Genomic DNA, 142,000 nt, shown 5'->3' with positions numbered 1-142,000 from the left:
CTATTATAACTACTGTTCCTTTATTGCACGCATTTCTAATTTCCTGTTTGATGCCATCTCCATCTTCACTACTACTGTTAGGTGGCCTGTACACAACTCCCACCAGCGTATTCTACCCCTTAGTGTTATGCAGCTCTACCCATATCGATTCCACATCATCCAGGATAATGACCTTCCCTTATATTGCATTAATCCTCTCTCTAACCAGCAATGCTACCCCGCCTCCTTTTCTTTCCTGTCTATCCCTCCTGAATATTGAATATCCCTGGATGTTGAGCTCCCATCCTTGGTCACCCTGGAGCCATGTCACTGTGAGCCCAACTATATCAGATTCATTAATAACTATCAGCACATTCAATTCATCTGTCCTGTTCCGAATGCTCCTCACATTCACACACAAACCCTTCAGGGTTGTTTTCACAACACTCTTAGCCCTTATACAATTATGTTGAAAAGTGGCCTTTTTTGCTTTTTGCCCTGGATTTGCCTGCCTGCCACTTTTACATTTCACCTTACTACTTTTTCTTCTACCCTCATTTTACACCCCTCTGTCTCTCTGCACTTGTTCCCATACCCCTGCCACATTAGTTTAAATCCTCGTGAACAGCAGTAGCAAATGCTCCCCCTATGACATTGGTTCCAGTCCAACCCTGGCGCAGACATACCGGTCCCACCTCCCCCAAATCAGGTTCCAATGCCCCAGAAATTTGAATCCCTCCCCCTTGCACCAGTTTTCAAGCCACGTATTCATCTGGAATATCCTCCTATTTCTACTCTGACGAACAGGTTTTTGATGTTATCAAGGGCAAATCATGCTTGACTAATCTGTTGGAGTTTTTTGAGGGTGTAACAAGGATGTTAGACGAGGGTAAGCCAGTGGATGTAGTGTACCTAGATTTTCAGAAGGCATTCGATAAAGTGCCACCTAGGAGACTGGTGAGTAAAATCAGAGCTCATGGCATTGAGGGCAGGGTTTCAACATGGATAGAAAACTGGTTGGCAGATAGAAAGCAAAGGGTAGCTGTGAATGGGTGTTTCTCGGACTGGCTGGAGGTGACTAGTGGGGTACCACAGGGCTTTGTATTGGGGCCACAGCTCTTTACGATTTATGTCAACGATTTAGATGAGGGCATTGAAAACTATATCAGCAAGTTTGCTGACGATACGAAACTGGGTGGCAGTGTGACATGCGAAGAGGACGTTAGGAGAATACAGGGAGACTTGGATAGGCTGGGTGAGTGGGCAGATACTTGGCAGATGCGATTCAATGTGAATAAATGTGAAGTTATCCACTTTGGAAGCAGGAACAAGAGGGCAGAGTATTGTCCGAACAGTGTAGAGTTAGGTAAGGGAGAAATGCAAAGAGACCTAGGAGTCCTAGTTCAACAGTCAATGAAGATGAATGTGCAAGTGCAACAGGCAGTGAAGAGGGCAAATGGAATCTTGGTCTTTGTTACAAGGGGAATTGAGTACAAGAGCAAGGATATCCTTTTGCATTTGTACAGGGCCCTGGTGAGACCACACCTGGAATATTGTGTACAGTTTTGGTCTCCAGGTTTAAGGAAGGACATTCTGGCAATTGCGGAAGTGCAGCGTAGATTCACTAGGGTGATTCCTGAGATGGCAGGGCTGTCTTACGCAGAGAGATTGGAGAGATTGGGCTTGTACACGCTGGAATTGAGGAGATTGAGAGGGGATCTGATTGAAACGTTTAAGATAATTAAAGGATTTGATAGGATTGAGGCAGGAAATATGTTCCAGATGTTGGGAGAGTCCAGTACCAGAGGGCATGGATTGAGAATAAGAGGTCAGTTATTTAAAACAGAGTTGAGGAAGAGCTTCTTGTCCCAGAGTTGTGGAGGTGTGGAATGCACTGCCTCGGAAGACGGTGGAGGCCAATTCTCTGGATGCTTTCAAGAAGGAGCTAGATAGATATCTGATTGATAGGGGAATCAAAGGATATGAGGACAAGGCAGCGACTGGGTATTGATAGTGAATGATCAGCCATGATCTCAGAATGGCGGTGCAGAATCGAGGGGCCGAATGGTCTACTTCTGCACCTATTGTCTATAGTCTATTGTCTAAAACCACTATCTTTATTCGTATCTACTTACAATATAATAACTTAAGCAAGATAAGTGTGTATATGTATGTGTACATAGAACTCCCAAAATATTGAGCTCGGTTTTGGATGGTGGGGTGGGGGGTTGTTTGGATCAATGCTTAGAATCTTGAGATGGCAAAGTGTGAAAGTTAAGTTCATTCACGGAATAAGGGATGGGAGAGAGATATTTGTAATCCAGGGCAAATACAGAGAGAAGGCAATTACATTGAATTCCATAGGTACCACGGTGGTAAAATGAGATAACAGTCGCCGTAGATTTTACCCGTCGCCGTTCCAAATCCACGTACGAATGATCACCGAAAGTGACTTGTCACAGGGATCAACAACACACACAAAATACTGGTAGAACACAGTAGTCCAGGCAGCATCTATAGGGAGAAGCGCTCTCGATGCTTCGGGCCGAGACCCTTCGTCAGGACTAACCGAAAGAAAAGAGATTTGAAAGTAGTGGGGGAGAGGGGGAAATGCGAAATGATGGAAGACCGGAGGGGGTGGGATGAAGCTAAAAGCTGGAAAGGTGACTGGCGAAACTGATACGGAGCTGGAGAAGGGAAAGGATCATGGGACGGGAGGCCTCGGGAGTAGGAAAGGAGGGGGTATCACCAGAGGGAGATGGAAAACAGGCAAACAACTAAGTATGTCCGGGATGGGGTAAGAAGGGGAGGAGGAGCATTAACGGAAGTTAGAGAAGACAATATTCCTGCCATCAGGTTGGAGGCTACCCAGCCGGTAGATAAAGTATTATTCCTTCAACCTGAGTTTGGATTCATTTTGACAATATAGGAAGCCATGGATAGACATATCAGAATGGGAATGGGACGTGTAATTAAAATGTCTAACTTCCGTTAATGTCCCTTCTCCCCTTCTTACATCCCTGACATACTTAGTTCTTTACCTGTTCTCCATCTACCCCCGTCCTTCCTTTCTCCTGAGGCCGACCGTCCCATGATCCTTTCCCTTCTCCATCTCTGTATCACTTTCGCCAATCAGCTTTCCAGCTCTTAGCTTCATCCCACCACCTCTGGTCTTCTTCGATCATTTCGCATTTCCCCTCCCCCCAACTAGTTTCAAATCTCTTAATATCTTTCCTTTCGGTTAGTCCTGACGAAGTGTCTCGGCCCGAAACGTTGACATCGCTTCTCCCTATAGATGCTGCCTGGCCTGTTGTGTTCTACCAGCATTTTGTGTGTGTTGTTGTTTGAAGTTCAGATTTCCTCGTGTTTGCTTTTAGGGAAATCTTCTTCTAGTGAATCACCACACCACATACCCAAGCAAGGTTTAATACATAAGTGATCTCCACAGGATTCCCCAAACAGTTCCAAGCCTCATCAAGGTCGTTCTTGTGTGTGGCAATGGCAGTCACGGGGTACAAATCATGACTCTGATTTTGAATTATTTCATTTAACCTGATCAGGAACACGCAGTGCCTTTGCGAGAAGTTGAAATCCCAACAGACTCTGTTACTGACCCCACTTCTGCACCCTCATGTGGGCTTTTCCATTTACATTCCGCACTTAGCTGGCAATGCCCCGTATTTCCTACTTTCGAATCCATTATTACAGTCTCCTCAACGATGAGCAAAATAACACGAAAATATTCGCGATACAGACATTGGCCATTCTACCAATCTGGACCGCTCCGCCATTCCATTATGACTCGTTTATTATTCATTTCAAGACTGTTTTCCTGGATTCTCCTCGTCGTCTTTAATCGTGCAAACTGCGCCTGAAGTATAACTAATATCCTGGGCTGCACAGCTAAAGAATTCCACAGATTCACTGCGTTCTGGCTGAAGAAATTTTCTCCATCTGTGTTCTAATTGGATGTCCTTCGATTCTGAGGCGTTGATCTCTGGTCCTAGACTATCCCACTGTAGGAAACGTCCTTTCAAATCCTCTGTATTGAGAGGTTTCAATGTTCGGTAGTTTGCCACGAGATCTCACTTCATACTGCTAAACTCACCGTGAGTTAATCAGTGTGATGGCCTGGTGGAAGAAGCTGCCCCGGAGCCTGTTGGTCTGGGCTTTGATGCTGCCGAATGGTAGCAGCCGGAACAGTTTGTGGTTGGGGTGCCTCTGTTCCCCAATGATCCTTTGGACGCGTTTTTTCACCTGTGTTTGTAAATGTCCTGAGTCACGCCAAGTTCACAACTACAGATGTGCCGGGCTGTCCGCACCACACTCTGCAGAATCCTGCGAGTAAGGGAGGTACAGTTCGCATGCCAGGTAGTGATGCAGCCAGTCAAGATGCTCTCAATTTTGCCCCTTTCGAAATTTCTTAGGATTTAGGGGCCCATACCAAATTTCCACAACCGTCTGAGCTAAAAAAAAGCGCCGTTGTGCCTTTTTCACAACACACCTGGTGTGCACAGACCACGTGAGTTCCCCGGTGATGTGGATGCCGAGGAACTTAAAGCTGTTAACCCTCTCGACCCCAGATCCAATAATGTCAACAGGGATTATCCCGCCTCCATTCCTCCTGTAATCCTCAACCAGCTTCTTTGCTTTTGCAACATTGAGGGTGAGCTAGTTTCCTTGCAACCAAACTGTCAGGGAGATGACTTCTTCCCTGGAGGCCACCTCGTTATTGTTTAAGTCCAATCCATTTAGCGTCGTCAGCAAATTTAATTAGCAGATTAGATCAGTGGGTAGCGAAACAATCATGGGTATACGGGGAGTAAAGGAGGGGGCTTAGTACACAGCCCTAAGGGGCTCATGTGTTGAGAGTCAGAGGGGTGGAGATGATGGAGCCCACTCTTGTGAATTGTGAAGTTATACATTTTAACATTATTGAAATTATAAAACGAAAATTCTTTTAACTTGTTTCTTGTTTTCCTCATCATTACTGTAAACGGCCGTGCTGCAAACCTGCTTTAGCAAGGTTAACTTATATTTACAGTTTGAAAATACTCTCAGGCCAATAGGAGATGTGTCCCGATATGTTGTCAGATTAGAGACAAGTTGGGCCGATGAAGAACTACATCGCATCTGTACTGTAGGATTCGATGTTTGCTGAAACTGGAAAGCTTCAGCCAGACAGAGAAAGGGCAATTATTCTCCCAGCAACATACCGGTATAGGAGATAAACCTGAACTTTAAATATAGGGAAAACGCCGAACGAGAAGGAAAGAAAATGGACGTCGGGATTGGCAGACACGGCCAGGTCACTAGGAAGGTTTAGAAAATGGACACTTCGACAGTGGATCTTTGTGTTTTCAATACCGGGCATCAGGGTGATATAACGTGCAAGGTAAAATACATTTTACAGGATGGAAATTACCAAGCAATCCAATCTATACTTGGATTTTTTTCCCTCAGAAATAAAGGCATAACTGCTGGGAACAGCAACACTTTCAGGCAGTTCAATTCACTAATATGCTTTCACTGCAGGTTTTTTTATTTCAAAATTTGTAAATTATTTGATCCTATCATCTGAGCGGTAAAGACCTAAAATATTTCAAAACTAAAGTAGCCGGCGAGAGCAGAAGACCTATCAGTTGTTCTCTAAATTTTGTCTGGGTTACTCCGTAGATAAAAGTATTTGTGCAGCTGCTGAAATTCCGAATCACAGATCCCCAAAACCGTGCCTGAAAAAACCGAATGGACATTTCCAGGTCTGTGTAGAGGCATCGCATGAAAATGAAGACCAGAGTGGTTGTCGCCCAACAGAGAAGGAAACTCGCCGACAGACTGAAGAGCAGAATGATGGATTGTCTCCGACTCTCCATCTCCGGATCTTGCTGTTTCCCGCAATTTCCCCATCCCTTCAGCCCCCTGCGGACTCTGCTCGCCGCCAGTATCTGTCTGACGGTCAGAGTATTGAGGGTCAAAATGAGGAAGAAAGGAAGTAGCGGATTCAACAGACGGTCCACCCAATAAAACCCCTCAAACGATCCCGAGAAAAGAAGTACGGACCTATCGAAACAGTCCCAGTGACCCCTCACCAACAACGATGCCCATTCCATGTATACGAAATAAAATGGTATGTTTTTTAAACAGAAACCGATCGATATTGCGCCAATCACCAAACCCGCAATTTTTGGGATGCAGTATTTCGTTTTAAAATTAGCGGAGCAAATGGCCACAAAGCGATCGAAAGTGAAAACGACAGTAAACCTCACGGAACAGTCAACGGTCACGTGACACAGGACGTAGTGGACAAGGCAGAACGGAGCGTTGCCCAGGACTCTGTAAGTAAATCTGTATGCTCGACCCATCTGGTAGAACAGGACTTCGATAATCACCACCATTAGATCCGCCGCAGCCATCGCCACCAGGTACCGCGTCACACATCTGGAGAGACCGCAGTTTCCTCGGCTGAGAATGATGATGGCCACAAGGTTAACTGCAGTGAATGAAAAAAGACCAAAAATAAGATTAAAGAAAATCAAAAGCATTTTTTTTGTAGAAATACAGCAGTCATTTGTTCGATTGAGGTAAAATCCATCGTTCATCTCTGCTGGACGTTATCAGTGGAAGTAAAAAAATGCTTTGCTTGTTTCAACACGTGACCGCAGCACAAAGCGTTTTACAGTAGCACATGCTCACATTAATCTCTTCACGTTCATTGATGCAGCAGCGAGGAGTAGAGTCCAAGAATGATGGAGCATAAAAACGGGTCCTTCGGCCAAATATCTCCATACTGACCGACGTGGACATCTGATACCGTTTTCCGTGATTGGATCAGATTCGTCAAACTATTCATGTGTACTTCAAAAATTAGTAACGACTCTGTACGCCCATTTCCTTTGTCAGGCTGTTCAATGCACACAGCAACTTCTATGTGAGGAAACGTCGCTCGGAATCCAACTACATTTCTGCCTTTTGCAATAAAATGCCACCAGGCCGAACCTCTCCCTGTAACTCAATCCCGCGAGTCCCTGCAAATATTTGTAAATACTGACTGCACTCTTTTCAGCGGACTTCTGCCTTTCCTATCACAGGGCGACCAAGACTGTTCACAGAACTCCAAGCGCGGTATCTCCAAGGAGAGGGGTAGTGTAATTGAAGTGCGCATCTACGCTTCTTTCCGAAAGTCTGAGTTACTATTCGATTGCAAGGTCAGATTCTAAAAACAAGATCTTGCACCGCAGCAACCTTCCCTCTGTTTTATTTTACTGCTTAGGGGACAAACCATTGCTCTGAGCAGAACATTGTTACCCGGTCTTAAAAGTGCTCGGCACTTGTAATGTTTTTTTTTTAATCTGTAATATGCAAGTCAAACGATGACCAAACATAACACACAACACACGTAGACACTGTCAGGCAGTCACAATTGACAGGGAGGATGCAACAGTGAAATGTCCAGACGGGACGACGTTGGTGGTTTCTTAAAAGTAAGACTTCTATTCTGTCTTTATTGTGACCATCTTTGACAGTGTTGTAACTTCAAACAATGACAATGCACATACGTTGAAGCTAAAATTTTTCAATATAACTGTTGTACGATTAGTGCTTAGCACATTTATGGTTTGTATTCATTAATACAGTTAAATTCAGTTTATTTCATTATTATATTACCAAAGATGTCGAAACATTTTAGCATAATTTTAAAATGATGTTAACATGGTGTAAAAGAAATTCCAGCTCCTTGTCCACAAATGCCACGTTCGCGGGGGAGTTTCAATCATGGCGAGGCTGTGGTATGGAATTGATGATGGGCGCAGTAAAAGACGTCCTGATCCTTCGGGCCGGAATCGAACCAGCGACCTAAGGATGACTCCATTTCCTCTACAGTCCTCCGCTCTACCAACTGAGCTATCGAAGGGAAAGCGACACCAAGTTTTTCCACGTTGGCTCCTACCGACAATCATTATGCAGATTTCAGCCTGGCATCTGTCGACCGATGGCAAAAGCCTGCCTATGGCAACTATCTCATCCTTCCAGCACTGGGGGCCACAGGCCACGGGATGACGCCGATCACCGCGCTTCTGACAATTCTAGGGACACTACGATGCCACCACAGCTCTTTGATCGTCCTCGCCCGTTCAAATCAAAGGTTACTCAGCTTTCTCTTTTCACCCAGTAACCAGGGCAATGTCCTTCTAACCACTCACCTGATTTATGCCGGAATCGTCGCCTGCAGCTCATGCATTACTGAAACACCAGCTGCCAGCCGGCTTTCCCTCCAATCTGCTTTCAACGCAGCAAACCTACGACATTTTCTCCCGGCCCTTTGACTGAGACACTTTCCGCACAACCGCATCTTTTGTGCATTCCAAGTTCAGAGATTTGATGCGACGAATCCTCTGAATACAAAATGCCGATGGAGAATGCGAGCATCGATCTCGCTACCTCTCGCATGCTAAGCGAGCGCTCTACCATTTGAGCTAATTCCCCAGCACGTCAGGCTAACCTCCTATAATTTGCTCCGTCGGAGAAACATCATTGCATGCCTGCCACTGTTCACCGATGCACAATCAGCAGCTCACAGACAGGCGCACACTGTCACTCACTCATCAGTAGCTGAGCGCGGCGTGAGGTCTCTGCTTCCGTATAAGTAATCGAAAGGTACTTACCCGGGATACCGACAATTACAGTGACTGTGTAACAAATCTCCCTGTCTGGAAACATTGTTGATCCAAGGCTGCTCTGTTTGGAATGTTGTCAATTTCTAAATTTCATAAATGTTGTAAATAGCCAGTAAATAAACTCAAACAGTTATAACAAAAGCCAGAGAGCAAATTTCCTTTGCGCCTACTGAGTAAAACTCTTCACGGATCACACGTTGTTGAGAGTCCACCGCGTCTGGATGTTTCCGTCTTCAATGTAGCTGAAGCACAGAATGAAGTACTTTTATAGAAAAATCGGTCACCAAAAATGGAAACAACTTGCACAGTGACTGGTGCTAATTACCGCTAATTAGCAAAAATATCTCTGCTCTAACGAACCGTAATGCCAGTGGGGAAATAACACGCCTTATTTCATTGAACTGAACGCAACACCTGTCATGAAGCTTCAAGAGACGGCCGATGCTGGGATCGCAACACCAAATGTGATATTGTCAAACTACTCCGTGTAATGACAGGTCATTATCTGACCATCTGTAATCCTGTGGGTGAGTCCACCTCATCAGCGCTGATTCCACACTCACATTGCGAGTGGAGTCTCTGTCTTGTTACTTCCCCGTGATGACGCACCTTTCATGTGATTCACTGTCACTTTGCTTGCGGTGATTTATTTTTTACTGGTCATTAACATGAATGATTTCTGGCGCAAACCCTCACTGTTTGCACTGTTACCGGAGTCAGTCGTAAACACAGATGTTGGCAGATATGCGGCGCGAAATGCGAACCAATGACCCCAGCATTACAGACATTGTCCGCTGCTGTACCAGACAGAGAAAAACAGAAAATATTGTGTCAACACCGGTCTTAATGCAAATGTAGCAGTAACGATATTACAGAGGCACCAGATGATTTTCGAAGTTAGATTTCAGAAAAAGTACATATTAAGGTGCTAACCAGAGGTGAACAGCGCAGTGGAACATCAATACGCGTGCACAGCGAGGTATCAGGATATAGAAAGAGAGCTGTTCCTGAAACACGCTGTTCTCGTGTTTGGACAGAGAAATATGGAGAACCAGGGGACAGGGGTTCTTTGACATTTCATGAAACATAACAGGCCAGTTGCGTCACTTCAGCCACAGCACATCAGGAACAGAATGACGGTCCAAGGAGAGACGCATTGGAAATAACGCAGCATTATGAACCAGCATCAGTAACTGAGCTTCCGGGCGTGCACTGGCTTCAGATTAGAGCCGCGCAAATATCTGAGTGCCGGGGAAAGCGGATTGATGGTAAATCAGGGAGGATCCTGGCACTAATTGTCGAACCCCTTTCTATGTGCATGAGAATAAAATTCTGCGTCAATTCAGCTAGTGGACATTAGGAACATCCAGGGAGACGCTTTCGAAAGAAAGCAACATTCTGAAACCAGCATCAATAACTGAGATTTTGGCCGTACAGTGGCTTGGAATTACAGCTGTTTCTATATCTGGGTGCCGGGGAAAGGGGATTAATGGTATGTCAGGGAGCATTCTGGCACTAACGGTCGAACCTCTTTGTGTGTGCATGAGAATGAAATGGTTAATTGTGTGCAGCGCTCTCCTCCTCGAGGACACGCATACTATGGATTCTATGAAAGCGAAGATAAGGTGCCTCCACCCAAAAGGTCATCTGTCCATTTTCCTCCACTGACGCTGCCTACATGACTTGTTCCTCCAGCATCGTGCAGGCTCCTCGTAGATTCTTTTACAGGAGTTTCTCAGCTTGTTCAAGGCCAAGACAGGAGCCGCGGAATTCAAATGTTAATTCCAAGTAGCTTTGTGGAATAAAATGTTATTTTGCTCATTCATTGCTTAATTCACTGACAAGAATTGCAGAAAAAAATGAGGTAATTATTTCTGCCTACAGCAGACTATGAGAGAAATGGTTAGTGTCCCACACTGATACCACGCCACACCCGGCCTGATGGAAGTACCCTTACCCCGCTGGAGAACATCCCGCAGTTGTATTCGGAAACAGAGTCACAAAGCACAGAATCACGGAGAAGTCCGGCACTGAAACAGGCTCCTATGCTCATCCGCCAGTGCGGAACTGATACTCTCCCTAGTCCCGTGGACATTGCACCTGGACCATGCCGTCCATTCATGTAGGAGTCAATTTCCTCTTCAATGTTGCAATCGGTCCTGCATCCGCCATTTCCGTTGGAAGCCCGTTCCACACTCTCGCTGCCTCAAGAAGATGTCCCGCCGCATATTGCCCTGATGTACTTCACCTTACAACGATTGCTCACTACTCTCGTCAAACTTCAGTGAAATACGCCTGCTTATATTTACGCTATCCATACACTTCATCAACTGGAACTTCTCTTACAAAACGTTCCCTCTTCCTTCAACGCTTGAGGGAACCCGAACCTATTCCTAACCTACTTAATCTTTGGCTCTAACTCCCGCCCTCCAGTCCCGGCATCATCCTTCTAACTTCTCTATGTACATTGAAGTCGTCCATGCAAGTACGTGTCTAGAACACACATTCAATACTCGATATAGGACATTGCCAACGCCTTATACAACTTCAACGTAGCATCACAACTCCTGTACACATTACTTTGATGTTTGAAATCAAATGTGTCAGTAGTACTCTTTACGACCCGATCTGCCTGTGAAGCGAATTTCAGGGAATTATGTATCGGTCTTCACAGGTCTCTCTGTTATACCACACTGCTCAATGCCCTACATTTTACTGCGAAAGTCCTACCACCGTTTGTCTCTCCACCCCCTCCCCCCAAACTGATACACCACACATTTACCTGTATTCAAGACCATTAGCTAATCCTGTTGTTTACTGCTCATCCAATTTTCAAATATCATTTTCAAATCTGCAGATTCAGCCTATCAGACTGTCGGTCAGATCGTTGATCTATATAACACACAACAATGGACCCAGAGCAACACCTGCGTTACACCGGTAACTACAGGACCAGTTAGAGAAGCCACCGTCTACCACCACTCTTTGGATTCTGCGTCCAAGACAGGGGTTCCCATTATTTTTATTGTTTTTATTTTTTTATTGCGTGGAGGTCTTTCACCATCGTGCCGGTCGCTCAGAGACTCAGTCACCGGAGTTTCTGAGCTTACCCAAGGCCAAATCAAGAGCCGCCAAATTCAGAGGTTAAATCCATGTTGCTTTTTGGAATATAATATGTTGTTTTGCCAAATCATTGCTTAAGACCGACTAGAATTGCACAAAAGTGCGGTAATTATTTCAGCCTACAGCAGACTATGAGAGGAATGGTCAGTGGTCCCATATTGATGCCTCGCCACACCCGGCCTGACGGGAGTACCCTTACCCCGCTGGGGAACATCCCGCAGTGGCATCTGGTCACAGAGTCATCGAGCAGTCCGGCACTGAAACAGGCTCTTCTGCTCATCCTCCAGCGCCGAACTGATCCTCTCCCTAGTCCCGTGGAGACTGCACCTGGACCATGTCGTCCATAACCCTCCCATTCGTGTCGGATCCAATCTCCTCTTCAATGTTGAAATCGGTCCTGCTTCCGCCATTTCCGTTGGAAGCCCGTTCCACACTCTCGCTGCCTCAAGAAGATGTTCCGCCGCATATTGCCCAGATATATTTCACCGTTCACCCGCAGCTCACCACTCTAGTCAAACCTCAGTGGAAAATGCCTGATTGTATTTACGCTACCTATACCCTTCATCAACTGGAACATCTCGTAAAAACCTTCCCTCTCACTCCAAAGCTTGGGGGAATGCGAACCTATTCCTAACCTACTCAATCCTTCCCTCCAACTCCCCTCCTCATGTCCCCGCATCATCCTTCTAATTTTTCTATGTACTCAGTCAAGATATTGATATTGTTCATGCAGGTTGGTGACCAGAACACATACAATACTCGACATTAGGCATCACCAACTATACAACTTCAGCACAGCATCGCAACCCCTGTACTCGTTGCTTCGATGTCTGAAGGCCGATGTGCCTATAGTTCTCTTTACAACCCTATCTGCCTGCGACGCCAGTTGCAACGGATTATGGATCAGTCTTCCCAGGTCCCTCTGTAATACCGCAGTACTCAACGCGCTCCCTTTTACAGAGTAAATCCTACCACGGTTTGTCCTCCAAGTGATACACCACACACTGACCTGTATTCAAGACCATCAGCCACTCCCGCTGTCTACCACTCATCCAATATCGGGATCACACGCAACTCTGCAGATTCAGCCTATCAGACTGTCGGTCAGATCGTAGATCTATATAACACACAACAGTGGACCCAGTCCAACCCCTGCGGTACACCGGTAACTACAGGCCTCCAGTTAGAGAGGCCACTACCTACTACCACCCTCAGGATTCTGCCTCTAGGACAGGGTTTCCAATATTTTTATTGCATGGAGCCCTACGGTTAACCGAGGGGTCCGTGGATACAAGGAAGGGAACACTTGCAGTAAGCCAGCGTTGCATCCAATTTACTACCGCATTCACAGTGACAAAAGACGGGACACTCCGGCACAACCTCTCAGGCCCGACATTGACAAAGGCATTAATAAACCTGATTCTGATTCTGGTTTGCTAATCTGGTCTTGGACTGCGCTGTAAATGTCAGCACGGAGTGCAGTATTGATCCGGTGGCATGGCGACCCGGTAAGGGAACACCAATACCGCAGAACGGAAACACCTGCACAAGGTAATGGATGCATCCCATCCCATCACAGGAAAAGCCCCGCACACCCGACAGGTGAAAACACAGGAAACTAGCGACACAGCTACAACGTGTGACGTCACAAGGAAGCAGAAGGCACAAACAAGAGCGTCCACCTTCCAGATGATTCTCTTTTATCCCGGCTGCCATCGGAAAGAGACACAAGACCAGGTTTAGGAACAGTTCTTCACTCCTACCTTCAGGCACCTGAAACAACGCGGATTACTTCACTCACCGCAAAACTGAACAGATTCCACAACCATGGACACAGTTTGAATGGCTCCGAAAGTCATGTTCTCCTAATATTGATGTGATGTATTCATTGATCAAGTTATCTATTTTTCTGTCCTATCAACCTCTATTTACCTATCTATCTATCTATCTATCTATCTATCTATCTATCTATCTATCTATCTATCTATCTATCTATCTATCTATCTATCTGTTTGTTTATTTATTTATTTACTGTTTTGCATTATTATTCACTCCCTCCGTTGGCCAGTGTTGACCATGGACGGTGCGACCGGGTTGTCTCCCTGGTACACAAGCCAATGTGTCAAGCTATTGCAACAGTATACACAGAGCACGTTGTTGCCACGTAGTTGTTGTTCACAAATATTTCCTCGTAGTTTGCTACCGAAGCTTTCCCCAGGACTGGGTTTTGTTGTAGGGTGGAGAACAGAATTCTCCATCACATGATGAGTGCCAACCCCGGCTGACAAGCCCCATCCGTCCGAAGCCATGGTGAGCCGCCTTTGCTCCTCATCCTGTCAATAGAAATGGTTCCGCCGGGCTCAGCAGTTAAACCTCATGTGAAGGTCAGGAGCTGGGCTTGTTCAGACGGGGTAGACAGCCCAGAGGTTGTGTGAGAAACACGCCATTGAGAGATGTTTTGTGTAGTGGGAGTTAATCAGCATTACCAACCCCGTCTACAACACGCATAATGAAGCTTTTCATTCTGATTACTATTTAAGTTTTTTTTTCACAGCTCAAGCTGGTCAAACTTGCGGCATGTCCACAGCCGAGGGCACTTATTTTCTTAATTGCGGGGAGTTTTAGGAGCATTCTAGAGTTGTTTATTATTGTGGTTTTCTGGAGACTTACATAAATATTGCTGTGAAGGCCTAACTGTTTCAAAATACTGTATAGTGTGTTTGGGATGAGACCAGTTGTGAATATTCCTATTGGGACAATGTATACTAGACAATGTATGCTAGAGCTGTTCAGGAGGGTTTAAACTAATTTGCCGTGGGTGGGACCCGGGTCGTTCGTGCTGAGGATGAGGTACGAGGGGTGATTGACGGACGGGCGCCATGTATTGGCCCTATTTGTAATAATGGACCGGCCTTAATGTAATTGTAGGACTCCGACTCTGAAAACTGGATCAGATTCTATCTATAGTAACGTTACTGCCTTTTATGGGTTAGCATTTTAAAGCAAGAATTTGGTGAATGATGCTTGCCACCTGATTTCACCTGTATCAGTAATGAAACTGAGTTAATCTGCTGCAGGATCCTGTGCTGCGATCGATTGTTTCTGCTTTCTCGTGACATTGTCGGCTTGAATTTGTTGTTCTTTTCTTCTGTATTTTATATTGGTTCAGAGTTCACCACCTTGTGTTGCACCGTTCCTGGGAAAAGGACTCCAACTCTGAGCCAAACCTTCGCCGTTTCCTTGTCGACATCAACTGTTCAGATCGTCGGGATGTTCTCCACAGAGGGTCATGTTCTTCCATCGGATAACTTTCTGTTCTGAAGTGACAATGTTTTCTATATTGTACTTTCATTTAAGTTTAATGGTGTTGCCTCCATATCAGAATTCCACATGTTCGCGTTGATTACTGAAGCTTGTCTTCCTTGCTGAAAAGTTAACTTTCTAACTTTCATCTGGGTAGTGTGTAAACTTATTGCGTATGTTATTTCTCTTCCGCCTCTGTCCGAGGTACCTGCTTTCAAGTGCATGTAGTGTTTTCTAAAATTTTCATTTCAGTTATTATTTTTCTTTATCAGTTTTCCAGATAGGCTTTGATAAACAAATATAATGTATTTGAAGCAAACCTGTGTGTTGCCTTTGTAATATTTTCACTATTGAGCTCTTTCTGGCGCATTTTCTTAAGACCTGAAGTGGTTTATTTCCATTTATTACGCCATGATCTAATTTGCTTGCATTTTGATATCCCAGGTGTTTATATCTTTCATATCCATCCATGGGGAGTATCGGAACTTGCTGCTCTACTCGCTCTATTGCACCTTTCATTATGTTTAATGTTCTGCGGTTATCCAGTCCAAATGACATGTTTCTCTAGGGTGGGACAGAACTAAATAACCTTTGGTAGTCAACATAACAACATGAAAGCTTTCAGATATTCATTCGGGCTTGATTCAGAATTACAGAATCTATTATCAGTTATCTTTACATATTTTCACACCCTCACGGCATACTTTCTGCTCTTCTGTAATTATATTGTGATTACCTAAGTGAGTGTCGAATAGCTATGGGATGCATGATGCTACAATCTTATACCGTTTGTAAACAGGTAAATTATTATCAATGGTATTATTGCAGCCGCACGTTTTTTTTTCCTCTTGCTCTCAGCTCCAGCCGCTAAATCCTGAGGCACGAGCAAACCGCACACACCTACTTCTCAATTCGTGTGAACTTTCCAGCCACTCTGTTCGTGTGAACTATCATGGCGTTCTGGAGACTGACATCAATATTGCTGTGTAAGCCTAATTGTTTAATGCTACTGTGTGCTGACTTTCGGATGATGCAGATGTAGCTGTCACAATTGAGACAATGTGTTACAAGGATTTCCCATCATCAATAATGATCAGTTAGGTGCAGAAGGAGTTTGTATTTATTGATAAGTGCCTTTATTGTCTGAACTAAATCAGCACGTGAACGTACACAACGACTACGTTTCCATGAACCTGGGTAAACTGTCAAATAATCGAAACGATGATTGCCGGTGAAGAGTGGGGCTCCACAGGGCTCCATGTTGAAACCGATTCTTCTTACGTTTGTGCCAATGATTTCAATGATGGAATTTATCGCTTTTATTTGCAATGTTTGCAGACGATATGAAGAGAGGTGGATGGGCAGGGAGCGTTGTGTAAGTAGAGAGGCTACAGAAGCACCTACATAGATTAGGAAAATGGGTAAGGAAATGGCAGGTGGAAGGTAGCACCGTCTCTGGTCATGCACATTGGTAGGGGAAATGAAATCATTGATTCTTTTCTAAACGGAGGGAAAATGCAAACACAAATCTCAGGGGGAAAGAGACCCGGGAGGTCCTGTGTGCCGGTCCATAAAGGGGAATTTACAGGTTGAGTCTGGGTGAAGAAGGCGTGCAGTGTCAGCGTGGATTTCCAGAGAACCAGAATATAAAAGCAAGAAGATAATGCGGACACTTTATAAAGAACTTTATAAAGGAGGGTTATGGGCTGAGTGCGGGTAGGTGGGACTAGGTGAGATTAAGGGTTCGGCACGGACCAGGAGGGCCGAGATGGCCTGTTTCCGTGCTGTGATTGTTATATGGTTATATAACTGGTGGGGCCACACCTGGAGTGTTATGTGCTGTTTCCGGCCCCTTGTTTGACTGGAGATGGCTCAAATCAGTTTCACGAAAGTAATTCCAGGATTGGATGACGAGCCATCTGAAGAATGTTTGATCACTTTGGGTCTGTATTCACTGGAATTCAGAAAAATTAGGAGTGGCCTCATTGAAAACTATCCAATAGTGAAAGGCCTTGATAGAGTGGATGTGCAGAGGATTTTACGGAAGGCAATCCTTTTAAAATAGAGATGAGGAATAGTTCCTTCAGCCAAAGAGTGGTGAATCAGTGGAGTTCTTTACCACAGTCATCAGTGCAGACAAATATGTTTCTGTATATTTAATACACAGTGTGACAGATTCCTGATTGTTCAGGACATGAGTAGATGTGGGTTGAAAACAGAAGACTGGAGCTGAAAGGAAAATTGGATCAGCCACGATGGAATGGCGAAGCACACTCGATGTAACAAATGGTTTAGTTCCACTCCTACATATTATGGTCTCATGGTCTTATGCCATTGAATATTAACTGGTTAAACAGCCTCATGAGCGGCACCTTCTCAAAGGCCTTCTGAAAATCCAAGTACACAACATCCAACGATTCTCCTGAATCTAACCTGCGTGTAACTTCTTCAAAATTTTCCAGAAGATCTGTCCGGCAGGATTCCCCATTAAAAATCAGAAGATTGAATGAGTAAATAAACTCTTGGGGGATCCGCTGGTGCCGTCAGTCTCACCGGATGATCAGGTCTGTTTGGAAAGTGGATATGCTAGATATGTGATTCCTTTTACCAGTAACTTGTGTGGTTAGACGAATCGGAAAAACAAACAACAAGCGAAGTCAGAATTAGATCCTGGTTTGCACTGTTGAAAAATTATGATCGACACAACCGAGGTAATCCGGACGTGGACCCCGTCCGAAGCTCGGGCTATGGGACAGATTTGTGAAAGATAGGTGGAGGCGTCGGTAGGGCTGAGGAAGCAATGTGATTGCAGCAGGACACAGGCAAATTTGAAGAATGAGCAAAAATGTGGCAGATGGAATACAATATTGGTAATTGGACGATAGTGCTTTTTAGCAAAAGGAACAATACTGAACTATTATCTGATGGGGAAGAAGGTTCAAACAACATATGAATATGAATCATCGGGCAAAACTCACAGAAGGTTAATTTACGGGACGAGCCTGTGTAAAGAAGGCAAATGCAAACTTGGCAATTATTTAGAGTAAAGTGGAAGATGGCTTGTACACGCTGGAATTAAGGAGATTGAGAGGGTATCTAATTGAAACATATAAGATTATTAAGGGATTGGACAAGATAGAGGCAGGAAATATGTTCCAGATGCTGGGAGAGTCCAGTACCAGATGGCATGGTTGGAGAATTAGGGGTAGGCTATTTAGGACAGAGTTAAGGAAAAACTTCTCCCAGAGAGTTGTAGGGGTCTGGAATGCACTGCCTCGGAAGATAGTGGAGGCAAATTCTCTGGATGCTTTCAAGAAGGAGCTAGATAGGTATCTTATGGATAGGGGAATCAAGGGATATGGGGACAAGGCAGGAACAGGGTATTGATAGTAGATAATCATCTCAAAATGGCGGTGCAGACTCGAAGGGCCGAATGGTCTACTTCTGCACCTATTGTCCATTGTCTATATAAGCAAGGAGATGATGCTAGTATTTTTAAGACCCTTGTAGGCCGCACAGAGCATTTGAGACCCATATCTCTGAAAACGTGTGCTGTCGTTGGAGAGAATCCAGAGGATGTTCAAGATGATGATTCCGGGAATGAAGGGGTTAAGATATGAGGAGCGTTTGCCATCCTTGGGCCTGTACTCCTGCACTGACCTAAGTTTAATGAATGCGGGTGGTGGGGTGGCAAATCGCACTGAAACTCACCGAATGAGGGAAAAGTCTAGAAAGGGTGGATGAGGACTGGACTTTTCGTATGGTGGGGGTTGCGATAACAGAGGACACAGCCTCAACACTGAGGAGCGACCTTTCAGTTTCGTTAAAAAGAATCTTATTCAGTCAGAGAGCAGTGAATCTGTGGAATTCTCTGACGGCGGTGAGGGACACGTCTGTGGGTACATTTAAGGCAGAATCCAGAAGCTTGCTGATCAGTCAGGGCATTACAGGATATGCCGAGGAGGCAGGTGCATAGGGTTGAGTGAGAACCGGGATCATCCATGATAGAACGGCAGAACAGACTTGATGGGCTGAATGGCCTAATTCTGCTCCTATGTCTTATTGTCTTATACAGTGAAGAATGACACAAAATACTTGTTACGTTCAGCTGCTATTTCTTTGCTCGATCGGCAGCATCATCTTCCAGCGGTACAATATCAACTCGCCCTCTTTTACTATTTATATGTATGAACAGCTCTTGATAACTGCTATTATTGGCTCACTTACTTTAATTTTTCATCTTGTCTCTCCTGTGTGTCTTTTTTTTCGTTGTCTCCTGTTGGTTACGTAATTTCCAATCCTCTCACTTCTGACTGTTTTCTTGCTATATTACGTGATCCCGCCTTTATTTTATCAAAAACAGGAGAAAATCTGTGGATGCTGGAAATCCAAGCAACACAAACACAAAATGCTGGAGGAACCGAGGTGGCCAGGCAGCATATATGGGAAATAGTAAACAGTCGACGTTTCGGGCCGAGACCCTTCATCAGGACTGGGAAAAAAAAAGATGAGCCGTCAGTGGAAGAAGTGTGGGGCTGAGAGGGATGAAAGAAGCGGTAGATGACAGGTGAAACTGGGAGAATGGGAGTAATGAAGGAAGAATCTTCTCAGGATATAATTTCCTTAACGATTCTCAAAAGTTCATTGATAATACCTCCACATCTCCTCAGCCACCTCTTTCAGATCTCTGGAGTGTACGCTATCCGTTCCAGATGAACTATTTAACTTCAGACCTTTGTGTTTCCCAAAAACCTTCCCCTGAGTAACGTTACTTTACACATTCTGCCCACTGACATCTGGGACTTCGGTATTCCTGGCAGAGTGATAAGAGTGATGTACAATACTTATTCAGTTCATCTGCCATTCCCGTGCACCCCCACCACATTACTACCTCTCCAGCATCATTTTTCAGTGGTCTGATGTCCACTTCCGCCTCTCTTTAACACTATATGTACCTGAAGAAAAATATGGCATCCTCTTGAATATTACTAGCTAGCTCACCTATGTATTCCATCATTTCCTTCTTAATTATTTTAGTTCCATTCTGTTGGTTTTTAAATGCTTCCCAATCATCTAACTTCCGAGTAATTTTTGCTCTATGCCCTCTCTTTGGTTTTCATGTTGTGTTTGATTACTCTTATCAGCCAGAGTTTGGTCACCTTACCTTCAGAATTCCACTTCCTCCTTCGGATGTATACATCCTGTGCCTTCCCAATTTCTTCCAGAAATTCCAGCCATTGCTGTTCCGTTTTTACCCTGCAAGTGTTCTTTTCAAATCAATTTTGACCATTTTTTCTCTCGTGCATCTCTAATTCTCTTTATTCCACATCTGACTTTAGTTTCTCCTTCTCTAATATCAGGATGAATATGATCATATTAAGATCACTTGTCTTTAAGAGTTCCTTGAACTTAAGTGACCGAATTAATTTAGGTTCATTACAACACACAATCCAGAACAGCTGTTCCCCAAGTGGGCTCAACCACGAGCTGCTCTAAAAAAACATCTTGAACACCATCCTAATTTTCCTAATCACCTGCATGACAATCCTCCATGACCATTGTAACATTGCCCTTTTGGCACGCATTTTCTATCTCCCAATGTAATTTGTGGACCACATACTTACTGTTGTTTGGAGGTCTCAGTAGAATTCCCATCAGAGAGTTTATTTACACTTGCTGCTCGTTAATTCAACCCAAGGAGATTCTACACCTTCCAACCCCATGCCAACTCCTTCCAATGATTTTATTTAATATTTTACCAACAGAGCCACACAGCCCCGATAGCAGCTTGTTCTTGGCTTATTCTTTCAAGAAATATATAAGTATCTGGGAAACAAGAGGACCTGCAAACGCTAGAGAACTACACACAAAGTGCTGGAGGATCTCAGCATATCAGACAGCATCTAAGGATGGGAATCAACATTTCTGGCCAAGACCCTTTATCGGGACTCTTGATTCCCATGTATCTGGGAAAACTTTTGACAAAATTTAGTTCAAGGCTTAAAAAAAAACCCTGTCAAACAGAGCACAATAGTTATCAAATACAACAAATGCAATAAACACCTTCATCAATACCGACATTGATTTTTCTTTAATAAAAATATCTTGGACACATTTCAATCAGCAAAGTTAAAAGATAAATAGCAACTTTAGAAAAGACTATTTACACACAAACCCACTTAGACTTTGGACAGAAGGAGGAAGAGAAATCATACACATGAAAAAAATCACACAACCGTCAGATGAAACTTCTAACAACGTGAACTGACAACAAACATGAACTGGATTCAGCACTCCATGTGTGTATATGCAATCGTTATAAGAAAGATAGACCAGAAAACGTACATGAGAGGCCAACTCAGAAAAATGAATCATCACTATCGAAGAAAACATTAACCAGTGGAATGAGTATGACCCTCCATGGGAGACATCCCAACGATCTGAGCAGACTGGATGGTGACAAGGAAGCATCGAGCACCTGACTGAGAGTTGGAAAACTGTTCCCAGAAAGAGAGACATTCCTTGCAGAACTACAGGACAAGGTGGTTAAAATGTAAAAAAAAAAATCAAAAAAATACATGAAATACAAACAAACAAGGCAGTAAGTGCACAAAATGCCAAGAGAAACCAGCCACAATCCAACACAATCCAGGATCCTGCAGCAGTTTAACTCAATCGGATTACTTACAAAAGTACAATCAAGTGGCAAATATCATTCACCGAAATATTGCTTTAAAGTACTGATGAATGACCTCCATCACTTCAAAAAGCCACCATAAATTCATGCGTGATCCAGTTTTAGAGTCAAAATCTTACAAATTACATGATAATCCATACATTATTTCAGATAGGACAACCCATAATAACCATCCAGATATAACATTACAGGATAAACAAGCAGGAACAACTCCCCCAATAGATAAAACTGTTCCCAACACACACGTGTTCCTCGACAACTGGAGCACCTCACCACAGGTACTGTTTGTGTCATCAGTCAGACAACCAAATTATTTTCTCTGTCAATCAGCTTCCAAATGTTACTACTCTGTCATTCGTTGCCACGCCTGCTGCTGATTCCCTTCTCCTCATCATACGTTTTTACCCTGATCATCGCCAAGCCCCAAACTCTTCCCTGTGCAGAATTGCCTCTGGTTTCTGACCCTGCTCCGTTGAACATCCGACAGATGGTTCCCCATTCCGCTTTCAGTCTTTAGAGGAAAATGCGCTTTCAACAACCCTTTAGAAGCAGGAAAAAAGACCCATAATGTGGAAATGAGCCATGAATAAGGAGGTTCACTACCAATGTCATTCTTCCTCAACCCAGAGATTTGAGGGGCGAAGAACATCTCAGACAGAACTGCAGTCAGCTCGACTTCTTCAGTCTGCAGGAACTTCAAAGGAAACCTCTTCACCCACAGAGTGGTGACTGCTTGGAAACCATCACCACAGGCAGAGCGAGAGGTGAACAACAGGGGAGGATTTAAAAGGGCTCACCTGGAACAGAATCACTGGCAGGGTCCAGCTGGCCTGACTTGACCATCTACTGTACATTAGCAGTGTTATAAATTCAACAGAATCCGAAGACAGAGTTCAAAATAGAACTGATTTATTTGTCTCAGAGCCAGAATATTAATCTCCAGTTCCATTAAAGTTGAATGTGCAGCAGAAGAAACTCCTCCCATGCCCAGTGACCAGGGTGCAGAACTGGGTGTGGTGAACAGCAGCAATAATTGCGGAGTTCAGCACCGACATTCAGTCTCAAAGTTGCATTCAGCAAAGGGGATGGACAAATATCCAGTATACAGCTTACTGAAACTTCTTCCTATTGTGAACCACAAGGTTAATGGTGCCATAAGGTTAATTACTGAGAGAATCCCTTTCACACTCACAGCAGGTGAACAATCACTCCCCAGTGTGAACTCAGTGATGCACATTTGGTGGAGATGACTGAGAAAAACTCTTCCCAAAGTCTGAGCAGGTGATCGGCCTCGAACCAGTGTGAAATCGCTGGTGTTTCAGTAGGTGAGATGACCATGTGAATGCCTCCTCACATTCAGAGCAAGTGAACAGCTTCTCCCCAATGTGAACTCTCTGATGACTCTGTAGGTTGGATGATTGACTGAATTCCTTCCTACAGTCTGAGCAGGTGAACGGCCGCTCCCCAGTTTGAACTGTCTGGTGCGTAATAGGGAGGATGACAGAGTGAATCTCTTCCCACAGACTGAGCAGGTGAACGGCTTCTCCCCAGTGTGAACTGGCTGGTGTCTCCATAGGGTGGAACAGTGAGTGAATCTCTTCTCACAGTCCGAGCAGGTGAACGGCCGCTCCCCAGTTTGAACTTGCTGGTGAGGCATTACGTTAGATGACCGAATAAATCTTTCTCCACAAGTTCAGCAGATGACCAGCCTCCGTTCAGTGTAACTGACTGGTGTGTCCACAGGTGGGAGGACAGACTGAATCCCTTCCCACACACAGCACAGGTGAATGGGCTTGCCCCAGTGTGAACTCGCTGATGTACCTTCAGATGAGATGACCGAGTGAATTAATTCCTATTGTCTGAGCAGGTTAATGGCCTTTCCTCTATGTAAAATGATGTGCGTGCCAGTCAGTCAGATGACCTAGTGAGTCTCTCCCCATAGCCTGAGCAGGAAGGATGGTTGATTGGATCCCTTGCTCCACTTCTTAAATATCCAGACAGAGGCAGCACAACTGGTTTGTTGTGTTTTAATTCCCACAGAAAAATTCCTGGTCAGATTTAAACTGTAAAACGATATACAAAATCCATCAGTGGGTGAAGGACAACATTTCAGATGAGATCACTTGAGAGTCAGAGAAGATCTATCAAATGTATATTTCAATAAAAGTACAAAGAAAGGAATATGCACTGTCAAAATCATGTAGAGTATACCACTGAGCTAATATAAAAAAGGAACCACAACTCCTCTTAACAATTCATAGAAAAAAGTCTCAAAACTTCTATTATTGAGAAAGAAAAAAGCATCACTTCCCAGTATTTCCTTCTTTCGGCAAAAATCTCAGGAGCAAAATCTTCCACTATACCAATTTCAGTTGAATTGTAGATTAGTTGTCCTCTTTTTCTAGCCTCTCGGAGTATAGCTTTTTTGCTTGTATAACAATGCAAGAAAAGTATGAGTGGTCGTGGACGTAATTCAGATAAACGCCGAAATCTCGGAATTCTATGTGCTCTGTCGAGTAAAGGGTTCACTTCAAGGAACTCACTAAAAAGTGAATGCAGCATATCTCAGAAGAAATTTAACCAGTTTCAGTATTTTCAGGCAAACCCGAAAATTCTTCCGGCGCGCTCTGCTGTCTAAATCAATCATTTATTTCTCTTTGTTCTTGATAATTCCAATGTGACTTCATTAAGTTTCTTTTCCATAGATGATATCTTCAATTCTTGTTTGTTAACTGTTATTGTTCCTTCTCAATTCGATGGGTAGTCTGTTTGAGCATCTGAAAAGTGTTTCAGGAAAGGTCTTGCCGCTTCTCAATTCAAAACCAGATCGACTTCCTGCCATCATGATTAAATCTTAAATCCTTTAACAAAAATAATGAAATTTAAAGTCCAAATTCTTCAGAGATTCTTGAAAAGTAGAGATAGATTTGTCAAGCTTTCTGTTAGCATCCGTCATCTGTAAGCGAACCAAATTCAAGTTTCATGTCATGTATTTTTGCGAAAGTAACAGATTTCTCCGATTTATTTGTTCTGCTGTTCCATTTCAGGAAAGGTCTTGCCGCTTCTCAATTCAATACCAGATCGACTTCATGCCATCATGATTAAATCATAAATCCTTTAACAAAAATAATGTATCTTCATTTTCAGAAGCTTTTTATTGATGCATAATCTTCTACAGCTATAAAATGATACAAAACTTCAACAAGTTCATATATATACAATTAATAAAGCTGAAGAAAAAAAGCTTATCAAAATATGTGAAGGAAAAAAAGGAGTACCCCAACTAACTAAAAAAAAGAAACCCCACTAACTACCAAAAAAGGAAAAAAGGAAAACAAACATTAGGAATCAACTCCCACAGCAATACATCTTACCATCATATATTCATATTTTCTCTCTCTCTCTCTCTCACAAAAAAAGAAAAAGAATCATTAACTGCTAATTCATCCTTATATAAAATAAAATTGGAAGGAAACCATATAAAATAATACAAATTAAATAATTTGGCAAAACAGCCCCATCTTCTCTCAAAGTCCAATCAAGGATCAAAAGTTCTACTTCCATTTTTTTTCCAAAACCGAGATATAACATCACTTGAGAAAACCATTGAATTAATGTAGGGACAGAGGTATCTTTCCACTTTAATAAAATAGCCCTTCTTGCAAACAATGTAACAAATGCAATTACACGTTGATGTGAAAATGCAATACCCTGAATATGATGTGGAACTATTCCAATTAGTACAGTCAATGTAATAGGTTGTAAATTAATTTTCAGAGCTTTAGAAATTGTAGAAAACAAAGATTTCCAAAAAGATTTTAATGAAGAACATGACCAGAATATATGTGACAAAGTGGCTATTTTAGTTTTACACCTATCACAGTGATTGTCTATGTCAGGAAATATCTTGAATATCTCACCTTTGTTAAATAATAACGGTGAACAATTTTAAACTTAATTAAACCGTGATTGGCACATATCAAAGAAGAATTTACTATTTTCAGAACTCGCCACCAATCTTCATTAACAAAGGTCATATTAAGTTCTCTCTCACAATCTTGTTTAATCTTTAGTGAGAGGATATCTTTTTATAGTAAACATAAATTATAAATTCTACCAATGGAACCTCTTACTAATGGATTCAAATTCAAAATTGTATCCAACAAATCAGATTCTGCCATATATAGAAACTTAGATAAGTATTGTTGTAAAAAAATGTCAAACCTGAAAATATTGCAGTAAGTGTGTATGAGAGAGAATATTTGCTAATTAACTCTTCAAAAGTCATCAATCGGCCATCACAAAGTAAATCTGCACAAGATCGGATCCCCTTATTTCTCCACAGGAGAAAAATCGGATGAGTTATTGAAGGTTTAAATAAAAAATTTCAATATAAAAAACCATTGTTCTAAATTATTGTTCTAAATAAAGTACAAAATAAGTGAGTCAGTTTGATCAATTTTTTTTATTTAAAAAGATAGGAATATTTTGAAAAATATATAAAAATCTAAGTAAAATCATCATTTTCACGGCATGGATACGACCTATTAAAGCAAGAGTAAGTGGATTCCATCCAGAAAATAGTTGTTTCATGGAGTCCATTAAAGGAACTACATTATCTTTATAAAGATATATATTTAGTAATTATAATACCTAAAGATTTAAAAGAATGAACAATTCTAAATGGAATATAATTATATTTAAACACAGTGGCATTTCATGGAAACAATCCCTTTTTTATTGAAGTTAAGTTTATATCCTGAAAATTTACCAAAATCTTTTACCAAAAGATCATCTGTGTAAAGAGAAATCTTATGTATGGTTCAATTCATAGAAATACCATGAATATTTTTAGCTTCACGGAGTTTTATGGCCAAAGGCTCCAGTACAAGATTAAATAATGAAGGGCTTAATGGAAAACCCTGTCTTGTGCCACTGAAAGTGGGAAAAAAAAGGACCTGAAATTATTAGTAATAACTGTGGCAATAGGATTCTCATAAATCATTTGAATCCACCTGTTGAAATTATTACCAAAACCAATTTTTTCCTAAAATTTTAAACAAATATGACCACTCAACTCTATCAAATGCCTGTCCTGCATCGAAAGAGATAACACATTGGGGTTCCTTAGATAGTGATGAATATATAATGTTCATCAATCTCCGAACATTGGAGAAACAGTAACGACCTTTAATAAAGACTGTTGGCTCCATCGAGATAATTTTAGTTGAAATATTTTCCAAGTGGTTAGCCATTATCTTAGAGAGAGTTTTCAAATCCACATTTAATAACGAAATAGGTCTATATGATGAACATTCAGTAGGATTTTTATCTTTCTTAAGGATTAAAGAAATAGAAGCTTCATATAAAGGTAAACTACCCTTCTCAAAGGATTCATGAAATATTTCCAACAGGTAACGAGAAAGTAACCTTTCAATTTTTATGTAAAATCCTACCAAATACACATCGTCCAGGAGCTTGACCTGACTGCATTAACAACATAGTTTTCTGAATTAAATGCTCAATAACTGGTGCATCAGGCATCTGTTGATCTTGAACAGTAATTTGAGGAAATTTAATCTTATGTAAAAAAAAGCCTTCACTTTGGAGGAATCTGCAGAAAGTTGAGATCTATAAAGAAAAGAATAAATATCCTGAAAAATATTATTGATGTCTTTATCGTTACATGATATATCTCCAATATTTTTACGAATCTTTAAAATTTGTCTTAGCTACAGCTGCCATTAATTGGGAAGCTAAGTGCATAGTATTTTTATCCCCAAAATAATAAAACTGACTTTACAATTTAAGCAAATATCCTTCAATAGGATATGTTAGTAATAAATTATACTGTGATTGTAATTTAACTCTTCTTTTAAACAAAGCAACATTTGGAGAGGTAGCACTGATGTTATCTAATTCTTTGTTTAGAGATTTTATCTAATTCCATTCTTGTCTGTTTCTTCAGCTTAGCTATATATGAAATAATCTGACCACCTAAATAGTCTTTTAATGTATCCCAAATTACTAACTTTGAGATGTTTCCTGTATTATTAAAGGTAAAAAACTCTGAGTTTCAATAAACTCAACAAATTCAGAACTTCGTTGACAATGTTCTGGAAAACAAAGTGGTCCAGTAGAAGCATCATCTTTCAGCTCAATTATTAGGTATAAAGGAGTATGATCAGAGACAACAATTGCATCATATTCACATTTCTGAACATTAAATAGAAATCGAGGGTTGACTATAAAATAGTCGATTCTCGAATATTTATTATGAACATGTGAGGAATAAAAGAGTATTCTCTATCACCAGGATGCATATGCCTCCAAATTTCAATTAAGCCATAATCAATTAAAAAAGAATTAATAAGTGATGCAGAATGATTAGGGAGTTGATGTTCGGATGATAGAAGCATAGAAAATAGGTTCAGGGGTAGGTCATTCAGCCCTTTGAGCCTGCACCGCTATTCAGCATGGTCATGGCGAATCATCCAACTCAGAGCCCTGTACCTACTTTCTCTCCATACTCCCGGTCGCTTTAGCCACAAGGGCCATATCTAACTCCCTCTTAAATATAGCCAATGAACTGGCCTCAACTGTTTCCTGTGGCGGAGAATTCCACAGATTCTCCACTCTCTGTGTGAAGAACTTTTTCCTCATCTCGGTCCCAAAATGCTTCCCCTATCTCTTTAAACTGTGACCCCTCGTTCCAGACTTCTCCAACATCGGGAACAATCTTCCTGCATCTAGCCGGTCCAATCCCTTTAGAATTTTATACATTTCAATAAGATCCCCCTCAATCTTCTAAATTCCAGCGAGTATAAGCCTAGTCTTTCCTCATATGAAAGTCCTGCCATCCCAGGAATCAATCTGATGAACGTTCTTTGTACTCCCTCAATGGCAAGAGTGTCTGTCCTCAGATTAGGGGACCAAAACTGAACACAATACTCCAGGTGTGGTCTCACCAAGGCCTTGTACAACTGCAGTAGAACCTTCCTGCTCCTATACTGGAATCCTCGTGCTATGAATGCCAACATACCATTTGCCTTTTTCACCACCTGCTGTACCTGCATACCAACTTTCAATGACTGGTGTACAATTACACCCAGGTCTTGTTGTACCTTCCCTTTTCCTAATTGGCCACCATGTTTTCCTGCTCTTGCCACCAAGGTGGAGAACCTCACATTTATCCACATTAATTTGCATCTGCCATGAATCTGCCCACTCGTCTAACCTATCCAAGTCAGCCTGCATCCACTTTGCATCCTCCTCATAGCTAACACTGCCTCCCAGCTTCATGTCTTCCACAAACTTGGAGATACTGCATTTAATTCCCTGGTCTAAATCATTAATAAATATTGTAAACAACTGGGGTCCCAGCAATGAGCCTTGCAATACCCCACTAGTCACTGCTTGCCATTATGAAATGGTCCCATTTATTCCCACTCTTTGCTTCCTGTCTGGCAAACAATTCTCTATCCACATCTATACCATACACCCAATACCGTGTGCTTTAAGTTTGCACACTAATCTACTGTGTGGGACCTTGTCAAAAGCCTTTTGAAAATCCAAATATACCAGATCCACTGGATCTCCCCATCCACTCTACTAGTTACATCCTCAAAAACTTCTATAAGATTTGTCAGACATGATTTACCTTTCACAAATCCATGCTGACTTTTTCCGATGATTTCACCTCTTTCCAAATGTGCTGCTTTCACATCTTCGATAACTGTCCAGCATTGTCCCCACCACTGATGTCAGGCTAACCAATCTACAATTCCCCAGTTTCTCTCTCCCTCCTTTTGTAAGAAGTGGGGTTACATTAGCCCCCCTCCAATCCTCAGGAATTAATCCAGAATCTGAAGAGTTTTGAAAAATTATCGCTAATGCATCCACTGTTTCTTAGGCTACTTCCTTAAGCACTCTGGGATGCAGGCCACCTGGCCCTGAGGAGTTATCTGCTTTTAATCCCTTCAATTTACCTAACACCACTTCTCTACGAACATGCATTTCCCTCAGTTCCTCCATCTAACTAGACCCTCGGGTCCCCTACTATTTCCAGAAGATTATTTATGTCCTCCTTAGTGAAGACAGAACCAAAGTTGTTATTCAAATGGTCTGCCATGTCCTTATTCCCCATGATCAATTCACCTGTTTCTGACTGCAAGGGTTGACATTTGTCAACCAATCGTTTTCTTTAAAAGGCTATAAAAGATTTTACAGTCAGTTTTTATGTTCCCTGCCAGCTTTCTCTCATGATCTTTTGTCCCTTTCCGAATTAATCCCTTTGTCCTCCTCTGCTGGACTCTGAATTTCTCCCAGTCCTCAAGTGTGCTGCCTTTTCTGGCTAATTTGTATGTTTCTTCTTTGGAATTGATACTATCCCTAATTTCTCTTGTCAGCCATGGGTGCACTACCTTCCCTGGTTTATTCTTTTGCCAAACTGGGATGAACACTTGTTGTAGTTCATCCACGCAATCTTTAAATGCTTGCCAGTGCATATCCACCATCATCCCTTTAAGTATCATTTGCCAGTCTATCTTAGCTAATTCCTATCTCATACCTTCAAAGTTACCCTTCTTTAAGTTCAGAACCTTTTTTTTCTGAATTAACTATGTCACTCTCTATCTTAATGAAGAATTCCACCATATTTTGGTCACTCTTACCCAAAGGGCCTCGCACGACAAGATTGCTAACTAACCCTTTCTCATCACACAATAATACCCAGTCTAGAATGGCTTGCTGTCTAGTTGGTTCCTCGACATTTTGGTTCAGAAAACCATTTTGCATACATTCCAAGAAATCTTCTTCCTCAGCACCCTTACCCACTTGGTCCACCCAATCTATATGTAGAATGAACTCACCCGTTACAACTGTTGTACTTTTATTGCACGCATTTCTATTTTCCTGTTTAATGCCATCCGAAACCACGCTAGTACTGTTATGTGGCCTGTACACATCTCCCACCAGCGTTTTCTACCCCTGAGTGTTATGCAGCTGTACTGATATTGATTCCACATCCTCCAGGCCAATTTCCTTTCTTTCTATTGCATTAATCTCCTCTCTAACCAGCAACGCTACCCCACCTCCTTTTCTTTCTTGTCTATCCCTCCTGAATATTGAATATCCCTGGATGTTGAACTCGCATCCTTGGTCACCCTGGAGCCATGACTCTGGGATCCCAACTATATCATATTCATTAATAACTATCTGCACATTCAATCATTCACCTTGTTACAAATGCTCCATGCATTGACCCACAATGCCTTCAGCCTTGTTTTTAAACACTCTTAGCCCTTATACAATTATGTTGAAAACTGGCCCTTTTTGATTTTTGCCCCGGATTTGCCTGCCTGCCACTTTGACTTTTCACCTTACTACTTTTTGCTTCTACCTTCAGAAGTGTGAGGTGGTGCACTTTGGAAGCTGAAATCTCCAAGGCAAAGTACAAAGTAAATGGCAGGATAATTGGTAGTGTGGAGGAGCAGAGGGGTCTGGGATACATGTCCACAGATCTCTGAAAGTTGCCTCACAGGTAGATAGGGTAGTTAAGAAAGCTTATAGGGTGTTAGCCTTCATATGTCGAGGGATAGAGTTTAAGAGACGCGATGTAATGATGCAGCTCTATAAAACTCTGATTAGGCCACATTTGGAGTATTGTGTCCAGTTCTGGTCGCCTCACTATAGGAAGTATGTGGAAGCATTGCAAAGGGTACAGAGGAGATTTACCAGGATACTGCCTGGTTTAGTCAGCATGCATTATGATCAGAGATAAAGGGAGCTAGGGCTTTACTCTCTGGAAAGAAGGAGAATGAAAGGAGACATGATAGAGGTATACAAGATATTAAGAAGAATAGATAGAGTGGACAGCCAGCACCTCTTCCCCAGGGCACCACTGCTCAATACAAGAGGACGTAGCTTTAAGGTAAGGGGTGGGAAGTTCAAGGGGGATATTAGAGAAAGGTTTTTTCACTCAGAGGGTGGTTGGTGTGTGGAATGCACTGCCTGAGTCAGTGGTGGAAGCAGATATAGTGAAATTCAAAAGGCTACTAGACAGGTATATGGAGAAATTTAAGGTGTGGGGGGGATATATGGGAGGCAGGGCTTAAGGGTTGGCACAACATTGTGGGCCAAAGGGCCTGTATTGTGCTGTACTATTCTATGTTCTATAATCAGCTGCTTCATCAACTGTCAAAGCAGAATCGGCTTGCTAAGCGTTCTCCTGAATTACACTTTGTAAGAGAATATGCCAACCCTCTCTTGGCCATTTTAAACTCTGAGCAAACTTCTCAAAATGCCGAAAGTATTTATCAACCTCTACCTCGTCAAATGGAGGTACCAATTTAACTTCTTGACTGGCCTCAACTTAACACGAGAGTCTAACGCTAGACCCCTTTGCTGCAATCTCTCTATCTTTTCCAACTCAAACAGCCGGTCTTTCTGCTTCCTCCCTGTTTTTCTGTCTGTCTAGTCTCAAGCTCCCACTGCCTTTCCGCAGCCTCCATCTTTAATTTTTCTCACTTGTACTGGAGCTCAAGCTCACGAGGTTTACTTTCAGGAAAAAACTCCAACTCTGCCACTTTAAACACTCCCTCAGATACATAATGTTCAGCTATTATCCTCTGCATCTGAGCCCTCCTCATTGTCGATTTCACCTTAGCAAGTTTTAACCTTCTAGCAAGACTCAACAACTCAATCCTACCAGCGTCCTCTAATGCCTCAGAGGCTGGTGCTTCCTGACATCTATCAACATCCATTGCTGCTGATTTTCCACACACAAATAAATCAAAAGGAATTTCCCCAATGAAATCGATAACTAATCAATACACCCCCAAATCTGTTCATATTCCGGTTGCAGGCCCCAATTTTACTCTGAATTGTTATGCTTTAGAAACGAACCAGCAGCAATGGACTACACCTGGAGTCTGTTTTTGATGTTAAAACAATCTTTAATAGAATCTACTTATACAATAACTTAAGGAAGATAAACAAAAGTTAAGTGGCATGTGTGTAAATATAGCTCCCAAACTATTCTCGGGGGAAACAAGGCTTGGAGTCTTGAGATGGTAAAGTATGAATGTTCAGTTCATCCACAGAATAGGTGATGAGAGAGAGATATTTGTAATCTAGGGTAAATGTCGAGAGAAGGCAATTATGTTGAATTCCACAGGTTCCATGGTTGTAAAGTGAGAGAATAGTCGCTGTAGATTTTATCTGTCATCATTCCAAATCCACATATGAATTATCACCGAAAGTGACTTGTCACAAGAGGTATCGTCAAGTGAATTACCACACCACATCTCGGCAAGGGTTAACACATCAGTGGTCTTCACAGGATACTCCAAAACAGATCCACCCCTATGGATCAAACAAGGTAACAACCACACATTCGATGTATGCTGAATTGATAATTAACCCACCATTGTGGGCATAGGAAAATTCCAAACAGTGACCCTTGTCCACTAGTTCCCTGGGTTCGATCCTTCCATTTTTCCTCCTTCATCCCCATCTGACTCTGAGTGTCTATGTCCTCGGTTAAACTAAACAAGCTGCGAGCAATGTAAAATAGCTGCAAGTCAGACTGATTCATCTTCTTCATTTCTCTCTCTTAAAATGATAGTCCACAGCAAACGAAACCTAGAGATTCATAACAATGGCCACTCCTCATTGTGATCCGACTGGTGTACCAGCAGTTGGGATGACTGAGTGAATCCTGTCCCACATTCTCAGCAGATGAACGGCTTCTCCCCGGTGTGAACTTGCCGATGTCTCTGTAGGCTGGAAGAGCGAGTGAATCTCTTCCCACATTCTGAGCAGTTGAACGGCCTCTCCCCAGTGTGAACTCGCTGGTGACTCTGTAGGGTGGATGACTGAGTGAATCTCTTCCCACATTCTGAGCAGGTGAACGGCTTCTCCCCAGTGTGAACTCGCTGATGTCTCTGTAGGCTGGATAACTCAGTGAATCCTTTCCCACATTCTGAGCAGGTGAATGGCCTCTCCCCAGTGTGAACTCGCTGATGACTCTGTAGGTGGGTTAACTGAGTGAATCTCTTCCCACAGACTGAGCAGGTGAATGGCTTCTCCCCAGTGTGAACTCGCTGATGTACCAGTAGGGTGGATGACTCAGTGAATCTCTTCCCACAGATTGAGCAGATGTACGGCTTCTCCCCAGTGTGAACTCGCTGGTGTTTCCACAAGGTGGAAGAGTGAGTGAATCTCTTCTCACAGACTGAGCAGGTGAACGGCCGCTCCCTCGTGTGAACTCGCTGGTGAGCCATTAGATCAGATGACCGAGTGAACCTTTCCCCACAAATTCAGCAGATGACCAGCCCCTGCCCGGTGTGAACTGACTGGTGTGTCCACAGGTGGGATGACCGACTGAATCCCTTCTCACACACAGAACAGGTGATTGGCCTTGCCCAGTGTGAGCTTGCTGATGTACATTCAATTGTGATAACCAAGTGAATCCATTCCCACTGTCTGAGCAGGTGAACGGCCTTTCTCCTGTGTAAAATGACGGGCATGCAAGTTGGTCAAATGACCGAGTGAATCCCTCCCCACAGTCTGAGTAGGAAGGATGGTCGATTGAATCCCTTGCTCCACTTCTTAAATATCTAGACAGAAACAGCAAAACTGGCATGCCAAGTTTGAGATTCCTGGAGACAAATTCCTTCTCATTTTTAACCTGTAAAAAGATTTTCAAAATCCATCAGTGGGTTTAGGACAACATTTCAGTTGAGATTACTTGAGTTGCCAAGGTTTGATCTGGTATCACACTGTTACAGTGAGGTACATCCCAAGCTGGAGAGAGAAATCATCTTCTGACTGGGCAGAGTGCTGGTATCTGGAATGAGCATCAATTCCCTGATGCTCTTCCTGTCTCTATAAGAATGGGGCATTTCTGCCGTCTCAAATTTGTGCCTTGGCTCAGTCTGATTCTCTCCATTGGTATTATTCCCTGTTCCCACTGAGCTGCATGGGTGCCTGGCCCCACAGTAACTTAAACACTCTCACACAAATAGTTTTTCTTGATGTGCAGCTGGGATTTTCTTTTGTGTTATTAACTTAAAGTGCCACAGTTTTAACGCCATATAAAAATTCCTGCTGAGGTGAATGGTTGGTTTGCACAGTTGTTAAAAGGGCTCAGAGTGAATTGTTGTAATATTTCAGGTTCTTCTAGAAATGTACAACACAGAAACAGACTAAAATAATCGATAGGGATGGGGGTAAGGGTAGGCCGGCAGGAAGGAGGCTACCTAGGCGGGAGATAAGGTATGGCTCCATCCACCTGTGTCTCCATCTTGATGGCAGAGGAGGCCAAGGACAGACATGTCGGAGTGGGAGTGGTCTGTGGAATTGAAGTGTGTGGCCACAGGGAGATCCCGCCACTGCTGGAGGACCGATGGCCGGTGTTCGGCGAAATGGTCTTCCAGTCTGCGGCGGGTCTCCCCAATGAATAAATGGCCACATCGGGAGCACCGGATACAGTATATCACCCCAGTTGACTTTCAGCTGAAGTGATGCCTCACCTGAAAGGACTGTCTGGGGCCTGAGATAGTGGTGAGGGAAGAAGTTTGGGGGCATGTGTAGCACTTCTTCCATTTGCAGGGAAGAGTGCCCGGAGGGAGGTCGGTGGGGAGGGTTGGGGGGGAATGAATGGACAAGGGAGTCGCGTAGGGAGTGTTCCCTGCTGAAAGCCGAGGGGGTGGGGAGAGGAAGATGTGGTTGGTGGTGGGATCACGTAGGAGGTAGGAGGTGGCGGAAGTTACGGAGGATTATGCGTTGGATCTGTACGCTGGTAGGGTGATAGGTGAGGACCAGGGGGGACTCCATCCCTGGTGGGCTGGCGGGGGATGGGCGAGGGCAGAGGTGCGTGAAATATGGGAGGAACGATGGAGGGCAGAGTTGATAGTGGACGAACGGAAGCCACTTTCTTTAAAAAAGGAAGACATCTCTTTTGCCCGAGAATGAAAGGCCTCATGCTGAGAGCAGATGCGGTGGAGGAATTGAGTTAAAGGGATAGCATTTTTGCAGGAGACAGGGTGGGAGGAGGAATAGTCTAGGTAGCTGTGGGAGTTAGTAGGTTTGTAGTAGACGTCAGTGGATCGGGTGTCTCCAGAGATAGAAACAGAAAGATCTAGAAAGGGGAGGGAGGTGTTGGAAATAGACCAGGTGAATTTGAGGTGAAAGTTGGAGGCGAAGTTAATGAAGTCCTAGGCCCCAGGCAGTCCTTTCAGGTAAGGCACCACTTCACCTGTGAGTCAACTGGGGTGATATACTGTATCTGGTGCTCCCGGTGTGGCCATTTATACATTGGGGAGACCCGCCACAGACTGGGAGACCGTTTCGCTGAACACCGGCGCTCATTCCTCCAGCAGTGGCGGGATCTCCCTGTGGCCACACACTTCAATTCCACAGACCACTCCCAGTCCGACATGTCTGTCCATGGCCTCCTCTGCCATCAAGATGGAGACACAGGTTGATGGAGCCATACCTTATCTCCCGCCTAGGTAGCCTCCTTCCTGCCGGCATGAACATCCAACTCACTGAACTCCATTGATACCCCTGCCCCCCACCCTTACCCCCATCCCTATCAATTATTATGGTCTGGTTCTCTTTCTCTCTCTTTGTCCCCCCTCCCTATAATCTCTCCCCCCAGACCTACCTTTCTTTCTCTTTTATTTCCCATAATTCTCCACCTTCCCCCAGCCCATTTCCCTCCAGCCTATCACTTCCCAGCTCTCTACTTTAACCCTCCCCCCACTTCTTATCCCCCATCGACCATTCCATGTTACTCCACTCCTGATGAAGGTTTTCGGCCCGAAATGTCATTATTACCTCCTCCCATAGATGCTGTCTGACCTGCTGAGTTTTGCCAGCATTTCGTGTTTTTTTATTTATTTCCAGCATCTGCAGATTCACTCGTGTTGAACACAGAAACAGGTCCTTTGGGCCATCTAGTTTGTGCTGAACTATTTAAACTGCCAATCCCACACCCCTACCATCCAGGTACCTACACAAACCTCTTAAATGTTGAAATCGAGCTCGCATGCACCACTCCTGAAGGCTGCTCATTCCACACCCGGATGACTGTCTGTACGAAGAAGTTTCCCCTCATGTTCTCCTTAACATTTCACCTTTCACCCTTAACCCCTGGCCTCTGGTTGTAGTCCCACCCAATCTCAGTGGAGAAAGCCAGCTTGCATTTCCACTATCTATTCCTCTCTATCACAATCAAATCTCCCCTCAATCTGCTACATTCGAAGGAATAAAGTTCTGACCTGTTCAATCTTTCTTTATAACCCAAGTACTCCAGACATGGCAACTTTATTGTGAATTTTCTCTGAAATCTCTGAACCTCTTTTACAGCTTTCCTGTAGGCAGGTGACCAAAACTACACACAATACTCTAAATTAAGCCTCACCAATGTCTTCTACAAGTCAACATAACATCTATATAATGTCAATATTTGGTTCATGAAGGCCAGTGGGCTAAAGTCTTTCCTTCCATCTCTATCTGACTGTGAGACCACTTTCAGTGAATTAAGGACTTGTATTCCCAGGTCCCTTTCTTCCACAACACTCCTCCGTGCCCGATCAGTCATTGTGAAAGGCCTCCCTTGGTAGGTCAGACCAAAGTGGAACACCTATTTTCCATTTCTCAAACCATTTTCCCAGGGGGTCCAGATCGCACTGCAAGCCTTGATAGTCTTCCTCGCTGTCCACTACACCACCAGTCTTGGTGTCATCCACAAATCTGCTGATCCAGTTAACCACACTATCATCCAGATTACTGATATAGATGACAAACAACAACAGACCCAGCACTGATCTCCGTGGCAACCACTAGTAACAGGCCTCCAGACAGAGAGGCAACCATCTGCTACCACACTCTGGCTTCTCCCAAAGACATTGTCTCATCCGATTTCCTGTCTAATCTTGAATGCTGAATGACTGAACATTCTTGACCAACCTCCCATATGAGATTTTGTCAAGTGCCTTGCTAACATCCTTGTAGACAACATCCACTGCCTTGTCTTCATCCACTTTCCTGATAACTTCCTCGACAGACTCTATAAGACTGGTCAGACATGATCTACCATGCTGTCTATCCTTAATCAGTCCACATCGATCCAAATACTTATATATCGGGTTCCTGCCCATATGTTCTAATAACTTTCCCACAACTGATGTCAAGTTCACTAACATAACATCTTCTCGTTTTTACTTAGAGCCCCTCTCGAACAGTGGAACAACATTGTCTGTCCTCCAATCCTCCAGTACCTCACCTGTCACTAAGGATTATTTCAATATCTCTGCTTCAACCCTGACAATTTCTGCTCTTGTCATCCGCAGGGTCCCAGGGAACTTGCCGAGCCCTGGGGATTTATCCATGCTAATTTGTCTTAAGGCAGCAAAAACCTCCACCTCTGTAATCTGTCCAGGGTCTCTGAAGTTGTTGCTGCTTTGTGTCACCTCTATCGACTCTGTGTCCATCTCCTGAGCAAATACGGATGCAAAACTACTATTTAAAACCTCCCCCATCTATTTTGTCTCCCGTACAGATTACCATTCTGATCGTCCAGAGTGGGCATGTTTCTGTTCTGACCTTCTCCATGTTTCTGTGACAGAGAAGCTGGCCAAACCTGACTGGAAGGGGAGTCTGGTAGGAATGACGATGGAGCAGCAATGGCTGGAGTTTCTGGGAGCAACTCGGGAGCTGAGTGATAGACACATCCCAAAGAAGTTGAGCATTGGAAAGGCAGGAGGACACAACTGTGGCTGAAATGAGAAGCCTAAGCCAACATAAAAGCCAAAGAGAGGGCAAATAATACAGCAAAAAACATTGGGAAGCTTTTAGAAACCAACAGAAGACAACTACAGAAAGTCAGATGAGCTCAGGGTGTGGAAATATGATATTGTAGTCATTAATGTGTCTTGGTAACATCCAACAGCCTGAGGAATTTAGAGGAACAAAATATCCATGGCCTCGATATCTCTTAAAAACAAAGGTTCCCTGCACCAGTTACCTTTCAAGTTTTATTATGGTAGGCACATACAAACTCTACACCCTCAAAATTTCACTTCTGAAGAACCCCCACTTACCAAGTACTCCTTTGCCAGAAAACAGCCTGTCCCAGTCCACACTTGTCAAATCCTTGCAAATACCATGAAAATTGATCTTTCTCCAATTTAGAATCTCGAGAGGTCCAGGCCTCTGTTTTTCCGTACTTACTTGGAATCTCATGGCATTATGATCACTATACACAAAGTGTTGCCATTCACTAATTTCTGTCACCAGCCCTAGATCGTTTCCCAAAGCTTATTGCACACTTCTACACCGGATGTGTTACGTACTGATTAAGGCTCATTTGACAAACTCTACCCCATCTAGTCCTTTTACAGTATGGGAGTCCCAGTCAATATATGGAAAGTTAAAATCACTTACTATATCAACTATTGTTTCTTGGTATAGTCTGTGAACTCTCTAAAAATTTGTTCCTCTAGATCCGTCAGACTGTTGGGTGCAACCAATTCCCAGTAATGCCTACGATATCACAATTCCATTCCCTGGGCTCATCTGGCTTTCCTACGATGCTTCTTGCATCGTGATTTCCACAGCTCATCACATCCATCGCACCAGGCTCAAGCATTTGATGCTGACTCTGTCTGAGGTCTGAACAACATCTGTCTAGTGTCAAGAAAACAACCTCTCCCTCAATGTCAGAAAAACCTCTGATGCTGAATTTTGTGGTGAGGACGCAAGAAAGGTTTTCTTCTGATGACTCTCCATGAAGGTCATGTTTGTGCAGGTGTCACTGCATAGTAGAACAATGCACCACCACTCCAGAGTCTGCTAAATCTTCCTGAAGGTCTTTTTACAGTCAAACAGGGGTTTTGATTTGCCTTTCCAGCAATCCTACGAGTAGTTCTTTCGGAAAGTTTTCTTGGTCTTCCAGACATCAACTTGACCTCCACCGTTCCTGTTAACTGCCATTTCTTAAATTACATTACAAACTGAGGAAACGGCTACCTGAAATCGCTTTGCTATCTTCTTATAGCCTTCTCCTGCTTTGTGGGCATCAATTATTTTAACTTTCAGAGTGCTGGGCGGCTGCTTAGAGGAGCCCATGGCTGCTGATTGTTGGGACAAGGTTTGAGGAGTCTGGGTTTGTGATCTGCATAACTTGGCCTGTCCTAACGATGACTGTGAACAAGCCATTGTCCTAACAAGCTAATTCAGGTCTGAGACCTTGGTAAAATTTAACTGAGAGCTCAAATCTCTTGGGGTGCCCAAACTTTTCCATGATGCTCCTTTCCTTTTTTTCCCCACTCTAAAATTGTACAAAACAGAAATAATACACTAAACTGCTGAAGAAGGATTTCAGCCCAAAACGTTGTCACTACCTCCTCCCATAGTTGCTGTCTGGCCTGCTGAATTCTACCAGCATTTTTGTGTTTTTAATAATACACTAATCTTGCTTAAAATGTTGAATGTTTTATCTTTAATTTTATGACTTTTGGAGACCAGTTCACCTTCTACTCACTGAACTATTCATAGTAACAGGAAGTTTGACCAGTGGTGCCCAGGCGTTTGCATACTGGGGTGGAGAGCGCGGGGTGTGACGGGGGAGAGGGGGAGGAGGAGGAGGAGTGGGACTGACAAGGAGCGAAGAGGGAGAATGCGTGGGGTGAGTGGTAGATTTGGAGGGTGAGAAAGAGGGGAAGACAGTGTGGGATACGGGAGCCAGCAGGGAGAGTGTTTGAGAGAGGGGGGAGGGTGGGATGTAGGGAGAGAGACAGAGAGGGAGAGAGCTGGAAATGGAAGAGGTTACAGAGTGGTGGAGGCGACTGAGTGAGAGAGACGAGTTTGATTGAGGTGCATGAGAGAGGAGGAGATGGAGAGGGGAAGACAGAGGGTGACTGAGATCGAGTTGGTGGGTGATAGGGTTAGGGACAAGGATTGTGGGATGGGAGAGAGAATGGAAGAGTAAGAGAAACATGGATAGGGGAGAGAGGGAGAGAGAAATGAAGAGAGGCATGACAGAGTGAGGAGATGAAGAGAAACAAGAGAGAGGAGTACGATTTATTACTAGAGGGGTAGAGAGAGTAGCAAAAAAGGAAAGCGCGAGGAAAGGGGTGAAAGAGAGTGGGAGACTGGTCAAGTAGCAGTGCAACTGAGAGGGATAGGGAAGAGAGAAGCGGGAGGGAGAGAGGCGGTGAGGAAGCAAGGATGATTGAGGGGGCGATGATAAGGAAGGGGTGAGGGAGAGTTGAGAGTGTGGGAGAGAGGGAGCAAGAAGGGAGGGCTGGAGTAGAGGGCCCCAATGAGAAAGACTGTGAGGAGGGTGTGGTGAGGGAAGTGGGGTAAGTAGCTAGGGGTGAGGGAGAAAGGCAAGGAGACTGTGTGTCTGATTAGAATTGTTAGATTAACTATTTATCCAGTCCCCAGTTGCAGAGTCATTAATCACGTATGTTCACAACTCACCGAACAAATCCACCGTGGGATTACGGTTCCATGCTGGGAATTATGAGTGTGAGGGCAGCTTGCTGTTCTCGGTGTCGGATGTGGGAGGTCCCGGAGTCTCCTAGCCTCCCGGACATTCACATCTGCGCCGAGCTGCAGTTCCTAAGGGTCTGTGTCAGGGAACTGGAGCTGCAGCTCGATGACCTTCGTCTGGTCAGGGAGAGTGATGAGTTGATAGAGAGGACTTACAGGCAGGTGTTCACACCGGGGCCACGGGAGGCAAACAGGTGGGTCACGGTTAGGATGGGGAAGGGGAAGAGTCGGGTACTAGAGAGTACCCCAGTGGCTGTACCCCTTGACAATAAATACTCCTGTTTGAGTACTGTTGGGGGGGGGGGGGTTGAACAGCCTACCTGGGGGAAGCAACAGGGGCTGTGCCTCCGGCACAGAGTCCGGACCTGTAACTGAGAAGGGTAGGGAAAGGAAGAGGAAGGCAGTAGCAATAGGGGACTCAATAGTTAGGGGGGTCAGATAGGCGATTCTGTGTAAGCAGTCAGGAGACCCGGATGGTAGTTTGCTTCCCTGGTGCCAGGGTCCGGGATGTTTCTGATCACGTCCATGATATCCTGAAGTGGGAGGGTGAGGAGCCATAGGTCGTGGTACATATAGGTAGCAATGACATAGGTAGGAAAAGGGAAGAGGTCCTGAAAGGAGAATATAGGGATCTTGGAAGAGAGTTGAGAAGAAGGTCTGCAAAGGTAGTAATCTCGGGATTACTGCCTGTGCCACGCGACAGTGACAGTAGTAATGGAATGAGGTGGAGGATAAATGCGTGGCTGAGGGATTGGAACAGGGGGCAGGGATTCAAGATTCTGGATCATTCGGACCTCTTTTGGGGCAGGAGTGACCTGTACAAAAAGGACGGATTGCACTTGAAACCTAGGGGGACCAATATCCTGGTGGGGAGATCTGTGAAGGCTACTGGGGAGACTTTAAACTAGAATGGTTGGGTGGTGGGAATCAAATTGAAGAGTCTAGGAGAGAAGAGGTTAGTTCACAAATAGAGAAAGCTTGTAGACTGTGAGGAAATCTAGGAATAATGTTGCATATTTCCCTGAAGGTGGAAGCTCATGTGGTGGTGAAGAAAGCTTTTGGTATGCTGACCTTTATAAATCAGAGCATTGAGTATAGGAGTTGGGATGTAATGTTAAAATTGTACAAGGCATTGGTGAGGCCAGATTTGGAACATTATATACAGTTCTGGTCACCAAATTATACGTAAGATGTCAACAGAGAACAGAGATTTACTAGAATGTTACCTGGGTTTCAGCACCTAAGTTACAGAGGAAGGTTGAACAAGTTAGGTCTTTATTCTTTGGAGCATAGAAGGTTGAGGGGGGACTTGATAGAGGTATTTAAAATTATGCGGGGATTGATAGAGTTGATGTGGATAGGTTTTTTCCATTGAGTGTAGGGGAGATTCAAACAAGAGGACATGAGTTGAGAGTTAAGGGGCAAAAGGTTAGGGGTAACATGAGGGGTAACTTCTTTACTCAGAGAGTGATAACTGTGTGGAACGAGCCTCCAGTGGAAGTGGTAGAGGCAGGTTCGATTTTTTCATTTAAAAAGAAATTGTATAGGTATATGGACAGGAAAGGAATGGAGGGTTATGGGCTGAGTGCAGGTCAGTGGGACTAGGTGAGAGTAAGTGTTCAGCACGCACTAGGAATGCCGAGATGGCCTTTTTCCGTGCTGTAATTGTTATATGGTTTTACCGCGTACGATTCTGGTCTCCATATCCGACAGCGGGGAGTTTTAACTCATATGGGGACCAACTGCAGCTCAACCCCAGCTGATGCGGGTGTTTCCCCTGTTCAGGTGGCGGTGAGGAAGGGGTTAATCTCGGGTTTGTGTAAATCGAGGGCTGGTTGCTGTGGGAAAGGGGTGGGACCGAGCCGGACAGCGGGAGGCTCCGGGCTCTCCAGTCTTGCATCCCTGGTTTTAGTTTTGCACTGTGTCGGGATCGCGGGATCAGTTTGTTGTGGTTCCCCAAGCTGGGAGGGTGAACGTGGGTGAAGGGGGCCTGTCTATGTGTCGGTGTGGGATGAATGGTCAGAAGGGTGTGGGGCCACTGGCGGGACAGAGAGTGGTTGGGGTACTGTGGGTGATATGACGTGGGTGGATGGGCAACGGGTAAATTACGTTGTCAACGAGGGTGGAACTGGTCCAGTGAATCAGACAGCTCAGCTCGCCTGTCCTTTCAGGAGACCACAATTCTCTCATCATCTTAATCACTGACTAATCTTCCTGTTAACATTGAGTTTGTTACAGAGCCCCAGAGTCTGGGAATGGCTGGGTGGTAGGAGGCAGAGGGTGATGGTGAGAGGCTGTTTCTTGGACTCGAGTTCCATGCTTAGTGACGTTCCCTGGGGTTACACCCAATGCTACTTGTAATCTATGTCAATAATTTGGTTGAGAAAGTACAGGGTATGGGTAGAGAGATTGCAGCAAGTTCAAACAAATACTGTTTTTGAAAGACAGTCAGTATAAACACTCTCCTCTCTTTCCCTCTCCCCACTCAGATCTGACCAAAAGCTACTTCAGAGGATGCAGGATCTTTTACTGAGTAACCACTGTGAGGGAATGGGAGTGGTTTCAAAGGGCTGGGCTGCTGGAAGCACATTACCAGACCTGGAGTGATTGCAACTGGGTCTGACAGAGGCATAACTGGTTCTTCTGGGCACATTCAGTCTCACTCCAACTATTTCCTCCCTTCCTTTGTACAGTTATGTAATGTCTAAAGGACCAGTGTTTGAGTAAATGAGACTCACCAAACTTTCTCCTGACTGAATCACTGGAATCTCCGAGTCAGATGGGTCCTCTCCAGTCGGTGCTCTCAGTCCTCGGGCTGGTTCACTTGTTGCTGTTCCCTCGTCTTCAGTCGTGGTTTGCGTCCAGTTGGGGTTTTCCTTCCATGAAACCTCTCACCACTGGTCGAACTTTAAACAGAGAGACAATGAAGCACATTAATAATGAAAAGGAGAACTAAACATTTCTGTGTAATGTTACTAAGAACAAAACTCACTGAAATTTAAACACTGAAGACAGATGTAATGATCTCAGTAAACAATCTTTTATTGTCCCTCACATGTCACAGACGATATGGGATAAGAAGGAGCCATCATTCAGTCACGGTAAGACATACGACACAGGAACAGAATCAGGTGATTCAATCCATCTGGTCTGTCCACCATTCAACCAGGGCTGATTTTTATTCCAACAACATATTCCTGCCTTCCTCCTGTAACCCTGAAGCTACTCAGCAATCATCAGTATATTAATCTTCACAAATATACCCAAATGGCAGCCTCAACCAACCTCTGTGGCAACAAATTCCACAGATCAGACATCTTTTGGCCATAAAATGTTTCTCATCTGAGTTTTAAGGGGAAGCATCTTTATTCTGAGACTGTGTTTTCAGATCACAGACTCTGTGTCTAATGGAAACATCCTCTCCATGTCCACTGTATCCAGGCTTTTCAGAATTCGGTAGGTTTATTAACCATACATCCCTCCACCACCCCCACCGTCCCTCTCAACACCATTGAGCACAGGTCCAGAACCATCAAATGCTCCTCATTCATAACACCGATCGTTCCTGAGATTATTCATGTAAACCTTGTTAGGAACACTGTACTGAACACATTTCCAGGAAAAACAGAAAAATCGGTTCCAGGATAATTGACAGGGAAACGTTGTGCTTTCATTACTGTTCTACTATCACATGTGCTGGCGCGTGGCCAAGTGGTTAAGGCATTGGTCTAGTGATCTGAAGGTTGCTAGTTCGAGCCTTGGCAGAGGCTGCGTGTGTGTCCTTGAGCGACAACACCGGTGCCAAGCTGTATGGGTCCTAATGCCCTTCCCTTGGACAATATCGTTGGCGTGGAGAGGGGAGACCTGCAGAGACTCTAACGGAGGCCTACAAATTATCACAGCCATTTTCATTTCCAGGTTAAAACAGGTCCATTTCATGAAATATAAACCAAGAAATAAAAAGAAACTGGAATTACCAGAAAGACTCTGCAGGTAAGGAACAGCTTACAATACAATTCAATTAATAATATTTCATCAGATTCAGTTCAAACATTTTCAGTTTTTAGTGCAGATCCCCAGCACAGCTGCCTGATTTCCACTGTGTGATTTCCAAACACAGTTTGAACACCAGACTCAGGTTCTAGTTCTACTGTTGTAAACACGGAACAGCCCGTTTACTCACAGCCTCTCCCTGTGAGGATGGAATGGGAACTCATCCTCTCTTCAGACTGGCAGTCATTGCTTCCAAAGGAACTCCAGAAACAAACATCTGATCCCAGACCAGAAATACTCGATCAACACCTCACAAGCCCAAACAGCTCGATCCCTGGGTCCACTTTAGCTGGATTAAAAACTATGATATCCCAGGACCCAACCACTCAGAGTCACACAGCTTAATCTGCCACTCACCGACCCTGAGAGTCTCACACATCGTCCCCACATCTCACACTGGGTAGTGCAATCTAGGATTTCCCCACAACCAATGTCCAGCTGCTTGAAATTTCTGCTTCATTGCAGGACGAGCATCCGGCCCCTTCTGTAGAAGCTCAAACCAAAGTCAAAGCTAAAACACCAGCAGTTCCATTTGCCTGGAAAGCCGATCACAGGATTAGAGCCCAAGCACCAACTCTCCCAGTACTCTTTGCTGCCAGCAAAATGCTGCAGTGTGTCAGCCCGTCACTGTTCATAAAGGAGCACCTCCACACCAATGCACAACAGAAATGGGACCTGATGACCCTCCGGCATTCCAGCTAACAAAAGCCGATTCTGGAAATGACTCAGCGAGGCCAAAGGTACAAAAGAACACTTCACAATGAAGACAGAGATTGGAAGAAAGATTGCTGATATATAACATTGAGGAGGTGGGATACAGGGTGGACCGAAGATGACCCAGATGGGAGATGTAAATCACTGAAGCAGGAAGATGGGTTTAGGAGACTGCACAGAGATTGATCAAGATGAGCAGAGATAAGCAGATGGAACCAGGTGGGAGAAGGGATCATACATTCAGAGGTGCAGTGCTACCAGAGCTCACCGGACAACTGCTCCGATACCTCTGTAAAAAAGTCAAAATAAACAAGCGGGTAATTTAACAGCAGCTACATATTAAATAGAGGGAATTCTACGGAAGCAGGGGGTTGGGAAGTGGGGGTGTTGGCTGGTGGGGAAAAGTACCACTAATAACATTAGGATATTTGATCGTTTTTGGTTTAATCCTGGAGCTGTGACTGTTTTTTATTTAGGTATTTGTGAAATTCCTTCTCGCTCGACCCATTGTCCAAGGAAGCTGGGAAATACCTGTACAGAAGTGCAAGCATTTCCCTGCTCTTTCCAATGGGTACCATTGGATTCCAGGAAGCAGCTATATTAAGCAAGGAATGAACATAGAAACCCAAGTTTAGAAGTTTAAAACAATGAAAGAGAAATTCACTGCTCGCTCATCTTCTTCCTGATTTTGATCAAATACACAAGCTAATCATCCAAAATCCTCTTCTACACCTGGATAAATTTAGTTTTGTTTTACAAGCTAAATGGAAAAAAAAAACATTTCTGGGCTATAAGGTAGTTTTACGTCATTTCAACTATCATTAATAGCGGATCAACCCCTTGGCCTCGCTCCACCAACTGTAGCTAATGGGAAAGAGGCTCTTTTTCTCTTTGTGTTGATAGGAAAAAGAGTAATTTAGTGAGGCAATGAATGAGATGAAATGCATTTCCAAAACTCCCAAATGGTTGCTGTCCTCCCGTTAACATTTGTCACTTCCAAACAACGATATTTTCTATTTGTATAAATGCGATAATAATTTATGTAAAGATTCAAACTTCTTTAACTTTTTATATATTTAAAGACTAAACAGGATCTGTAAAGGTCGAACTATGTAACACCCGACGTGTGAGGAGATTGTATCGACACTCACAGATACACTTCCCGTCCAACCATTTCTGCGAGAGAAATGGTACGAGGCAGATTTACCAACCCACCACTTTTGAGAATAACATTCAGCAATATTCGTGGCTTTTGCAATAGTTCATCAGAGTTTATTTTTTCATACTTGATTACTTGGTTCCAATTTAGGTGGCTAAAATTGTAAAAAATGAATTGCTTTATTTCTGTTATTTTTATACCTCTGAGGAACACTGCTAAACGCTGCAGGCCCTGCCGTTTGCTCTGACTCAGTCGTATTAGTAAGGCTACATCTATGGTGGTCCGTGGATTACTCGCTAATCCTAAAGTAAACTTTTCTCAGTAACAACCCTTTGGCTTCTAAGCAAACAAAGTTATTTTACTTGCTTGATAATTATATTTTATGATAATTGGTTAAGTGCAACAATGCAATATTTTGTCATATTATTAAATTAAGTATTATATGTTTAATTTTACCAGTTATACACTGAAATGTAATGATAGGCTGTCATCTTGTTAATGTCACTATATTTCTGTGGAGCTCTGGAATTCATATATTTCTTTCACCTTGGTTTACTGCTTGCCATTATAGGAAGCCCTATATATGTCACATCCAATTTGTGCACCTGCTCATTGCACGTATGGGGCAAGGCAGTTGCTCAGTAAATGAAATGAGCATGTACACAAATTGGATATCACAAACTGGAAGTGATTGATAAGTTTATGGCCTAAGGTGGAAGGAGTCAATTTTACAAAACCTAGCAATTTTCAATTATCTGAAACAGAAATACCACAAAAGATATTAACTTCAAACTTACTGCATATTCACTCAAAGAGTTGAACTACACGTGCAGGCACCGAGCGCTGTATAACTTCAGGCCTTCCAACTTAGGCCACGAACTTATCAATCAAACCACCACACCCCCCCCCCCCCCCCCACAGCTCCGGCAGCTACACAACACCGGGATCATTCCCGACTCATCCCTGCTCGAATCGGAGAACCGCCAGCAACAGCGGCACTCGGCACCGCGCATGCGTTCAGCAGGCGTTTCTCCGCAGCACCACCGATGGCCGGAGGTCTGCACATCGTCTCCGAAGGCCGGAGATCTGCACAGCGCCACCAGTGGCTGGAGATCTATACAGCGCCACCAGTGGCCGGTGGCCGGAAGGACAACGGAGAGGTAAATCACAAACACGACAAAGTCTGTAGATTCTGGAAATCCAAAGCAACACAAACAAAACGCTGGCCGAACACAGCAGGCCGGGTAGCAGCGGGAATGGAAATCAGAATGAAAATGTTTGGACACCGGGAACTCCCGCACGGAGTGGATAGTTCAAAGGTTAGTTTATTATTAGAGCAGCTATCCATAAATAACACTGAGTTTCTGTTTCTCCATAGAACCACGAAACAAAGAAAGAGCATGAAAGTCGCTCAGGAAGAAAAATCAAACTCCCACCCCACCCCCCGGTTCAAGAAGAACGGGATCCCAATCATCAAACCCCAAAACCCACCCCTCCGCACAAAAGGGAACAATAACATCGAGTCCCACATAAAAAAAAACACTCCTACCCCGCACAACTGCGGTGGAGCCGGTGTCACCAGTGTAGAGGCGGCCGCATCGGGAGCAGCGGACACAACGGGCGACCCCGGAAGATTCACAGGTGAAGTGTCGCCTCACCTGGAAGGATGTTTGGACAGCGGAGAGAGTTCGGCCATCCGGCCCTTTCATTGTGACACCCCAAACTCCACGTCAAATCCGTCCAAACGAATCTGGGTGAATTTTAATGACCAATATATATCGATCAGCTGTCTGAATGATCCCCTGACTCTGAGAGGAAGGGGTATCTATGGTCCACACTGTCAGGGTGTTGAGTTTACCAGGAGACAAAGACTGCAGGGACGAAAGGTTTTCTGTTGGCTAATACACTGTGTGTGGACCCCGCTGGCAATTCTGGTGTTGTGACCCGAATCGGGACAAACACCACGCTGCCCACTCCACCAACAACACGGCACAGCCGGACACATAACAGGGGACTTTACATCCAACAACTCTGGATTCAGTGATGAAACCCGTGATTAATGTTGTTGTCCCACTGAAAAGTCCATTAAGGTGCTTTTAAATGCCTGCGCTCTCCCACAGGTGACGTCACATAGCTCCTACCCCCCCACGCGCCAGACGTCACACATGGCCTCCCCACACCGGGATCTGCCCTCACGTGCGCGGTGTCTTACGTCACCCACGCGCTGCTGTGCACAAGCTTCATCGGTTTAACGGCTGGGCTAATAATCACGTGACCAGCCCCTCTCCCACCGCTGTCAACAGAGGATTCAGGAGCTACGTTATTCCCATTGGTGCGAAGCGATGTCAATCACTGGTTACAACCAGTCACGGAGGCGGAAAAGCCGAGTGGGCATTACCCCGCTGAGTACGTCTCCCGCTCAAGCGCCGACCGCCTCCTCAGAGCGGAGAAAACCTCAAAGTAAAAGTCCGCTTTCTGATTTATTTCCATTTCCCTCCGAGGGCAGTTGGGGCGTTTGTGAAGCGTCTCCTGCGGCCGGAGTCTGATGTATCGCTGAGAGGTAGGAGGAGACCGCTCGGCCCGTCGGTTCGATGCCGGTTCCCCGGGGAGGGAGGGATTTTATTGAAAGGATGAAGATGGTGTGAGAGGGGGCGGACAGGATGTTTGTCCCGGTGGGGACAGGAGGGGCTCATCTGTGGAAATATCTGAGCCCACGGTGGTGTCGAGCAGAGGGATTCACCACATGGGGGGCAAACACCGGCAGACTGTTGCCCTGCAAGCGGGGCCAATGGTCCGGGCAAAGTGACAATTATTTGGGCTTTGTTGAGATTGTACCTGGAATATGGTGTAAAATCCCGCTCCCCACACTAACACGGGTTTACAGACCAAAGAACAAACTGCCGGAGGAACTCAGTGGGTCGGACACCATCTGTGGAGGGAAATGGACCGTCAACATTTCGGTCCGAGACCCTCCCTCTGGACCGAGAGTGGACGGGAAATAGTCAGAGAAAAGAGGTGAGGGGTGGGGATGCGGCAAGAGCCGGGGAGTGAGAGGTGGATCCAGGTGAGGGGGGAGGTGGGAAGGTGGAAATAGTGACAGGGGTGGGAGGTGAGTGGTTGGGGCAACACGGGGCTGAAGAATATGGAAATTCCATAGAGGATTAACAAAGAGGTTAGAGAGTATTTGTTATAGAGAGTGCAATGAAGATTCACCTGAATGATCCCTGGTGTGGTGGGGTCATCATATGAAGAAAGATCAAATGTGATAACCCTTTCATTTAGAGTATCGAGGACTGAGAGGTGAACATTGACATGCACAACTTCATTACCGGTTGAACTAGGGATCCCAGTCTCTGAAACAGGGGGTGAACTGCCCGGGACTGAGATGAGGGGAATTGTTTCCACTCTGAGGGTGGTGAATGTCTGTAAATCCCCACCACAGGGGGCGATTATTCTACCTAGAGATTCTACATCTTCCAACCCTTTACAACCTCGTTATAATGAGTTTATTTAATATTTTACCAAAAGAGCCACACAGCCCTACTACCGGCTCGTTATTTCAAGAAACATATAAGTATCTGGGAAACGAGAGGACCTGCAGATGCCAGAAATGGAGAGAACGACACATAAAGTGCTGGAGGAGCTCAGCATGTCAAGCAGCATCTATGGATGGGAATCAACATTCCTGGCCAAGACTCTTCTTTATGACTCGATACCCACGTATCTGGAATATCAACAAGCAAAGACAATAGAAAGTAGTGTGAAATCCATAAAACCTTTGACAAAATTTAGTTCATGGCTTCAAAAAAACCTGCCAAACAGAGCTCAATAGGAAACAAATACAACAAAGGCAATAAACACTTGCATCAATACCGAGATTGACTTTTTTAATGAAAATATCTTGGTCCCATTTCAATCAGTAAAATTTACAAAGACAAATAAGAACTGAAGAGACTTTAGAAAAGTCTATTTACACGAAGTCCCACTTAGATTAACGACTACCTTGGACACAAGGAGGAACAGGAATAACACACATGAAAAAAAAATCACACAACAGTCAGATAAAACCTAAATATATATTTTCATCAAAAATAAACAGGATTCAGCACTCCATGTGTGTATATGCAATCGTGATAAGAAATACAGACCAGAAAACTTAAATGAGAGGCCAACTCAGAACAATAAGTCATCACTCTGGAAGAAAACATTAACCAGTGGAATGAGTATGACCCTCCATGGGAGACATCCCAACGATCTGAGCAGACTAGATGGTGTGAAGGAAGCATCGAGCACCTGACTGAGAGTTGGAGATCCCTTCCCAGAATCAGCGGGGTTCCTTGCAGAAATACAGGACAAGGTGTTTAAGAAAAAGAAAAAAATCTGAAATACATGGAATTCAAGCAAGCAAGACACTAAATGCAGAAAATGCCAAGAGACACCAGACACAATCCAACACATTCCAGGATCCTACAGCAGTTTAACTCAGTCTGATTACTTATGCAGGTACAATCAAGTGGAAAATGTCATTCACCAAAATCTTGCTTTAAAATACAAATGGATGAATGACCACGGTAACTTCATTAAGGCACTATAAATTCAAGCCTGATTCAGTTAAGGACATAATCTCACAATTTATATGATAATTAATACATTATTAGAGATAGGATCATCTCAAATAACCATTCAGATATAATATTACAGGATAAACAAGCAAGAATAACTCCCTCAATAGGTATAACCATTCTCAACACACACATGTGCCTCGACCAATGGGGCCTCTCACCACAGGCATTGTTCATCAGTCAGATAACAAAATTATTTTGTCTGCCAATTAACGTCCAAGTGTTGCTACTCTGTCATTCGTTGCCATGCCCCACTGTTGATTCCTTTCTCCTCATCATACGTTCTTACCAGAACCATCGTCCAGAGTCCCAAACTCTGCCCTGTGCAGACCCGCCTCTGGTTTCTGACCCTGCTCCTTTGAACATCCTATTTATGGTTTCCCATTCCAATTTAAGTCTTTAGAGGACAGTGGTGTTTCCAACAACCCTTTAGAAGCAGCGAAAATGAGTCATAATGTGGAAATAAGTTGTGATTAACGAACAATGTCATTCTTCATCAGCCCAGAGATTAGAACTGCAGTCATCTCGACTTTTTCAGTCTGCAGAGAATTCAAGGGAAACAACAGGGGAGGATTTAAATGGACTGATGTGGAACAGATTCACTGGCCGGGTTCAGCAGGCCTGAGTACACCAGTTGTGTTATAAATTCACTAAGCACCAAAGACAGAGTTTATAATAGAACTGGTTTATTTGTCACAGATGCAGAATATTAAACTCCAGCCCCATTAAAGGTGAATGTGCAGCAGAAGAAACACCTCCCATGCCCAGTGACCAGGGTGCAGAACTGGGTGTGGTGAGCAGCAGCAATAATTGCAGATTTCAGCAGCAATAGTCGCTCTCGAAATTGCATTCAGCAACGATGATGGACAAATATCCAGCATGCAGCTCATTGAAACTATCTCCCCAGTTTGAACCTGGTAGTGTGTCACAAGTGTAACACACTGTAAGGTTTCACTGCTGAGGCAATGGCTTCCCTGCAGCAGCAATGTTTAGGTTACGACTAGAGATAACAGGGTTTTGGAGTGTGGGACTATCCAATGAGAGAAATGTTCTTTCTTGTGAGTCTGGAAGAGAGATTTTCATGGCCTTTTGCTGGGGAGAGATGAGAAGACGTGAATGGAGAGACTGGGCCCTTTTTCTTTTTTTTTGTTTTCTTTACTAACCCTCTGGTCAAAGTAAGAATTATAAATCTTAATAGTTTAATCACATATTATGTACAATTTGTTACTTCAGGTGTCACACAGACGCAAACCAATAAAACTACCAGCAACAATTAAACACACTTGGAGTCTAGTTTTGCAGTTAACAAACAAAATTTTATTGGTAACTACTAATAATAGTGAACTTAAACCAGATAATCCAAGGGTTAGCAATGTTATGCATATATAGGTGTGAATACAGGTTTCCCCCGGTATCTAAAGCTAGAGTGTTACTATGAAACCATTTGTAAGCCGAAATGTCATGAAGTGAAGAAGCAATTACCATTAATCTAAATGGGAAAAGATTTTGGATGTTCCCAGACCCAAAGAAAACCCACCAAATCATACCAAATAGCACATAAAACCTAAAATAACACTAACCTATAGTAAAAGTAGGAATGATAAAGTAGAAATATTGTATGTACGGTGTAGTTTCACTGAAAATCGGGAAGATAGTGAACTGAAATCGATTTGGAGAGAAAAAAAATCGGCACGTGCACGCATGCGTACACAACTGCCGCACAAGGCTTCACGGTCACCCTAGTCTTTCTCGGGGTAAACTCACGTATAAAGCAGGCATCATCTTTATCGTAAAAGTGAAAATCCTCTTTGGTTAGCAAAAACAGGTACTAATGTAGGTCTTTCGTAACAGTGAGCTGTCGTAAAGCGAACGTCCGAAAAACGGGAGCCACCTGTATATAAAATCCAAAACCAAGGTGGTAAACGACATTGTCTTACAATGATGTGGTAGATTCAATTTAGTTCACAAGATGGGGGGGAGGGGGGATAATAGACTTCTCTGTAAGAAGTCGCTTGCTTGTTCTGTGTTGGTAAAGGATCATTCTGACCTTGCTTAACCACACAGAACATAAACATTAGCTGGTCACCATAGCAACCCAGCACTTCTGCAGAAATCCAACAGCGTGTCCAAGGTCAGTCTCGGTTCTCTTTGCACTTTAAGGAGACAGTCCACAGAGAGTATGAACCCCAAGGGCAGATTACACAGGGGACACATCGCTCAGTATCCACCCAAACGAGATTCTTCAGTTTGGCCAGACTGGGGGCTATAACCCCCTCTGTTAAGCTGCCAGCACAACTGGAAGCTACATAACATTAGATGACTGAGTGAATTGCTTCCTACATTCACAGCAGATGAACGGCCTCTCCCCAGTGTGAACTCAATGATGCACACTGGTTGTTTTGGCTGAGAGAATTTCTTCCCAAAGTCCAAGCATATTGGTCTCTACCCAGTGTGAAGGCGCTGGTGTGCCTTTAGGATGGATGACTGAGTGAATCCCTTCCCACATTCTGAGCAAGTGAACGGCTTCTCCCCAGTGTGAACTCGCCGATGTACCAGTAAGGTGGATGACTTAGTGAATCCCTTCCCACATTCTGAGCAGGTGAAAGGCCACTCCCCAGTGTGAACTTGCTGGTGTGCCAGTAGTTGGGATGACCGAGTGAATCCCTTCCCACACTCTGAGCAAGTGAACGGCCTCTCCCCAGTGTGAACTTGCTGATGTACCTTCAGTTGGGATGACGAAGTGAAACCCTTCCCACAGACTGAGCAAGTGAACGGCCTCTCACCAGTGTGAACTCGCTGATGTATCTGCAGATGGGATGATCGAGTGAATCCCTTCCCACAGTCTGAGCAGGTGAATGGTCTCTCACCAGTGTGAACTCGCTGATGTATCTTCAGTTGGGATAACGAAGGGAATCCCTTCCCACAGTCTGAGCAGGTGATTGGCCACTTTCCGGTATGAACTCGCTGATGTATCTTCAGATGGGATGACGAAGCAAATCCCTTCCCGCAGTCCGAGCAGGTGATTGGCCACTCGCCGGTGTGAACTCCCTGGTGTGCCTTCAGTTGAGATAACTGAGAGTATCCTTTCCCACAGTCCGAGCAGGTGAACGGCCTCTCCCCAGTGTGAACTCGCTGATGTACCTTCAGATGGGATGATGAAATGAATCCCTTCCCACAGTCTGAGCAGGTGAATGGCCTCTCCCCAGTGTGAACTCGCTGATGTATCTTCAGATGGGATGATGAAGTGAATCCCTTCCCACAGTCTGAGCAGGTGAACGGCCTCTCACCAGTGTGAACTCGCTGATGTATCTTCAAATGGGATGACGAAGCGAATCCTATCCCACAGTCCGAGCAGGTTATTGGCCACTCTCCAGTGTGAACTCGCTGATGTACCTTCAGTTGAGATGACTGAGCGAATCCCTTCCCACAGTTTGAGCAGGTGAATGGCCTCTCTCTGGTGTGAACTCGCTGATGTACCTGAAGTTGAGGTAACTCAGTGAATCCCTTTCCGCAGTCTGAGCAGGTGAACGGCCACTCTCCGGTGTGAACTGACCGGTGTTTCAGTAACTTATATGATGAAATGAATCCCATCCCGCAGTCCAAGCAGGTGAATGGCCTCTCCCCAGTGTGAACTTGCTGATGTTCCTTCAGTTGAGATGACTGAGCGAATCCCTTCCCACAGTCTGAGCAGGTGAATGGCCTCTCCCCAGTGTGAACTCGCTGATGTACCTTCAGTTGAGATGTCTGAGCGAATCCCTTCCCACAGTCTGAGCAGGTGAATGGCCTCTCCCCGGTGTGAACTGACTGGTGTCTCAGTAACTTATATGTGGAAGTGAATCCTTTCCCACAGTCCGAGCAGGTGAACGGCCTCTCCCCGGTGTGAACTCGCTGGTGAGCCATTAGGACAGATGACCGAGTCAATCCTTCTCCACAAATTCCTCAGATGACCAGCCTCTGCCCAGTGTGAACTGACTGGTGTGTCCGCAGGTGGGAAGACCAACTGAATCCCTTCTCACTCACAGAACAGGTGAATGGCCTTGCCCAGTGTGAACTTGCTGATGTACCTTCAGTTGAGATGACCGAGTGAATCCATTCCCACTGTCTGAGCAGATGAATGGGCTCCCCCCATGTAAACTAATAGGCATGTCAGTTGGTCAGATGATTGAGTGAATCCCTACCTACCGTCTGAGCAGGAAGGATGATCGAGTGAATCTCTTGCTCCACTTCTTAAATATCTGGACAGAGATAGCAAAACTAGCGTGTTGTGTTCGAGATTCCCGTAGGCAAATTCCTTGTCATTTTTAACCTGTAAAAAGATTTACAAAATCCATCAATGGGTGTAGGACAACATTTCAGATGAGATTCCTTGAGTTGTCAAGGTGTGAGCTGGCATCACACTGTTTCAGTGAAGTTTAACCCAAGTTGGAGAGAGAAATCACCTTTAACTGGGCACAGTGCTGGTATCTGGAATGACCATCAATTCCCTGATGCTCTTCCTGTCTCTTTAAGAATGCCGTCTCCAATCTGTGACCTGGCTCAGTTTGACTCTCTCCGTTGGTATTGTTCCCTGTTCCCACTGAGCTGCATGGGTTCCTGGCCCCAAAGTAACTGAAACACTCTCACACAAATAGCCTGCAATCCGTTCTATGCACCCACAACTCTCAGTGTAAATAAAGTTACCCCTGACATCCCCTCCATATCAACTTTCAAGCACCTTGAAACTATGCTCCCTCACATTAGCCATTTCAGCCCTGGGGTAAAAACCTCTAGCTATCCACACGATCAGTGTCCCTCATCATCCTATACATCTGAAAAAGGCTCTAAACATAAACAAAGATATTATACATATCTTTGAGGATTTGTTGGGAATAGACAACGTTATGACAGTATAGATAGGGTACAGGTAAGCAGCTTTTTCCACTGAGGATGGGTGCGATGACAACCATAGATCATGGGTAAGCGGGGAAGTGAAAATTTAATGGGAACATTTGGAAAAGCTCTTTACTGAAATGGTCGTGAGAGCGTGCAGTGAGATGCCAGCACAAGTGGTGAATATGAGTTCGGTTTCACCATTTAAAAGAAGTTTGGATGGGAGCCTGGATGGTAGGGGTATGGCGGGCGATGGTCCCGGTGCAGTTAGTTGCATTAGACAGTTTAAATGTTTGTTTGGCATTGAATGGATTGGGCAAATAGCCTGTTTCCGTACTGAACTTCTCCATGTTTCTGTGACAGAAGCTGGCTAAACTTGCTTGGAAGGGAAAGATAGGAGTGACAACGGAGCAACAATGGCTGGAGTTTCTGGGAGCAATTCAGGAGCTGAGTGATCGATACATCCCAAAGAAGTGGAAGCATTGTAAAGGCAGGAAGACACAACCGTGGCTGAAATGAGAAGCCAAAGCCAACATAAAAGCCAAAGAGAGGGCAAACAAAAGAGCAAAAACTATTGGAAGCTTTTAGAAACCAACAGAAGACGACTAAAAATAAGTCCGATGAGCTCGGGGGTGGAATTATGATACTGTTGTCATTAATGAGTCTTGGTAGCACCCAACAGTCTGAGGCATTTAGAGGAACAAAATATCGGGGGCCTCAATATCTCTTGAAAACCAAGGCTCCCTGCACCAGTTACCTTTCAGCATACGAACTCTACACTCCCAAAAATGTCTCTTCTGAAGGCCTCCCGCTTACCAAGTACTCCTTTGCCAGAAAACGGCCTATCCCAAACCACACTTGTCAGGTCCTTTTGACACCATCAAAACTGACCTTTTATCCCCTCTGTTCTGTTCCCCTAACTAACGAATCCCCTATCACCCGTTTGACTTTCCTCTGCCAGGTAATCCCTCCATCCCCAACAGTTTCTAAAGCGGCCCACCTGGCTGTTGTGTGGGATGGCAACAAGAGTACTCTGCGATGGCTATTTAACTTCATTTCCCTTCATGTCTCTCACCTAGTTTCCTGTCTCCTGCACCTTGGGTGTAACTCACCTCTCTTCATGTCATATCTATCACCCCCTCCAACTGCTGGATGATCCAAAATTCATCCATTTTCAGCTCCAACTCCTCAAAGTGCAGCTGGGTGCACATCTTGTAGGTGAGGGTGTCTGGGACACTGGAGTTCTCCACACCAATGTCCCCTCTAATTTGTAATGACCAGTGTGCACAGAAATCTTGTACTGTGCATTCTTTTACCCAGTGACGCCATGTGCACTGCGAATTTTATATAGAGAGGTATTCATTTTAACAGCCAGCAAATCACTGTCTGTAAGAACTGTGATCTCCTCTGGGCTCGATCCAGTTCATCTGCCCTCTCACACCATGTCACAGGCCTGTAACGGGTAATGAAGGATTTTCTCTCCAGTGCTTTTGCACTTTGTCCATAAGTGGTTTGCTTGCTAAATTATGCTTTAAAAAGTCAGATTTCCAAATATCACTCCAATTCTTCCCTCTTGTAAACTCTCCAACAACTTTTGCATCACCACAATACACACAGGTATCACCAGTTTCTGTATTGTACATAAATATTCCCCCTGAACCCGTCCCCAATGACTGACGGTGGTGAACTCAGTGAATGAAATCCCAATGAATATGAAGGGAAGGGCAGTAGTCTGTCTCACTGGAGTCTGGCACATTTGTGATGTGAAAGCTACTTGTTGCCCAGGGCAAAGGTGTTTGATATCATTATCTTCCAGAGAGAATGGTACAAAACATGTCGTCACGGGTTGAAAAGTCCAGAACAAAAGGAGGTGGAACAAGCAACATACACAAAATGCTGGAGGAACTCAGCAGGCCGGGCAGCATCTACGGAAAAGAGTACTAATGCTGAGTTCCTCCGGCATTTTGTGTGTGTTGCTTGGATTTCCAGCCTCTGCAGATTTTCTCTTGTCAGTGATTGAACAAAGGCGAATTTCTCAACTGGTGATGTAAAAGATTTTGTTCCCTTTCTCCGAGTTCCTGATCCTTGCATTTAGATAGCTGGAGCTCAGCTCTGTCTGAGAGATCCATCGGTTCCCATTCACTCAGCGGCCGGAAGCTCCCCGGGGCCCGTGTACGGATCGTGAGGCTGAGAGAGAGGGAAGAGGGCAGGACTGTCCCGGGATTGCGGACTGTGATGTCCGGATTTCACAGGAATCGTTCTGAAGTCGGTGTTTCAGAGAAAAACACGGAGAATCACTCTTACCTCCATCCGACGTTTTCAAGGCCTTCAGTGTACTGTGCGCATGCGTGATATTCGGGGACGTCCTCAGCCTGACGCCTGCGCATTTCATCGGTGCCTCAACGACGGCGAAATTTTAAACTCATGGCCCTATGGGTAATCACGGTGCCATTAAAGATTTGTGCAGGTACCGGTTCAAGGTCCATACCTTATTTTTTCGTGTGCATCGAAAAATCTGCAGCTGTTTTACCGCAGAAAGCGGCTCCCATAAGCAATATACTCAATATCAATGCCTATCGAATGCCAAAGTAAAATGCAGTTATAAAACACAGGAGATTCTGCAGTTGCTTGGAATACAGAGACGCACACACACAAAATGCTGGAGGAACTCTGCAGTTCAAGCAGCAACTAAGCAGCGGAGTACACAGGCTAGGCATGCTGAAAGGGCTCGGTGTAAACGTTGTCTTTTTATTCCTCTTCACAATTGCTGCCTGACTGTTGATTTCCACCAGTATTTTGCAGAAATTAACCACCTTTTTTTTTCGATCAACCAGTTTCCAAATGCTTCTAATCTTTCTTTTGTAGCCACATCCAGCTGGTCTGATTCCTCCTCCTCGTAAACTCTAGACCCCAACTCTCTTTGCAGCCCCAAAGCCTGACTCAATCTGGCAACTCTTTGGTTTCTGACTCTGCACCATCGAAGATTCACTCGCTAGACAGCTGTCAGACTTTAGAGGTGTATTGTGTTACGAGACTGCAGGTTCGTTTACTGCGAGTGCGTTTTTAGTGCCTGATTGAGTTCTTTGACGTAAAACACAAAGGGTGAGGGGGCGGGAGAGGGAGAGGGGGAGGGGAGGGGGGAGGGAGAGAGGGAGGGGAGGGGGAACGGGGAGGGGGAGAGATGGGCGACGGTCGAGAACGTCACAACCACAGTGAGCTCATCGTCTTATTCACCCCGGAGACAATCATTCAGGTGTATAAGATGATAAGAGGCATTGGTCCTGTGGATAGCCAGAGGCTTTTTCCCAGTAGGAAAATGGCTAACACGAGGGGGAATAGGTTTAAGCTGCTTGGAAGTAGGTACAGAGGAGATATCAGAGCAATGTTTTTTAAGCAAAGAGTGGTGTGTGTGTGGAATGCACTGCCAGCGACGGTGGTAGAGGCGGATACAATAGGGTCTCTTAAGGGACTCTTGGATAGGTACATGGAGCTTAGGAAAATAGATTTCTGTGATTCTATGAAATTCGAGGGAAATCTTCTATTCCACGGAGTGGTGACTAGTTGCAACCTGTCACCTCAGGGAGAGTGAGAGGGGAACGGCAGGGGTAGATTTTGATATACGGATATGGAACAGAAACATGGGCAGGAACCAGATGGGCCGAGTGGCCTTTCTAGTTGACATTGTGAGTGTGGTAGAGACAGTAAGTACCTGAAACACGGGATTTTATACAAAACTGTTTTAACTTTCACAGATCCACAATATTAAACACCAGTCTAGTTTAAGACTGACATCAGCAGAACAGACTCCTCCAATGCTCAGTGACCAGGGTTCAGTCCTGGGTGCGATGAGCAGCCGCAAGAACTGCAGAATCTGACAGTAACAGTCCCTCATGAACCTGCAGCTGCCTTCAGTCACCGTGATGGTTAGACTTTTAACACAGAGGTGATTTGAACTTCCTCCCTGATGTAGGAGGGTTCAGACCGAAGATGTAGGGGAGAAAGAAAACAAAAAGATAATAAAGTTGCGTGCACCGTTAGGGATAAGCAGAGAGGAAGAGGTGGAGAGTTTCTTAAATGCATCTATTTTAATGCTCGAGCATTGTCAGATAGGTGGATTAGCTTAGAGCATGGATTGAGACATGGAAATATGATGTAGCTATTAGTGAAACATGGTTGCAAGACAGGTGTGATTGGCAACTAAATATCCCTAGATTTCGTTGTTTAAGGTGTGAAAGAATCGGAGGGGCAAGAGGGTGAGGCATTGTATTGCTTGTCCGAGAAAATATTACAGTGGTGTTTTGACAGGACAGATTAGAGGGCCCGTCTAGGGAGACTACTTGGGTGGAATTGAGGAATGGGAAAGGTGTAGTAACACTTATAGGGGTGTATTATAGACCACATAATGGGGAGCGAGAATTGGAGGAGCAAATCTGTAAGGAGATAGCAGATATTTGTAGTAAGCACAAGGTTGTGATTGTGGCTGATTTTAATTTTCCACACATAGACAGGGAAGCCCATACTGTAAAAGGGATGGATGGTTTCGAGTTTGTAAAATGTGTGCAGGATAGGTTTTTGCAGCAATACATGGAGGTACCAACTAGAGAAGTGGCAGTGTTGGATCTCCTGCTGGGAATGAGATAGGTCAGGTGATGGAGGTATGTGTTGGGGAGCACTTCGGGTCCAGTGATCACAATACCATTAGTTTCAATATAATTATGGAGAAGGATAGGACTGGACCTAGGGTTGAGATTTTTGATTGGAGAAAGGTTAACTTTGATGAGATGCGAAAAGATTTAGGAGTGGATTGGGACAATTAGTTTATGGGTAGGATATAACAAAGAAATGGAGTTCATTTAAAGGTGAAATTTTGAGGGTACAGAATCTTTATCAGCATGGAGCAAATGAGGTGCTCGAGGAATATAAAGAATGTAAAAAGAATCTTAAGAAAGTAATTAGAAAAGCTAAAAGAGGATCTGAGGCTGCTTTGGCAAGTAAGGTGAAAATGAATCCAGAGGGTTTCTACAGTTATATTAATAGCAAAACGATAGTGAGGGATAGAATTGGTCCCTTAGAGAATCAGCGTTGACAGCTATGGGGGAGATTTTGAAAAATGATTTTCATTGGTATTCACTAAGGAGAAGGATATTGAATTGTGTAAGGTAAGAGAAACAAGTACGGTAGTTATGGAAACTCTGATAATTAAAGAAGAGGAAGTACAGGAGCTTTTAAGGAATATAAAAGTGGACAAGTCTCTGGTTCCTGATAGGATATTCCCTAGAACCTTGAGGGAAGTTAGTGTAGAAATAGCAGGAGCTCTGACGGAAATATTTCAAATGTCATTAGAAACGGGGATGGTGCCAGAAGATTGGCGAATTGCTCATGTTGTTCCATTGTTTAAAAAGGGTTCTAAGAGTAAACCTAGCAATGATGGGCCTGTAAGTTTGACGTCAGTGGTGGGTAAATTAATGGAAAATTCTCTTAGATATGATATATAATTATCTGATTAGACAGGGTCTGATTAAGAACAGTCAACATGGATTTGTGCATGAAAGATCATGTTTGACAAGCCGCATTGAACTTTTTGAAGTGGTTACTAGGAAAGTTGACGAGGGTAAAGCAGTGGATGTTGTCTATAGGGACTTCAGTAAGTCCTTTGACAAGATTCCACACGGAAGGAAGTTAGGAAGGTTCAATCATTAGGTATTAATATTGAAGTAGTAAAATGGATTCAACAGTGGCTGGATGGGAGATGCCAGAGAGTAGTGGTGGATAACTGTTTGTCAGGTTAGAGTGTTGTGCCTCAGTGATCAGTACTGGGTCCAGTGTTGTTTGTCATATACATTAATGATCTGGATGATGGGGCGGTAAATTGGATTAGTAAGTAAGCAGATGATACAAAGATGGGTGGCGTTGTGGATAATGAAGTAGGTTTTCAAAGCTTGTAGAGAGATTTAAGCCAGTTAGAAGAGTGGACAAAAAGATGGCAGATGGAGGTTAATGTTGTTAAGAGTGAGGCGCTACATTTTGGTAGGTCTAATCAAAATAGGACATATATGGTAAATGGTAGGGCACTGAGGAATGCAACAGAACAGAGTGATCAAGGAATAATGGTGCATTGTTCCCTGAAGGTGGAATCTCATGTGGATAGGGTGGTGAAGAAAGCTTTTGGTATGCTGGCCTTTACAAATCAGAGCAGTGAGTATAGGAGTTGGGATGTAATGTTAAAATTATACAAGGCATTGTTCAGGCCAAATATGGAGTATTGTGTGCAGTTCTGTTCATCGCATTATAGGAAAGATTTCAATATAATTGAGAGAATACGGAAAAGATTTACTAGAATGTTACCTGGGTTTCAACACCTAAGTTACAGAAAAAGGTTGAACAAGTTAGGTCTTTATTCTTTGGAGTATAGAAGGTTGAGGGGGGACTCAATAGAGGTATTTAAAATTTAGATGGGGATAGATGGATTTGATGTGGATAGGCTTTTTCCATTGAGAGTAGGGGAGATTGAAACACAAGGACTTTAGTTGAGAGTTAGGGGGAAAAAGTTTAGGGGTAACACGAGTGGGAACTTCTTTACTCAGAGAGTGGTAGTTGTGTGGAGGAGCTTCTAGTAGAAGTGGTAGAAGCAGGTTCGATATTTAAAAAAAATGTACAGGTATATCGACATGAAAGAAATGGAGGGTTATGGGCTGAGTGCAGGTTGGTGGGACTAGATGAGAGTAAGCTTTCAGCATGGTCTAGAAGGACTGAGAAGGCCTGTTTCCATGCTGTAATTGTTATATGGTTATATAATAACCATCCAGAAATTATATTACGGGATAAACAAGCAGGACTAACTCCCTCAATAGATATAACCATTCCCAACACCCACATTTCCCTCGACCAATGGAGCACCTCACAACAGGTATTGCTTGTGTCATCAGTCAGACAACCGAATTATTTTCTGTCAATCAGCTTCGACATGTCCCTACTCTGTTATTCGTTTCCACTCCCTGCTGCTGATTCCCTTCTCATGATCCGTTCTTACCCCAACCATTTCCCGGAGCCCCACACTCTGCCCTGTGCAGACCTGCCTCTGGTTTCTGACCCTGCTCCATTGAACATCCAACAGATGGTTTCCCATTCTGCTTTCAGTCTTTAGAGGACAGTGGTGTTCTCTAACAACACTTTAGAAGCAGGGAAAATGACCCATAATGTGGAAATGAGCCCTAAATAAGGAGGTTAACTCCCAATGTCATTCTTCCTGAGCCCAGAGATTAGAGGGACAAAGGACATCTGAGACAGAACTGCAGTCAGCTCGACTTCTTCAGTCTGCAGAGAATTCAAGGGAAACCTCTTCACCCACAGAGTGATGACTGTTTGGAACCCATCCCACAGGGAGAGCGAGAGGGGAACAACAGGGGAGGATTTAAAAGGACTGTCGTGTAGTTGAAACTCTGGCAAGGTCCAGGCAGCCTGAGTTGACTCTCTACTGTACATGAGGTGTGTTATAAATTCACTAAGTACCAAAGACAGAGTTTAAAATAGAACTGATTTATTTGCACATATCCAGAATATCAAACTCCAGTCCCATTAAAGGTGAATATGCAGCAGAAGAAACTCCTCCCATGCCCAGTGACCAGGGTGCAGAACTGGGTGTGGTGAGCAGCAGCAATAATTGCAGAGTTCAGCACCGACAGTCACTCTCGAAGTTGCATTCAGCAACGGTGATTGACACACATCCAGTGAATGGTCTCTCCTGTGTGAACTCAATGATGCACATTTGGTTGATTTGGCTGAGAGAATCTCTTCCCAAAGTCCGAGCAGGTGTCCAGAGTCTCCCTGGTGTGAACTGAGTAGTGTGCTCGCAGGTGGGATGACTGAGTGAATCCTTTTCCATAGTCTGAGCAGGTGAATGGCCTCTCCCCAGTGTGAACGCGCTGATGTACCTTAAGTTTATATGACGAAGTGACTCCTTTCCCACAGTCTGAGCAGGTGAATGGCTTCTCCCCAGTGTGAACTGACCGGTGTGCTTGTAGGGTAGCAAACCGTGTGAACGCCTTCCCACAGTCTAAGCAGGTGAACGACCTCTCCCCAGTGTGAACTTGCTGATGTGCTTGTAGGTGGGATGACTGAGTGAATCCTTTCCCACAGTCTGAGCAGGTGAACGGCCTCTCACCAGTGTGAACTCGCTGATGTACCTTAAGTTGAGATGACGAAGTGAATCTTTTCCCACACTCTGAGCAGGTGAACGGCCTCTCACCAGTGTGTACTAACTGATGTCTCAGTAGGTGAGAGGACAACGCGAATCCCTTCCCACAGTCTGAGCAGGTGAACGGCCTCTCCCCAGTGTGAACTCGCTGATGTAGCTTTAGATTAGATGATGAAGTGAATCCTTTCCCACAGTCTGAGCAGGTGAATGGCCTCTCCGCAGTGTGAACTCGCTGGTGTATCTTAAGTTGGAATGATGAAGTGCATTCTTTCCCACAGTCTGAGCAGGTGAACGGTTGCTCCCCAGTGTGAACTCGCTGATGCACTTTAAGGTTAGATGATGAACTGAATCCTTTCCCACAGTCTGAGCAGATGAACGGCTTCTCCCCAGTGTGAGCTCGTTGATGTACCTTAAGTTCAGATGACGAAGTGAATGTTTTCCTGCAGTCAGAGCAGGAGAACGGCCTCTCACCAGTGTGAACTGACTGATGTCTCAGTAGGTGAGCTGACAACGTGAATCCCTTCCCACAGTCCGAGCAGGTGAACGGCCACTCCCCAGTGTGAACTCGCTGGTGAGCCATTAGATCAGATGACTGACTGAATCCTTCCCCGCAAATTCAATGTGCACTGACTGGTGTATCCAACAGGCAGGAAGACCGTCTCAATCCATTCTCACCCACAGAACAGGTGAATGGCCTTGCCCATGGTGATCCAGCTGATGTACCTTCAGTTGAAGTGACCGACTGAATCCATTCCCACAGTCTGAGCAGATAAATGGATTCCCTCCGTGTAAATTGACAGCATGCCAGTCAGTCAGATGATCAATGAATCACTCCCCACAGTCCGAATAGGAATAATGATTGAGTGAATCACTCCCCACAGTCTGAGTAGGAATGATGATCGAGTGAATCACTCCCTACAGACTGAGTAGGAATGATGATCAAGTGAATCACTCCCCATAGTCTGAGTAGGAATGATGATCGAGTGAATCACTCCCCACAGTCTGAGTAGGAATGATGATCGAGTGAATCACTCTCCACAGTCTGAGTAGGAATGATGATCGAGTGAATCACTCCCCACAGCCTGAGTAGGAATGATGATTGAGTGAATCACTCCCCACAGTCTGAGTAGGAATGATGATCGAGTGAATCACTCCCCACAGTCTGAGTAGGAATGATGATCGAGTGAATCACTCCCCACAGTCTGAGTAGGAATGATGATCGAGAGAATCCCTTGTTCCACTTCTTAAATATCTGGACATAGACAAAAAAGCAGCGTGCTGTGTTCGACCTCCCCGTAGATAATATCCTTGTCGTTTTTAACCTGAAAAAGATTTATAGTACATCAATGGGTGAAGGACAATATTTCAGACGAGATTACTTGAGTTGTCAAGGTGTGATCTGGCATCACACTGTTACAGTGAGGTTCAACCCAAGTTGGAGAGAGAAATCATCTTCTAACTGGGCACAGTGCAGCTATCTGGAATGATCATCAAACTCTCTGATGTCCTTCCTGTCTCGATAAGAATGGGGCATTTCTGCCGTCTCCAATCTGTGACCAGGTTCAGTCTGACTCACTGTTCTCTGTTCTCTGTATTATTCTCTGTTCCCACTGAGCAGCAAGAGTGCCTGTCCGCAAAGTAACTGAACACTCTCACACAAATACCCTTTGTTGACGTGCAGCTGGGATTTTCTTTTATCTACTGTCAATGTAAAGTGCCACAGTTTTGAAGCCATGTAAACGTTTCCTGCCCAGATGAATGGTTGGTCCGCACAGCTGTTAAAAGGAATTAAAAGAATAATCATATTATTTCAGGTTCTTGTCACTGTCATAGAAAAGCACAACACAGAATCAGGCCCTTTGGCCCATCTGGTTTGTGTTGAACTATTTAAACTGTCTGCTCCTGTACCCCTGCCATCCAGGTACCTATACAACCCTCTTAGAAGTTGAAACTGACCTCGCATGGACCAGCTGGGTTTTCAGCTCATTTCACACCCGGATGACCGTCAGTGGAAGAAGTTTCTCCTCATGTTCCCCTTAACATTTCACCTTTCACCCTTAACCCATGGCCTCTGGTTGTAGTCCCACCCAATCTCAGTGGAAAAAGCCAGCTTGCATTTACCCCATCTATAACCCTCATGATTTTGGTATGCCTCCATCAAATCTCCCCTCAATCTTCTACATTCCAAGGAAATCCAATTTTGGGGGATATTAACATGCGAGAGGATTGGGAAAGTCAGGTCAGCACTGGATCTCAAGAGAGAGAATTTGTAGAATGTCTCCGAGACTGATTTTTAGAACAGCTTATTGTTGAGCCCACTCGGGGATCAGCTGTACTGGATTGGGTATTGCGTGATGAAACAGAGGTAATTAGAGAGATGGAAGTGAAGGAACCCTTGAGAGGCTGTGATCACAACATGACTGAGTTCCTGTGAAATTTGAGAAAGAGAAGCTGAAATCCGATGTGTCGGTATTTCAGTGGAGTAAAGGAAATTACAGTGGCATGAGAGAGGAACTGGCCAAGGTTGACTGGAAAGGGACACTAGCAGGAAGGACGGCAGAGCAGCAGTGGCTGGAGTTCATGTGAGAAGTGAGGAAGGTGCAGGACAGATATATTCCAAAGAAGAAGAAATTTTCAAATGGAAAAAGGATGCAACCGTGGCTGACAAGAGAAGTCAAAGCCAAAGTTAAAGTAAAGCAGAGGGCATAGAAGGAAGCAAAAATTAGTGGGAAGACAGGGGATTGTGAAGTTTTTAAAAGCTTACAGAAGGAAACTAAGCAGGTCATTAAGAGGGAAAAGATGAACAATGAAAGGAAGCTAGCAAATAATATCAAAGATGATACTAAAAGCCTTCTCAAGTATATAAAGAGTAAAAGGCAGGTGTGAATAGATATAGGACTGATAAAAAATGATGTTGGCAAATTGTAATGGGAGATAAGGAGATGGCAGAGGAACTGAACGAGTATTATGCATCAGTCTTCACTGAGGAATACATCAGAAATATACCGGACATTCAAGGATGTCAGGGAAGAGAAATATGCACAGTCACAATTACGACAGAGGAAGTACTCAGGAAGCTGAATAGTCTAAGGGTAGATAAATCTGCTGGACCAGATGGAATGCACCCTTGTGTTTTGATGGAGGTAGCGGTGGAGATTGCGGAGGCATTGGCAATGATCTTTCAAAAGTCAATAGACTCTGGCATGGTTCCGGAGGACTGGAAGACTGCAAATGTCACACTGCTACTTAAGAAAGGGGCAAGGAAGCAAAAAGGAAATTATAGACCTGTTATCTTGACATCGGTGGTTGGGAAGTTGTTGGAGTCGATTGCCAAGGATGAGGTTACGGAGTACCTGGAGGCATATGACAAGATAGGCAGAACTCAGCATGGTTTCCTTAAAGGAAAATCCTGCCTGACAAACCTAGTGTAATTTTTTGAGGGAATCACAAGTAGGCTAGACAAGGGAGATGCAGTGGATGTTGTGAATTTGGATTTTCAGAAGGCCTTTGACAAGGTGCCACACGAGGCTGCTAAACAAGATAAGAGTCCATGGAATTACGGGAAAATTACATACGTGGATAGAGCGTTGGTTGATTGGCGGGAAACAGAGAGTGGGAATAAAGGCATCCCCATTGAGTCCTGACAAAGGGTCTCAGCTCGAAACGTCGTCAGTGCTTCTCCTTATAGATGCTGCCTGGCCTGCTGTGTTCCACCAGCATTTTGTGTGTGTTGTTTTATAAAGGCATCCCATGCTGGTTGCTGCCGGTTACCAGTGGTGTTCCACAGGGGTCCGTGCTGGGGCCGTTTCTTTTTATGTTGTATATCAATGATTTGGATTATGGAATAGATGGCTTTGTGGCTAAGTTTGCTGATGATACAAAGATAGGTGGAGGGGCCCATCATGCTGAGGAAACAGAGAGTCTGCAGAGAGACTTGAATAGATTGGGGGAATGGGCAAAGAAGTGGCAATTGAATTACAATCTCGGAAAGTGTATGGTCATGCACTTTGGTAGAAGAAATAAACGGGCAGACTATTATTTAAATGGAGAGAGAATTCAAAGTTCTGAAATGCAATGGGACTTGGGAGTCCTCGTGCAGGATACTCTTAAGGTTAACCTCCAGGTTGAGTCGGTGGTGAAGAAGGCAAATGCAATATTGGCATTCATTTCTAGAGGAATAGAGTATAAGAGCAGGGATGTGATGTTGAGGCTCTATAAGGCACTGGTAAGACATCACTTAGAATACTGTGTGCAATTTTGGGCTCCTTATTTTTGAAACGATGTGCTGACATTGGAGAGGGTTCAGCGAAGATTCACTAGAATAATTCCAGGAATGAGAGGGTTAACATATGAGGAACGTTTGACCACTCTTGGACTGTACTCCTTGGAGTTTAGAAGAATGAGGGGGGACCTCATAGAAACATTTTGAATGTTGAAAGGCACAGACAGTGTGGATGTGGCAAAGTTGTTTCCCATGGTGGGCGAGTCTAGTACGAGAGGACGTGACTTGAAGATTGCAGGGCGCCCATTGAGAACGGAGATGCAAAAAAAAAAATTTTTAGCCAGAGGGTAGTGAATCTATGGAATTTGTTGCCACGGGCAGCAGTGCTGGTCAAGTCATTGGGTGTATTTAAGGCAGAGATTGATAGGAATCTGAGTAGTCAGGGCATCAAAGGTTATGGTGAGACAGCGGGGGAATGGGACTCAAGGGGAGATTGATCAGCTCATGTTGAAATGGCGGAGCAGACTCAATGTACTGAATCGTCGACTGCTGCTCCTTTGTCTTATGGTGAATCCTGTGTATGCACCCTGGAAGCCTCAAGAAATGATCATGATCATAAATCAGGCCCCAGATAGAAAAGAAAAACCAGCACAGTTTGTTCAGTATGTCCACAGTACTACACAAATGTTCAACACGACCCTGCAAGATTTATTCGGTCTCTCCTGCATGATTCTCTCAGCTGATGAAGGGCAGAAATGGAAGGCAGAATTGAGATACCAAACCTATCAGGAGTTACAGGCGGGAAACCATAATGAGAATGAACAGACCAACCAGATCATTCAAGCCTTGGAAAGGGCTCTCCAGCAACCTGTAAACATCACTAATGTACCTGAATGCAAACCTAAGCCTGGGGAATTTGGACCAGACAATTGAGAGTGATTTGTGGCCTGCTACGGCAGCTTCCCAGGAGACCAAGACTTTAATGATGGGAATCTGTCCCCCCTGTTCAATGACCCATTGCTCCAATGCTTACCAACTAAGTTAGCCAACATGATTAAAACAAATAATATGGACTGGCCTGGGAATGACCAAAATCGAATGCGACGAGCTTTGACATATCATTAGGACCCAACTTCCGAATCCCGATCAAACCCGAAGGGAACTAATATTAAAGGTGAATATGCTCAGCGGGAAGAAAGATGCGAGCAGGCTATATCTGAGGAACAGAAATGGGAGCAAAAACTGGCCAAGGGGCAGGTGGGGACAACAACCCGTTTAGAAACTGACAAGAAGATGCTTTCAACCATGAGTGCCAACCCTCAGGAAGAGCCCAAAGTAATATTGCAAGTCGCTGGAAATCCAGTTCCGTTTATGATTGATATGAGGGCAACCACAACCACACTCGATCAGGAAATAGTATCGGAAAAGGGATTCCAGCTATCAGACGCTACAATCACTCTGTCTGGGTTCGAAGGCACGGAACGTACGTATTCACGTACCCAGCCACTGCAGGTGGAATTCCAGGATAACCAGTGTGAGGTTTCATTTACAGTCACCACCAGTCGGGGGTGTAATCTCGTAGGGAGAGACGTGCTCTGTCCGTTGGAAGTCAAGATTCTATGCACAGACAAAGCTGCCTGGTTTAGAGAGTATGGAGTATGATCAGAGATTAAGGGAGCTAGGGCTTTACTCTCTGGAGAGGGGGAAGATAGAAGGAGACATCATAGAGGTATACAAGATATTAAGAGGAATAGATAGACTGGACAGTAAGAGGCTTCCGAGGGGCACCACAGCTCAATAAAAGAGGTTGTGGCTTTTAGGTAAGGGGTGGGAGTTTCAAGGGGGATATTAGAGGAAGGTTTTTCACTCAGAGAGTGCTTGGTGCGTGGAATGCACTGCCTGAGTCAGTGGTGGGTGCAGATACACTAGTGAAATTTAAGAGAATACTAGACAGGTATATGGAGGAATTTAAGGTGGAGGGTGATATGGGAGGCAGGGTTTGAGGGTCAGCACAACATTGTTCTATGTACTTCTGGTTGGGTGGCGATGATCACAGGTTTACGTAAATCGAAGGTCGGTTGCAGTTGGAAAGGGCCAGGACTGAGCCAGACGGCTGCATAGTCTGGGCCAGGAGTATAGGTTCAGATAGTTCTGGTCCCCCAACCTGTGAGAGTGGATGTCAGTGATGTGGATCTGTTTACGTGTGTGGGTGTGGAGTAAATGGTGGGAAAGGTTGTGGGTCTACTGGCGGGGTGGAAGGAGGTTGGAGATGTGGGTTATCAGACACAGTCTGACCCAGGAGGATGGGTCCTAGGGCAGATTATGTTGTAAGCAAGGGAGGATCTCGTCCGGGAACAGCTCGATGGTGGGAAGCAGATGGTGATGACGAGAGGCTGTTTATTGGAGTCAAGGCCCGTGCCTCCTGGAGCTCCCCAGGGTGACACCCATTGCTACTTGTCATCGATGTCAATAATCTGGTTGAGAATGTACAGGGTATGGGCAGTGAGTCTGCAGCAGGTAATTGTAAACAATTACTTCTTTTTGCAGGATAGTAAATATAAACACCCCTCTTTCCCTCTCCACACTCAGAACTGACCAAAAGCTACTTCAGAAGATGAAAGTTCTTCAAATGAGCAAACACTGAGGGAATGTGAGTGACTTTAAAGAGCTGGGACACTGACAGTACATTACCAGACCTGGAGTGATTGCAACTGGGTCTGATAGATATAACTGACAGTTCTGGGCACATTCAGTCTCACCTCAACTATTCCCTACCTTCCTTTGTACAGGTATGTAAAGTCTAATGGACCAGTGTCTGAGTAAGTGAGACTCACCAAACTTTCTCCTGACTGAATCACTGGAATCTCCGAGTCAGATGGGTTCTCTCCAGTTGATGCTCTCAGTCCTCGGGCTGGTTCACTTGTTGCTGTTCCCTCGTCTTCAGTCGTGCTTTGCTTCCAGTTGTGGGTTTTTCTTCAAATAAATCTCTCACAGCAGGTCTAACTTTAACATGGAAGATAATGAATCACGTTATCCATACAAAGGGGAACAAAACACTTCTTTTCACTGAAACCTAAACATTGAAGACAAATATAATGATCTCAGTGAACAAATCGGTAACTGTCCCAGACACATCACAGAACCTGATACGGGATAGGAAGGAGTCATCGTTCAGTCTTGGTCAGATATAAGATGCAGGAACAGAATTAGGGGATTCGATCCATCGAGTCTGCTCCACCACTCAACCATGACTGAGATTTATTCCAACACCATATTCCTGCCTTCCTCCTGTAACCCTGAAGCTACTTAGCAATCATGAGTATAGTAATCTCTGCCATAAATATACCCAAATGACAGCCTCAAACCAACCTCTGTGGCAACAAATTCCACAGATCAGCCATCTTTTGGCTGAAGAAATTTTTCTCATCTCAGTTTTAAAGGGAAGCATCTTTATTCTAAGACAGTGCTGTCAGATCACAGACTCTCCGTCTAATGGAAACATCCACTCCATGTCAAGTCAAGTCAAGTCAACTTTTTATGTCATTTCGACCATAACTGCTGGTACAGTACATAGTAAAAATGAGACAAAGTTTTTCAGGACCATGGCGTTAATTACAAAAACTAGACTGAACTACGTAATAAAAAAAACACAGAGAATGCTACACTAGACTACAGACCGACACTGGACAGCATAAAGTGCACAAAAACAGTACTCGCATTACAATAAATAATAAACAGGACAGTAGGGCAAGGTGTCAGTCCAGGCTTCGGGTACTGAGGAGTCTGATAGCTTGGGGGGAAGAAACTGTTATATAGTCTGGTCGAAAGAGCCCGAGTGCTTCGGAGCCTTTTCCCAGATGGCAGGAGGGAGAAGAGATTGTGTGACGGGTGCATGGTGTCCTTCATAATGCTGCTTCCTTTGCGGATGCAGCGTGTAGTGTAAATGTCCGTGATGGCGGGAAGAGAGACCCTGATGATCTTCTCAGCTGACCTCACTATCCGCTGCAGGGTCTTGCGATCCCAGATGGTGCAATTTCCGAACCAGACAGTGACGCAGCTGCTCAGGATGCTCTCAATACAACCCCTGTAGAATGTGATGAGGATGTGGGGGGGGGGGGAGAGAGATGGACTCTACTCAGCCTTCGCAAAAAGCAGAAACACTGCTGGGCTTTCTTTGCTATAGAGCTGGTGTTGAGGGACCAGGTGAGATTCTCTGTCAGGTGAACACCAAGAAATTTGGCGCTCTTTACGATCTCTACCGAGGAGCCGTCGATATTCAGTGGGGAGTGGTCACTCCATGCCCTCCTGAAGTCAACAACCATCTCTTTTGTTTTGTTCACATTCAGAGACAGGTTGTTGGCTCTGCACCAGTCCGTTAGCCGCTGCACCTCCTCTCCGTATGCTGACTCGTCGTTCTTGCTGATGAGACCCACCACGGTGCTGTCATCCGCAAACGATGATATGGTTCGAGCTGTGTGTTGCAGCAGAGTGAACAGCAGTGGACTGAGCACACAGCCCTGGGGATTGCCCTCCCGATTCGGACTGACTCTGGTCTCCCAGTCAGCAAGACTAGGATCCAGTTGCAGAGGGAGGTGTTCGGGCCCAATAGGCTCAGCTTTCCAATCAGTTTCTGAGGGATGATTGTGTTGAATGCTGAACTAAAGTCTATAAACAGCATGCGAACGTATGTGTCTTTTTTTGTCCAGGTGGGTTAGGGCCAGGTGGAGGGTGGTGGTAATGGCGTCATCTGTTGAGCGGTTGGGACGGTACGCAAACTGCAGGGGGTCCAGTGAGAGGGGCAGCAGGGTCTTGATATGCCTCATGACGAGCCTCTCGAAGCACTTCATGATGATGGATGTAAGTGCAACAGGATGGTAGTCATTTAGGCAGGACACTGAAGACTTCTTCGGCACAGGGACGATGGTGTCGGCCTTGAAGCACATTGGAATGGTGGCGCTGCTCAGGGAGATGTTGAAGATGTCAGTGAGAACATCTGCTAGCTGGTCTTCACATCCTCTGAGCACTCTACCAGGAATGTTGACTGGTCCAGCAGCCTTCCGTGGGTTGACCCTGCACAAGGTTCTTCTCAGATCGGCCACAGAGAGACACAGCACCCGGTCATTCACAGGAGGGGTGAACTTAATACAAAGGAGAACAAAACACTTCTTTTCACTGAAACCTAAACATTGAAGACAAATATAATGATCTCAGTGAACAAATCGGTAACTGTCCCTGACATGTCACAGAACCTGATACGGGATAGGAAGGAGTCATCATTCAGTCATGGTCAGATATAAGATGCAGGAACAGAATTAGGGGATTCGATCCATCGAGTCTGCTCCACCACTCAACCATGACTGAGATTTATTCCAACACCATATTCCTGCCTTCCTCCTGTAACCCTGAAGCTTCTCAGCAATCATGAATATGTTAATCTCTGCCATAAATATACCCAAATGACAGCCTCAACCAACCTCTGTGGCAACAAATTCCACAGATCAGCCATCTTTTGGCTGAAGAAATTTTTCTCATCTCAGTTTTAAAGGGAAGCATTTTTATTCTAAGTGCTGTCAGATCACAGACTCTCCGTCTAATGGAAACATCCACTCCATGTCAAGTCAAGTCAAGGCAACTTTTTATGTCATTTCGACCATAACTGCTGGTAAAGTACATAGTAAAAATGAGACGACGTTTTTCAGGACCATGGTGTTAATTACAAAAACTACGAACTACGAAATAAAAAAAACACAGAGAATGCTACACTAGACTACAGACCGACACTGGACAGCATAAAATGCACAAAAACAGTATTGGCCTTACAATAAATAATAAATAGGTCAGTAGGGCAAGGTGTCAGTCCAGGCTTCGGGTACTGAGGAGTCTGATAGCTTGGGGGGAGAAACTGTTATATAGTCTGGTCGAAAGAGCCCGAGTGCTTCGGAGCCTTTTCCCAGATGGCAGGAGGGAGAAGAGATTGTATGACGGGTGCATGGTGTCCTTCATAATGCTGTTTCCTTTGCGGATGCAGCGTATAGTGTAAATGTCCGTGATGGCGGGAAGAGAGACCCCAATGATCTTCTCAGCTGACCTCACCATCCGCTGCAGGGTTTTGCGATCTGAGACGGTGCAATTTCCGAACCAAGCAGTGATGCAGCTGCTCAGAATGCTCTCAATACAACCCCTGTAGAATGTGATGAGGATGTGGGTGGGGGGGGGGGGAGATGGACTCTACTCAGCCTTCGCAAAAAGCAGAAACACTGCTGGGTTTTCTTTGCTATAGAGCTGGTGTTGAGGGACCAGGTGAGATTCTCCGTCAGGTGAACACCAAGAAACTTGGTGCTCTTTACGATCTCTACCGAGGAGCAGAGTGAACAGCAGTGGACTGAGCACACAGCCCTGGGGATTGCCCTCCCGATCCGGACTGACTGAGGTCTCCCAGTCAGGAAGTCTAGGATCCAGTTGCAGAGGGAGGTGTTCAGGCCCAGTAGGCTCAGCTTTCCAATCAGTTTCTGAGTGATGATTGTGTTGAATGCTGAACTGAAGTCTATGAACAGCATCCGAACGTATGTGTCTTTTTTTGTCCAGGTGGGTTAGGGCCAGGTGGAGGGTGGTGGCAATGGCGTCATCTGTTGAGCGGTTGGGACGGTACACAAGCTGCAGGGGGTCCAGTGAGGGGGGCAGCAGGGTCTTGATATGCCTCATGACGAGCCTCTCGAAGCACTTCATGATGATGGATGTAAGTGCAACGGGATGGTAGTCATTTAGGCAGGACACTGGAGACTTCTTCGGCATGGGGACGATGGTGGTGGCCTTGAAGCACGTTGGAATGGTGGCGCTGCTCGGGGAGATGTTGAAGTTGTCAGTGAGAACATCTGCTAGCTGGTCTGCACATCCTCTGAGCACTCTACCAGGGATGTTGTCTGGTTCAGCAGCCTTCCGTGGGTTGACCCTGCACAGTGTTCTTCTCACATCGGCCACGGAGAGACACAGCACCGGGTCATTCGCAGGAGGGGTGGACTTCCTCGCCACCACGTCATTTTCCGCCTCAAACCAAGCGGATAAGTTATTCAGCGCATTTGGGAGGGAGGCATCACCTGCACAGTCAGGTGATGTTGTCCTGTAATTGGTGATGTCCTGGATGCCCTTCCACATGCGCCGCGCATCACCGCTGTCCTGGAAGCAATTGTGGATTAGCTGGGCATGTGCACGCTTTGCCCCTCTGATGGCTCGGGACAGATTGGCCCTCGCTGTTGTTAGAGCCGCCATGTAACCTGCTCTGAAGGCGGAGTCGCGGGACCTCAGCAGCGCACGCACCTCTGCGGTCATTCCATGGCTTCTGATTGTCCATGTCCACTGCACCCAGGTTTTTCAGCCTTTGGTAGGTTTACTTAACCACCCCCACCCCTTTCAGTCCATCGAGCACAGCCCCATAACCATCAAGTGCTCCTCATACATAAAGCCGATCAGTCCTGAGATTATTCATGTGAACCTCATTAACAACAACTGCACCGGACACATTCCCAAGTTTAAATCAGGAAATTTAAACCATTCCAGAGTGAATGTAATAAAAACCAACTGGAATCACCAGAATCGCTCAACAGGTAAGGAACTGCTGTGGGAAGAGCAACAAATTTAACGATTCAAGTTCACAACCTTTTATCAGAATTGATTCAGAATTTTTCATTTTTAGTGCAGGTCTCCAGCAACTTGAGTTTCTGTTTGATTTCCACTGTCTAACAGCCAGGTGACAGCGAGGAGGAACTTCAAAACACAGTTTGAACACTGAACCCCCTGAGTCTATTTCTACTGGTTCAAACACAGAACAGCCCATTTCCTCACAGCCTCTCCTTGCGAGGGATGGAATGGGCACTCATTCCCTCCTCAGACTGGCAGTCATTGCTTCCAAAGGAACTCCAGAAACAAACATCTGATCCCAGACCAGAAATACTCGCTCAACACCTCATAAACCCGGGCAGCTTGATCCCCAGGTTTACTACCACTAATAACATTAGGATTGGATATTTCATTGCTTTTGGTGAAATCCAGGAGCTGTGACTGTGGTGATCCGTGGATTACCTGCTAATACAAAACTAAATTTATCTCACAAACAACCCTATGGCTTCTAAGCAAACAACGTTAACTTGCTTGATAATTATATTTTGTGATAATTAGTGAATGCAACCGTGCGATACTTTGTCATATTATTAAATTAAATATTATATGTTTTATTGCACGTTATATACTGAAATGCAGTGATTGGCTATAATCTTAATATATGTCTTAACTACCACTATATTTCTGTGGAGCTCTGGAAATCATATATATTTCTTTCATCTTGGTTTGGTGCTTGACATTATAAAAAGCCATATTCTCATATGTGTGTGTGTGTGTGCGTGTGTGTGTGTGTGTGTGCGTGTGTGTGTGTCTGTGTGTGTGTGTCTGTGTCTGTGTGTGTGTGTGTGTGTTTGTGTGTGTTTGTGTGTGTATGTTTGTGTGTGTGTGTGTGCGTGTGTGTGTGTGTTTGTGTGTGTATGTGTGTGTGTGTGTGTGTGTTTGTGTGTGTATGTTTGTGTGTGTGTGTGTGTGTGTGTGTGTGTGTGTGTGTGTGTGTGTGTGTGTGTGTGTGTGTGTGCATGACACCCAATTTGTGTACCTGCTCGCTGCATATGTGTTACGTGAATGGGGCAAGGAAGTTGTTCAGTACATGAAATGAGCAGGTACAAAAATTGGGTGTGACACACGAGGGGTGATTGATAAGTTCGTGGCTGAAGGTGGAAGAAGTCAATTTTACAAAACCTTTCCAGCATCTGCAGATTTCCTCGTGTTTACAAATCCTAGCTATTTTCAATTATCTGAAACAGAAATACCACAAAAGTTATTAATTTCAAACTTTCTGCATTATCACACAAAGAGTTGAACTACACGTGCAGGTACCGAGAGCTGTATAACTTCAGGCCTTCCAACTTAGGCCACGAACTTATCAATCACCCCTCGTACAGCTCCGGCAGCAAAAACTTGGCAATGCACCCCTGCTCCAGCCGCAGAGCGCAATGCAACCGGCCCAGATTCACACCATCTCGGGCTCAAATCCGACTCACCCCCGCTCGAATCGGAGAACCGCTAACAACAGATGCAGTGAGAAACCGCATGCGTTTAGCCGGAGGTTCTCCGCAGCGCCACAGGTGCCCGGAGGTCCATGCAGCGCCACCAGTCTCTGGAGTTCCATGTAGAGCCAGCAGTGGCCGGAGGCGGGAGGGACAACGGAGAGGTAAATCACAAACCCGACGAAGTCCGCAGATGCTGGAAATTCAGAACAACACAAACAAAATGCTGGCGGAACTCAGCAGGCCGGGCAGCATTTATAGGAAAGAATCAACAGTCGACGTTTCATGTTGAACCCTGCTTCAGGATTGAGATGGAATGGAGGAAAAATCTGAATAAAATCTGGGACGGCGTGAAATGTCTAGCTGGAAGGTGATAGGTGAAGCCAGGTAGGTGGGAAAGCTCAAGAGCAGAAGAAAATAGAGTCAAATAGGAGAGGAGAGTGGAGAATCGGAGAAAGGGATGGAGCAGTGGACCCAGAGAGAAGTGATAAGCAGGTGAGAGGACGTGAAAAGTCTGAGAAGGAGGGGTGAGAGTGAAATTTGTTCACAGGAAGGAGAAATTGATACTTATGCTATCAAGTTGGGGAAGGAGGTACCCAGACGGAATATGAGGTGCTGATCCTGGACCCTGAGGGTGGCCTCATCTTGGCACAAGAGGACACGATGGGTTGACATGCCGGAACTGGAACGGGCATCGGAATGAAAATACTTGGACACCGGGAAGTCCTGCTTGGAGCGGAGAGTTCAACGGTTAATTTATTATCAATTCAGGTATCCATAAACAAATGCAAGTTTTTTTTTTCTTCTCCAGAAAAAGCATGAAAGTCTTTCAGAGAAAAAAATCAAACTCTCACCTCACCCCCCACATCAAGAAGAACAGCATCCCAATCATCAACCCCCAAAAAACACCCCCACTCCGCACAACTGCGGAGGAGCCGCCGTCACCAGTGTAGAGGCGGCCGCATCGGGAGCAGCGGACACAAAAGGCGACACCGGAAGATTCACAGGTGAAGTGTCGCCTCACCTGGAAGGATGTTTGGACAACGGAGAGCGTTCGGCCGTCCGGCCCTTTCACTGTGACACCCCGAACTCCACATCAAATCCGTCCAAACGAATCTGGGTGAACTTTAATGCCCAATAAATATAATTCCTCTCAGCGATCAGCTGTCTGAGTGATCCCCTGACTCTGAGAGGAAGGGGTATCTATGGCCCACACTGTCAGGGTGTTGAGTTTACCAGGAGACAAAGACTGCAGGGACGGGAGGTTTTCTGTTAACTAATACACTGTGTGTGGACCCCGCTGGCAATTCTGGTGTTGTGACCCGAATCGGGACAAACACCACGCTGCCCACTCCACCAACAACACGGCACAGCCGGACACGTAACAGGGGACTTTACATCCCACAACACTGGATTCAATGATGAAACCCGTGATTAATATTGTTGTCCCACTGAAAAGTCCATTAAGGTGCTTTTAAATGCTAGCGCACTCACACAGCTCCTCCCCGCGCGCGACTGACGTCACACATGGGTTCCCCAAAACCGGGATCTACGTGGTCTTTCGGTTTCACGTCTGGGCTAATAATCACGTGACCAGCCCCTCCCCCATCGCTGTCAACAGAGGATTCAGGAGCTGCGCTATTCCCATTGGTGCGAAGCGATGTCAATCACAGGTTACAACCAGTCGCGGAGGCGGACAGGCCGAGTGGGCGTTACCCCGCTCAAGCGCCGACCGCCTCCTCAGAGCGGAGAAAACCTCAAAGTAAATGTCCGCTTTCTGATTTATTTCCATTTCCCTCCGAGGGAAGTTGGGGCGTTTGTGAAGCGTCTCCTGCGGCCGGAGCCTGATGTATCAGTGAGAGGTAGGAGGAGACCGCTCGGCCCGTCGGTTTGATGACGGTTCCCCTGGGAGGGATTTTATTGACAGGATGAAGATGGTGAGAGAGGCGGCGGACAGGATGTTTGTTCCGGTGGGGACAGGAGGGGCTCATCCGTGGAAACAGGATGTTCTGGGTAACCACGCCAGAGGAATCATCTCCATACTATCTCGTCCTTTCAGCGTTCGGGATCTTTCAATGAGATCCCCACACATTCCTCTGAATTGCGGCGAGTTCAAGCCCAGACCCGGCAAACACTCATCATGTTAACCCCTTCATTCCCGGAATCATCCTGGTGAAAATACTCCAAATGCAGCTCGACTAGTGTCTTAGAAAGGCTCAGCATTATCTCCTTGCCGTTATATTCGGTTCCCCTTGAAATAAACACTAACACTGCACTTGCCTTATTGAACATAGAAACAACCTGTAAATGAACCTTCTGGGTGTCATAAGGGGGGTGCTGGTAGTGGACACAAATGCAAGACACAGACACTGAGGTGCTAGGAACAGCGCTCGGGTTGTCAGGAAAGCAAAGGCAGAAACGACGCTGGACATTGACACACAAGCCCTGGACGAGACTAGGATTCAGGGCCGGGGCCAGGAGTCAGACAAGGAAAGCGGGACCAGGATAAGGAACTTGGTCCTCGGTGCCTGGACTAGGACTCCGAGCCAGAGACTGGACAGGGCCCGAGTGGTACCAACGTCACCCTGTGACCCACCGTCTCCCGAAGGAGTGAGGCTGCTTTCCACCCTGATGTCCTTTACCAGGTCATCCAGGAAGGATTTCGGCTGCCGTCTGTCATTCCCCGACACAGCATTCCACTTCCTCTTCCCCTTCCGTCCGAGGGTGACTCGCAGGGACTTCACCAGCCTCGGCATGCTAGGCCAGCGAAGCGAGGCTAGTTTAGGCGGATGCTTTGCTCCCTCAGAGCTGTGAATAAACTCTCTGATCTCCTCCACAGGTATCAATGGGGAGATCACAGGAGGGGTGAGGATGTCCATTGTCTCGCTATCACTAGAATCTCCCTCCGACCCATCACTGCAGACAGATCCCCCATCTTCCTCCTCGTGTGTTCTGGAAGGTGGCTGCCCCTGTAACCCACACTGCGTAGCGGGTACCTCCCTCATACCTTCCCGCTCCACCGTCACATCAGTCTTATCCACAGTTACGACGATGGACGGAAAATCCCCAGGGACTCCTGCAGGCCATTAGTTCATGGGGTCGGCATGCAGGTTATATCACCCACCCCAGGAAACAGGTATGAAGGGGACCGCAGCAGCTCTGGTCCAAGGGATTCACCGGCATACTGATGCTGACAGGGAGAGAGCTTGGTCTCCTCTCCGCTCATACTGTTTAATACACTTGCCTCCAGGGAGGCGCTTACTGCTAAGTCCTGGGTGGAGGGCACCAGGTCTGTTTTAGGTGTGCAACCAGGCCTAGCACTAGCTTCCTGCACAACCACACCACCTACCACAGGACTTGTGGCTACATCTGGGGATTCAGGGTTAGACACAAGCTCCACCGAGATTCCGACCCCTTCCTGGGACTTCCCCGCATCTGCATTCCCTGCCCTCCTGGGGGAACATTCCCTTCTCCTCTTCAAGCCGGTGCAGCACACAGGTGCGGGATTTGCTGATGGAGCGGTACTCTTCGCTTCCATCCCTCCGTCCAACTGTGCACTTCCCCGAGCCTCCCGCTCCGCTTCAGGGCAAAAGGGCGTGAGCTCTGTGGTCTCGGGGGCCGACTTCTTCATGTGTTTGGATTTCTTCCTCAGTTTCCTTCCCCGCACAGGCTCCACCCCGTCCCTCGCCTGAACCTCCCCGCACGTAGCCTCAGGATTACCCGACTGAACCATAAGGGCATGAGAAGGGACTGAAACAGACATAGGAATAGGGGCAGTGGTAGAGACAGGGTCAGGGGCAGGAGCAGAGACTGGAACAGACGTAGGAATAGGGACAGGGGTAGACAGAGGGTCAGGGGCAGGAGCAGGGGCCGGCACAGATGTAGGAGCAGGAATGGGATCAGGGGCAGAGGTAGCTGGGGCACTAGTTCCCGAAGTGGGCTCGCTGGGTTTTCGGGTGCTAGGACAGTCCCTCCGAAAATGCCCCACCCCGCACGCATGGCACCGTGTGCGCTCAGAGCTCCAATACACCTGATAATCTACCCCCTCGTGCCGGACAGTAAACCGGCCCTCAACTTCGTCCTCCCTCTCCAGATACATGAATACCTGTCGCCGGAAAGAGATTACGGGATGGAGAGTGCGTCTCTTAAAATTGTGCCTGATGGCAGTTATTTCTGACCTTACATGCCACAAGCGTGATCGTGCGGGAAGTAGGTCTTCGTTAGGGATGAAAGGCTTTAAGCTACCTCCACACCGTCCCATATACACTCCCCGTGTCAGACACAGAGCGAATCTACTTCAGTACCGTCCTATCACACACTCCCGGGGTCAGACACAGAGTGAAGCTCCCTTCACACTGTCCCATAAACATTCCCTCTATTTGACGGATGTGGTGGCAGTAAGGAGCCATAAAATCAATAACTTCTTTATTTATTTCATCAGTGTTCGTGGGGAGGGACCATAAACAGGCAGTGACTCCACAAAGTGCTTTTGGAAGTAGGTACAGAGAAGATGTCAGGGGTAATTTCTTTACTCAGAGTGGTGAGTGCGTGAAATGGGCTCTGGCAACAGTGGAGGCGGATACGATAGAGTCTTTTAAGAGACTCTTGTACACGTACATGGAGATCTGAAAATTGGAGGGGAATGGGTAACCCTGGGTAAATTCTTAGGTAAGGACATGTTCGGCTCAGCTCAAATGTAAATTAAACATTGTGAGCGCTGCTGACGGGCAGGAATAAATACACTGTTCCCGAATCACTCACAGTCACACACAATTAACTGATCGGCGACAACGAGTGACAGGCTGCAGAAACAGTCCCGTTTCTCACCCATTGATTATAAAATCACAGTGCCGTGTCTGAGATCGCTGCAGATCGAGGGTCAATGCCGAGGTGTCTGCTAATTTAACATCATTACATCGGCCAGACTGCCGAATGCATCGGCCTCAGCCCAATCCTTAAAAAGAAGCATCCTCTCCTGGGATAATCCCATCCGGGGAACTCGGCCCCACCCGCGGGGTCTTCCTGTCTGTGTAATTCCTGAGGTCGCACTTGTCGGAGCTCTTTACCCGGACTTCAGCCGGAAGCAGAAACGCGGGACGTGAAGCGATATTGTGTCACTGTGGAGCCATCTCTGACGTCACAGAGGGCTTGGCTAGAGCCAGCGTCCGTTGGAACGGTTGGAAATTAAACGGGAGGGCGCCTATTAATGGGAGGGCGGAAATTCGGTCAAAATATCCCTATCCCGCGGGCTGTGATGTTGACACATGCAGATATTCACAGATCCACTCTCAGTCCGGGTCGAAGTTCCTTCAGAGACTCCACTTCCTTCCTCCATGTCTCACTGAACTGATTCCCACTCAGGCTGAAACAGATGGAGGATTAAAGTTTCAGTAAATGGATTATACAATAGTGTCATTACAGGGGACTGAGGTTATGCTTCAAGAACACCCACAAAAATATCACCAGAAAACCCGCGGATCCGCTGATATTAACATTAACACAAACACTCACCAGATCCTCTCCAGACTCGGGTGTGTCAGTATAATGCGGCGGAGAGCGGGGACAGATCGGTCTGTCAGCGAGTTTGATGCCAAGCTCAGCTGCGTCAGTGATGGGTTTGTACTGAGAGCGGAGGCGAAATCCTCGGCACCAGAATCCGTGAGACCGACACTGTGAAGCCTGCAGATGAGAGAGAGAGGACGGTGAAGGACAGAGAGAGAGAGGAGACAGTATAAATCCACAGTGTTTATCAGTAACACAATTACTAATCACATTAATGTTCAGTGTCAGACACCCAGTGACTCTAAACACAATCTCCCACAGTCTGGTACTTACCACAGTTCCTGTATTTTACACTTCGCGTCCCTCAGAGCCGCAGACACCAGTTTCACTCCTGAATCTGCCAGTTCATTACCACTCAGGTTCAGCTCTGTCAGGGATGTGTTTCTACTGAGAGCGGAGGCGAGATCTTCGGCACCAGAATCTGTGAGACCGACATAGTCCAGCCTGGAGATAAGAGAGAGTGAGGGTGAAGGACACAGAGAGAGGAGATGGTACAAATCCCCAGTGTTTATTATTAAACCAATTACTGATCACATTAAAGTTCAGTGTCAGACACCCAGTGACAGTAAACACAATCTCCCACAGTCTGGTACTTACCCCAGTTTCTGTATTTTACACTCCGGGTTCCTCAACGCAGCAGACACCAGTTTAACTCCTGAATCTTCCAGTTTATTATCCCCAAGTCTAAACGTAAACAGATAAATTGATGAACAAAGTGATTCAAACCGTGGGTCTCAGGGAATTTCTCTCACTCGGGTATTTCAGGAAACATTAAACCCTTCAGTAAATCACTGATCGGAGATCCCATCACTGTCAATGACTCTCACTGACCAGCTCCGGGATATTCACCGAACCTCAGTGATTTAGTCCGTCGTTGTTACACTGTCAAGTCCCCAAATTCTGTCTCTGTCCATGATGGTTAGAAAAGTGTTCGTGCCTTGAGAGGGTCGACGGGGCCAGAGCAGAAAGGGAGAAACTTCCACAGTAAGGAAGAGATGTGTTTTGGAAAATATCCATGGGAAATTGCGGAAAAGATCCTCAAAGGTGGGAGGGGATGGAAAGTGATTCCACATGAGGAAGGAGTAAAAGGTGAAGAGATCCAATCAGGAGGAAGGTAGATGTGGTAGAGAGATCCATGAGGGAAACATGAATCGACAAGACAATGAGGCAGAAATAGATCGCGCGGACGGGAGGGTGAGGCCCACAGTCCGGAGAAAAGAGATGCGCCCATGAGGTCTGGGTATCTGGTTGTGAGCACAGTCATACAGGTGGACTGATGGAGATAGTCACACACGGGGAAGGGCAGAGAGGACAATCTAACAATGCTATTTATTTCCTTCTCACTGGGACGGTCTGCTGACGGTCTCTTGTCCCTCACCGGGAAGGGGGTGTGAATCTCTGACCCACCTGCTGCAGTCAGTGTCGGTCTGGGTGTCAGTAACAGTGAGAAGGAACATTGTCAATGGACGTGTCACAGGCAGCAGGAAACACGGCCATTCCTGTGATTTACTACCATTAAACCAATGGCCGTTGTTCACTGATCTGATGAATGTCTCCAACATCCCTTCACAAGGAACCACAGGAATATCGACCAATCACAATTATTCACAGTCTGAGTTACTTGAGTTTTACACAAATTCCTTTACACTGAAACAAAAACAACAGAACAGAGTGAGAGTTAAAAACAAATTACCTCAAATCCTGGCACCTGTGCAGCCCGGGTCCCAGACGTTGGATTCCTTCACACTGAATTAGGCAGTACTCCAATTTGAGCTGTTTTACTGTTTCACAGAGTCCGATGGCATGAGACAGGACCGCGCAGTCAATCGGGGTCAGTGTCATTCCGCGGAATGAAAGTGATTCCACAGATCCCAGTGCAGCCTGAGCCAGTCCACGATTCTGAGACTCAAACAGGTAGTGCAATGTGTTCAGGAGGCTCCTTTTACCAGCTTCATTCTCTGTGTTACCACTCTGGCGTTTAATCTCTTCCTTCACCCAGTCAATCACCCGGCAGGTTGTTTCATGAGGAAATGGACCCAGAAACTCCTCCAGACCCCGAGCAGTCATTGGGGAGGAGAGACCAGCAACAAAACGGAGAAACACCTCAAATCGCCCATCTGCTGTGTTGTGGACTTCAGTAAGGAATTTCAGAATATCCCCGGGATTTGGATCAAGGAATTGTGCGACTGCAGCTACAAACTCTTGGATGGTGAGGTGTGGGAATGTGTACACCACGCTCCGGGCAGAATCCTCTCTCTCCAAAAGCTCCATCAGGAACCCGGACAGGAACTGGGAAGGCTGCAGATTGTAGTTGATCAAATCTCCATCTGTAAACACAATCTTCTTCTCGGACACTCCTCTGAAGGCCAACTGACCAACCCTGAATAACACATCACGGGGGTTCTCAATCTCACGCCCGTGGTTTTTCAGGATGTTGTAAATATAGTAGGAGTACAGTTGGGTGATTGTCTTGGGAACTCGCTGCGGGTCCCTGACTCTTTGTGTGAAGAAGGGGCCCAGTGCCAGACCGAGGATCCAGCAGTAGGAGGGGTTGTAGCTCATGGTGTACAGGATCTCATTCTCCTGCACGTGTTTGATAACTGCTGCCGCCACCGTCTGATCTTCAAAATGTCTGATGAAATATTCCTTCCGTTCCTCACCAACAAATCCCAGGATTTCAGCAAAGACACTGATCTCCGCCATTTCCAGTAAATGTAACGCAGTGGGACGGGTGGTCACCAGCACTGAACACCCTGGGAGCAGCTTGCCCTGGATTAAACTATACACAATGTCCGACACTTCACACCAGCACTCGGGATCTGAGCACTGGTGCTTGGGTTCTGTATCTCTCCGACTGTCAGCAAAGTCGATTCTGTGTTTGAATTCATCTATACCATCAAATATGAACAGCAATCCCTTTGGGTTCTTCCAGACCTCTCTCAGTAACTTCACAAAGTAAGGATATTGATCCAGAATCAGTTCCCTCAGGTTTATTCTACAGTTAATGGAGTTTAAATCCCGGAATTTGAAACTGAAGACAAACTGGAATTGTTGGTATATTTTCCCCGAGGCCCAGTCATAAACAATCTTTTGTACCAGTGTTGTTTTCCCGATCCCCGGTACTCCAGCCACTGCTGCCGAACGTCCCGAAGTTGATCGCGCAAATAATCTTTTAATTTTTCCCCAAAATCTATTTGAGTAACTGCTCTGAAATAGATTATCAATGCGGATTTTTTCCAGCTCTCCGCGGAGATGTTTCTGTCTCCACTCCTCCTGGTCTCTGCCTCTTGCCAGAAGCTCATGTTCTACCAGTCTCCTTTCTCGAACAGTAGAAATGACCGTGAGCTCAGCGTATCGATCAAGCAGCTGGAAAACCTTCACCTTCTCCCTCATCAGGATCGTGTTCACTCTCAGTTTTTCAGTTTGTGCCCGCAGAGTCTCCATGTGTTTCTGTCGAACATCTGAGGACGGAAAGAAATAGGTTGTCACTGACTGATCTGATGAACAACAAACACTCACGTATTCCAGCCCACAATGAAGAAACTTGTTGAAGACATTGTTTGGGCGAAATTAGGAGATCAGAAACAGAGTGTCTGAAATTGAACGTTGGGCCAGAAACATTTCTGATCTGATTCAGATATGTAGTTAAAAGCTCCGCTCTGCCTATTGTTCGTAGTTTGCAGACTCCCCGGTGTTCCAGCGAGCACCAAGTGCTCACGTGATTCTGGAGCGGAGAGTGTTGTGTGGAGCGGGTGGTCTCACTGCTTTCACTGCTCAGCTTTGGTTGAATTCTGCAAAAGTGCAGACGATTACACGGAGGGGGTTTGCAATGGGCAATTTACGTCATTTTACTTCTCTCATAACTGACCTGATCTTCTTGATAGTCCTTTCAGTTTAAGCTGTCAGTACTGAGCCACAGAGTTTCCTTTGCCAGGCTGAGCCAGCCATGGTATAACTCACGCTGCACTACTCTATTGTCTCTTATTCTCTGAGGGTCTGGGACATGAATGCAGGCAATAAGCACCCAGCACTCACTACAGTCTCCTTTGCTCCGAGGAGCTGGTAGATGAGCTCAGAAATACACCACCACCACATGTCTGCAGTCTTCTCTGCTGCTGGAAACTTGTATTTGTATTCAGGCAATCCTCTGTTGTTGCCCGCAAGAGCAGGAAACTGAAGAGGCTCGCAGTAGCAATAGTGGACTCTATAGTCTGGAGGACAGATAGGCGTTTCTGTGGACAGAAAAAGGAAACATTGGTGGTTCTTTTCCTCCCCGGTCCGAAATGTTTCTGGACACGTCCATAATATGCTGAAATCGGAGGTTGCGCAGCCAGAAGTCGTGGCACATATTGAACTGATGACATAAGAAGTAAAAAGGTTCGGGGTCTGGAAAACAGAACATAGGGAGATAGGAAGGAAGCGGAGAAGTTGGAACTCAAACATAGTAATCACAGTATTTCTGTCTGCTCCACACGACAGTCAACATTGGAATAGAATGAGGCAGAAGAATTGCAGCGCGGGTCAGGGATTCTCGTTTTTGGATAACTGGGACAACCTCTAGGATAGGCGTGCCCCGTACAAAATTGACGGGTTGCATGAATCGGAGCGGTACCAACATTCCTGCGGGAAGATTTACTGGAGCTGCTGGGAGTGTTTTAATATGGCAGGGGGAAGGGAACCAGGATGATAGATCTGAGGATGAGCTAACAGGCTTAGAAGTAGATGATAGGTGTAACATGAATGTACGGAAGGAAGGAGAAGCTCATGTAGGCAACCATGGCTGACAAAGGAAGTTACGGACTGCATAACATAAAACGAAAGGGCATATAAGGCAGCAAAAATGGGTGGGAAGTTGGATGAAAGGAAACCTTTTAAAAAACAACAAAAGTCAACGGATAAAGCTATAAGAATAGAAAAGATTAATTATGAGGCCAGACAAGCCAATTATATACTGCACGTTACCTAACGTGTTTTTCAGTTATGCAGAGTAAAAGGAAATAAAATTGACGAGGGATCATTGAAAAATGATGTTGAAGTAGTAACGTGAGACAAGGAAATGGCAGATGAACCTAATGGGTACTCTGCATATGTCTTCACTGTGGCACACGCTAGCAGTGCGCAGTGGTTCGTGAGTGACAGGCAGGAGGTGCGAGTGTCATTGCTATTGCAAAAGAAAAAGTGCTTGGCATACTGAACAGTCTTAAGGTGGATAAGTCACCTGGACCAGATGGACTATATCCCAGAGTCCTGAAAGAGGTTACTGAAGAGTTAACGGATGCATCGGTCAAGAGTTTTTCAAGAAACGCTTGATTCTGCCATGGTCTCAGAGGAATGGAGGATTGCAAATGTGACTCCACTCTTTAAGAAGGGAGGAAGGACAAAGAAAGGGAATTATAGGCCAGATAGCAAAATCACATTGGTTGGGAATTGTTGAAGTGTATTATTAAGTTTGGGGATTCGAGGTTCTTGGAGACTAATGACAAAATAAGTCAAAGTCACTATGCTCTCTGTTGCGCGAAATTTTGCCTGACAAATCTGTTAAAGATCCTCGAGGTAGTATCAAGCAGGGTGGACAAAGGATAGGCAGTTGATACCAGTCAAATGGATTTTCAGAAGGTATTTGATATGGTGCCACATATGATACTTACTTACAAGTTAGAATCCTATGGTGTTACCGGAAAGATAATAGCAAGGCGAACGGAATTGCTGACAGACAGGAGGCAGCGAATGGGAATAAAATGGACCATTTCTGCTTGGCTGTTGATGACTAGTGGTTTTCCTCAGGGTCAGTATTGGGACCAATGCTTTTCACATTGATTGTCAGTAATTTAAAAAATGGCTTTGCGGATGATATGAAGATAGGTGTAGCTTTCGGTATTGTCGAGGAAGCAAGGCGATTGCAGAGGACACAGACAAATTGGAAGAGTAGGGAGAAATGTCAAAGGTGGAATACAGTACTGGAAAATGTCTGGAAATACCTTGTGGTAAAAGGAACAATAGAGCGGACCATTACCTAAATCGGAAGAAGATCTAAACATCAGAGGTACAGAGGTACTTAGGAGTCCTCGTGCAAGACTACCAGAAGGTTAATTTCCTGGAGTAATGCTGAGTCTTTTTAGACACTCGTCAGACCGCATTTGAAGAATTGTCAACAGTTTTGGGTCCCATATTTCAGAAAGGAAGTGTTATCACTGGAGAGGGTCCAGTGCATGTTCACGAAGATGATTGCAGGAATGAAAGGGTTACATTATGAGGAACATTTTGGCAACTTTGGGCAAAAGTGGAATTTAATAGAACACGCGGGGACGTTCTTGAAACCTACCGCAAGATGAAAGGACAAGAACGGGTGGATGAGGAGAGTATATTTTCAATGGTGAGAGTACACAGAATTAAGGGGCCCAGCCTGAAAAGTGAGGGAGTGACACTTTAGAACAGAGGTAAGGAGGGATTTTTTTTAGCGAGTAGGGTTCCTTAAAATGCTATGCTACAGACTGCAGTGGAGGCCAAGTCCGTACTTATATTTAAGGCGGAAAGTCGTCGTTTTCTGATCAGTCAGGGCATCAAAGGATATGTTAGAAGGCAAGTGCATGTGGTTGAGTGGGATGCAGGATCAGCCATGATGGAATGGCGGATCAGACTCACTGGGCTGAATGGCCTAATGCTCCCCTATGTCTTCTGTTTTTATGGAGGAATCACAACAAATATCGGCTCCACTTTGGATCAGACGCGTGAGATTTCCTTTGCTGGAGTTGGATATTCCAATTGGAGAGGTCTGGCTCTAGTTTTGTCAAATCTCCTGATATTTAGCGACGGGAATGTCAGTTTATAAAACCTATAGATGCGTCTGGGTGCATCGCCCGAGACCCAAAATGTACCGTGTGTTGTGACAAATGTATTTTGGTTTCCTGTCGTCAGCCACAGCAACAAAAACCTGCCTCACAGTTTCTGCCAGTCTAGTAACTTGCCTCTAAACACAGGTATCCAGACTGCCGTAACGAAATGAGATTTTTGAGATTTCTGTTCCATCGCTTACCTTTCAGATGCGTGGGCAATTCATATATACCCCGCTCAGTGTCCATGTAGGCGAACTGGTCGTCACCTGTTCAAACAGATTAACCTGCATTAATCTGTGTAATACTCTAAATTCATCACCATTTACAGCTGTAACATACAGTGTTTTGTTCACCGTACCACGTTCCCGTATTTCATTCAATATTCTGCTCAGCTTCGGTAAATGGTGATGTAGTTTCACAAAGGATTCCCACATCACCCTCCGGGCCCCGGAGCCCTTCTCCATCACCAGATCCAGGAGGAGTTTGGAAGCGCCCGCTCGGATTCCCTTTTCCGCGAGCTCAGTCACGTTCTGTAATGAACAATGGGAAATATATTGAGGAGCAAAGGGATGGGTACAAATCTACCCTGAACTAACCCAGCACATTTTCAACGTCACAGATCGCTAAGAACTATTGAAGTGTTCATAGCGGGAGATAAAAATAAAAATAAAATTTCTTCTGACTAATGATGTCGGCCTGAAACATTGACAGTTCGTTTGCAGGGATCCTGCCCGACCTGCTGAGTTCCTCCCGCGTGCTGTGCGTGTTGAATTAATTTAAAAGAAGCGAGTGGGTTCATTCCGGTCATTCTGTGCCACAGATTGCGGGGTCATTATCCACTTGGCAACGTTTAAGCGGAGAAGACATAGTGTGAGTGAGCCAGAGATAGAATGGGTAGTTGAGACTTATTGTCAGAGAAGGTCCAGTGAGACTTCAGGCAGATTTTGGGTATGATTTTACCAGTTGTTTTCACGGTTAGAGCAGTGCGAATGCCAGGAAGGATAGGGGAATGCTCTTCCTACAGGGCGTGGCAAGGCAAGGAGACCTCCAGTGTCCTTGACAACTGCAAGAAGCGCATACAACTGCAGTTTATTATAGACTGTGTTAAGGAACTGGAGCTGGAACTGAATGAACCAGGAATCACTCATCAGGCTGAGAAGTTAACTGACGGGCTATACAGGGAGTGGTATACCCAAGGCTTAGGACATAGGTAACTGGGTAACTGTCAGCAGGGGAAACATCAGAATATCTGCCTGCAGGGAACCCCTCTATAACAGATATATATCTCTCTGTTTCGGGGTATGACCTAGAAGAGAAAAACCATGTCGTTTATGCCTCTGGCACTGAGTTTGGTTTTGTGACTCAGAAGGGGTGGGAAGAGTGATCTTCACTATCAGCGGTTAGGAAAACAGGATGGAAATTCTGCTGACGACAGCAAGTTTGCTGGATGGTGTGTTGTCAAGGTCAGGGCTATCTCGCATCCAGTCTGCAACGTTACTAAGGACAGGATGAGTAGCCAGAAGACGTGATTCACATTGGTACCAATAACAAGAGCAGGAAGTATGATGAAGTCCTGCAAAGTGAGTTCATGGGGTTAGATGCTAATCCAAAAGGCAGGATCCCCATAATTGTGTTCTCAGGATTGCGACCCGTATCACGTGCTAGTGAGGTCGGAAATAGGACGATAGTGCATTTTAACGTGTGGCTGATGATATGACGCATGACCAAGGGCTTCAGATTTTGGGATAATTGGGATCTCTTCCAAGAAAGTTGGGACTTGGACAGGCATGATGGTTTTACACTCATATTGGAGGGCGCTGATACCCTTAAGTGAAGGATTGTTAGCGCTGCATAGGGAGGGGAGATGTGTTAAAGTTAAGATGCAGGGGGATGAAGAACCAGAGTGGATAATGGAGCGGTTGTGTGGGAAAGTCAAGTAGCTAAAGGATGAGCATCGTGAATCTATTTTTTTCCGAAATCCGTATTATACCAATGCAAGCAGTATTGTCGGAAAGGCAGATGAGCTTCACTCATGGATCAGCACATTGAACTACAGCGTTGTAACCATTCATATGATTTGGTTGGAATATGTGCCGGACTGGTTGTTCAGCATTCCAGGGTTCTGTAGCGTTAGACACGGTTCGATAGAGGTGAAGGAGGGGTGGTATTAGGAAAAAATATCTCTGCATTGCTCAGAGAGGACAGACTAGAGAGCTCATCTACTGAGTCTACGTGGGTGAAACTAAGCAATAAGAAATGGACGAACACGTTAATTGGATGACATTGTGGACCACGCAATAGTCAATGGGACTTAGAGGATCAAATTTGTAGGGAGATCACAGACCGTTACAAGAAACACGATGTTCTGATGGTAGGTAATTTTAATTGTCGAATTATCGACTGGGGTATCGATACTTGAAAGGGCCGGATGGGATAGTGTAGCTCAAGTATGTCCAGGGACGTTTCCGTAATCAATATATTGAAGTCATGGCTACAGACAGCAAATACTGGAATGCCATCAGAGTACACGACACGTCAGGTGATAGAGGGGTGTGCAGGTGATGAAAATGACATTAGTTTAAAGAACATTATGGACAATATCTTGTCCTCAGGTTAACAATCTAAATTGGAGAAAGTCCAATTTTAATGGTATCCGAAAGGATCTGACGAAAGATGATTGGGACAGGTTGTTTTCTGGTACCGAGGTGATTGGCAGGCTTGAGGCGTCCAAGGCTGAAATGTTGAAGTTTGAATCCACGAATACAGACCGAATATTCGTGACAGAATAAAAGGCGAGACAGGTCCTGGTTTCTGAGTGGCCCTGAGCGCATCGCAAATACAGCCTCGAAGGTCAGAGGAGTACAGGAAATGCAGAAGTTACTAAGGGAGGAAATCCGGACGGCTAAAGTATGGCATGAGTTTGCTCTAGCAGACCAGGAAAAGGAGAACCCCAAACTCTTCATCAAATATACTCAGAACAAAAGAATACCAGCGGACAAAATTGGATTTCTTGAAGTTCAGAATGGGCCTTTATCCATGAAGCTGAAAAAGGCGGAGGAGATTTTAAATCTTTTTTTGTTTTTTTGCATTTATATTTAGTCAGGAGGCACACAGTGTCTTCAGAGTGAGAGAAAACATCAGTGAGATAATGGGCAATGCACGGATTATAGAGGAGGAGATATTTACTGTCTTGAAGGAGATGAAGGTTGATAAATCCCTAGTGCTTTCCTTCGTACCTCGTTTGAGACTATTTCAGAGATTGCAAGTGCTCCAGCAGAGGAATTTAAAACGTCAGAAGTGGAAGCATTGGAGGGTAGGCAATGCTGTTCTGCTGCTTGAAACTCTGTAAAATTAAGGCACGGAATTACAGGTTGGTGAGTCAACACCAATGATGGTAAAGTTATTGGTAGGTACTCTAAGGACGGGATATGAGTATTTGGATGGAGATTACGGGTATTCAACACTGATTTGTGCCTGTTAGATCCCGTCCAACCAATCTTATAGTTTCCTGAAGAAGTTACGAGGCAAATAATGAAAACAAGTCAGTGGATGTTGTCTACTGGGGCTTCAGCAACTTGCTTGGAATTAATGACAGGGCCGCCAGTTAGTTTAGATATTGGATTCGCGAGAGAAGCTAAAAGAGATAGTAGAGATTTGCTTCTCTGACTGGAGGTCTATGACTAGTGGTGTGCGGCAGGGATCTGTACTGGGTCTGATGTTGTCTGTCAGATAAAACAATGCTCTGTATGACAATGTGGTAAACTGGGTCAGCAAATCTGTGGATGACACCAGCGTAGTGACAGTGAGAAAGGGTATCAGAGCTTACAGCGGGACATGGAACAGCTTGCAAAAGGCGGAATGGAGTTTCAAAGATAGAATTTAATGAAGAACCGTGCGAGGTGATGTACTTTATGAGGACAAACCATGATAATAGTAAGACATTGAGTGGTAGGGCATTGAGCACTGCGGTTAAACTAAGGTATCAGGGAATAGACATCCGAAATTTCTTTAAAGTGTTGTCGAATTTAGATGGCGTTGGAAAGCTTTGAGGACATGGGGCTTCATAAATCAAAATATTGAATACAGAAGTTGGGATATTATGTCGAAATTGATGTGGCAGAAACTAATTTAAAGCAATGTGTGCACCTGTCTCTTGGAAGGATATAAATGATTGACCGAGTGCAGAAAGAAAAATACAGATTGTTGCCAAGGCTTGAGGAACTGAGAGAAAGGGAAATTATGAATAGGCTAGGACATTATTCCATAGAGTGTAGGAGGACCAGTGGAGATGTGATAGAGGTATCTGTTTATAAAAGGTATAGAGAGAGTTAGTGTGAAAAGGCATTTACTACTGAGGTTGGGTGAGACTGGAATTAGAGGTCATTTGGTAACGGTGACAGGTGAAAGGCAATATGAGGGGAACCCGTCACTCAGAGTTTGCTGATAGCGTAAGACGCGTTGCCATCGAAATTAGTCGATATACATTCGACGTGTACATTTAAGATCAAGTTGGATAATTTCATTCAATGGGGAAGTTATGGACTTCTCCAGCCAGGGCGCCGCTCAATGGGACTAAGCAGATATGTCGGTGTGGACTGGATGGTCCGAAGATCATGCTGCTGTACTGTAGAGTTTGATGACTATGGGTAGGTCAAACTATGGCAGAGTCACTGTTGATTTTCCCTGGGGTAATTGTCGGTGAACCCCAACAGGTTCACACTTCTCTGCCGGACTCCATGAGCGCTCCAGTGTCAGCCTACAGCTGGGAACTGGCAGTGAGGAGCTGACAGCAAATTCTGGACTATTGTGCGTGTGTGACAGACCAAAGCTAACTGGTGGTAATGTTGAAAAAGAAGTTTGGACTGAAATTGTCAGCTGCGTCACGTGGAATGTAGTGTTCAGTATGGTGTATGGCTCTTCACTAATATTCATTCTGGGTCGCAAAAGATGAATGCACTCCAGTAGCACAAGGACCATAGGAAAGTGTTTCTTTGTAATACTGCGTTAGCAGTAGATGCTTGGAATATTTTTAATGATAATAATGTTGCACTCCCCAATATAAACAGTATAAGCTGTAGCAAGTACAAACACAAATTGGAACATTCACAAGGAACAGAAGTTAACTGAACCATGAGGCATGTTGTGATATTGATCAAAAAAGGGTCCGTAGTTCAAATGAGAGACGATAGTCAGTGTTGCCTCGTCAGTTGAAAATGGGTTTGAAGGTAGACTGAGAATGAGCTGAGAAATAAGTCACTATATATTTAATTTGTGGGAATCCCGTGGGTCATCAAACACAGTTTGGTGAATGTCCATTAAAGTCGAATATTGGGAGGATGATGTGATGTCAGGCAGAGTGGTGTAAAGAAGGTCTCTGTCCACTTGCAATGTCCGTCAAGTGTCATCTTACTAAATTCACCTGCCAATCATTGTCTTTATCCTTACCTGTCTAAAAATGAGTGTGAGCGAAAAATCGGAAAATATAGTTTCTGCTCATGAAAACTCTTTTCCAGATGTTGTGCACAAGCATTGCTGGATTGTCACTGCCCAGAGGTTCCGTTGCGTTGGTTCTACACTCAGCCTATGTCCCGCCCACTTACGTGATACTCTCGCCCGGTGAAGTGATCCTCGCCCATTAACATGAAGCCGACTCCCTCCACACCCTCCTCAATCGCCTGCTCCAGTCGCTCCATGTAGAAGCTCGTCAACCGGAACAGGTGGTGATCTTCACAATTTGACAGGAAGACGGTGATTGCGGATTTCAGATCTGTAGTCAAAAAGAACATAAAATAGCAGAGTGTACCATGCGTACGCGGACACGATGCCAATTTAAACCAATCCCAACTTCAGCAACATGGTCAATATCCCTCCATTCCCGACATATTCATGAGAGCAAACGCCTCTCAGATGCTACTGAGTATCTGTTTCTATCCCCTCCTTTGGCAGGACATTCCAGACACCGATCACTCTCTGTGGCAAACATGCATCCTAAATCCCCTTTTAACTTTACACTCTAACCTTAAACCTATTCCCTTTGGTATTTGTGGTGAAACTTGTCTGCACACTCACCAGACTCACCACATCAGTCCTGTGATTTGGTTACCAGATGTGTGGACAATTCTAAAATTATCTCTTAACCAACGCGTACCCAGTTACAGGTCAACTTCAACAAATACCTCAACTCATCATTAGCAATCTACCAAATGTGTTGCTACTTTCAGGAAGCTATGCATATCCATCACAAGATACATCCATACATCAATCTTATTAACGGTCACAGCATTCACTCTGAGCATCGCTCGCGAACGTCCAAAGTGCAACTTCTCACATTTGTCTGAATTAACTGTACTTGGTGACTCTCTTCATATTTCTAATTGGATGCTGAACACGTTGACGAAGTCCCAAATTTACTCAACTCCGTCAACTCTGTAATCAACGAATCAGTTCACCCAGTATATCATTTGGTTAAGACATAGCTTATTATTAATTTATTTACATCACACATAACGCATGGCGTATCAGTGATCCTTGTGGACACTGCTAATGACTACCAACCTTATTCAGGAGCTCCATTTCCTTTCACTGAGGTGAAGATTTACATGGTGAGGGGAGCGATTCCGTCATTCCCCTTGTTAGGTCCCTGCGCTGGACCTGGTGAATTGTTCTAGTGCTCAAGGTAAGTTTACCAGGTGGAACAATGACCCCGTTTGATGGTACTTTCTCTCTGCCCCTTTATCTCCCATGTTTATCGTTCTGAACTATTGATGATTTGACTACACGTGTACCATAAGAACAGATTTTTAATGGGAAACAGCCCAGTGAGCATACCTGTGTCCATTCTGAGTCTGACTGCGGTTGGTTGATTGCCGTCTTCTTGTCTGCCGGCCGGGTGGAAGAAAGCACCACCTGCTGGCAATGACCTGAATAACACAAATAAAGGAGTGAGTCAGTTACTCTGCCCTTCATAATTTAAACCACTTTTGTAACGTCACTGCTCACTCTCCTACATTCCAGGGAGCAAATGGAGATTTGGACAAGAACCCCAACTGAACACAAAGTTCAAGAAGGAGAGATGTATTGAAGCTGAAACAGCCAACAGAATTGGGGAAAAAACGAAATCTGTTGTAGAAGATGAGAGAAATCAAAGGAACATTTCATGTAAAATGAGCATAGGAAATGACAAAGAAGGGAAGGACCTTACAGAAGCAAAGGACATCAAAGGGAGTTGGCAGGAACACACAGAAGAATTGTAGAAAGATCCAACAGCGAAGACACCTGCAATGACTCCCTCATCGATACAGTGCCAGGCATTCTGGAAAGTGAAGTTGAATGGGCAATAGAAGATTGCTAGCCTACGCTGGATAATGGAGAAATCGCGAGAATTCGAGAAAAGTATTTATCTATGTTTTATTGACTACTCTAAAGGATTTTTTTTGTTTTTTTTTATAACAGTGTGGACCATAATAAACTATGGCAAATACAAGATCAAGAAGCAACAGTTAGAACTGACCATGGAAAAACAAACTAGTTCAAGATTGGGAAAGGATTACGACAAGGCTGCATACTGCCACCCTGCTTATTTAATCTATGTGCTGAACACATCATGCGGAATGCTGGTCGAGAGGACTCAAAATGTTGGAATCAAAATGACCAGAAAATATGAACAACTTCAGATATGCAGGTGATACGATTCTAATGGCCGAGAGTGAGGAGGATCTGAAGAAGCTTCTAATGAACGTGAAAGAAGAAAGTGGAAAGCCGGCTTCTTGCTCAATATTAAGAAAACCAGCCAGTCCTGTTAACTCCGTGGTAATACATGAAAAGGAAGTGGAAGCAGTGACGGAATTTATCTTCCCCGGTTCAAAGATTTCTAAACATAGTAACAGCAGCCACAGAATCAAACGGGGCTTACTTCTGGGGAGGGCAGCAATGAGAAATTTAGATAAAATTCTGAAGCGCAGAGACATGAATTGTCTACAAAGGACCGTAGAGTCAAGTCTATGGTATTTCCAGATGTGATGTATGGCTGTGAGAGCTGGACTATTAGTCAGGCTGAATACAAAATAATCGACGCCTTTGAACTCGGATGCTGGAGGAATGTGTTAAGAATTCGTTGGACAGCAAGCAGATCCAACAAGTCAATACTTGAAGAAATACAGCCAGCCTGCTCACTGGGAAGCTTGAAAAGCTGAAAAATTTTGGACACCCATAAGATGACAGGATTCCTTGGAGAAGACTGCCATGTTCAGTAAAACAGAAGGTAAAAGAAGCAGAAGATGACAGATGCTACAATGGATAGATAATAACACTCAGGAAATGCCGACGCCCCTGTTGTATCACTGAGAGGCAGTTTCCAACAAAGAGGCCGTACAAGACGCTGGAGGAACTCAGAAGGTTGGGCAGCGTCCGTGGAAACGAACAGTCAACGTTTCGGGCCGAGACCGTTCATCAGCACTGAAGAGGGAGGGGGGCGAAACCCTATAAAGAAATTGGGGGGAGGGTGGGAAGGAGAAGGCTGGAAGGTGCCAGGTGAAAAGCCAGGAAGAGGAAAGATCAAGAGGTTTGGGAGGGAAAGCAGGGAGGGGATAGGCAGGAAAGGTGAAGAAGGAATGTAAGGTGAAAGCACCAGGTAGCAGAAGAAGGCAGAATAATGAGAGCGGTGATAAGCAGCTGGAGGAGGAGGCAGAGTGAAAATGGGATGGGTGAAGTGAGAGGGAAGGAATTACCATTGTCTTCCGTACCATCACTGCCCTTACCAACTCCGGAGACCTTCTATCCTCAGCCAAAAAAGCTCATAATTCCCACACCCCGCACTGCTCGGTTTCACCTCTTCCCCAAGATCCACAAGCCTGACTGTCCCAGTAGACCCACTGTTTCGGTCTGCTCCTGCACCACTGAACTTGTGTCTACCTACCTGGACTCAATTTTGTCACCCATAGTTCAGTCCCTCCCCAACTACATCCGGGATACCTCCCATGCCTTCCACCTCACCGTGCCCTCTGCTACTTTCTGGATAATCGGCCTCACCAGTTCCGCAACATCAGCATACTCCTCCGGTTGTTGGAACTGGAATTCACACTTAATATCTTCTTTTTTGACTCTTCCTACGTTCTGCAGACCAAGGGTGTTACTATGAGCACTCCCATGGGCCCCACCTGGTGGGGCCTTTGGAGCTAACGACTTATTGACGAAACCCATCTCCCCGTTGGTTGGTATGCTAAATTGGCATTTGCTGTCACCAATTAGAGAAGTAAATCACACGTCTCTTCATGAGAGATACCGGGTACGTGCAGTTGCTTAAATCGTCTCAATGTCAACCCAGGAGCGCAAGGGTGACGAAGCTCCCCGAGAGGACGCGCGTGGGCGGGGAGCTGGTGCGCGCGGTAGACGGGGAGACTGTAGAGTCAGTAACAGGGATCGGGAAGCGCGTCCCTCGGTCCCGTACCGCGCTGGCCAGATCACCGAGTGAGTCATGGTCGATCCGCAACCAACAGGGGTACAACATTAACGCACAAATCTCGATGTATGTACTTAATCAATGTAATGTTTCTTGTCAGTTCCACAATAAAATTAATTTGCTAATGTTATATTGGCTTACACTAATTAAACTGTGAGAACTTTTCTAATCAAGACACCAAAAGCGTAAGTGGACCACTCGGCCCTCCGAAACTTCTGCTGATCTGATTTAAACTTTCGTTATGCATTCCCCCATGTTCATCTCGATAACAGTTCAACCCCACTCTTTATAAACAAACTGGGCTTTGAATGGAATAAAGAGAAACTGGAATCACTAGAAACGCTCAGCAGGTAAGGGACAGCTGTGGGGAGAGGAAACATGTTTGCGATTCGGTTTCCTGGCCTTTCGTCAGAATGGATTCAAACATCTCCCAGATTTTTTGTGGAAAATCTTGGGTTGTTCTCCTTGGAGCGGTGAGGACTGGGGGAAGACCAGATAGAGGTTCATAAGAGAATGAAAAATATTGACAGAGTAGACAGGGAGTATCTTCTCTCTGTTTGGAAATGTCTAATACCAGAGACCATGCAATGAAGGTGTGAGGGAGTAAATGCAAGGGAAATGTGTGGATAAGTTGTTCTACTCAGAGAGCACACCTCTGTCCATGATGTACTGTTCCATGTTCTGTTCTATCTTCAGCATCTTGAGTTTCTGTTTGACTCCCACTGGCAGATAGACAGGTGAGAGTGAGGGGGAATTTCCAAATGTGAATTGAGTTTTGAAACCCCGGTCTCTTTCTACTGGTGCAAACACAAAACAGTGTATTTAATCACAGCCTCTCCCTGTGAGGGATGGAATGGGAACTCATTCTCTACTTTGCTTCCAAAGGAACTTCAGAACCAAACATCTGAGCACAGAACAGGAATACTCGCTCAACATCTCAGAAACCCGGACACAATGAGACCCTGAATCATTTTGTCTGAGTCAAAACAAGTGTTGTATCCCAGAATGCAACCTCAGAGGGTCACAGCCCACACCGACAGCCTCGCACATCTTTTCCACATCTCACACTGAGAGATTCACGCTACCAATATCCAGCCCCAGGTGACGTCTGTTTCATTGCAGAAGGAGGAACATCCAGCAGCATCTGTAAAAGCACCAACGTAGACCGAAGCCCAAACACTGACAGTTCCATATTTCTGGAGCTCCCATCCTAAGATTGCATCTCAGGCACAACTCTCTCAGGGCTCTTTGCTGCTGGTAATATGTGGCAGTTTCTCAGCTAATCCCAGCTCAAAAAATTTACACTCCCCTACCAACCCGTGACAGAACTGGAGCCTGATGATCCTTTGTCTAGACAGGGATCAGCCTGGCAACATGGGCATTTGGGACACAAAGAGGGTGTTGATATATTTCAACTTGTCCCCACAGTTATATTGAACACAGTGGTACATTAATTTATTGTTGAGTGTGGTGTAGCCTAGATCAATTAGCAGCCACTTTACCGTCGTGTAAAAGGAACAAAATGTTTTCAACATAAAATTGAAAAGATAGCACTGGAAGCTCAGTACAGGAAATTTTTTTTGTTCTTTCGCTGCAGAAGCGATTGACTGACTGCCAGAAGTTTGACACCCAGAACAGAATTGCATAAATTCAATCCCTACAGTCTTCGTCATTCCATCCCGGACAGTAAATGCTGAAAGCATCCTCGTATCTGAGGCCACTCTCTCTCCACTGAGAGTCAGCAACCAGAGAGTGATAAACACGTTCAACACTCTCTGCAGCTCTGGTGAGCTGTTGCCCTGGTGACGGAGGAAGTGACTCGCAAAGATAACCGAGCGGAGAAACAACAAACTCAGTGTGACACGTTCTCGGTTTCATTGTGACAAAGGTGAACTGAACGTTCAGCCATTTTGTAATGGTGATACTAAAATTTTAGCGTTTGTTATTAGCCTTTCGAGGTATATTCAGTAAATCTCATGGTTGATTCAGCTCTACAGAGATCTCAGCAGTGCAGACGCTGGCCCAAAATAAAAACACATTGTTGGATGCGACAAATATCGATTATGAGTAGAAATCTCAATTTAATTTCGTAGAGCCGTTAGAGCACAGCCACAGGACGGTTAGCCCATCCAGCCCGTGCCATGTTCGGTGTGGTCCCATCCCCCTGTACCCAGACCACAGCCGTCTACACCTCCCTCATCTATTTACCTACCCAAACATCTCTCAAATTCGAAAAGTGAACCTGCATCTCTCATTTATGCTGGGAACTGGTTCCGCCTTCGCACCACCCTCTGAGTGAAGTAGTTCCCCCTGATAACATTAAATGTGTCACGTTTTTCCCTAAATCCATGATCTTACCCAACCTGAGGGGAAAATTCCTACCTGTATTCACCCTATTTATACCATCATAGATTTCTACATCTTTAGCAGGGTGTCCCAAACTGGGGTCTGTGGACTCTTCCTTTAATTGTAGGGGCCAATGGCATAGAAAAATTGGAGCCAAGCTAGAATACCCCCTCATTCTCCCCTATTCCAGGTAATCAAGTCCTAACCTGTTCAACCCATCACTATAATTATTTCCTGAAATACCAGCAATGTCCGTGTAATTTTCCCTGCACTCTTTCACGCTTATCCATATCTGTCCTCCAAGTAGCTGACCAGAACTGCACACAATCCTACATGTTTTGGAATCACGGTGAACTACAACTTTAGCATTAATATCCCAACCCCTCTTCTTAATAGCCTGCGTTATAAAGGTCAATATGCCCAAAACTCTCTTTACGACTCTGGTGCTACCTTAAGAGAATTCTGGATCTGTAACACCCACGCCAGGACAATCAGGTTTAAAACAATTATTTACCCCAAGCAGTAAGCGTAATCAACACGTCTACTCACTAACCCACGCTCCACACCTCACCCACTACTGGTTTAACATTTCCTGACAGTTCTAGACACTCCTGTGCCTAAAGTAATTTAATGGGCAGAAAATCAATATCAGTCTCCATATGTCCACTCTCTCCTGTGCCTAACGTCACTTTATGGACATAGAATCAATGTTTTTAAGCAATCATACTGCATGTAATGTGTTTTGTTTATTATTGTGGTCCCTATCATTTTCTTTCTGTCCTGCTTCGGATACAGAGTAACAATTATTTTGTTCTCCTATACTAGAATGACATTGCCCAATCTTGAATCGTGAACCCTGGGAAAAATACAATGACCAACCACATTATCTGTACTCCCTCCGACAGTGTCAGCTCCTTTCTCCTCTGGAATTAAGATCCAGCTTGGCCAACTTCTTCCCATGAGCCGGCACTTTAGTTTAGACAGCATATTCAGCAATCTCGTCTGCACACTATCCAGACTGATAATATTTTTCCTACAGTAGGGAGAAAACAAATGTACATATCCGCACCAAAAAAATATATGACTACAATATAATGACCACAATCCAGAACTCAATGCCCTAACTAATGAGTGCCAGCATGATTAAAGCCTTCTTTTGCACCCTCAGTACCTACACAACCACTTTCCGTGAACTGTGCTGTTGTACACGCAGCTCGTTCTGTTCCACAACACCCGATGCTCTCCCATTCACTACACCAGTTCCACCCAGTTTGACTGTCCAAAATGCACCCTCTCACTTGCCCAAGTTGAAAACTATTTGCCATTCCTCAGCCCAACTCCAAAACTGACCGAAATGTCTTTCAAATTCATTGTCACCTGTTGCCTTATCAACCAGTCTCCCGAATTCAGTCTCCCTGTGTACTCATGACCGTGTCGTCACCCAGAGCTCTAACCTGCTAATTAAGTTTGTCGACAACACTACATAGATTGGCCTCCTCTCAAGCAACAACGAGGTGGCCAACAGGGAAGAAGTCATCTCTCTGACTCATTAGTGGCAAAGTAACAACCTTCCTCTCAATGTCGCAAAAACAAAGGAGCTGGTTGTGGACTACAGGAGGAATGGAGACAGGCTAACCCCTATTGGTATCAATGGATCTGGGGTTGAGAGGGTGAACAGCTTTAAGTTCCTCGGCATCCACATAACCGAGGATCTCACGTGGTCTGTTCACACCAGCTGTGCGGTGAAAAAGGCACAAAAACACGTCTTTCACCTCAGACGTTTGAGCAAGTTCGGTCTGGGCCTCCAAATCATAAGTAGTTTTTATAAGGGCATAATTGAGATCATCCGGACCGGCTGCATCACTGCCTGGTATGGGAAATGTACCTCCCTTAATCAGAGGACTCTGTAGACAGTGGTGCGGACAGTCCAGCGCATCTGTAGTTGTGAACTTCCCATGATTCAGGATCTTTACAAGGAGAGGTGTATAAAAAGGGCCCGAAGGATCATTGGGGACCAGAGTAACCTCAGCCAGAATCTATTCCAGCTGATACCATCCAAGAAACGGTACTGCAGCATAAAGGCCAGGACCAACAGGTTCCGGGACAGCTTCTTCCACCGGGACTTCAGATTAATTAACTAACGTTAATTTGAGGTAATCCATATTATGTAGACAGTTTAATTTATCTTGAATTATTATAAATTACTTTGACTGCACATTTCACCTTTAGACCGAGACGTTTTGTAAAGAGTTTTACTCCTCATGTATGTGAAGGACGTAAGAAATCAATTCAATTTAATTCAATTCAAACTTGCTGATTGTGCCTTGTACATCCCTATACAAATCAATGGCATGAATAGTGAACTACAGAAGTCTCGACACTGACACACACATCCCACTCGCCACAGGCTTCTATTCGCTAAAACCATCTTTAATCATCTCCCCCTGCTTCTTGTTCTCGATCCCGGTGTGAATCCACCTCGCCAGCGCCCTGTGAATCCCACGTGACCGAACCATCCAGATCAGTTGCCATGCGGGATATTAATACAGACTTTACCAAGGTTCAGATGAACAACATCACTGCTCAACTTCACCCAACTCCCTATTTAACGCTTAAATAACCTCCAAAATACTCGACAGATGTGATGTTCTATTGGACAGTGTAGTTGGCGATTTCTCCATAACCAATGCCCAACCGCTCAGGATTTCAGCTTCACTGTAGACTGAGGAAATGCCGATCCCAGCTGTCGAATTACCAACCTGGACTGAAGCCCGTATACTGCCAATTCCATATCCTCAGAGTCACCAGCCCAATATCATCACCCATATCATCAAAGACGCTTTGGTGCCGGTGATTTGTCGAGGTGTTCCTGCCATTTCCAATTTGCCGTGACTAAGGTGGAATTGGAACTTAATGACCCTCTGCCGGGGCCGGTGCTCAGGCTGGTTCCCCGGTCTGTATAGAGGATGCGGATACATTTCAGCCTGACCCCAGCAGCTAAACCGAGCTCATTTGATCACAATCTTCCTGCTGTGTGGGATCTTGCCCCACACAGCTGGCTGCCATGTTTCCTGCAGTGTAGCAGGAACAGAATGTAAAATTATAAAGTAGAAACGCTGGGAACTCAGTACATCAGACTACATCTCTGAAAGGAGAAATGGTGGAAGACCCAGTTCCAGAACTGAGACTGTCCAAGACGCTGCCGATCTGCTGAGCGATTCCAGTATTTTCTCCTCCTGACTTTAAATTTCCTGCAGCTGTAGTATTTTCTCCTTCTTCATTTTAATGCACAAATAGTAACTGATTCCCACCCTAAACTGTAATTGCCACCACATCCCTACCAATTTCTTGGGTCCTCAGTCCATTCTGACCCTGGTGTAATACGTTCCATATAGTTAATGCTCACAGCGTCCTTTCCTCCCACTGTCATTACTGACACACCCATCACACTCGTCGCTGGCCTTTATTTGCTAAATCCATCTTCAATCATCACCCCCCGCTTACTGTCATTGGGCTCGATCAAAATACTTACGTATTTGAAAAACTACAAATTGTTTGACAAACATAACATCTCACTGGTTGGTCTAGTCAATGATTTTCCCACAGCCAAAGTCCAATCGTCCCGATCTTCAGAATCACTGCACACTGTGCGAATTTCAATTGCAGCTGTAGAAATAACAATATACTGCCCTATCCATATTCTCAGAGACTCCAGCCCAATATTATAACCTACACAAAAACTGCCCACTGAGGCTTTGCCACCAAAAATTTGCTGTGGTGTTCCTGGCATTTCCGATTCACAAACTAAGGAGAACTGAACCTAATGATCGTCTATACATCTTATTTCAAAATTCCTGCAAAAGAACATTGTTTGTTCGTTCTCTCTCTCTCTCTCTCTCTCTCTCTCTCTCTCTCTCTCTCTCTCTCTCTCTCTCTCCACAGATAATAAATGTTGGGGGCGCCGGAAGCCGGTCAACAAATTTGTGTAATGCCACCCCTGCCAGTCTGTTAGTTTTCAGTTCATTCCTACTCTTGTGCAATACATTCCATGCAGTCAATATTCACAGCATCCTTTCCTCCAACTATCACTCAGTTACAGTTGCTCCTGCCATCACTCTCTCTACCACAGAGCGATAGAAATGTGCAACACTTCTTGCAGCTCCGAATGGCTGTTACCTTGGAAACGGAGGAAGTCGCTCACCGCAAACAATTAAGAAAGGAAATAACAAACTCAATATAATATGTTCTGAGTTTCATTGTGACAAAAACTTAGCACTGCAGCCATTTTGTAACGGTGAAACTAAAATTTAATGGCTTAATGGCTGCCTTTACATTGCCTCGTGCTGTATTCAATTAAACATCAATTAACCGAACAAAAAACACAGTTCCTGGAAACTCAGTGAGGTAGAAGTGCAGTATAATACTTCTGAATGAGACAAAGGTTAGAAGAAAGATGTTTGACATGTGTATCCTTGACGTGGTTAGATACAGGCTGGAAGGAATTTGAACAAGATGGCATGGAATGATCAGGTAGAACCAGGAGGGAGAAGGGATCGAGAACAATCACTGACGGTCCTACAGCATTACACAGATACTGAATTAATAGTACATACCACTATATGCATATGATCCTAAAATTTCAAATATATAACAAACAATAAGAACTTTCGCATATACACTTTGCCCCTGAATGCACCATAGAAAGCATCCCATCCCGATACTTCACAGCTTCCTACTACTATTGTTCTTCCTTTGACTGCAGGGAATAGCAGAGAACTGTGGACACCGCTGAGCACATCATAGAAACAAGCCTCCCACCCATGGACTCTCTGTATACTTCCCGCTGCCTCAGCAAATCAGGAACCATAATCAATGAGTCCCAGAATCCTAGACATTCTCAATTCTCAACCTCCCATCCGATCGAAGATAAAATAAAACAGAAAAACATCCCAGCGGGCTCAAGGACTGCTTCCATCCTGCTGTTGTAAGCAAACTGAATCTTCTTTAGCATGCGAAATTCTGCAGATGCTGGAAATTCAAGCAGCACACACAAAATGCTTGTGGAACGCAGCAGGCCAGGCAGCATCTATAGGGAGAAGCTCTGTCGACGTTTCGGGCCGAGACCCTCAGCATGATTAGATGGACTCCTGATCTCACAATGTAACTCCATGTGACATTGCATAATATGCCTACCTGCAGTACACTGTCTCTATAACTATAAAGCTTTGTTACACTCCGTTAATGTATACCTAATATACCAGGGGTGATTGATGAGTTCGTGGCCTAAGGTAGGAGGAGATGACTTATTAATTTCAAACTTTCTGCATAATCACTCAAAAAGCTGAACCGCATGTGCACGTAACGAGAGCTGTATAACTCATCTCCTTCTACCTTCGGCCACGAACGCATCAATCACCCCATGCATTGGACACTTCCTGGAGGTCCAAGATCCGTATGCTCCACAACCGCTGGACTAAGTGTGTAAATGTAGGAGAGGGCTATGTTGAAAAAATAAATGTACTAGGTTTTCGGAAATTGACTCCTTCTCTCTCACCCCTCGTGCTGTTGTGACGTATTGATCTGTGTGGAGGCTATGCACGGCAAGATTTTCATTGTACGTCGGTATTTGGCAATAATAAACCATTCCCCATTTAAACTGTGTGGAAATATTAGACAGTCTGAGTTTCAGCTCGGGAAGTTCGGGAGGGCGATTTCACCAAAGTGCACAAATTTTTGAGGAACAGGCAAATGGAAAAGGCTTAATTCTCGCATTAATACGGTTATGTACCCAAAAACATTCGCTGCACTTCGGCGGGTCGTAACAGTGGAATGGAGTCACGAAACAAAAAATAATTGCCCACACAAAAAGAGGGGACGTCACAAATCTGCCATGTCTGAACTGACTTAAGATAAAACTACTCATACACATGGAGCAGTGTCCCGCAAACGCGATTATTCCGTTTAACCTCCGGCTGCAAGAACACAAACAGCCGAATTTCCCCAGGTACATCAACGGATAAGTGCAGTCCCGGCATTATCACATTACCCGTTCCTAGGACTGAAGCAACAGGGGCTGAGCGGCGGCTCATCTCTGGCGGTTCGATGTGAAGGCCCTACAACCCGGACCGACCCCGGCAGGTTCTCTCCAGCAACCCGGAACAGGTGTGTTAACGGGACTCAAACATGCCCGCTTGAAAGGGCCTCAAATACTCACCGATGGGAACTTGATGTATTTGCCTCGCAGACAGCGATCCTTCCCCCGTCTCCCCGCGACGATACGCTCAACTCAGAGCGGAAAGTTAACCAAGACTGAGCATGCGCAATTTGCGCCGCGCGTCTTCAGAGCTGGGGCGGGGCTTTTAGAGGCGGAGCAAAGGGGTTGGACAAGAGAGCATAGACCATCGACCATGGGGCACAGAGTTGTTCAAAAACTTTAAAATAATAACAATAATAATTATATTCTCCATTTTAATTAGGTGGAAATATTAGACATCCTTGTTTGCGGATTTGAATCCTCTGGAAGGAGGCTTAACTGAAGTGTGCACATTTTAGAGACACACAGATCAATGGAAAGGCTTAATTTTTCCATAAATACGGTTGTACACCGTGAAACATTAAAGCACAACAGCTCGTAGCAGTGAAATGTGTCAAAAAAAAACCCACCCACAATGAGAGTGCGTGACAGATTGGATCTCATTGCCTTGACAGAACGGAAGAAAGATTAAAATGCACAACCACGGGAAACAAACCCTCAAATGTTGCAGATCTGCGGTAAAATGGGAAAATTGAGCGGGATGAAGTGACTGGCTAAAGGTCTCCCTCCTAAACTGGTGACTCTGCTGTTCGCCCCTTACACGCTGCATGAACCTCCTGCTGCATTTTCCACATTACTTCATATTTACACCAACTACTTTTTAAAATTATTCCTCTGTATCTTCCTCCTTTCTGCTCCTTTGGTTCAACGATTCATGGGTCTGGCCCCCATACCAGATCGTCATACAGTTTACAACCAGACCGGAAATGTGCAGGTTCTGTTCAAATCAGTTCTATGTTTAGAAACACTAACTTCTATTCGTATTGCCCCCGCCTCACTGGAGAGTAAAAATGTCACATCGCCAAGAGAGAAACTGCAGGATGCGGCCATTCAGCGGATCGAACGATCAACAAGTTGGCCGCTGCGCCCCAATCTCAACCACATGTTTCTGCCCGATCCTCATTTTCTCGATCCCTTCAGTCTCCACACATACCGCCGACCTCTGTTTAATGTGAGGATGATCATGAACCTTTACTGCTTTTACTGGTGGGGATTTACAGACATTCGCCATCCTCGGAGTGGAGACATTACCCCTCATCTCAATTCTGAACAGTCAATTTTTCATTTTTAATTGGTTCAACCGCTGCTGATGTTGTGCATTTCAATGTGTTCTCTACTTCGTCCTCGGGCCTCTAAATTAAAGGCTTATCGCGCTTTATATTTCTTCACATGATGACCCGACCACTCCAGAGATCAGCCTAGTGAATCTTCATTGCATTCCCTCTCACTGATACTCTCTAACCTCTTTGTTATTCCTCTATGGAAAGAAAACTTTCAAAATTCTTGAGGAACTCGGCAGGTTAGGTACTATCTGCAGAAAAGAGTATGCATTCGACATTTCGGACCGAGCCTCTTCGTCAGGACTGAGATGGAAGAAGGGAGATTCCCAAATTAAAAGGTAGTGGGAGCGCAAAGAGGCCTTCTGGAAGGGGATAAGGGAAGCCAGCTGGGTGGGAAGCTGTTGGAGAAGAAAGAATCCTATTGGAGAGGAGAATGGACAGTAAGAGAAAGTGACGGAGGCGGGGGCCCAATGGGAAGTTATAAGAGGTGAGAAGAAGTAAAAGACCAGAGAGTGGAATAGGGAAAGGGGGAGAGGTGAAAATTTTGATCACCGGAAGGAGAAATCAGTATTTCTCTTTTTGGGGTCCTCTACTATATCCGGGGTTCCTGGTTTGGCCTCCTGTATATCAATGAACCCCGATGTAGACTGGAGACCGCTTCACCCGAAAAAAAAGGATCTCCCTGTAGACACCCGTTTTACTTCCACTACCCAATAAAATTCCGACATGTCAGTCCCTGGCCTCCTCTACTGTCGTGATAAGGACACACTCAGGTTCGAGGAGCAACACCTTATATTCCTTTGGCTAGCCTTCAAGCCGTCACCATGAGCAACGATTTCTCGAATATCTGGTAACTGCCCACCCCCTCACTCACCATTCCCCATTATCTACCTACCTGCCCATAACTTCCCTCTGTTGCTCCTCCCCCCTCGTTTTTATTCATGGTTTCTACTCTCTCATATCAGGTTGGCCCTCCCCCAGCCTTTTATCTCTTTCACCAATCGGCTTTACAGATCTTTTTTCTTCACCAATCGCCTGCAAACTTGTATCACTTCCTCCACTCCCCCATCTATTTTTTTTTATCCTGCCTTCTCTCCTTCCATTACAGTCCTGAAGAATGGCCTCGGCCTGAAACGTCAACGGTTGACTTTTGCCAAGAGATGCCGCCTGACCTGCTGCGTTTCTCCAACATGTTGTGTGTGCGTTGCTTTCGAAAAAGTTGGTAATCAAACATCCAATTAATCCTTTTTGCCGACACAGCGTCCATATCCTTCCATTTTCCTCACATCAATATGCCTATGTAAATGGCTGTTAAAGGCCACGAATGTATCTACATCTGCCAATACCCGTCAGCACATCCCAGCTACGCACCACTCTCTGTGTAAAAGTACTTGCCGCTCACATCTCACATCTCTTCTAAAATAACCCCCATCTCATCTAAAATTTCAAATCTAGGAAAAGATATTGTCTCTGTACTCTCGTAATCCTACCATCCTTCTGGAAGTCTTACACCGGCCTGCACGGCCCCAGAGAAAAGAACCCAAGTTTGTCCAACCTCTCGTTATAACTCATGCCCCGTTATCCAGACAAAATCCTGGGAAACCATCTGCACCCTATCTTAAGCCTTGACATCCTTCCTAGAATGCGGCGACTAGAAATGTATGAAATAATTCAATTGTGGCCGAATTTGTGTTTTATAAAGCTGCAACAGAATTTCCTGACGTATCAACTCAATGCCTTGACTAATGAAGGCAAGCATTCCAGTTGCGTTCCTACCCACCCAGTCAATCAGTGTGGTGCCTTTCAGAGGACTGTGAACTTGGAATCCAAGATCCCTCTGCTAATGAACATTGTTTAACAGTGTACTATCTCTTTACAGTTGAGCTACCCAGCTGCCACGTTGAAAATCGCTACTCAAATCTCACTGAGTTTTCTGTGGTACTATTGAATGTATTGCCAAGTGCACAAGTACGGGAAGGTACAGGGACAGAGAAACACTGACTTGTGGCAGCATCACAGGCAAGTTCATTCAGATAAAACACGGAACACAAATTATACGATTCTCTGTCAGTAACAATATAGAAATACAAGTTTTATGTCATTAACAATGTATAAATATGATATTTATGTCATTAACAATGTATAAATACACATTTGATGTCATGATCAATTTAAAAGTACACATTTTGTGTGAATAACAGAATGGGAAATGTACTTGGACCCTCAGACAAATTGTTAACACAGCTTAGGAACTCACTGGGACATTCTGCAGGGCCAAGAAGGCTCTGTTCATAAATTCTCTATAAAAACACAGGCAACAGGAACAGGCCACTCGGTTCCTATAGACCATCCTTTCATTCAACAGGACACCGGGTCGATCCATCCTTGACCTCCAACACCACTGTGGTCTACACTTTTCCCGGACCATTGGACCCACTTACAGGTCGACAATCTGCCGGTGTTTGACCCCAGTGTGGTGAATCCTTCTGCTCGCGAACACCGTGGGTTCAGACATTTCCGTAGACGAGACCCTCCTGTCCCCACCGGGAGAAACATCCTGTCCGCCCCCTCTCACACCACCTTCATCCTTTCAATAAAATCCCCCTAACCCTTCTCCCGCCATCATCTGCCATGATCTCTCCTTCTCCGGGGAGCCAGCAACTGGCCGACGGGCCGAAAGTCTCCTCCTACCTGTCAGCCGTACATCAGACTCCGGTCGCAGGAGACGCATACAACTTCCTTCGGAGGGAAATGGAAAAAATGTTTTACAAAACGGGGTTGGGGTTTTGACGTTTCTTAATGATTTCAGTCGGACAACAACATTAATCACGGTGTTTCAGTATTGAATTCAGTGTTGTGTGACGTAAAGTCCCATTTATCGTGCTCAGCGCTGTCGTGTTGCTGTTGGAGTGGGCAGCATGTGGTTTGTCTCGAGTTTGGTCACAAAACCCCAAATCTTGTGGGGAGCTCTTTCTCGGGATAATCTGGTTTGAGGTGGCTCCGTCATTTTGCGATCTCGTATTTTGATAACCAGAGGTTTCACTAATATGAACGAGAATTGTCAGCGGGCTAGACACATAGCGTATTTGGCAACAGAACAAATATCGTCCCTGCAATCTTTGTCTCCTGGGATACTAAACACTCTGACAATGTAGACCACAGGTACTCTGTCCTCTGAAAGACAGATAATCATTCAGAAAACTGAGGGCTGAGAGGAATTATGTTTGTTAGTCATCGTAGTTCGCTCAGAGTCGATTGGATGGTGTTGATGTGGATATCGGACGTCTCCCAGTGTAAGGACGGACAGCTAAATCGTCCGCGTTGTCGGTCTCCAGCCGCTCGTAGCGCTGTAGTAACCTCCGGCGACGCGCAGGGGCGTTGTGGGAACTTTCGGCAGCGGCAGGCGTAGTGCCGATCCCAGAGCTTGCCGGTTGTTCTCCTGTTCGGGCGGCAGGCCTGGGCTGTTTTGTGGAAATCGGGGGCCGGTTGCCCCGCTTGGAGCTTTCAGTCCGACCCCAGTTTGTGGGATAATTTAGTTGTGGTTCTCAAAACTGGGAGGAGGTTTGGGGTGAAGGTCTTTGTATGCGGGGAATGGTTATGGGTGGACGTGTGGGTGTGGAGTGAGTGATGGGAAAGTTGTGGAGCCGTAGGCGTGGTGGTGGCGATGTTATTGGAAGAAAGTTGGATGATTGGAAGTTCCGTGACCCGGGAAGGATGGACACGGGAGAAATTAAGTTGTAAACAAGGGAGGATCTGATCTATTAGATCAGACAACTCGCAAGTCCCTTCAGGAAGCAACAATTCTCTATTCATAATAATTATTGTCCAATGTTGCTGTTAACACTGTGTTTGTTGCAAAGCCCAAGAGTCTGGGATATCTGTCACCGTCATGGGCTGCGAGAGCAGATTGGGAATGGGGAAGGGGTGTCAGTGATGCCTGCATTAGAGAAAGACAGGAGTTTGTACAGCCTCCTGTGAGATATAAATGTCCTTACAGTGGATTCAGTTCTGGTGCCATATGTGGAGTTTGCAAAGGGAAAGGGGAAAAGGAAGGGGCTGAGGAGAGAGAGTTTTTACTGGTCAGCAGTGAAGGAGTACACAGGTTGTCTAATGTATTTTTTGAGTTGTTCTTTGAAGATTTCACAGATTGTGACTGAGGAAGAGACTTGTTGAGGGAGGACACCCGGAGGTGAGCAGGTCAGATACGGTATCAGAAGAGTGACAGAGATGTGATTTCCTGCGTCACGGGTACAGACAGTCGTCTGAAGTGAGGAGTTTGTATGGAGATGCAGCTTCCCTGGAGGTGGAGGAAAGAGGACACACCAACAGGTGGAACCAGCTGCGGGAAGACATGGTTTGTTAGGTCTGACGATGAGCTGAATGTACCATATGTCACAGTGAGAAGGTTATTTTTACTGTAAGGAAGCAAAATCAGTGGAAGAAGACACAGAAATTTCATCAATTGCCAGTTGTTTCGCAGAAGTGACCAATTTGTATTTTACTTTGACAGAAACAGCTATTCACAGTGGTGACAAAGGGGTTCAGTCTGGTTTATTTCAGTTTGGAGAGGGGTGTGGAGTTTTGAAATCAATGCCTTGCGGTGCCACCATCGTTAATTTACCGTGTCCGGAGTGGAGGATCACACAGCACGGAAACAGGTCTTTGGCCGGCCATACCTGTTCTGACCGTCCATTCACTGTCCACACTGGCCCCATTTATCAGCACTTGGTTCACAGCCGACTGTATCTCGGCAGTTTCAGTGCTCATCCACTTCGTAAATGTTGTGAAGGGACCTGCCACCACCACCACCTCGGGCAGTGTGTTCCGGATTTCAGCTACGCTCTGAGTAAAAAGTCTCTTCCTCAGATCCCTCTAAAGCTCTTCATCCTCTGCTTAAATCTATGCCCTCTGAACAGTGACACCTCTGTCCCAGGATCGTGGCTGATCTGGGCATCAGTGAGGCCTTTGAGAAGGTTCACATGGTAAGTTGCTGTGGAAAGTCAGATCACACGGGATCCAGGGAGAGCTGGCTCACTGGATGCACAGTTGTCTTGATGGTAGGAAGCAGAGAGTGATGGTGGGAGGCTGTTTATTGGGCTCGAGGCCCGTGTCTAGTGGTGTTCCCCAGGGTTACACATTGCTGCTTTTCATCTACATCAATAATTTCGTTGAGAATGTAGAGGGTATAATTAGCATCTTTGCAGAAAGTACGTTCAAGCAATTACTTTTATTCAGATAGTAAGTCTAGACAATCCTTGTTTCTATCTTGCAGTTGCTCTCCCATTACCTGCTACAGCTGTGTCCACCCTCCCGCACCTTCCCCACCCGCTTTCCCTCTCCACGCAGTCTTTGTTCTGAACCCCGACAGGTTATAGGTTAAGGATGAGAGGTGACATATTTTAGTGGAACCTGAGGGGTGAGCTTCTTCAGTCAGAGTTTGGCGAGAGTGTGGAACGAGCTGTCATCATATGTGGTAGATGCAGATTTGATTTACAACATTTGTGAAGTTCTGGTGAGTACAGAATGGGAGGCGTACGGAGGACTTTGATGCAGGCAGTTGGAACAAATCATAAAATATCATTTTGGCGTGGACTAGATGGGCCGACAGGCCTGTTTCTCTGTTTTGTTCTCCGTGACTCTAATAATATTCTGATTTGTAATTTCCACAGTCAGAGCTTTGCTGCTAATTACCGATCCCAGTAATTTACAGAATGGGTGTAGAGGCTGCCCCGTGACTGCTCCTGTGATCACTGGGACGTCCCATCACTGAGCAGATATTGCCTTCTCCAATCTCTTTAACTCAGTCTGTCACTCAACAAGTTCATTGTCTACAGGAAATCACAGAACTCACAGAGAAGGGAACCCCGTCAGAAGATTCCTCGCTCTGCCTCGGCCTGGTGATTGGGAAAAGGTCCCAGTCCCAGGGAGTGATGTGCGAATCCTTTGTGGAAATGAGGCATGGGTTTGCAAGATGGGCACAATGCAAGATGTTCTGAAGCTCTTGGTATGGCAAAACAACACAATGAACTGAAAATCACATTGAAACATTGCAGGCTGAACAACGTCATAGAACATAAACATAGAACATAGACTAACATCTATCTTCAGCCTACAATGTTTTTAGGTCTCTGAAAGTGGCCAAGTAGATCAGTAATCAGATGGCAAACTGAACTAATCTAGTTTGTACAGACAATGTCCGAATCTCTCTGCTTTCCTCTCATTCACATGTCTATTGAAGAGGCTCTTAAATGTCCCCGATGTATCTGCCTCAACCAAATCCCAGGTACTCATTTCAGGCACCAACAAATCTGTGTAAAAGAACTTGCCTTTCACTCAGAGGTTGTCTTCCTCCTTTGAACTTACCCCCTCTCACACTGAATGTATGCCCTCTGGTAATCGACTCTTAAAACCCTCAAAAGAGATACTGCCTGCCTACATCTGTACTTGTCATGATCTTATAAACCTCTATCACATTTCGCCTCAAACTCCACGGCATCAGAGAAAACAACCCAAGTTTGTCCCACCACACGCCCTCTAATCCGGACAATATCCTGTTAACCGCATTTGCACCTTCTTCAACTCCTCGATTCCCTTCCTAGAATGGGGCAACCAGAGTTGAACGGAATACTCCAGATGCAGCCTAACTAGAGTTTTAAAAGATGCAACATAGCTACCTGACTTTTAAACTCAGTACTAATACTTTCATAATTTGCCCTGCCCTAGTTAAATACCCTCGCATAATGCTTATCCACCCCTCCACCATACTTTCCTCCAATCATCACATAATTATGTCTGGTCATGCCCAGCTTTTTAGCCCTGGAGAAAAATTTCTAGCTGTCCATTCAATCTGCTGTATGCCTCTGATCATCGTGTACACCTCTATCAAGTCAGCTCTCCTCCGCTTTTTCTCCAAAAAGACACTCTCTCGCTCAAAATATCATCACAGCACATGCTCTCTAATCCAGGCAGCATCCTGGTAAACCTCCTCTGCACCCTATCGATAGTTTCCACATCATTCCTATACTGAGGCGCTTTATAGGACACAATATTCCAACTGAACACAATTTTCCAAGCGCAGTCTAACCGGGATTTTTAGAGTCACAACGTTACCTTGTGGCTCTTGAACTCAAGTCCCTGACAAGTGAAACCGACAGCCAATCCGCCTTCTTAAACTCTCTATCAACGTGTGAAGAAAGGTTGAGGGATCTATAGGTGTGGACCCTATCATCCCTCTGTTCCACCACACTGCAAGCAATCCTGTCATTAATCCTGTATTCTGCCTTCAAATTCGTCCTTCAAAAGCGATTCACTCCACACTTTCCAGGTTGAACTCCATCTGCCACTTCTCATCACTGTTCTGCATACTTTCAATGTCCTATTTTAACCTACAACAATCTACTACACTATCCACAACTCTACCAACCTCCATATCATCTTCAAATTTGCTGATTCCACCCTTCCACTTCCTCAAACAGATTACTTATAAAAATCACAAAAAGGCAAGGGATCACAGGACAGATCTTGGCGATTGTAGGGATGACTTACAGTGGACTGAAAAGCTTGAGCATATAGATATTAAGAATCAGAATGTACTGCAGCCTTTGGAAAGCATTAAGTTGGATAAGTCTTCGGGATTGGATGATATGTATCCCAGGCTACGGAAGGAGGCAAATGAGGCTATTTCTGAATCTCTGGCGATGATCTTTGCATCATCAATGGAGACGGGAGTGGTTGTGGAAGATTGGAGGGTTGCGGGTTGCTGTACCTTTATTGAAGAAAATGAGTAGAGATAGCCCCGGAAATTATAGACAAGTGAGTCTTACTTCAGTGGTTGGTAAGTTGATGGAACAGACACTGAGAGGCAGGATTTATGAACATTTGGAGTAGAATAATATGATTAGTAATAGTCAGCTTGGCTTTGTCAGAGGCATGTTGTGCCTTACGAGCCTGATCGAATTTTTTGAGGATGTGACTTAACAGATTAATGAAGGTCGAGCAGCAGATTTAGTGTATATAGAATTCATGAAGGTATTTGATAGAGTACCTTGTAACTCACGACAACCTGTTTGACCCTTGCGTCCTAAACCTTAAATCATCTTCTTTCTTCTTCTTTTCCAGATGTTGTCAGCCAGGGTTCCTTCACCCTGCCATCCTTTTCCTGCCGATAATACCTCGACATTTCCGTTGTGCAATTCCCAGAGAAAACCCCTTCCCGAATTATGTTCCGAGGTCTGAGCCTAATAGCATTATAATTGCACTATTTTGGAGCTGACAACAGACCGTGGGGAATTAGCAGGGCAGTGTGATTAGTTTGGGGACTGACGTGGAGCTGTGGGAAGATAGCGAAACAACGAAATTAGTTTGGGAACTGACGGACTTTGTGGGCTTGGTGGGGCATAGGACTACTTTGTGTACTGGCATAGGGCAATAGGATTAGTGTGTTTTCCTTGCTTACGAACGGAGACTGCTGGAACAGGATGAATCGCAGTATTTAATTATACTTTACATATGTCTTGGATTTGTGTCATCCCACAAATCGTCACAGATATCTGTCGAGCTAAATTAAAAACATACAGCAATCTACCTCACCCTTCATCGACGAGCTTCTGGAAAAAAAGTCTGCGGAAGGTCCGACAGGCCACCCAGGAGGTTGGGGTTCTTTGGGTCCCTGGAATGGAGTCTAGGCTTCGGTCGGTTTCCCTGTTGAAGAAGAAATATTTTCCGGAGGGGAAAACTGGTAAATCCAGCGTATAGGGTATCACGGCCCAGGACATATCCTTGGGGAGGGTGGAAACTCTCCATCCCCGACTCTCCTTGAGCTGAATTCGATCCGGGTCCAGGGTGCTCTGAGCACTGGCCGCGTTTCCAGAATGGACAGGAGGTTGGCTATGTCTCTGGCTGCGTCTGCCCTGGGACCCTCCGCCTCCCGCCGGCAGCCAGGGAGATCATGCATTCAGAGAAGAGTAGGATTCGGCCGCAGGGAAAGTGATCGCCGTGGTAGAGGGAGTGAGGGCCACGTTGGAAGAGCGAAGGAAGTGTGTCGTGGAGATGGGAAGAAATGCAGTGAAATGATGTGAACATATCTATCAGATCGATTGCGACAATGCGGCAGATGCGCATGCGCTGTTTGATAGTGTGCAGCGTACAGATTGGGCCTCTTGCGCGGAGAAACACCGAAACATTGAAACCCTACGGCACAATACAGGCCCTTCGGACAACAATGTTGTGCCGAACATGTCCCTACCTTAGAAATTACTAGGCTTTCACACAGCCCTCTATTTCTCCCAGCTCCATGTGCCTGTCCAAAATTCTTTTAAAAGACCCTATCGTATCCGCCTCCACCACCTTTCGCCGGCAGCCCATTCCACGCACTCACCACTCACTGAGTAAAACACTTACCCCTGACATCTCCTCTATACCTACTCCCCAGCACCTTAAACCCGTGTCCTCTTGTGGCAACCATTTCAGCCCGGGAAAAAGCCATGACCAATGCTTCTCATCGTCTTATACACCTCTATCAGGTTACCTCTCATCCTCCGTTGCTCCAAGGAGAAGAGATCAAGTACACTCAAACTATTCTCTTAAAACATTCTCCCCAATCCATGCAACATCCTTGTAAATCTCCTCTGCACGCTTCCTATGGCTTCCACATCTTTCCTGTAGTGAGGCGACCAGAACTGGGCACCGTGCTCCAAATGGGATCTGACCAGGGCCCGATATGAGGCGTTCTCGGGGCGAGCAGGATTCAGTGCCCATCAGTTTCGTCTCGTGCGGGTCCGGGTCGTAGCTCCCACATTGTAAATTGGCCAGTGTATTCCCGTTTCCAACATGACTCAGTAGAAGCGTTTCATCAGACTACTCCGTAACAGGAGACGGCGGATGTGGTCACAAAGAGGGTTTGAAGAAAGAGAGATATGGCGGATACGGCGTGGGAAGGAGTGAAAGCATGGAGACGTCGAGGAAGGGGTCATCAGGACGGGAACAGTTGGATGTTTCACAGACGTTGTTAATGGTCAGTAAGAAGAGATGCATATGGAGTTCTGGGTCTTTGCTCTGGATGTCCTGTTGTTTATCTTGCAGTTAATTCGGTGGCAACGAAGACAAATGCAATGCCGGCACACGTGTGAACAGGGCTCGAATGTGTGGAGGCTGACCCATTGGGTGTGGTCAGGGAAAAGGTTTAAAGGTTCTCGATTCGTGAGGGGGCTAACGGTATCTGGAAAATGGAAAGAGATTGAAGTTATCGAACAGACACCCCCAAGAAAGAAAGGCGGCGTGCTGGAAGAAACGCGCTTTTCTCACAAAGTAACGCAAGTTCGGTAGAGTTTAAACTAATTTGCAAGGGGGATGGGACCCGGAGTTACAGAGCGTGAAAGAAGTGCATGGAGCAAAGCCAGATCTAACATACAGAGAGTCTTTGAGAAAAGAGAAGCAGAATAAAGGGTGGAAAGGTCTTAAAGTAGAAGGGCTAAACTTTGTGTACTTCAATGCAAGAAGCATCAGGAACAAAGGTGATGAAGTGAGAGTTTGGATACATAAACGGAATTATGATGTAATGGCCATTAAGGAGACTTGGCTGGCACCAGGGCAGGAATGGATTCTCAATATTCCTGGATTTCAGTGCTTTAAAAGTTATAGAGGGTGGAGGGGAGGATGGGTGGAACTACTGGTCAGGGATACCATTACAGCTACAGAAAGGGTGGGTAATGTAGCAGATCCTCTTTTGAGCCAGTAAGGGTAGAAGTCAGCAACAGGAAGGGAGCAATTATTTACTGCGGTATTCTATAGACCCCCTGGTAGCAGCAGAGATACCGAGGAGCAGATTGGGAGGCAGAGTTTGGAAAGGTGTAAGAATAACAAGGTTGTTATCATGGGTGACTTTAACTTCCCTAATATTGATTGGCACCTGAGTAGTTCCAAGGGTTTAGACGGGGCAGAGTTTGTTAATTGTGTCCATGATTGATTCCTGTCACAGTATGTTGACCGGCCGACTAGGGGGAATGCCATACTAGATCTAGTATTAGGTAACGAACCAGGTCAGGTCACAGATCTGTCAGTGGGTGAGCATCTGGGGAACAGTGATCACCGTTCCCTGACCTTTAGTATTATCATGGAAAAGGATAGAATCAGAGAGGACAGGAAAATATTTAATTAGGGAAGGGTAAATTATGAGGCTATAAGGCCAGAACTTGCAGGTGTGAATTGGGATGATGTTTTTGCAGGGAAATGTACTATTGTCATGTGGTCAATGTTTAAGGATCTCTTGCAGGATGGTAGGGATAAATTTGTCCCGCTGAGGAAGATAAAGAGTGGTAGGGTGAAGGAACCATGGGTGATAAGTCAGGTGGAAAATCTAGTCAGGTGGAAGAAGGCAGTATACACGAGCTTTAGGAAGCAAGGATCAGAAGGGTCTATTGAGGAATATATGGTAACAGGAAAGGACTTATGAAGGGGCTGAGAAGAGCAAAAAGGTCTTGGCGAGCAGGGTAAATGAAAACCCCAAGGCATTCTTCAGTTATGTGAAGAACAAAAGGATGACAGGAGTGAGGGTGGTACCGATTAGAGACAAAAGTGGGAAGATGTGCCTGCAGGCTGTGGAAGTGAGCGAGGTCCTCAATGAATACTTCTATTCGGTATTGTCCAATGAGAGGGAACTTGATGGCAATGAGTACAAGAAGAGTGAGGTCGATGTTCTGGAGCATGTTGATATTAAGAGAGAGGAGGTGCTGGAGTTGTTAAAATACATTAGGACGGATAAGTCCCCGGGGCCTGAAGGGATATTCCGCAGGCTGCCCACGAGGGGAGGGAAAAGATTGCTGAGCCTCTGGCTAAGATCTTTAGGTCCTCGCTGTACAAGGGAATAGTCCCAGAGGATTGGAGGGAGGCGAATGTTGTCCCCTTTTTCAAAAAAAAATTAGTAGGGTTAGTCCGGGTAATTATAGACCAGTGAGCCTTATGTCTGTGGTGGGAAAGCTGTTGGAAAAGATTCTTAGAGATAGGATCTATGGGCATTTAGAGAACCATGGTCCGATCAAGGACAGTCAGCATGGCTTTGTGAAAGGCAGATCGTACCTAACAAGCCGGATAGAGTTCTTTGAGGAGGTGACTAGGCATATAGATGAGGGTAGTGCAGTGGATGTGATCTACATGGATTTTAGTAAGGCATTTGACAAGGTTCCACACGGTAGGCTTATTCAGAAAGTCAGAAGGCATGGGAACCAGGGAAGTTTGGCTAGGTGGGTTCAGAATTGGCTTGCCTGCAGAAGGCAGATTGACGTGGTGGACGGTGTACATCCATATTGGAGGGTTGTAACTAGTGTTGTCCAACAAGGATCTGTTCTGGGACCTTTACTTTTCGTGATATTTATTAACGACCTGGATGTGGGGGTAGAATGGTGAGTTGACAAGTTCAAAGACGACACAAAGGTTGGTGGTGTTGTAGATAGTGTAGAGGATTGTCGAAGATAGCAGACAGAGATTGATAGGACGCAGAAGTGTGCTGAGAAGTGGCAGATGGAGTTCAACCCGGAGAAGTGTGAGGTGGTACACAATGGAAGGACAAACCCCAAGGCAGAGTACAAATAAACGGCAGGATACTTGGTAGTGTGGAGGAGCAGAGGGATCTAGGGGTACATGTCTACAGATCCCAGAAAGTTGCCTCACAGTTAGATAGGGTGGTTAAGAAAGCTTAAGGGCTGTTAGCCTTCATAACTGGAGGAATAGAGTTTAAGTGTCGCGAGGTAATGATGCAGATCTATAAAACTCTAGTTCGGCCACACTTGGAGTACTGTGTCCAGTTCTGGTCGCCTCACTATAGGAAGGATGTTAAAGCATTGGAAAGGGTACAGAGGAGAATTACCAGGATGCTCCCTGGTTTAGAGAGTATGGATCATGATCAGAGATTAAGGGAGCTAGGGCTTTACTCTTTGGAGAGAAGGAGGATGAGAGGAGACATGATAGAGTTGTACACGATATGAAGAGGAATAGGTAGAGTGGACAGCCAGCGGCTCTCCCCAGGGCACCACTGCTCAGTACAAGAGGACATGGCTTTAAGGTAAGGGGAGGGAAGTTCAAGGGGAATATTACAGGAAGGTTTTTCACTCAGAGAGTGTTTAGTGCGAGGAATGTACTGCCTGAGTCAGTGATGGAGGCAGACACACTAGAGAAGTTTAAGAGACTACAAGACATGTATATAGAGGAATTTAAGGTAGGGGTTTATGTGGGAAAACGGGTTTGAGAGACGTCACGACCTTGTGGGCCGAAGGGCTTGTAATGTGCCGTACTATTGTGTGTTCTATGTCTCCTTTAGAAATAGACTTTCTGCAGATGATAATCGGAGCTTCTGCAGACACTCCCTGTGCAGGTGAACACATCATGAAATTGATAAAAACTCACTGGATACAGGCAAAATCGGCCGTTGAAGTTAGGATGTCTGTAGACGTAGGCGTTGTCTGCTCAAAGCTGTTGACTGACGAGCCGATCCGATGCTGAATGCAATCAGTAAAATCTCACTGTGGTCTTGGCTACTTACTGCGATCACGGAGCAGTCCCGATCTGATCTCCGGTGCGCTCAGTGTGAATTCCGCCCATCCTCGTTGTGACGGCATTATTTCCGCTCTATTTCCTCACCGTCACCGGGAAGCAACCAGGAAGTCGATCACTTCACTGCTGAGTATTTACACTGTAGGGCGAGATTTGTTACCAATAGACGTGTGGCGGTAACGCCAGCGGGAATATGGTGAAACATACAAACAGAAGCTAGTTTCAGTTTATTGACCGGTGGGAGGTGGAAATACAAACAGAAGGTGGTTTGAGTTTAATGACCGGTGGGAGGTGGAAGCCGCCGGCTGCAGTTGCCGAGGAGCCTGCTCCGGATCTGGGTCTCGCTCGGGCTCTCAACCACTCTCGCAGCTGCCTCGTTCTCCGATGCCCGTCAGTTCTGTCGTGTCGAGATGGAAAACAGAAACTGCGACTCCCTCTGAGAAGAACTTAGTTAGGTTTGTTTGTTAATTATTTCAATAATTGACGTGAGCGGATATTTCGCTGCGCTGATGAACTGCTCTCTGAACTTGGACTGAGTTACCCCATAAATAAACGTGTTTGTGCAGCAACTTAATATCATCAGCATGTATCCAGTGTGTTGAAATATGTATTCCGAATCACTGTAATTATTCTGATCCAATCCAGAAATGGTGTAATAAAGGAATTCGGCAACTTTTACTGACCACAGGATGATGAAGCTTCCGGAGATGGTGAGAAGTAAGATCACAGACCTCCTCCTGCTCTCCATCTCCGGGTCACTGCGGTTCTCCGCCTTGTTCTGACCCCTCAGCCCCTTACGGACGCGACTAGTCACCAAAATATATCTGATTGTCAGAGCGTTGAACAATAATATTAACACGAACGGAAGTAATGGCGCCAGAATAGTAGAAAGCCAGCTGTATCCCACCCACCCAGGATCCGTATAGTAGCTTGATTTACGAATGCAGTCCCAGGGTATATTGTCAATCACTTTCACAGGCCGATACATAAAGAAGTAGGGCACATTTTTAAAACAGAAAAGTATGCCGGTTGTTGTGAGAACCACAACCGCAGTTTTCCCGGTGCAATATTTTGCTTTCAGCTTCTGACAGCAGATGGCGACAAACCGATCAAAAGTGAAGGTGACGGTGAACCAGACAGAACAGTACGTGGCTGTGTGCCTCAGTACTTCTATAACCCTGCACACAGGGGTAACCCTCAGAAAATTCCACGGAAAGTAATAATCTAAGATTTGACGCATAAGGACCTCTATGACAACGGTCAGCAGATCCCCCGCTGCCATGGCCACCAGGTAGCGAGTGGTGCAGGTAGAGAGGCCGCACTTTCCCTGGGACAGGATCACAATCGCCAATAAATTCACTGCATGGAAAGAGAAGAGAGCAGACATGGGGCATTATTAAACTCATTCTCTGGCAATGGACACAGGTTCGGGTTTTAACCAGATGTCAAGAGGCTAGATGCAGTGAACGGATGCTCATGCAACACCACACATGGGTCACACTGTCTCTGATCTGCAGATGAGGTAACGTGTCGGTAATCGTCGGGGTTAAAGCGAGCGGCACGAACAACAACGATCAGTGCTCATCCCGGTTCCAGTCTCCGATTTAACTGTTGACGGGACCGGAAAGGTGTGCGGGGATCAGAGGGGTGGGGGGGGGAGGAATCTCATTAATGCCTTTCCAGAGAGAAAAGATGTTTCCTATGTTGGGAGAGTCTCGGACAAATGGGCACGGTCTCAGGTTAGAGGGGCTGCATTTCAATACAGAGATGCGGAGTAATTTCTTTTGCCAGAGCGTGGTGCATTTGTGGAATTTGTTGCCACATGCAGCTATGGAGTCTGGGTAGTTGGGTGTATTTAAGGCAGAGATTGATAGGTTCTTGATTGGACATGGAACCAAGATAACGGTGGGGCAAGGCCGGGAAATGGTTTGAGGAGGAGGAAAAGAAAGAAATCAGCCATGATTGAACAGCGGAGCAGACTAGATGGGTCAGAAGGCCCTATTCTGCTTCTGTGTCTGATGGTCTTATGGTATCGAAAGGGAGACAACACACACAAAGTGTTTGGGAATTCAGCAGCAGTCGCCGTATTGAGGAGACACCCAAACCATCCGGCGAGGCCTTTCTTCTGGGCAGAACCCGGCCTCAGGTTCAGGAGATCAGACCCAATTATTGACAAACAGGCAATAGAATCCGCCAGTGACAGGTTCCACCAGGAGAAGTGAAACGCAGGGCCCAGGGTTCAATCTGATCAGTGACACAGAGACTGGGAACTTGAAAATGCAAACCCCTCCCAGTCACACCTTCCCGGAGATTTACCTGTCCCCAACTCTGGGACAACATGGACAAAGTGCCATTGAAACCTCCCAGTCACACCTTCCCGGAGATTTGCCTGTCCCCAACTCTGGGACAACATGGACAAGGTGCCATTGAAACTTCCCAGTCACACCTTCCCGGAGATTTGCCTGTCCCCAACCCTGGGACAACATGGACAAGATGCCATTGAAACTTCCCAGTCACACCTTCCCGGAGATTTGCCTGTCCCCAACTCTGGGACAACATGGACAAGGTGCCATTGAAACCTCCCAGTCACAGCGTCCCGGAGATTTACCTGTCCCCAACTCTGGGACAACATGGACAAGGTGCCATTGAAACCTCCCAGTCACACTTTCCCGGAGATTTGCTTCTCCGAGCCGTGGGACAAATCTGGACTGGGTGTCAGTCAGGTGAGTTAACAGAGCCACGCTACATTGTCGATTATTCATCTGGGTTCCCAGAGGAAGTAGCGCAGAACACTTCTCAGAAAGGATGGCACGCCGGTTGTAGTGAGAACCACAGCCGCAGTTTTCCCGGTGCAATATTTTGTTTTCAGCTTCAGACAGCAGATAACGACAAACCGATCAACAGTGAATGCGACGGTGAACCAGACAGAACAGTACGTGGCTGTGTGCCTCAGTACTTCTATAACCCTGCACGCAGGGGTAATCCTCAGAAAATTCCACGGAAAGTAATAATCTAAAAGACAAGGACCTCTATGACTACGATCAGTAGATCCCCCGCTGCCATGGCCACCAGTTAGCATGTGGCGTAGGTAGAGCGGCCGCACTTTCCCTGGGACAAGATCACAATCGCCGCTAAATTCACTGCCGGGAGAGAGAAGAGTACAGACACCGGGCATTATTAAACTCATTCTCCGGGAATGGACACAGGTTCGGGTTTCAGCCAGAGGTCAGGAAACTAGATGCGGTGAACGGCTGCTCCTCCAATTCCAAACATGGATCAGACTGTCTCCGACCTACCTTCAGTGTAGAGATAAGGCGATGTGTCGGTAATCGTTGGGGTTAAACACGAGCGGCATGAACAACAACGATCGGTGCTCATCCCCTTTCCAGTCACTGATGTAACGTGACCGTCCAGGCCGCTGGAAACTCAGCATCTGACGGGGCCGAAAGGGTATCCGGGTATCGGAGGGGGGGGGGGTATTGTGGGTATCACTGAAACCTTTCGAATGTTGATAGACCTAGACAGAGAAAATGTAGAAAAGATGTTTCCCAGAGTGGGAGTGTCTCGGACAACTGTGCACTGCCTGAGGATAGAGGGGCGTCATTTCAAAACAGAGACACAGAGTGATTTCTTTAGCGAGAGAGTGTTAAATTTGTGGAATTTGTTTCCGGATGCAGCTGTGGAAGCAAAGGTCGTTGGGTGTTTTTACGACAGAGATTGATATGATCTTGATTGGGCATGGCATCAGGATTGTGGGGAGAAGGATGTGAAATAGTGTTGAGGAGGAGAAAATCAAGAGGATCAGCCAAGATTGAATGGAAGTGCAGACTCTATGGGCCGGATAGACTAATACTGCTCCTATGTCTTGTGGTCTTATGGTATCCAAAGGGCGGTAACACACAGAAAATCCTAGGGGAATTCAGCACCAATCGTCACTTTGACCAGACACTTAAAGTATGCGGCCGAAGCCTTTGTTCTGGAAAAAAAAACCGACCACTATTTATGTCAGTGCCCCCCCCCCCCCCCCAGCACAGTGACAACATGGAGAAGATGTTATTCAAATTTCGCTGTCATACCTTCCCGGAGGATTAACAGCTCCCAAAACTGGAACAGTTTAATAACAGGGTGTCATTACAGGACCAAGTATGCACTCGGGACAATATTTCTCAAAACAGTCAACACCACAATGTATAACATTCCCAGTCTCACATTCCCGGAGAGCTGCCTGTCCCCAGCATTGGTACCACTCTGAACAAAATTCCATCAAATGCAAGAACAACGTTCGAGTCGATTCCGTAAGTCCGAGGAGAGATGGGGGTATAGTTCAATTTGTCAGTAAATATGAAAAATCAGAATATTGAATAGTGAGGATCAATATTGCCGACAGGTATTACTGCCACGGGAATCAAGCAGGAAGCGTGTAAAATGGCCCCGAACTGGCTCACACCGGTTAACAGAAAGAAGTGTCAAATGCGAACAACTGTGCTCACTCACCAGGAACTCCAATGACGACAATGAACACGTTCAGTATTTTGTCCACACGCATGTAACTATCAAACAAAGCAGGCATTTTCTCCTGTCAGCGCTTTGTCCCCGTGAGCCACAGGCGATCTCCTGGAATGAAATGTCAAGGCTGCACATACCTGGGGTTTTAATAACAATTACCGATTCCACAGGGACAAGTTTCAACAGGTTTAAAAATAAACGGTTTTTAATTTAGTTACAATCCGATTCAGTCAGCCATATGCAACTCCATGATTACCTCTGTGAATTACTTGTTAGACTGCCAACAATCAAAATTGTGATGTTACTAAGGGATGTAAATTGCGAGTGGCATTCCTCCAGCAAAGGGGATATTGTTTCAAACACCATCAGAGCCAACTCTCCACCTCACCTTGCGTCAGTGCGTCTCTTGTGCTTCGGCTGAGCAGATTGACTGAGAGGAAAGCGGCCTCTCCACTCTGATTCTCCACCTGCTGTAATCACAGCTCATCTCACTGTAACCGTATCTCCTCCCGATACGAGAAACCATCCTCAGCTTGTTTGAATGAAGTGGACCAAACTTTGTCCTGGATCGTAAACATGTCAACGTTCCGCACCACTGAGAGGAATATTTGTTCTGAGAAAATAAACGTTTGCCTTCTGTTTATCCTAAATAGAACAGAGAAAGGTAAAGAACGGGAACCAACCTTTCGGCCCACAGTGACTCTGCCAACCATGACGTCGTATTAAACGGAACACACCTAACAATACTTGATCAGTCCCCCTACATACCCTGACTGTCCGTGTGTGAACCCTCACAACAATAATCTTGGGCTTCTGGGATCTCAGTTCTCAGAAGCTTTTTGACCATCTGTGTGGATTAGTTGGAACCTCCAGAAGTTCCTCATCAATTGCAAAATGCTTCCACTGTGAATCTGTACTTCAAACGAACCGTTTATCAGACACAGCAAAATGATTTGTAACCGTGTAGCTTGTAGTATTGTATTGAATCGCCAGTTGCTATCATTGTCACCAGGATTATAAACTCCTGACGTAGTTTAAATTGGAAAGTCTCCACAGCACTGTATTAGCCTCTAAACTATTCCCACTTCCCTCAGCTCCTCACAGCACTGTATCAGCCCATAAAGTGACCCCACGATGCCCTGTCTGCACAGCACTGTGTCAGATACTAATCTAATCCTACTGTCACCTCTGGCTCCACAGTACTGTATCAGATCCGAAATTAATCCCACAGACCCTCTTTCTCCACAGTACTGTATTAGCCGCTAAACTAATACCCATATCCCTCTTTATCTGCAGCACTGTATCAACCCCTAAACTAATCCCACTATCCCCACTTTCTTCACAGCACTGATCAGCCCCTAAACTGATCCTACTGCCCCCTATTTTCTCCAAAGCTATATCAGACCCTCAACTAATCCCACTGCCCCCTCTTTCCCCACAGTACTATATGAGCTACTAACCTAACCCCACTGCCCCTTGTTTCCACACAACTGTGTAACAGTCTCTAAACTGATCCCACAGCCCCTCTTTCTCCACAGTACTGTATTAGCCGCTAAACTAAAACCCATATCCCTCTTTATCTACAGCACTGTATCAGCCCCTGAACTAATCCCACTGCCGGTCTTTGCCCACAGGACTACATCAACCTCGAAACTCATCCCACTGTCGTTCTTTATCCACATCACTGTATCAACACCTACACCAGTCCCACTGTCCTCTCTTTCTGCACAGCACTGTATCAACCCCTAAGCTAATCCCACTGCCACCTCTTCAACACAGCACTGCATCAGAATCCCGCCGCACCGGCTGTATCCACATCACCGTGTCGGCCCCTCAAGGTACATCCACAGCACCATCTTTCTCCACTACACCGCATCAACCCCTTAACTAATCGCACTGCCCCCTCTTTCTCCGCAGCACTGTGTCAGCCACTAAACTAACCCTACCGCCCCCTCTTTCTCCACAGCTCTCGGTATCTACAGTTAACCTGTATCCCGCTTCCTTCCCCGTCGCTCCCCACAGCACTGTATCAGTCCCCAAACTCATCCCACTGCACTGGGCTGTCTCCTGGGCCCCATGTCTATGGACAAAATAATATCACTTCTCCTCTCGATACCGACAGCCCAGGGACAATCCCCAAATACAGTACAGTCGAAGCACTCTCACTCGGCACAGGCGCAGAGGCAAAGAGAAAATTGCGGAAAGATTGGCAAAACCGCGTCTTGAGTCGGGGAGAGTGGAGGTGTAGGAGGTGAGAAGTGGGGGCGAAAGGGAGTCCGGAGTGAACGAGATAGAAGGCAAAGAGTGTTAGATAGAGAGAGGGATGGAGAAGGTGTGAAAGCGAAAGAGAGAGAGAGATAGACAGAGGGAGAGAGAAAGGACGAGAGAGAGGAAGAGAGAGAGTGAGAGAGGAGGGCAGATAGCGTGAGACAGAGCTGGGAAGAAGAGAGGGACGCAAGCAGGAGCAGGGTAACAGCAGTGGTGAGATAGCTGCGGGAAGAAGAGGGCAGCGGAGGAAGAAAATTGGAAAGGTGGACGGAGTCCGAGTGCGGAGGGAACAAGAAAGAGGGATGTATGTTGGGGAGAGTGGGGGAAGAGTAGAGGGGCAATGAAAGGGCAGATTGATGTAGGGAGAGACAGAAAACGAAAGAGAGACGGTGGAGCGCGTAAGAGGAAAGGTGATGGAAAGAAGGGGAGGGTGAGAGCAGCGGGTCGAGAGAGGGTGAACGAGATGGGCGAGAGTGAGCGAGGCACATAGCGGAGGGAGTGTGAGGGAAAGAAGAGGTGAAGGAGAATATGGGCAGTGATAGAATTGGAACGAAATGCCAGTGATAGAGCATGGCATGTGATAGAGAGAGGAGGGAGGAACGTGCGAGGGAGAGATTGGGGAACAGGGACTAAGACCAGGGGAGAGGAGGAATAACAGCCAGAGGAAATGGGGGCAGAGAAGAGCAGGAGAGAGTTAGGAGTGTGGGGGAGAGTGAAGGAGGGAGTGATGCTGGGGAAAATAAGGGTGTGTGGGGGATGCGATATAGACGTGGAGGAAGACAGAGGGCGGGACTTGAGTAAAGGGGCGTTGGGCTGCTGCTAGGGTTATAGGGGTCTGCAGCTGCGGGGAAAGACGGAAGGGGGTGAGGAGGGAAGAGTATACACATGAGGCAGGGGTGCGGAAGCGAAGAGAGCGGAGAGTGAGAGGCTGAGATGTTGAGGTGGGACTGGCATTGATGGACGTGGGTGAGGCGAGAGATGTGGGAGCGAGTGCTCTGGTCTGCAAAAGCAAAGGGGAGAGAGAGAACATGGAGGGATTGCCTAAGGACACAACGATTGTTTAGAGAGGACTCTCCTTTACTGTATTGGAGTCCTTGTGCTTGGGAGCATGATTTGCCTCGCGTTGCCGTTCGGTCATGCCTTGGATGGTCTCGGTATTCCCATGTCCAACCATTTTTTACGTCTCTCCGTGGGAATCTGCCACTACCTGCTCTCCTGTGTTGACTCATTCCCTCCGCTCAACGGGGCAGAGTCTGCTATTCCTCCGCACCTGGCTCAAATCCGGCCAGTGACCACAGTGACCTTCACCCATCACCCAGAAATCTGCCTGTCTCTAAAGTACACGCAGACTCCGCCTGTACACCTGCTCGCTAATGCTAATATCGAATCAGCCAATTATGTGGCAGCACCTCAGTGCATAAATCAGTGTAGACAGGGTCAGGAGGTTCAGTTCTTCTTGAAAGCGAACTTCAGAAAAGGAAATGATGTAGGTCGGGACCACGGAATGATTAGTGCTGCCTGACGGGGTGGTTTGAGTATTCCTGAAACGAATAATCTCCTGGGATTCTGACGCACGACAGTAACTCAAACTAACAAATGTGTAACAGTCACAAAATGCTGGTGCAACACAATAGACAGCATCTATTGGAAGAAGTACAGTCGCTGTTTCAGGCCGAGAATGAAAGAAGAGGTAATAAGAGATTTGAAAGCGGGAGGGGGAGGGGGAGATCCAAAATGTTAGGAGAAGACAGCAGGTCGAGGGATGGTGCTTTTTACATCTCTAGTTAGAAGTATAGACGATATTTCATCCCTCCATCTCCTTGATGCTACCTCTTCTGAGATGAAGTCAATGCGAGAGAGTTTTCCGTTTGTGCAATAAAATATTATTTCCCTGAATTCTGAACTTAAAGTGAGGAAGTGTCAGGTCGCGGATATTTTAGCCTGTATGGAAAAATCTCAAGATTATCGATTTAAAAGCAAGATCTCGTCAGAATAATATTCTAATTGTTGGTCTGAAAGAAGGAAGGATCTGAAAGTGGGGATAAATTGGACTAGTTTGCGAACTTGTTTCAATCTCAGTTTCTGGGTATTTTACCTCAACCTGCCGATATCGATAGAGCGGATAAAATTTTTCACTTCGAAATGTTGGGATCCCAATAAGTCATGCTCAGTTTTGATTTCCTTTCTTCGTTTCAAAGTTAAAGACGAAATCATAAAACATGCAAGGAAACACAGAGTTTTTAAATTCAAATGTTCCGAAATTCGCTTTTATGAAGATTATCCAAGGGAAGTTATGGACCTGCGTTTTAAATTCGTTCCATCCAGCAAGATAGCCTATGATAAGGGATTACTTCCATCACTTCACTATCCAGCCCGGTTAAAATTATTTCCAACGATTTGACTGAACATGTTTTTCTGGACACCAAGGAGGCATTGGCCTATATTAATTCTATTTCGGTTGCAGCTGAGGTTTGAATGGTTATAGGTCTGCTGAATAATTGTTATTTCGGAAAGAAAATAAGCTTTGAAGATTTCTGATTTGATTAAGATGTCCTTTGATCGATGGAGCATTTAACGAAGATGTAAAATTTTTGATGTGACTGATGAATGACTTTTCCGAAACCTGTTTGGGTTTCGCCAGCTTATTTTTAAGGATTAAGTATGAACTTTTTTTCCTCTACAGGACTTCCCTATTTCAGCGCTGTGTATTTTCTTTTGTAACTGGGGTCATGAACTAATGAAAGCTTTTAAAATTAACATTATAAAATGGGCAGCTCACAGAGTCTTTCTCTTCTTTTACTTCAATGGGAACGCATTTCAGCTTGTTTTGCGGAATTTCGGGCTTTTCGGGGTGTTGGGAGGACTGGGGTTAGTTTTGAGTAATATGAATATTTGTAGGATTCATTTTAGTTTCCTTTTTTAATATTTTTCCCATTACGAAATTCCGGAGCATATATGATTATGTTTCACACGGCCAGTTTTGATTAGCCCGCGATGGTTGCGTGTATTTATGGGCTAAATAAAATATTTTCTTTGTTAACTAAACAGATAAACATTATCAGTTGGAATGTACGTGGTTGGAATCATCCTATTAAGCGGAAGAAGACATCTAAAATCATTAATCGCTTCAAACCCGATGTAACTTTTACTCAAGAAACGTAAATCAGAACTGGCGATCAAAATAGATCTTTTAAATTGTGGAGTGACCTTCAATTTCACGCTACTTCTAAAAGTAAAACAAAGGGGGTATCTATTTTGATTAAACCTAATATTTTATTCACCCAGGAAGATATCGTGTCAAATATTAATGGTAAATTTTTGATTGTTAAAGGAACAATTTGTAACCGAAAAATTGTCCTGATTAATCTATATGGACCTAATGTAGATGATCCTATTTTTTAATCAAAAAGTATCTGCTGTATTGCCGGATTTGCTTGAATATATGTTGTTAATGGGGGGGGGGTGATTTCAACTGTTGTTTAAATCGTTTGATTGACAAGATTTCGACCAATCAGCTGCTTCCGAGTTGCTCTGCATCACTTAATAACTCTTTTTTAAATTGAATTTGATCTGGTTGAAATTTGGAGACATTTACATCCTAATGATAGAGATTGTTCTTTTTTCAAGATGTTCACCAAAAATTATTCGAAAATTGATTATTTTATAGCTGACCCCGATTTTTGTCAAAAGTCCAGAAATGTGAATATGTTGCTATCGTTCTCTCGGATCATGCGCTTTGAAGCTTAGCCTTTGAGTTAAATGATGTTGCTATTGCAAATTCGCCTTTGCGTTTTCCAGAAAATTAATTCAAAGTTCGGACGTTGTCAAATTTATTGAGAATTAGATAAAAGATTTTTTTCATCCTAAGAATACGCGAGATGTGCCGGAATTGATTATATGGGATACATTTAAAGCACTTCTGCGCTGTCAGATAATCTTCTATTCAGCTCAGCTTAAGAACCAGCAAAAACTGAGTTAGATAAGATTTCAAAACAAATTAAAGACTTGGATAATATTTATGCAATTTTTCCTAACATTGATTTATTCAAACAAAGAGTTGTACTTCAATCACAATATAATTTATTATTAACTTATTCTGTTGCAAGAAATTTGCTTAAGTTGAAAAGTCAATTTTATGTGTTTGGGGATTAAAAAATAATAAGCTATAAGCAACAGAATTAAAAGCTGCTAGAGCCCAAAGACACATTTTTAAAAAAAATCGTTAGGGAGACGGTAGTACAGCATGTAATTATGAAGATATTAATAAAAAATTTCAAGACTTTTACATTGAACTTTATAAATCTCAGTTTCCAGTTGATTCTCCTAAAATTAATGCCGTCTTTTTCTCTTTTTTTCTACAAAAGATCGATTTTCCTCGAATTTCTGTTGAAGGTTAACAAACTCTTTATGTGCCTGTTACAGAAAACCAAATTCAGAAAGCTATTTTTCAATGCAATCTGGCAAAGCTCCTGGTCTGGGTGGTTATTCTATCGGATTTTATTAAAAACAACGAAAAGTTGCTTTCTCCATATATGCTGGACATGCTTAAAGATACTTTTTTGATAGGAGTGTTACTTTCCACATTTTATGAAGCTTCTATTTCTTTAATTCTTAAGAACGGTTATGACACTACTGACTGTACTTCATATAGAACTAATTCATTATAAAATGTGGATGCTAAAATTCTTTCAAAAATAATGGTTAACCGGCTCGAGAATTATCGCACGAAAATTATCTCTCAAGACCAAACAGATTTTGTAACGAAATACGTACACAACATTTTTTTGACCCACAGCATCTGCAGCTGTATTTTTGTATTTTTAGGTTTTGTAAGGGCCGTTATTCTTTCTCTAATATTCGGAGACTGTTAAATGTTATACGTTCATCCTTTTCTAAGACTCCCCAATGTGTTGCCTCTCTCTATGCTGAAGAGGAATTTGACAGAGTTGAATGGAAATGCTTACTTAACGTTTTAGAGAAATTCGGCTCAGGCATTAATTATAATAAGTGGATCAGAACGATATATAAAAGCGCTATTGCTACTGTTATCACTAATATATGCAGATCTCCTTGTTTTCGGCTTTTGCGGTATACGAGACAAGAATGTTCATTAAGTCCCTTGTTATTTAATTTGATGTTCGATCCCTTGGCTTTTGCACTTCGTGAAGCTAAAGATACTCATGAAATTTTAATAAATGGGACTATTCATAAGATCTTCCTTTATGCTGACGATCTCTTAATTTATATTTCGAATCCTGAAGAGTCCATTCCTAATTCATTGAAACTATTAAACGAATTTGGAAAGTTTTCGGGATATAAACTAAAACTCCATAAAAGTGAATTATTTACCCTAAATGATTCTGCTTCTATATATGCTGACATTCTTTTTAAAGTTACGGTCTCTTTTAAATATTTAGGTTTTATTATTATTAACACTTATAAACACCTTTAAAAAGCTAATTTGGTTCCTTTAGCGGATTTTATGAAGCAATTATTTTGTAGATGCGATCCACTTACACATTCGTTCGCCGGCCGAATTCATGCAGTTATAATGATGATTTTACCAAAATGTTTTAAAGTATTTCAAAATTTCTGTATTTTTTAACTAAGAAGTTTTTTGATCAGGTTGACTCTATTATGCCATCGTTTGGTTGGAATAATAAAAGGCCAAGAATTCGTAAATATCATTAACAAAAATCAAAAAGGATGGAGGTCTTGCTTTGCCTAATTTAAGAATGTATTATTGGGCTGTTAATATACGTTGTATGTGATTTTGGTGATATTGGGCAGATAAAAAGGAAGGACCAACTTGGGCTGATTTTTGAATTGATTTCTGTGAAGCAGTTTCACTTAACCTTGTGTTAAGGGTCACCCTAGCTTGCAAGGGGGTCCAGAATAGACTCTATGAAATGTGCTGCTACTAGGATAGGGAGATGGAGGCGTCCAGCACAATGTGAGAGCGAGAGTGAGAGAGAGAGAGAGAGAGAGAGAGAGAGAGAGAGAGAGAGAGAGAGAGAGAGAGAGAGAGAGAGAATACTCGAAGGAATGATGTTATGATCCCTCTGCCGATTGTGTACCCTTCTCCGAGGTCACTTGCCTGCTTGCAGAGCTCCTGCAGAAAGCGAAGGGCGGAGCAGTTTGATGGACAGCTGGTGTACAACATGGAGACATAAAAGCCACGTCTGCTGTTACACAGACAGAACCACAAGACACACCGAGACACACCACGAGACGGGCAGTGCGGATACTGACTGAGCTTTGTTGCACCCACACGAAGGGGAGGGTTCAGAGGATCGATTCGGGGAAATCGATCAGTGATTCACAATGTGAAAAGGTGCGACAGGTAGGGAATTATTTGTGTGTCCACCCTGCCTGGGTGATAATTCCGCCACTGAAGAACCGTCGTAAGTATCATGGTCGTAGTCCGTGACCACAACAGAACTTCGGAGGACAACGAGAAGATCGACGGCATCACCTCTCACCTCTTTCTCTTTCTCCAGCGTTACTCAACTGAATACCATGAACCCACGAACTTAACTGAACCCTCTTCATCACATCGTATGACTGTAGCCATTTACCACTAGGGTTGAAAGAGGTTAGTTTTGTACCTATTGCCCTTATTTGATTTGGTGTGGAAATACAGCAGAAATGGAGTTTGAGGTTAGTAAGTTTGTGGCGGATCGAACCCCTGAGGCGTTGGACGAGTCTAAGAGGGATACACTGATGGGAATTGCTCGTGAGCCAAATATTAAAGTGACCACTCGCATGGGGAAGGCTCGGGTACAGCTGTTAATAGCACAGTATTACGTAGCCAAGGGGAAATAAGAAGCGGAGGTTTTGGAGATGTTTGTTGAAGGTAAAGTACATACTGAGGCTGAGATTCAGCTTCAGGCAGAGAAGATGAAATATGAGTCTGAATTACGAAAGAAACAGCTAGAGGCCGAAGAAGCAAAAAAAGCAGAAAGAAGAAATAAGGAAACAGAGAGAAGAAGCAAGGAAACAGAGGGAAGAAGCAAGGAAGCAGAGAGATGAAGCATGGAAACAGAGAGAAGAAGCAAGGAAACAGAGAGATGAAGCATGGAAACAGAGGGAAGAAGCAAGGAAACAGAGGGAAGAAGCAAGGAAACAGAGGGAAGAATCAGAATCAGACTTTAATCGCCAAGTACCTGTGCACATACAAGGAATTTACATCCGGCAGATGTTGTCTCTCTGCTCAGAACAATAATAATGATAAATATAAATGAAAATATAGATTATACATCAAGGTAGTGCAATCCAAGTAATAGTTAGCCGACAGTTAACCGGCAGTAAACTGTTCAGCAAGATGACCGCAGTAGGGAAAAAAACTTCTCCAGTGCATATTAGTCTTAGTCTGGAGGGATCTGAAGCGCCTACCAGACGGAAGCAGTTCAAACAGTCCGTGCGAAGGATGGAAGGAGTCCTTTATGGTGTTTTCCGCCCTCTTCTTCAACCTGGAAGAGTACAGGTCCACAATAGAGGGCAGGGAGGCTCCAATGATGCGCTCGGCAGTCCTCACTGTGCGCTGTAGTCTGGTTCTATCCTGCTTGGTGGCGGCTCCAAACCACACAGTGATGGAGGTGCACAGGACAGACTCAATGACTGCTGTGTAGAACTGCAGCAGCAATTCCTGAGGCAGACCATATTTCCTCAAGAGCCGCAGGAAGTACATCCGCTGCTGGGCCTTCTTCAGGATGGAGCTGATGTTCTGCTCCCACTTCAGATCCTGAGAGATGGTGGTTCCCAGGAACCTGAAGTTCTCCACGGTGGACACAGAGCTGCTGAGGACAGTGAGGGGGGACATAACTGGGGGATGTCTCCTGAAATCCACTATCATCTTCTTTGTCTTGAGCGTGTTCAGCTCCAGATTGTTCCGTCTGCGCCAGTTGGTCCACCTGCTGTCGATATGCAGACAAGGAAGCAGAGAGATGAAGCAAGGAAACAGAGAGAAGAACCAAGGAACCAGAGAGATGTAGCAAGGAAACAGACGGAAGAAGCAGAAAGACAGAGACAGTTCGAGAGGAGGATGTGGCAGCTGGGAGGTTCAGTGTTGGACACCGGTGATTCCTATAGTGTGAAAGAGCTGGCTGGTATTGAAGAATTTAAGAAATATGTTCGCGATGATGGAAAGGAATTCCGAGATGAGAAGGATGTCGCTATCTTGAGAGAGTCTGCAGGGTTAGCAGATGAGGTTGTTTTAACCCACAAGGTTGAGTTTACTCCGGATAGGAGTTGCCCAGAAAGTAGCTGGGGGGATCAGGGGAACCTGGAATTTGAAACTGGGACTTGTATTGAAAGCCTAGAAGAGGCAGCTGTCCCGTTTGCCTGTGATCAGGTTGTTGAAGCACTTGTGAATTTCCAAGTTGTTGAACATTGTGTTGAAACTCAGTTAAGATCTAAGGTGTCTGAGTCGGTTTGAAAGGAATGCATTTATTTTATGTCACATGGAATTGGGTCAGTGAATGAAGCGTTAACCTTGGTGCCAGTGGAAATTGAGAATTCTCAGTTATTTGTGTTCGACGGTGTTCTAAAAGTTGGTGATGAGTTGAATTCTGGTGATGGGAATTTTCTGGACAGTAGTGTGAAAGGGGCTTTTTTCTGGAATTTGAAGAGTTTGGAATAGTTTCGCGACCTTTTTACCCTGCCTGCAGGACATTGGTATGTTGAAATTTGCGTCAGCTCGTTAGATTCTGTTTCTCAATTTGGAAATAAGCAACTCCAAGGTCATAGAGCTGATGTTCAAGATTACAATGTAGAGGGAAAAGATTGTTTTGGGTTTGAGAGGCCACCTGACTGGGTTACAATGGAGACGAATCGAAGTTATGGTTGGAAAAACAGAATCAATGGATCGTTTGGAAACTTTTATAAGGTAAACATGGTCTTCGTAACCCTAGTGGCGGTGCTGAGTTTGTTAGACTTAAGTGTTAGGTTGGCACCTGTCCAGGGTGAAGTCTATTCAGTGGTACAGCTGGTGGCTGACGACCCACGCACAGATACTGCTACCGTTAGCAAAGACAGGGGTTTAATGTATGGAAATTTGTCAGAGACTTTTCTACTCTTAAGTTACATCAGGATTTGAGGCGTAAGGCTGAGGAGAGGAAGGAGGGTGAGAAAGGTTTTTTCTTGGTCAGGGATGGATTAATGGCAGAACAAAGTCGGGATTCTGAAATTGCTGCGTTAAAGGAGACAGCGCACACAGAGGAGGAATTGCAGAGAGAGAGTCACTAGGAAATTACCTTAGGGATGTGGTGTTACTGAGAAAGTGAAGACCGCCTACTGTGCATACAAGTGAGGATTGGGCCATTGAACATCAAGTTCTGGTCCCGAACGCTTACAGGGCTGAGATCTTAAACGTGACTCATTGTATGCCTTTAGGTGGGCACTTTGGAGTGAGGAAGGCAGTAAATAGAATTATGAAGGAATTCTACTGGTCTAATTTAAGGAAGGATGTTGTGATCTTGTGCAAGACTTGCCACACCGTCAGGGTGCAGGAGAAACTAATCAGGTGATCCAAGCAGCACCATGTAGGCGGATACCTGGTTTTGGTGAACCACTTTCCAGGGTGATAGTCGATTGTGTGGGCCCATTGCCAAAGACTGCAGTTGGCTACGAGTATCTGTTAACTATCATGTGTGCTGTGTCTAGGTTCCATGGAGTGGTGCCCCTCAGTATCATCAAGGCCAAGACTTAAAGCACTTATCAAATTCTCCACACCGGTATGACTACTTAAAGAAATCCAATCTGACCAGGGTAGGAACTTTACTTAGAAAACATTCCGGGGGATTGTTAGAGAGTTGAGAGCTAAGCATATTGTGTCACCTTTGACCTTCCTCAGAGAAGGTCTAACCCGACCGTGTGATAGATTATGTTCTGAAATTCCGCGAGAGGCTTGATAAGGTATGCGACCTTGAAAGGAAAAATTTACAAACTCCCAAGTCATAATGAAGCATTGGTCTGATAAGAGAGCAGTAGAACAGATGTTTGAAGTTGGCGATAATGTTAGATGTCATTGTAAATTTAGCCCAACCCATTGAACCATATCCCTATAGAATGAACTTAGAGGAAGGCAAGCAGGTGGAAAAAGAAATGTGCTCGCAGCCGGTATCGTTAGGCGATCCACTTCAGACTGAGTGTCACCGCGCGTGATTGCCATTTGTCAGATGGGGGTATGAGATTCTGTACTGATTACAGAAAAGTTAATGCAGTAACAAAGTCAGATGCTTATCCTATTCCAAGAGTAGATGATTGTATTGATAACGTGAGAAAGGCTACCTCACAAAAAATTGACCTGCTGAAAGGATATTGGTGTGTTCCTTTGACTGAAAGGGCTAGAGAAATCTTAGCGTTTGTCACACCTTCAGGGCTGTATGAATATAATGTTTTACGTTTCGCAATAAAAAAAAAATGCTCCAGGGACATTTCAAAGGATGATCGACTCGGTAATTAGAGGTTTAGAAAACACAGGAGGTTATATGGATGATTTAGTTGTCTGGAGTGACACGTAGGGAGAGCACATTGCAGCTGTGGAAAGAACTGTTCAAACAGCTGCCAGAGGCTAATCTAACAGTGATCCTCGCTAACAGTGAATTCGGCCACGCTACTGTCACGTATCTGGGGTACGTTGTAGGTCAGGGGCAACTGGCCCCTGTACAAGCCATCGTACAGACTATTGCTAAGGTTCCCGTTCCACTAACAAGAAAACTTTGAGAAGGTTTTAGAAATGGTGGGGCTCTACCGAAAGTGCTGTTAAAAAACTTTGCAGATATCGCGCTCTCCCTTACAAAACTCTTGAGGAATAGTGAGAGATTGGTATGGACTGACCTCTTCCAGGATGCGTTTGAGAGACTAAAATCTAAATTGTGTTATCATCCTGTGCTCAAAGCACCTGATTTTACAAAGCCATTCTCTATAGCAACAGACGCTGTTGATGAGGTTGCTCGGTCAGTATTTCTACAAAAAATATGTGGATGACATTGCACACCCAGTGGCCTATTTCTCAAAGAAATTTAATGTACACCAGAAAAATTATTCCACTGTGGAAGAAGAGTTACTGACACTTACTCTGGCATTACAAAATTTCGAAGTTTATATTTGTCCTACCCAGAAGCCACTGATAGTTTACACAGATGATAATCCGCTAGTATTTCTGACTATTATGAAAAAATAAGAGCAGAAGATTGTTGAATTGGTCTGTTATTGCAAGACTATGACCTACAGATTAGACATGTCAAAGGTACTGACAAGATAAAAGCCTATTTTTTATCTAGATGTTAAGTTTGCATCTGTACCCGTTTTTCTCTGTACTTATGTATTGTTTTAAACTCTGTAAAGCATATTTAACCTGAGAAATTTCCTCCGTAAAAAGTTCAAAAAATGAGAGGGGTGTTAGGGGTCATCCTCGTTTGAAAAGGGGTCCAGAATAGAGAACCTATGAACTGCACTGGCAGAAAGAGAGAGAGAGAGAGAGAGAGAGAGAGAGAGAGAGAGAGAGAGAGAGAGAGAGAGAGAGAGAGAGAGAGAGAGAGAGAGAGAGAGAGAAGCTGCAGTGAAAGAGAGAGAAGCTGCAGTGAAAGAGAGACAGAAACTGCACGAAAGAATGATGTTATGGTTCCTCTGCCGATTGTTTGCCTTTCTCCGAGGTCAGTTGCCTGCTTGACACACCGAGACACACCAAGACACACCACGAGGCACACAGTACGGACACTGAATGAGCTTTGTTGCACAGGAAGGAAGGTGGGGTTTCGGAGGATCGATTCGGGGAAATCGATTACTGGCTCACAGTGTTAAAAGGTTCGACCGGTAGGAAATTATTTG

General features: G+C 45.1%; 3 protein-coding genes, 1 long non-coding RNA gene and 2 other non-coding genes across 8 annotated transcripts; all 6 read right to left on the bottom strand.

The window, feature by feature from the left end:
- Nucleotides 1-7,805: 7,805 nt before the first annotated feature.
- On the bottom strand, nt 7,806-7,891 carry trnay-gua (transfer RNA tyrosine (anticodon GUA)). Its single transcript is given in 2 exon segments — nt 7,806-7,841; nt 7,855-7,891. It is a non-coding gene; the product is annotated as a tRNA-Tyr (tRNA).
- Nucleotides 7,892-8,390: 499 nt separating this feature from the next.
- Nucleotides 8,391-8,463, bottom strand: trnaa-agc (transfer RNA alanine (anticodon AGC)). Its single transcript has one exon. It is a non-coding gene; the product is annotated as a tRNA-Ala (tRNA).
- Nucleotides 8,464-33,241: 24,778 nt separating this feature from the next.
- Nucleotides 33,242-48,115, bottom strand: LOC132386375 (zinc finger protein 383-like). Its single transcript, XM_059958628.1, has 3 exons — nt 48,067-48,115; nt 44,082-44,249; nt 33,242-34,468 (listed from the first exon to the last, which is right to left on the bottom strand). Exon 3 carries the CDS (start codon nt 34,059-34,061, stop codon nt 33,510-33,512), a length of 552 nt encoding a protein of 183 aa, XP_059814611.1. The 5' UTR covers nt 34,062-34,468; nt 44,082-44,249; nt 48,067-48,115; the 3' UTR covers nt 33,242-33,509.
- A 4,751-nt stretch (nt 48,116-52,866) lies between these two features.
- LOC132386374 (zinc finger protein 585A-like) lies at nt 52,867-72,104 on the bottom strand. 3 transcript variants are annotated; one of them, XM_059958626.1, is made up of 2 exons: nt 72,011-72,104; nt 52,867-56,197 (listed from the first exon to the last, which is right to left on the bottom strand). In XM_059958626.1, exon 2 carries the CDS (start codon nt 55,789-55,791, stop codon nt 54,334-54,336), a length of 1,458 nt encoding a protein of 485 aa, XP_059814609.1. In that variant the 5' UTR covers nt 55,792-56,197; nt 72,011-72,104; the 3' UTR covers nt 52,867-54,333. The 3 variants fall into 3 exon arrangements, with proteins under 3 accessions (XP_059814609.1, XP_059814608.1, XP_059814610.1); XM_059958625.1 differs by lacking the exon at nt 72,011-72,104 and adding an exon at nt 59,065-59,111; XM_059958627.1 differs by lacking the exon at nt 72,011-72,104 and adding an exon at nt 57,873-57,893.
- Nucleotides 72,105-82,733: 10,629 nt separating this feature from the next.
- LOC132386373 (NACHT, LRR and PYD domains-containing protein 3-like) lies at nt 82,734-96,408 on the bottom strand. Its single transcript, XM_059958624.1, has 8 exons — nt 96,276-96,408; nt 91,034-91,205; nt 90,876-90,941; nt 85,536-87,303; nt 84,440-84,526; nt 84,116-84,286; nt 83,792-83,959; nt 82,734-83,642 (listed from the first exon to the last, which is right to left on the bottom strand). The coding sequence occupies exons 1-8, from the start codon at nt 96,366-96,368 to the stop codon at nt 83,555-83,557; spliced, it is 2,613 nt and encodes an 870-aa protein (XP_059814607.1). The 5' UTR covers nt 96,369-96,408; the 3' UTR covers nt 82,734-83,554.
- Nucleotides 96,409-96,421: 13 nt separating this feature from the next.
- LOC132386372 (uncharacterized) lies at nt 96,422-108,750 on the bottom strand. Its single transcript, XR_009509503.1, has 3 exons — nt 108,693-108,750; nt 97,504-97,595; nt 96,422-96,442 (listed from the first exon to the last, which is right to left on the bottom strand). It is a non-coding gene; the product is annotated as an uncharacterized LOC132386372 (long non-coding RNA).
- Between the last annotated feature and the right edge of the window lie 33,250 nt (nt 108,751-142,000).

The sequence above is a fragment of the Hypanus sabinus genome, unplaced genomic scaffold (genome assembly GCF_030144855.1).
Source record: "Hypanus sabinus isolate sHypSab1 unplaced genomic scaffold, sHypSab1.hap1 scaffold_1123, whole genome shotgun sequence".
Lineage (NCBI taxonomy): Eukaryota > Metazoa > Chordata > Chondrichthyes > Myliobatiformes > Dasyatidae > Hypanus > Hypanus sabinus.
This window is presented reverse-complemented; position numbering and strand designations above follow the sequence as displayed.

Bases quoted from the DNA above. Each gene is read 5' to 3' on its own strand.
- LOC132386375 (XM_059958628.1), bottom strand. From the start codon at position 34,061: ATGGCTCACCAGCGAGTTCACACGAGGGAGCGGCCGTTCACCTGCTCA.
- LOC132386374 (XM_059958626.1), bottom strand. From the start codon at position 55,791: ATGGCTCACCAGCGAGTTCACACCGGGGAGAGGCCGTTCACCTGCTCG.
- LOC132386373 (XM_059958624.1), bottom strand. From the start codon at position 96,368: ATGGAGCGACTGGAGCAGGCGATTGAGGAGGGTGTGGAGGGAGTCGGC. The intron at 90,942-91,033 runs GTACGGTGAACA...CTGTTTGAACAG, and splicing joins GAATGAAATACGGGAACGTG to GTGACGACCAGTTCGCCTAC. The intron at 84,527-85,535 runs GTAATTTGTTTT...GTTTACGTTTAG, and splicing joins CACAGGTGCCAGGATTTGAG to ACTTGGGGATAATAAACTGG.